Below are 144,179 nucleotides of genomic sequence, written 5' to 3' on the forward strand. Positions count from 1 at the left end.
GTGACTTCTGTCAGCTTCTTGATTCTATATTTTTTTCCAGTTAGAAATGTGAAGCATAAATCTTTTGACACTTTTTTTTTTTTCATGCTCTAATAATCACCTTTAAAACTCCCTGGCGATCAAGATGTTTTGGCTACTCCTCTATTCTCACTAGTCTCTATGATCAGGGCAGCCTCTGTCTTTTGCCATTTAAGCAATTGCACTTGGCTGCTATTATTTGTGGGATAGAGGAGGAAAAATGTGCATAATTATCCATGATATGAACAAACCAGTATTTGTGACCTACCATCAGCTTTGACTCAAGAGAAGATATGGTACTATGCTAAGAATTGGTGTACCTCTCCCCAGTGTCTTCCTGATGCCTGAGGTGAAGGGCATCTTCTAAACTTACATACTGTATCCAACCCAGCATTCTTACTTACTCAGCTTTTTAGGCCTTCCTCATCTACTTCAGTTATCTATCGCTGCACAATAAATTATTTTAAACCTTAGCAGCTTAAAATATCAAGCATTTATCATTTCATTTATTATTTATTAGGGTCAGAAATCTTAGAGGATTAAGTTAGGTGGTTTGGGCTTGGGGTCTTTCAGAAAATCGCAGTCAAGATGTGAGCCAGAGATGGAGTCATCTGAAAGCTTAACTGGAACTGGAAAATCCACCCCATGATAGCTCACTTACACTTGCTGGCAAAGTTATTTTCACTTGTGGTTAGGAGGTATTAATACCCAACTACATGGGGTTCTCCATAGGTTTCTTGAGTATCCTCATGACATAGTAGTTGCCTTTCACCAAAATGAATGATCCAAGAGAAGGTGTTGGGGAATCCACAATATTTTTATATATGACTTAACCTTGGAAGTCATACATCACCACTTCTGCCATATTCTATTGGTTTCATAGAATATAATATGTCTGATACAATGTGAGATGGTACTACTCAAGGACATAAATACCAAGAGGAGATCGTTGGGGCCATCTTGGGAGCTGACAACCACAGTCTGATTTCTGGGCCCCAACATTAACATCTCTTCCACATAAGAATACATTCTTCGTTTCCAGTACACCAAAAGTCTCATCCATTTTTGTACCAGTTCAAAGTCTAGAATTGCATCACCTAAATCAGGTCCAGGTGGGGATAAATTTCCTCTAATGTAGTTCTTTATTTTTTTTAAGATTTATTTATTCATTTGAGAAAGAGAGAAAGAGAGAGAAAGTGGGAGGAGGGGCAAAGGGAGAGAGAGAGAGAGAGAGAGAGAATATCAACCAATTCCTTGCTAAGTGTGGAGGCCAAAGCAGGGTTCCATCTCACAACCCTGAGATCATAACCTGAGCTAAAATCAAGTCAGTAACTTAACTGACTGAGCCACCCAGATGCCCCTAGTGTAGTTATTTAAGTACAGCTCTTCATTTTTTTAAAAAGATTTTATTTATTTATTTGATGGAGAGAGAGACAGCCAGCAAGAGAGGGAACACAGGCAAAGGGAGTGGGAGAGGAAGAAGCAGGCTGCCAGTGGAGGAGCCTGATGTGGGGCTCGATCCCACAACGCGGGGATCATGCCCTGAGCTGAAAGCAGACGCTTAATGACTGAGCCAACCAGGCGCCCCTAAGTACAGCTCTTCAAATACAGTTCTCATGAAGGATTTGATCGATGCCATAATGATGTATCACGCATTTAAGCAGAGATATACCTTTTCTAAAATTTTGACCAACATTTTCTGTGATTTAAGTAGAGAGGGTTTTTTGTTTATTGGAAACTCAAAAAAAATTATAAGTAAAGGAGTTTATTAAAGTTTAAACTGGATTTAAAAGAATATTCAAGTGAGTAGATAATTTAAATATTCAATATGTGACAATATGAATGAGGATTTCCTAAGGGTCATGACAATAGTACAAATATTTCTGGAATGTCCTGGCAAGAAGTGGAAGAAAGAACATAGAATGAATGGATCAACCAAAGAGAGTGATGGAGTAGCCTTGTGAATGCATAGCTGAAGTACCAGGTTGAGGATAATGTTGTAAGAAGGTGGTCACCCTTTTCCAGAATGCTGTATACATGCTAAATCAATTATCATTATACACTCCTAGTTTTGCAATAGGTATATACAGAGATCTATAACTAAGGGACAGAAGCAGGAGTATTCCACTTTACCATCACTTCCCATGACTCACTGGAGGAGTTTGTGGTTCCATTCTCATGACTCAGTATTCTGCAGAATTAGATTCCTATTTCCCAAAAGAGGAGTGTTTCCACTAGGGTACAAAGCAAAAGAAAGTCCTCTTGGATTTGAAGTTACAGCTGTTTTCTGAGCATTTTATGCACCTTGTGCTGAGGAATCAGCCAGCAAGATAATGAATCATCATACTGGTGGGGTTAATTAATTTTAGTCATTAGGAGGAGGTAAGGTAGGGATAAATATATTTGGCAACTATTTATCTCTCATTCCTGTCAAGGTGAGCCTTTTTCCAGCATGCAGACTTTTACCTTTTGCCTTTTTACTTTTGGTACAGTTAGATAAATCCCTGCACTGATCCCCATGCCGTGCTATATAGATCACCTTTAAACACACATCCCAGAATAATAATCATCTATTTTGATGCACCCTGTGATATCTGATCAACAAGAAGATGTTAATTTGAAAAGTATCACATGTTCTCCCAGAAGCAGGTACTGAGATGGACATGTGTGTTTAGGACATTTATTTAGTGAGCACTCTTGCGATCAATGTTTGGGGGAAACAGTAGAAACAAGATTAATTAGAAGGAGATATTGGGCAGCAGTGCAGTGAATACTCCCACCAACACTGAGAGAATCTTTGAAGGTGGGGGAGCACTTCGGAGCTGCCCTGAGTTTCAGGGAGAAGGCTAAGGCTCTCTAGCCCTGTGTTGATCATCACTAAACATAGGTTGACTGGAGAAGGAGCACAGACAAGGGAGGTGAATCTCTTCAGTGAAAACAATTCCTGAAGAGGACTGAGCTCTCCGATGACAATTTTCTGAGCAGGCAGAAGAACGACTCTGTCAGTCCTACATGGGGGGAGGGTGTGCTATGTAGCCTGAACAGTGAAGCAGGACACAAGAGTCTTCTCTTTATGCTACTTAGAACCACTTGCTTAGTTTGAGTCCTGGAAACAGGTACTTCAGTGCAATGGGCCTCTTTCCCGGAGGAAAATATAAAAGAACGATTAATGGAACAAAGGCAGCACCATTTCCTGTAGCTTGCTTAAAGGCAAGGCATTCTCTACCTTACTAAATTCCCCCTCCCTGAGCTAGAAGCGCTTTTGTGATCAAGAGAGGTCATCTGGTGTAGTCTGATGAAGCAGGTTTCACTCTGCACTCTCTCCATTCCAGACAGATTGTTCATCTGTTTCATCTGTGCATCGTTCTTTCTGCTGTCTGGAGTGCTATCCCCTCCACCTGCTCCATGATACACGTGGCATTTGTTCATGTTTCCACTCAAATCACTCACCCAAGAAAGCCTTTCCCAATTCCCAGATAAGATCAGCTATTCCTCTTACATACGCTTAGAATATGCTGCTTAGCTTCCTTTTATCACTTATGATTTGAAATACTATATTTGTATGAAAAATTGATGAAAACCAATCTCCTCTAGTAAACAGTAAGGGTAAACACTGTGATTTCCCTTACCATTGTATCCTTAGAAGCCAATAGTGCCTTCCCAGGAGTAAAATCATAAAAAATATTTGTTGAATAAATATATGCTGGTAATCACTTTGTTTGAAATCTCATGGAAACATTTTAGCCAGAAATTCCCAGTTTGTGTTTTTGAGAAGAAAAAGTAAACTCGTAATGTATGGGATGTGCTTTTTATCTATCACATGCTATTTGAATACAAGTTAAATATAAAGTCATGTGCTTACAATAAGAACCTGTCTTCATGGGAGCCCATTTTGGCCATATTCTCAGGGCATGTACGATATCATTTATACTGTCAGGCCCATCGTTATATGTTGCCTTTAATTATTCTCTCTGTGTTCATTTGCATTGAAATTTACTTTCTTGTCTCAATATGTGGCAACCTGAGAGCAAAAATCCTCTCCATATTTTATTAGAAACCATAGTGCAACTCATAAAAGGAGAAACCCCCATTGGCATAAGGGATACATTGTTAAATGGATGCATGATTATATTTTCCATGTCACACTTAATTGAAAAGCAACCTTGAAATTCAGTAGTATCTCACTCAGGAAAGTACAAACTCTAAAATAAATTAAAATGCAGTAGTTTATGCCTTTTTGCCCTTATGACAGACTAGCCTGACTTAAGCAGTCTTGATTTACTAAATCCTCTTGAGGCTCAAGTCACTAAAAAAAGGGTAAGTCACTACCACTATATTGCAGTGAAGGCTAAAATTTTGCCTGAGCATATGAACAAATTGGATCTTCAGAAGAGATGTTAACAGAATGATAAATTATATTATCTTTAAATTTAGGACTTTGGGTTGAATACTACCCAACATGTTTCCTCACAGAAATTATAAGACCACATGGATGAAAAGCCTGTTTTAATATCAACAGAGGTAAAGAAGGGGAAAAAATAAACTTTTTAGAGGCTCCATTTTGCCCTTCTCACAAATAATTTTTACTGTAAATCATAGACTATATATAAGTCATGTATGTAATTGATTTTCTTTTAAAATATTTTCATGGACTTCCACTTCCTGCTATGATGAATTAGCATGTTGCAGAGCAATGCTCCCATTGAGAAAGACTAGAAAATAGAAACAAGCTAAAATATACCACAAACATATCTCCTCTTTAATGGCACAAGAGAGACGATAAGATTAATGAGACTATGAGACTCAGGGGACAAATCAGAAACAAAAAAAATCCTTATGAAGGCCATATTAACATGGATATGCTGACCAAGAACTATCTTAGGGGGGCAGAGAATCTTAACCAATCCTTCCAAGGTGTTGGAAGTCAAAAATTGAAATTTAGGTAACCAACGCATCAGGACTTGAGAAGTCAGGATACCAGAGAAGAGCAAAGTACATAGAAATGAAGCCAATCGTCTGAGCTGGCTTTCTCTCAAAGAAAGATTTCAGCAAACCATCAGCTGCCAGGGTCACAAGGTGACCAGAGTCACTGAGAGGCTACTCAGAGTCACTGAGAGGCTCCTCACAGTAGGCAGATAAACACTGGAGTTGAAGGACAACCACAAGAGAAGTCTGGGAAACACTTTCCACTGGGGCTCCTGAAAGATGATACTATGTCTGTGGCAAATTATTGTTTTATTTTTTTAAAGATTTGTTTATTTGAGAGAAAGAGAACATGGGGAGGGACAGAGGGAAAGAATCTCAAGCAGACTCCCTGCTGAGCTCAGAGCCCAAAGTGGGGCTTTATTCCAGGACCCTAAGATCATGACCTGAGCCAAAATCAAGAGTTAGATGCTTAACCGACTGAGCCACCCAGATGCCCCTGTAAGTGGCAATTTAGTGGTAACTTAAGAACTACTTAAAGGTTAATCGTACCTTATATTTTGAGATAAGATACTGAGTTTCGATAAAGATACTGTACATTATTAGTCCCCTTCAACTAAACTCATCATGCTGTTTTTCTGCCCTAAATGAGTTTTCGGTTACCTTCATGGGTTATAGTTTTTGAAATTGCAAAAATACAACCATGTCAGATGTCACTTTTCTGAGTAAATCTGTAAATATTTCTCCTTTGCCAACTGGCACAATGTTAAATTTGTCAGTGGAGAGCAGTGGAAAGACTACTGCAGGCAGAACGGGTCTCTCTTCCTGTTTCCAGTGAGCTTGACTTTCCCGCTCCAGCAAGACAGCCAGAATAGAGCTGAATTTCCGCTGGTTCTCACCCTCCAGCAGATTCTTGTGGCTCTCGAACAGGCAGCTCTCCTGTGCGTTTCAGCATTATGCCAGTGGGCACCTTCTTAGTAGGACCTGCTGGCACATCAGTGAGAAGTTTCTCCGTGCTTCTCCCCAGCACTCTAGAAAGCTCCTCACCAAGACTTACTGATGTCCCATTGGGCAGTTTCCTGATTTTCAACCCTTGACTGTGGCACCTTAGCAAACTTCTCCAACAGTTAGCGGAGTAACATGTGCTTTCCAATGAAGTCTGCATCTCAGACTTGATGGGAGCCAAGGCTCTCTCAAGTTTGTTCTTTTCTTGGGTCCTCTGCTTCAGTCTTAGTAGCTGATCCTTTATTTTTTCTTTAGCATGCTCCTTAACCCTTTTTAATTAGTAGTTATTAGTAATATATTTTTGTGTTAAAAATCTTGGGTTCAAATACTGGCGTGATTTCTATCCCGTAACAGGACCCTGACTAATACATCCACCATCTTATTTTCTACCTAGTTTAATATTCTCTTATCTACATACTTCTTACTTATATCAACTTATACCTTATCTACAGCTTATCCCATGGCATGTTCCATTCATCTCATTAGTCCTACTAAAACACAGCCATATAAAATGACACCTATTTGTAGAAAAAATTAATTACTGAGAAGAAATCAGCAACCCACACATGAAGGATTGGTTTTATCATGTACTAAGACATATTATTTAAAAATCAACAAGAAAAAAAAAATCAGCCTAGGATCTCTGAAATTTCTTCCCAGAATAAGATGCTGTAATGCAATCATCCTAATAATAGGAGTTTTCTGTTCAGTGAAGATGTCATTGAATTTGTTCCAAGTTGTGTATTTGTCTTAACAATATTCTGACAAACAATTTTTTAAGTAAGGATGATTGGCAGGCTTGGGCAAGTTACACATATTATAATAATAAAAGATTCCTAATAATTTTATAGATGATGAAAATGTTCACTCAATCATAATAAATTAAATTTTAGAATGTTTCCTAAAGAAAAGTTTATGCAATTGAGTTTGTTCTCACTTTTATTATGGGGAAATTTTGGAAGTGCTTTACAACATGATTTTCGTACTGATATTTCACTTATGTTTTGAGGAATTAGGGTGAAAGAAGCATAGGCAAGGCAAGATCATCTTCATCTTTTTCTTGGTCTTCAAATCCATGCCTATAAATGAATTTTTGATTCAAACAAAGTATCCAAAACCAATGAAAATTACTACATATTGTATCTTAAATTAAGACTGAATTTTTCTTACCTTCATTACCCATGGGGACGAAGCACCTTCTCCTACCTGTTATTTTGTGGCTAAGGAAGCATTTAAACAATAGTGAGGTTATGAATGCCATCAAATATCATTCATACATGAGAACAGGACTTAAGCAATGAACACCAGAGACCAGTATTAGTATGAATTACTCTTTTTTAAAGTTTTTATTTAAATTCCAGTTAGCTAACATACAGTGTAATAGTACTTTTAAGTGTCCAATATAGTCATTCCACACTTCCTTAAAACACTCAGTGCTCCTTACAACAACTATTCTTTTTTTTTTTTTTAAGATTATTTATTTATTTATTCGACAGAGATAGAGACAGCCAGCGAGAGAGGGAACACAAGCAGGGGGAGTGGGAGAGGAAGAAGCAGGCTCATAGCGGAGGAGCCTGATGTGGGGCTCGATCCCATAACGCCGGGATCACGCCCTGAGCCGAAGGCAGGCGCTTAACCGCTGTGCCACCCAGGCACCCCTACAACAACTATTCTTAAGCACAGCCACTTCTCTACAACTGAAACTACAGAGAACTGCAAACCACATATTCCTGCGATGGTTGAATACTGAAGAACATTTTATAATACAAATTTTTGTAATAAGCTCTCAGTTGATTAAGCATTGCCAAACAGCATTGTTAGAGATGGTCTAAGAAGAGTATGCAGAAGCTGGTCACATTTCTTCATGAACTTTTAAAAAGAAGTAAATGATTTCTAGGACCATTGGGAAAATGAATTTATTCTCACCATACTATTCCAAACCTCTCTTTGCTTTACTGACAATATCTAGTTGTGACTTAAGAAGTATTGGGCAACTGGGAAAGAGCACCACCTTCTCTGCAGTTAACCCCGTTGTTTGCCTTGTTCCTATTAACTTTTACTGGAACTGCCTCCTGAAAAATGGTAACGATAATAAAATAACGATGCCATTTTAACTCTTGTATATTTCTTTCTAGATTAAAACACATTTCCAGAAATACTGAGAGGTAAACAGTTTTTCTCCATCTGGAATGAGTCAACTGAGGCTTGGGGAAAATAAGGGCTTTGCCAGGGTCATAATGTGTGTGTGTGTGTGGAGGGCCTAAACTGAAACCAAGGTCTTTGTATGTTGGCAAAATTAATGTATTTCAGATCAGAAGTTCTAATGTACCAAACATAGGCATAATTTAAGATAATTATGACAATAGCAGCAATACTCTTTACAGTGACTTTACTATGTGGTAGGGAATGTAACGAGTAGTTTATGCATGGTGTAATTTATATCTATATCTATATATCTATAACTACAGTTATAGCTCCATCTTTATCTATCTATAATCTATCAAAGCTTGGAGACTTGACCCAAGTCAAATATCCAAGAAACAGCTGAAGAAAATGAAAAGGTAAATCAATAATATATCTTGGGCCATCCCTGTGTCAAACCTTTCCTTATAAATATATTGGGTTATAGGGATGACCAGCTCCTAGTTCTGTTCTTAGTGTACCTCCCTGTTCACAAGGGAACTCAGATTCTGCCATAGGAAGCTTTCAAGGATAAGAACAAGATGGTAATTTCTTCCTTTTGAGAAATATATGTTAATTTTACATTTATTTAACACATACTTTTTTTAGCAAACATTTTGTTAAGCAGGCCATACAGGAAAATGGTGAATTTCATCTATTTATTGAGCTTTTTTTGTTTAAGATTTATTTATTTTGAGAGAGACAGAGAGAGAGAGAGGTGAGGGGCGGAGGGAGAGGGAGAAAAAGAATCTGGAGCAGACTCCTCACTGAGTGCAGAGCCCTACACAGGGTTTGATCTCAGGATCCTGAGATTATGACCCGAGCCAGAATCAAGAGTTGGAAGCTCAACTGTCTGACCCACCCATGTGCCCCTATTTATTGAGCTTTAAAAAAAGAATTGTCTTTCAGTAAAATTTTACTGTTGGCTTGATTATGTCTCGCACATTCTTTCTAAGGTTGTTCTAAGATAGTTCATGTTTTATTTTTATTGTTGAAAATCTGAATGAAATTAACTTTTCATTTTCTAAATTTGAAAAGGACTTATTTTTATAACATTTTCCAACATTTTCCATCTTTGTGTGCAAGGAAGTGTTACCATACTTTGTGGGATCTAAAGAAAGAGTGGAACTAAAAACTTGTGTTGAGTTTACCTATGGCCAAGGAAAAAGAGGAAAAATTATCAAAGCTTAACACTTTGTTATAAATGATACACTAGAAATTCTGGTAAGAAAATACCAAGTTTATAAAAGATTCAATTTACAAACACTTTTGTCAAACTTAACTTTTAAGAATTATAAATAAGGAATTTGAAATTACAAGAAAAGGAGGGCTGTCTCATCAACATGAATTAGGCAGCGAATTACAGTCTAGTACAAGTAACTTTCTCTTTTATCCAAGTTAGACTTAATAACAGACTTATCAAGGCTTATCAATTGTGTTAAATTTGTTGATCTAAATCTGAAGAAGACACAGATTAGCCTCAAAGAGTTTATAACTGTTTGGACAGTCCTACAACTAAAAAAAGAAATTTTGAGGCAGTGTGGTAAATGCTATTATAGAGGTATTCCTACTTAATCAATCATTCTTTTAAGAAAAATGAGCCTCTCATGAAAGTAATATGAGTGTCCCAAGTCTGTCATTGATTACTTTAGATTAAAAAAATACATCTATATTCTTATATGTGTGTGTTTTTAATGAAATTATTTTAAAAATAATTCCCTGAGTTTATTTTGCTCCAAATCTGGTAAATGTTATTTTTAATAAAACTTTTAAGGATTCATCCTATTCCTTCTGAGGATCTTAATCAATAACACAATTCTGGAGGGATGGGGTAGCCAGGTGATGGGTACTAAGGAGGGCACGTGTTGTGATGAACACTGGGTTGTTATACGCAACTAATAAATCATTGAACACTACATCAAAAACTAATGATGTGCTATATGTTGGCTAACTGAACATAATAAAAAAATAAAAAATAAAAAAATCTTTTTAAAAATAAAAAAATAACACATTTCTGTTTTGGTAGAGCATTTAAAAACTGGAAACATTTGTTTTAGTAGTTTGTTGAATTATTTTCTTCTACAGGAATTCCTGTGATTTCTTTGAATTAAATATGTTCTGTTTCTCCATGGTAATTTAGATATTTAGTATCTGAGAGAATATATCATTGGTTTCCCTGTTAACATTCATGATATCGAGGTCCAGTGGAGGCAACCAACCTGGATGTTGAAGATGTGGAGTCCACAGTGGCATTCCACTGTTCATGTGGTTATTTCTTCAGCTTTAGAGTCAGTTTGCCCAGGTTCAAATTTTCACTCCACCATTCCTCAGCTTCATGTCAGTGGATATTTATTAAGTTAATTTTTCTATGCTTGTATACCTTCTAGGATTGTTATGATTTATGAGGATTAAATAGGGTAAAACATGTAATAGTGAATGCATGCCCAAAAAATGGCATATATTCAAAATATTTTTATAATGATGAAATTATATGCATATCATGTACTTCATTTATATCTAACAATATTTAGAATTACTACAAGAAAGAGTGTTTACTGGAATTACCTACTTCCAAAGAGAATTTGCAAAAATGGCCATCACATACTTTTGTTTTTTTGAGGAAGTGAAAGATGAAACCTATAAAAATCCCTCTAAATTTTACAATCTTTTAATGTCAATAATCATTTTGAATAAGTGATTTTCAAATGTAAATCCTCAGTAATGACTTCAGATAAATCCCTCTGTTTTCAGTAGTCTACCGTATACTCTTCATGCATTCCACTTCAGAGTTAACTTTCATGGTACCCATTTGAAAACTGTTCCTCCTCCTCCTCCTCTTCATTTTTCCTCTCCACCTTCTGTTGCTTTTCCTCTTTCTCCTTCTCTATGCCTGAGCACTGCTATCTACCCAGTTACTCAAGATGGAAATCTTGTCATTTTATTTGAATTTACCTGCTCACTTGGCAATCTCGATATTCATCACTTGCACTGTATGTTTCCCTTAAGAGGTCAATATTTGCACAGCTAGCTTAATGTTATCTCTCCACCACTCTATACATGTGATTTTTAAGGAAAACCCATGATATTTACAAAATTAATTTTTTAATATTAAGTAAAGATTACATAAATTCCTAGCTTTATCAGACTTGTATCTTGGACTCTCAGGAAACAAAACAAGAAAAACACCAAATGTACATATTAAAAAATGGCTTAATTACAAGACTGGAATATCTGCTATTCCCTCTCTCTGTAATCTCATTCCGATATATCTCTGTGCTTCTTTACTGGTTTTCCTTCTGCCCTAAACATTTCCACCCTGTTTTTAAAAATGGGGGTCCACTGTAAATAAATGTCAATAAATCATCAACAGCTTAGACATTGGGAATACAAGGGATACTCTCACTTTTTAAGAGTATATTATTCTATATAAAATATATTCTACCTGTATGCACACACACACAGAAGATAAGTGCAAAAGTAGAGTGAGAAATACTATGATATGGAAACCTGAATTATTATGGTAAATAAATGCTTGCAAGGTATTGTGACAGAGGGAGCAGAATGTGTAAAACCATTAGAGGTAAGAAATATTCTGAGAACTCAATTTGTATAATAGAGTTGGAATCTTGAGTATGAAATGCATAAGAATAAGAATTTTATGAATTGAAGTTAGCAGTGAATAGAAATGAAATTTCTCTTTTGCCATGCTGCAGGATCTCGGATTTATCCTGAGGAAAATCAAAAGTCATTGTAGGGTTTGAGATCAAAGGTAATTAATTACAAATGAGCTTTTGTAGTATGGTTTTAACTTCAGGATAGAAGTAGACCATAGGGGGAGAGAAAGGAGGCAGAAGGATCCACTAGGAGTCAAGATGTATCATAAACTAGGTAAAAAATTATGACTTAAGTTGGGAATATATGACTTATACTAATATACAGAAATGATAGGTTTTAGACACAGGAATAAGGAAAATGGAGAGGTCAGAAAAGACACATATATATCTGATTTGCTCAAAATGAGGGATACTAATGGCCATATTTGTGATGAAAAGAAGGGAACATTTAGGGAAAATACACTATTTTGAATTTAGTCTTGCAATTGTTGAGTTTCACGTGCCTATGCCATCTGTTCAAATACCAAAAAGATATTTGAAAACATAGGTCCAGATGTCAGGAGAGGAATCTGGGCTGAGAAAATTGACTGAGAGTTACAATATATAGATTACAACTATTGCCACTGGAGGGAATAATTCTATAGAGATGATGTTAGAAGTGAGACAAGAGCCTATGATAGAATGTAGATGAAAATATCAGAGAATATTTAAAGAAAAAGCAACATCTTCTTCTACAACCCACAGCTTTGTAACTTCACATAAAAATTTCTTCAGGACACTACTTACCTGCAGCCTTGTTATCCTTAAGCTACTCACTTTCTAATACTCTTTTAGAAGGTGAAAAAGGCAACACAGGGAAAAGGAAGCTCCTTCATTTACTAAATATCTTTCCACCATTCTGCTAGTAATTACTTATCACACCTTCTTCCTCTCCTGAGGGTCATGCCATTTACTTATGGCACATTCAACTTAACACATGATTAAAGAAAAAACAAGTCTTAGATTATTCATTGTATGATTGCTATATCATCTCTTAAGCTTCATACTGTCTTTCAGTATCTTGTTTACCTTCTATTTGTGTTGAGCTCCTAAACCAAGAACTTGAAATCCATAGCTTAGACCTCTCTGGACAATACACTCAAGTCCATTGACTTCTTGATTTTATTTTTATTTATTTAGTTATTTTTTTGGTCATATACAGCTTGCTGACCCCAACCTAAAATCAATTCTGTACCAAGTTGGCCCTCCTAATTTCTTTTATTTTTTAAGGATTTATTTATTTGAGAGACAGTGAGAGTGAGCAGGGGGAGAGGCAGAGGGAGAGAGAGAACCCTTAAGCAGACTTCCCGCTGAGTGTAGAGCCCTATGCAGGGTTCAATCCCACAACCCTGAGATCATGACCTCAGCTGAAATCAAGAGTCCAATGCTTGACTGAGCCACCCGGGAGTCTCTGTTTCTCCTAATTTCAAAATGACTAAGACACCCTGGTTACAATCACAGCAATGAGCAGTTTGATAGCTCAAGAAATATTTCCTATATGAACTCTGGGCTGTCCCTCTTTCTTTTTTTTCTTTCCAATAATGTCTAACCTCACATCCCTCTCTAAACTTAACTCTATTTCTCTTTGATTCACTTCACTGGGAAGAGGAGACTCTACTGTTCTATGTCTTTACTTCCTCCTATGTAGTCTAGGATCTGCAAACAATCTGGCTCCAATCTTACACCTCTAAAGAAACAGTTCTTTATGATTCAGCAGTATCTTGCTGGGACCGAAGACTTTGTGACTTTCAATATATCCATGAGGATAGAGGATATGTGTCTATTTCTCTGAGATCTGTCTCTTACCTCTGAGGAGATCTCTTACTCCTCCTTGGCTAGACAAATGCACAGTCTCCATTCAATTAGATACCAGTGCCCAGAGTCTCCTATTTTGGATGACATCTCTGTCTAACCAAACCCTATCCACAGGAAGGAAATACATACATACATACACAGTTCTGAGACCACTAAATACAAGGGGAAAATATTCCAACGATGAGAACGCAGATTGCAAAGAACATGACCATCCTAGTTTTTTTTTTTTTTTAATCTTTATTTCCACAATAACAGAGGTAAAGACCATGTATTTTAGATTAACTTATGGAGGTCCCACATATCACATGATAAACTGAACTAAAAATGATGCTAACCTAGAGTATTCAAGCTGAAACAACAGATTCTTAATTCTCTTTAAACTAGTTGAGTTTTATTTTTATTTGAATGCACATGAATTAGTCTAGAATAATCCCTAAATCTACCTTGAATGTTTGCTTTAGAAATTAAAATAAGACGAAGTATAATTTACATTTCAGTCACAAAAATTAGATATGGGTTTTAGCTTCAGGAAGTTCAAACTACCAAAAAAAAAAAGTTCCATTCAGTCTGAAAGGATAAACTTTAATTACTACTAAAAAAGAAAAATAAGCAGATTAGCTCTAAAGGATATAATCTAAATATGTTTAGCTTAAGTGGAGAGTCAGTAGTGAGGAGCGTTAAGACAGAGTGGTCAGATTTAAAATGAGCAAGCACTTTCTAGATTCATTTTTTAAATAATATGTAAATAAAAATGCCTTCAAACTGTTTATTTGTATTGTATTATCTTTTTAAATAATATTCAATACAGAGTAAAGCATACATGTAAAATATACAAATTATAAAACATATTTTTGGTTTTGCTTATTTTTGAGTTTCATTAAAAATGTTATCACCATGCAGGTAGTGTCTTGAGACTTCCAATATTAAAGTTTTTGAAATCTGTCCATATTGTTGAGTGTAGTTCTAAATCTTTCATTTACACAGCTACAAAATATGGTGAATTTATCACAACTTATTTATCCATTGTCACGCAGATAGACAATTTGCGGCCATTTTTTAAAAAATTTAAAAAAGTAAAACTTCTAGGAACATTCTTGTACATTCTTGCACCCAAGTTCAAAAGTTTCTCCAGAGATTATACTGAGAAGGGGAATGGGTAGGTCACAGAGGATTTTAATGATCAATGATGCAAGACAATATCAAATGGGTTTCCAACTTTTTTAAATCAATGTATACCTCCATCAGCAAGGTGTAATAATCTACATCCTATCCAACATTTCTGACCACCCATCAGTAAGATGTAATTTCTCATTTTGTTCTTAATTTGTCTTTTCCTGATTCATTATGCAGGGGAGCATACTTTTCTGTATTAGTTGTCCATATGTACTTAGTCTTCTGGGAAATTTCTGCACATCTCATTACATTATCTATGCTTGTTACTTTAATTTTTTTTTTAACATCTAGGAATTAATCTGTATATAATCCATCCTTGGCATTTTGTATTCCTATTATCTTTAGCCAACGGATTTGTCTTTTCACTTTTGTTATGGTATTTTTCTTAAATTAACACATGTTCTTAATTTCTATATTGTGATGTACGAATTTTTTTCCTTACAAATAGTGATTTTAGGAACTTGCTTAAGAAACCACTTTTCTCAGGGCACTTGGTAGCGCACTTGGTTCAGTGTCTGCCTTCGGATCAGGTCATGATCCCAGAGTCATGGGATGGAGCCTCATGTTGGGCTTTCTGCTTCTCCCTCTCCCCCTCCCTCTCCCCTCCTCACTTATCTCCCCCTCTCCCTCTGTTTCCCTCTGCCTGCCTGCTCTTCCCGCTGCTCCACCAGCTTGTGCTCTTCCTCTGTGTCAAATAAATCAATAACATCTTTCAAAAACAGAAAATTTTTCTCTTTCAATGTTGAAATATTAATTCCTTTTAGTTTAAAGTTTTTCAAATATTTAAATATTTCATTTATCTGAAATTCATTATTTTGTAAAGTATAAAAATCACCCTTTTCTTTTATCTTACCAATGAACCCAGTTTTCTTAGTTTTATTTATTTTATATTCTGTTTTTCTCTACAGGTTTTCAATTTTATCTCTGTCATACATATATAATATTTTCAATTACCTAAGGGTTCATGTCTGGGGACGCCACACTTTTCTATAGGTCAATTTATTTTTCTATCCTTGTGTTTAAATCACATCAATTTATTATTATCTTTTTATAGTAAGATTTGATTGCATGCTGGAAAAATCGCCTCTTGTCTTTCATTATTAGTTTCAGTTGTTATATTTCTCATTCAACCCTATTGAAATTTTGTTTGAAGTTATAATAAATGTATAGGTCAATTTGAAGAGATCAGATGCCTGTATGACGCTGATATTTTTTGTAAGTACATAGGATATTTCTTCTTTAATTCAGTCCTTATTTAATGTTTTCAATAGAGTTTTAGAGACCTCTGTCTTTCATATATGTTATCAGATTTAGTCTTAGTCATTTAAATTTCATTGCTAATGTCACTACTGTTATTTAAAATTCTATTTTTTAAACTATGGGCTACTGTTTTAGAAATATGGATTGTATCTGTAATTGAATTTTTTAACAGCTATGGAATTTTTCAGGTTTTTAAAATTTTTCTTGAGTCACTGTGATACTTTATATTGTATTTAGATTTTGACTATTTTTCTAAGTCTTTAAAACATTAGTTTTGAGTTGTTTCTACTATGGTATCTTAATTTCTTAAATAATATTCAAATCCGGTATGTTTTTATTCCTTCTGTGTTGTGTATGGGTGCCACACTCTCTTTTTCTTGACCAATCTTATATTTGATATTTTGTCTTCAAGGAACCAATTTTTTACTTTTAAAATTCCCTTTTGGTGCCTTTCTGTAGGTTTTCATTTTCTCTTCCTTCTGTCCTCTCTCTTTTTCTATCTCTCTCCCTCCCTCCCTTCTTTCTTTTTAATGGAGTAAAACAAACAAACAAAACATACTGGGAGAAAGTACACAAATCAGAGACATTCAATATGTCAAACTATTCCAAATTTTTATTTATTTATTTATTTATTTATTTATTTATTTATTTATTTTTAAAGATTTTATTTATTTATTAGACAGAGAGAGAGACAGCCCGCTAGAGAGGGAACACAAGCAGGGGAGTGGGAGAGGAAGAAGCAGGCCCATAGCGGAGGAGCCTGATATGTGGCTCGATCCCATAATGCCGGGATCACGCCCTGAGCCGAAGGCAGACGCTTAACCGCTATGCCACCCAGGCGCCCCTATTTATTTATTTATTATGTTATGTTAGTCACCATGCAGTATTTCTTCAGTTTTTGATGTAGTGTTCCATGATTCATTGCTTGTGTATAACACCCAGCACTCACTGCAATACGTACGCTCCTTAATACCCACCAAATTTAGTTAATACACAGTATAACTGATGTACAAGCAAAGAGATAAGGAAATGGCCCCTCGGAAAAGGGTGTTGTGCTTCTCCCAAGAGCCCTTTAGTGGAGATTGTGGTCCCTAACTTCCTGTGCATGAACTTGAGTGGAATTCTTTACCTTGCTCCTGTCCCTAGGCTTTGCCCTCAGGGCAGTACTGCTGCCTTCAAGGGAATTCTAAACTAAAACCTGGCTCCCACTACAGTAGTTCAAACTCATAATTTAAGGGAGGACACAACCTTGCTGACCCATCTTTGTGAAGTCAGTGATAACTCAAGAAAGTTTCTTCTGCAGGTGGAGTTTCCTCACAGACATAATAGTGCAAGTACAGCTATAGTGCTTGTTATTAAAGTTAGTATTTTAATCTTAAGGGAGTCAGGACAGTACAGTTCTTTGAATTAAAAAAAAAAGTCTCTGAATTAGACCCTTTAGATTTGAGTGTAAGTTGCACCACATAATCTTTGGATAAGTATCTATAAATTATGTTCTTGAACTTCAATTTCCTTGCCTTTAAAATAGGAACAATAATAGTACTTCTGAGTGTTGTTGTATGGATTAAGTTAATATTTAAAAAGCAAATATAATAGTAGTAAGCAATATAGAAGTGTAAGGGAGGGAAAGAAATTAGGAATGTCACACCCTACCTTAAAGGACGCGGCAACTCAACCCCATGAAGTCGAGAGAGACAGTTCTTGATGCAATCACACGAGGCTTTATTGCAGGACCAGCGCGCTGGGGCTCATCTCATAACCCACGCAGGGGCAGCGGAGAAGAGCCCCGAGCTATGAATGGGTTAGGTTTTTATGGGGGCTTGTGGGCGTTACCCTCAGGAGACAGTCTTTGGGGTGTTTGCAGTTTCTACCCAATTAAGAGTCCGGTTGGCCAGTACAAACTGTCCAATAGGAAATTTTGGCGCGAGGAACTATCAGAGAGCTCCAGAAGGTGCAGGGTGGTGGTCTTTTTGGAGGGTCACTCTGGGCGTCATCCTGGGTGGAGGGTGGGATGGTAACATGCCTAGCCCTGGGTGAGATACAATCAGGTACCCCTCTACCCAGGAGCTCGATTTTTCTGTTTATCTTGCGCAAGCAGGCGTGTACAGAAGCGAGAAGGCAAAGCTGCGGTTAGCATCTTTCCAAGTGGGCCCCTTCCTTAAAGTATTTGGGGCGCCCAAACTTTGCTTAAGGGGATTTTCAGTTATGTTCCTCCACATATGTTTTCTTGCAACCGAACAACTTCAAAAATATCCTTTCAGAAGTATTTGCTATTATTTCTAAATTAGTTTCATCTAAATTACATTTAAGTCATTTGGTGCTGGAAAATACTTTTTGTAAAGGCAACTTTAATCTAACTGTAACACTTAGATTAATGAGTAACTACTATAATTATAATTTTATTTAATTTTCTGATCGATTCACAAGTGGGTTTTTCTTTTCATAAAACTGTTATGATTGGATTTATCATCCTTTTGTCAACGACAGTTTGAAAATGCTGACTTTAGTTTTAATAATTTGTCATTAAAATGTTTTCTTAGAAAAGTATTGTCAGAAATCAGAAAGTTAAAGTGAATCCATGATTATATAAATGACAGTATGACATAAAATTTTCTTTTTAAGACTATAGGCATTTTTTTGATACTAGTCTGTCTGCTTTTGAAGTACAAATAATACATTATAAAATACACCAAACTTATTTTTTTTCCGGGAATAAGCTTAAGATAAAATAAATTATACTGCATTTGCTTCATTTATTTGCAATTATTTTTACAATGTTACTGAACTTTTCAGAATAGAAGCAAGCAAAGCATCATATAAGGAATAATGGAACACTTCTTTTTAAACAAAATGTAATATAAATTTTAAAATATAATTTTGAAATTATGCCCTAGTTAAATTGCAAGAGTTGTCAAAGTTGGCTCACATAAATACTTTTGAAATGTGAGTCAGCCACAGTAAGTCAATAATATATAAATAATTATGTTTCTGTGTCCTGGATATTTCCATATGGTGCTTATTATTGCATGGTATACATAATTATATTTCACACTCATGACATATTTTCTAGAGGTAATAATAATTCAAAAAATCAGAAAATGAATACTTTTATTAAATATATAAAATAAATGCAGGTGTTCTCCCTCTCATTGTACAGATACTTAGAAGATGCAATAATCTAAACATTTTATTCCTTCTTGTTGTGTATTTCACAGAGTCAAAATAATTTTTCCTTTCTTCTAAAGGTAAGGCATATCTCAATCATTTGGGGCCAGCCCAGCAATCATCAAAACTAATGATTATTGGGAATTATATAGAGAAAAAAAAGTTATTTTAATAATGGAGTGTCTTTTGAGGCATTCGTTTTTGCGGTGTGTGCGTGTTTAAACTCAGCATCACATTTCAGAATTTAATTGACATCACTGATTTTTATGAAGCAATTTTAGTTTGGCTTAAAAAATATAGAAGAATTTCAATTAAGCAACTAGGTAGAAGAACCTAGGGAAAATAGTCTTTGGTCACAATCTATATTAGTTAGAATTCACACGTGTTTTATAGCAAATTCTCTAGTTCATTAAAAAATCCTACCTCTTTCTCCTAATGGAACAATGTAACAGAAAGTGAGTTGAAGAGTGAGATGGCAGGAAATTAAAAAAAAAAAAAAATGATCAGAGAGCAAAAGGGAACAATTGTTTTTTATCAATCATGTGGGGCTTTTTCCAGGTCAGACTCAATGCTTGGAATAACCAAAAACAGAAGTATAAAATAAAATAAGTGACTTAGATCACTATGATTGATTTGTAAGACTAAAGTTCTACAAAATTGGCTTAATATTTCTAAATGAAAGATAAATTTTGATGTTATTTTGGAACATAGCATCAAATATTACATGATAAAATGTCATCATTTTATCAGCAATTGCTTTGGTACAGGAAATTTCTTTCAGACATAAAAATAAATAATAGGATAAGGCAACCCTTACTATATGTAAATACTGGCTATACTGATATCTTACAAACTTTAGCTACTCTGATCTCAACTGTAAGAAAACTTTTTAAATCTGAAGAGTCTCTTAACTTGGAATGTTTAAGAAAGAGAACTTTGCCTTACCCAAATGCAAAGGGCAAGCTAATAGAATGAAAATCTGATACATACCCACAAAACTATAACTTTTCACTTCCTGCTAAGTTTTATATTCAGATGTATATTAAAAAGATATGTTATATATTATAAAACTAATTAAGTAATGTCTAACTATTTTTAATTCCATTGAATTCCTCCAATTTTCCATCATAAAGATGAATTATTAATTATAGTAATAACATATGATTTTAAAAACCAATCTGGTAGTGGACAAAAAGGGATCTTCAAAGCAGTTCTTATTTATTGTATATCATTTATATATGTATATATAGGAGCCTAAGAGATTATTAGGCAAAAAATGTCTGTGGAGAACATCCATGGTGAAGATACTTAATTGTGATTAGTTACAGAATAAATGAGAAAACTTGAGAAATAAGAAACATAAAAATACTCCTGATATTAAGCAAGTTAGGCTTTTCATTTTCTGAGTAATACCTTGACTTGTACATTCAGAAGACAAGGACACAGAGTTATGGGATTTCTTAAAGTTTCCAGTGTTACCAATGATACAGGATTTGAAATAATAAAATAGTAAATTGTTCTCTCACTGTTCAGTTTATTCCTAATTATTGGACTAATAATACAAATCTGACAGGTGCAAGTGTGCCCTCTGATATCTTTCCCTAAAGTAAAAATAGCTACTTAACCATGGCTAAACATTGGGATTTGAAAATATAAAAAGAATAAATTATGAGAATCTTCCCCCAAAGTGTAATAATTAACACCCAATGATTTATACTTGAAACTAATCAGCATCTTTTCTCTAACAAAGTTACTGTCCCAGAGATAAAAGGTTTTACTAATACACCCAGGCATATATCTAATTAGCTCTTCATTTTGGGGGGGGGGGGAAGGTTCAAATAAATTATTTATTTTCTCCAAACTTGTTAGGTATGGTTTAGATAAATTAAAATTCACTCATTTTAAGAATATAGTTTGATAAATTTTAGCAATTGTATAAAATTGTATAACCTTTACCAAAATGACATAAAATTTTTCCTTTGATGATTTGTCATCAATCTCCTCTCCTTTGCCTTTTAATAAATTTAATAATTATGTATAAATGGAATAACAGTACGTAGTCTTTGGTTTGACTTTTTTCACATAGCATAATACTGTCGAGATTTAGTAATATTGCTGCTGTAACAATAGTTCATCCTTTTATGTTACTGAGAAGTATTCCATAATATGTGTATAATAGTTTGTTTTGTTTATGCATTCACTATTTGATGAATATTGCATTAATCCCAGTTCTTAACAATGATGAATATTGCTTCTATGAGCATTCACATAAAAGTCTTTGTGTTGAAATAGGCTTTCATTTCTCTTTGAAAATGTCCTAAGAGTGAGCATGCTAAGTTATATAATAAATAACTGTTTAACATGAAAAGACAGCCAAAGTACTTTCAAAATGGCTGTACAGTTTTGCATTCCAAACAACAATGTATAAAGATTCTGGTTGCCTCATCTTAAAGTGAAAAGACAACCTACATTTTAGCAGAAAACATTTAGAAGTCTTATATTTGATAAGGGTCTAGTATCCAGAATATATAAAGAGCTCTTACAATTCAACAGAAAAGACAAATAAGCCAATTAAAAAATGGGCAGAGAACTTGTACAGGTATTTTTTCAAAGAGAATATACAAATAGCCAACAAGAACATGAAAAGATTCTCAGCATCATTAATCATTAGTGAAATGAAAATCGAAATGACAGTGAGATACTACTTCACATCCCCCCCCCCCGAGTAGCTATTTAATAATAATACTCATTGAAATGGAAAATTGCAAATATGGCAAGGATGTGGAGCAATTGATTGCAACCCTTTTATATTCTTGGGTTGGGAGGGGGTAGTGTACCAGTATAAAGTGGTGCAAGCACTAGGGGCGCCCGGGTGGCTCAGGCATGAAGTGTCTGCCTTTGGCTCAGGTCATGATCCCAGGGTTCTGGGATGGAGCCCGGTATCGGGCTCCCTACTTGGCGGGAAGCCTGCTTCTTCCTCTCCCACTCCCCCTGCTTGGGCTCTCTCTCTCTCTCGCTGGCTGCGTCTCTCTCTGTCAAATAAATAATAAATAAAATCTTAAAAAAAAAAAAAGATTCACAACAGCTGTGCTTTTGGCTTTGAAGGGGGAAAAACACTTTATCAATATTATAAAGTAAAAACATAGTGAAATGGAAAGAAGAGAAGGAAAATCTACACTTAGATAAAGGCAATAGTAAGCAGTAAAAGAGCGTAAGACAAAGTTACATCAAATTGGGTACTTAGACATCCAACCTCCTTAGCTGGGGAAGCCCCATGGAGATGGCCAGGCTGGAGACCCCATGGAGAGGCCTGGGCGGAGGGAGGCATTTTTCCCTCAGGCGACACTTCCAACTGACCATGCCCATAAGGGCCATATTTATAGGGCAAATGACGGGGTCTGAAGTTCAACACGTGTTCGCCTACATGCAGGTTGGAGTGAGCTGCATTCCTATGTTATCATGTCTTTCCAACTTCAAGGAGCCTGGGCTAGGTGTGCTTGCTTCTCCTCCTGGATTCCATCCCGGGTGCAGCCCAGCCTGGAGCCAGAGGGGATGCCAGGCAAATTTTATAGCTCTTGGCATCCAGACCAGAAGGGCCAGTTTTGACCTGGAGGTCGGCTAATGTCCACTAACCAGGCTCCCGAGGTCGCTCATGCAACACGAGTCTCACCAACAACGTGCTTTAGCCTGCCTGCGTACGCACAGGTCTGGGTGGTCGATCATGCGGCCAAATCACCGAAACCTCCATCCATACAAGAACTAGATGCCGTATCTTGATGCGAGAAACTGTAAGTTCACTTTGCAAAGGGGAATGAATCCAGGAATGTGATGAAGCATTGTAGCCATTTTTTAAACTCAACCCACTGGTTCCCCAAAACTAAAAATCATAATTGCAATACAAATAAAATACATGTTCACAGCATAACATACAGAAAACTTGGATCACTATGTTGTACACCTGAAACTAACGAAACTTTGTGTGTCAACTACACTCAATTTTTTAAAAATGCAATGCTGTTAAGTAAATGTCTATAATAACAATATCTCCTATTTATTACTTTACAGATTACACACAAATTGGACAAATAATTATGTTATTTGAGCAACTTTACTTACACCTATTATATATGAACAAATCAAACAAATAGAATCTCCTCTTAATTTAAGCTGTATACTCGAGCCAACTCAGTATTAATCTCATTTCTCCTTTCTGCACATCGTATATACCTAACCATAATGGAAGGGGATCAATAAACTCTGGAAAAGTTTATATATATATATGTATATACACACACACACACACAGAGAAAGAGAGAGAATATCTCCATATATACATATCAAATACCAAATATATCATATATCATATATCTCCTATTCTGTTTCTCTGAAAAACCTTGACTAATCACAGTGGTTGAGGTCATCTGGGCCTCTTAGCTTCTTGAGTTCAAAAATTGTTCTTCGTAGCTCTACAAATGAGATCTGAAGCACCTGAGAATTAACTAACTACTCAGATCTTTTAGTATTTAATGGGTGGAACAGTTTCCCGAGAAACCATGTGTGTAAGCCAGTTTATCTTTCTCTCCCAGACTTTTTTATGCTTTGAGTTTTAAAAATTTTTCCAGACTCTTGCAACCTGAGTGAAAGTGGCATTTCCTGGAACCTAGTTTATAACCAGAGATAGACTTTCAATCTTTCGCTGAATGGCAGCTTGTTTTGGGGTTTTGTTGCTGTTGTTTTAATTGTGCATGGCCTTTGTTTGTTTGACTTCTGGTTTTTGTTTTGTTTCCATTTGCTTTGCCTTTTTGTTTGTTTGTTTTGCTTTCCCCAAAAGCATTTTAGTGAGTTCTGAAAAGATTATGCATTGTTTAGAAAATTCAGCCCTAATAAGGGGATATTTATAGGAATGAGCCCCCAAATACCTCCCTCTATGAGTTCATGGCCACTTTTGTTTTCTCCAAGGGTTCAATGGAAAACAATAGGATTGTTGCCAAAAGAGGCTGAACGACTTACATTTTGTTTTCCATCTTCCTCACAGGGATCTTTGAATAAGTGTGCAAATGGCAACAAACAAATAGTATTTTTAAAATCTCATAATTATAGACCTTTGTAGAATACTTTATTACAAACTATGCTCTGTAGAACTCCTTGCCACCAACTTTATATACTCTACAAAGGTCTACAATTTATATATATGTATATAAATCCCTGAGCATCCAGTCAAGTGGTTAGTCTGTACCCGTACATGGACGTATAGCCACACCTCTTATCTCTCCTTCCAGCAAAGTGAACAGGCCATACAATGCTTAAAGTTTTAGTAATTGGAAGGATTTCCCCTCTCTCGTTTTCCTTCAGACTACTTCTTAGGGAGTTTTCTACTGCAGTCATTTTGGCAGGTGCCAACATATCTTGCAGAGTCAACTAAGTTTGAATTTTTCATAGTCATTCAAATTGTTCATTGGGAAACATGAATAAAGCTGTACATGTCAGCTGGGAGGAAGGTGGCCATATGAGCAGAAATAAGGTCACTGGAACTATGAATTGTCAGCTCAGGCAAAGTACCTGTGCATTCAGGAGCCCTAGGAGCCCTACTCGATACGTAGCTATACCAGTTCTGCTTATAATGGAATGTTGATGGGCACACATAACTTATGGCTTAAAGGTGCAAAGAAATGCAGTTTTTGAAGAGTAGCTTAGACTTTTACGCCTTATAGAAGGCCATCAAAGATGAAGACAGTGATCTTCAAAGACAAAATAGTTATTTGAGATAGAGGGCATGTTTGTGCTCTAAAACCATGGAAGTCTTTAGTTTAATTCTCTAATTAAACTTTACTACCAACTGAATAGAACATCAGAATTTGCCACATACTGATTCAAATGCCAAGGGACAGAGTGGCTTGTTATGGGGACAAGACCAATGGGGAGTCTTTCTCAACTCTATGATCATTTAAACCAGGCTGCCTTACTGTTTTCTACAAGAAATGGGTTGGGGAAGTAGCTTCTAAATGTGACAAATCATTTCTTTCAAAATCCCAAAGACCCGACATATTTTTACCTTTTGCCCAGTGCATTCGATTCAACGTTTAGAAAATTTTTATTACTTTCATTCGGAAGAGGTGTCATAATGTGCCCCAGACCACTGGATTCCCAGAAACTTGGAGAACGGAAGAAGCCATGAATTTTGAAACAGTTTTGCTCCCACTCTTTGGAATATATATCTCTTAAAATTATTGTGAAATACATATTAAAAGAGAATTTGTTTAAAAAGGAATAGTAAGATAAACACCTCTGTACTGAACAATGCCAGTATTTCCATCTCTCTCTGTAATCCCCCTTGAACACATACACCTTCTTCCTCCCAAAGGAAACAAGTGTCCAGGATTTATTAACTATCTCCTTTCAGTTTTTGAATGCTATCTCTTATAAATGCATTTTGTATAAAGTGCTTAATTTTACTCTTTATGTAAATGGAAATGACTAAATATATATTCTATTCACTTTCACATTTAAGAGATTCATCCCTATTGATGAGTATAGCTATACTTCATTTGTCTTAACCACTGTATTTTATTTTATTATACATGTATACGCAATATTTTTGTTGCCAGGTGAACGGGGGAAACCCCTGGCACCTGAGGCCTCTTCCCAGCTTGTCTTCAAGATGTTGCCAGAAGCTCTTGGTCTTATTGCAAGATAGGATTCAAGGACAGACCAGACACAAGGGTTGAGTGGTGCAAGTAGGAAAGTTTATTAAAGTGAGAGTACACTCTGAAGACGTGAGAGTGGGTGAGCTAAAGGGAGAGCTGTGCCCCGGGTTTGGCTTTCTATCTCTTATTGACAGTCATTAACTAGGGTAAAGATTTGAATTTTCTCCCACTATATTCTAATTCTAAACATGGCTGCTATCCCATCATATGGTGAAGAAACAGCAGAGAACTGTAATTGTTGGATCATAGGATTCGACATTTTCAATTTTACTAGTTATTGCCAAAATGTGGGTTCAATTTACAGTTACTCCACATCCTACACAGCTTCTACTGTGTTAGAAATTATATCTACCTATCTTATAGTTGTGAAATGGCATCTCGTAAATTTGGTTTGTGTTTTCTGAGTATTAATAAGTTTCAGTGACTTTTTCAAATATTAATGAATGATTTGATTTTTCTCTTCTGGGAAATGTCATATTAATCACTGTGCTTTTGTCTGATTATATATTCTATTTACTAAAAGAGTTTTTTTCATATATTTTGCATGTTAATCCTTTAAAGTTATAGGTACGAATTCTTTCAGTTTGTGACTTGACTTCTGATCAACATAAGATCTTATTTGAATAAATTGATTGTTTCTTTCATCATTTGCACTGTGTCTTGTTGAAGAAATTCTTCCTTACTCTGCAATCATAAAGATATTCCCCCACATTGCCTTCTAAATGTTTTATAGATTTGAATTTTATACTTAAGACTTTAATACACCTGGAATAGATTTTTGAGTATGGTATGTGGTAGGGTTTCAATTTCATTCTTTCCATATTGTTAACTACTTGTTCCAGAATCATTTATTGAATATTTAGTCTACCTCAGAGCCTGTAGTGCCCTCTTTCACAATTCAAGTTCCCATATGTACCAGGACCAGGGAATGATTTTGGAATATTCATTTTGTTTCATTTGTCTATCTATTTGCCTACCCTGGAAAAAGATCATATAGTCTTCATTACTAGTTTTTTTATGATGAGTTTTAATAGCCACAAGGAAGTTCTAGCCATCATGTTCTTCAGGAGTATGCCAAATATTCTCAACTTTGCTTTTTTCTGGATAAAATTGAGATTCAGCTTTTCATTTCTTTAGCAATCCTTGTTGTGTTTCTGTGTGAAATTGCAATGAATCTAAAAATTGTTTTCACAGAATACACATTTAATAATATTGATACTTCTAATCCAGAAATGGCATATTTCTGTATTTGCAATTTTTAATGACTATTTTCCATGATAATTTTGTGATTATTGAGTTACACTTTTTTACACATATTTAGTTACATTTTTTCTAGGGTTAGGATATATATATTCTAACAAACACATTTATACATAATGTAGGTAGGTATGTATCTATCTAAATGTTTTTCAGATGGTAGTTTATACTTTACTAATTATTGTTGACATATAGAATTGCAAACCTGCACAATCTACTTTTAATTGTAAATTTTGTATTCAGCAATATGCTAAACAACCTGATTAGTCTCAGTTTTTTAAAGGTTTTTTTCTTCATAGTTTTTAATGTAGCTTTATTTAATGCAAATAATGAGTATGTATTTACTCATTTTTTCAATTATTTACATTTTTAATTCTATTACTACAATGTACTGGCCAAACTTTGAGCCAAAACATAAATATATCCTCACCTTTTTCAAAATCTTAAGAATATGCTTTGAACATCTCCCTCAAGCATGCTATTATGTAAGGGTTTCATAGGTAAACTTTATTTATTTAACCTTTGTTTCTTAATACTTGCTATTATAATAGGTTGTTGAATTTTAGCAAAACATTTTAATCCTAGGTAATAAAATTAAAGATAACATAGTGATTGTAATAACATATTTTCTAGTGCCAAAGTACTATTACAAACTTGGAGAAAATCCATACGGTTAAAATATACTATCTATTTGTATTGTTATTTTTGTTAAATAGATTTTCAGGATTTTGACGTCTGTGTTTGAGTACATTTAATTTTAAATATTTCTTTCCCGTAATGTCTTTTAATGGTTTTGATACTAGTTGTGATAGCCTCATAAAGTAATTTGAGAAGATGCATTGTTTTCCTTTGTAAAGTTTGTGTTTAAGTGGAATTAGTGGCTCCTTAAATATTTGATGAATTATACCGATAAATCCTTCTGGCAACTTGGTATTTTTTTAGTAGAGTTTTTAACTACTAATTCAATTTGTTTAATTATTATAAGTTTGTTCAGACGCCATAATTTTTCTTGAGTTAGTTTGTTAAAATATAATTTTAGTAATTTCTCCATCTATTTTACTTACATTTTCAAATTTATTGCCTATCATTGTTCATAATATTCACTTTTCTATTTAATTTTAGTAGCATCTATAGTCATATCCCCTTCTTTGTTCATAAAAGTTGCATGAGTGTCTTCTTTCTTTTTCCTTTAATCAGTTTGGCCGGGGTTTGCCTATATAATTCCTTTTATAAAATAACTTAATTTTTTTCACTTAATTTTTATTATGTTTTTTCCTTTCCACTTTTTGTCAGTATATTCTTCCTTAAGCATTTGAACTTTGTAATTCATATATTTAGCTAGTTATCTTTATCATTTCTTCTCTTAAAATTGAGTATTTAAGGTGATAAAACTCCTTATATATAAGGTTTCAACTGCATCCCACAAGTTGTGATAACTATTTTGATTTTAAGCTTTAATTTATAAGTCAGTTGCAAAAATCGCTATCACTAATTTCTAAATCAATTACAGTGAATGTGAAAATATTTTGCTATCGTGGTGGATATGTCTACTTCATTCAACAAACATTTATAATGCCTACAATGGACTGGGTTCTGGGCTACAACAGTGAACCAATTTTGGAAGACAATAATCCCTGCACTCATGGGATTATTACAATGAAGGGAGATATAAAATAAAAACAGTACAAGAAATAAAGTATATCATTGTTAGAAGATGATAACCTCTCAAGAGATAAACAAATAGACAAGGTGAGTGGGTCAAGCATGCTGACCAAGAAAATCAGTTGTACTTATTATACTCAGAGTAGACCTTGCTAAGTAGACCACCAAGAAGGTGATAAGATCTGTGAAGATAACGGATTGAGCCATTTGGTAATATGAGCAAAAGTCATTTTAAGCAGATAAAAACAGTGCAAAGGTCCCACGGCTTGAGTATACCAGGCATATTTGAAGAACAATAAAAAGGCCACCATGGCTGAAGTAACTGACAAGATGGAAAGAAATAAGGAACTTGGAGGAAAAAAGAGGACGGTTGGCCCAAAATATTGGTGTGTTTTGTTTTATTTTATTTTATTTTATTTATTTATTTTATTTTATTTATTTATTTTATTTTATTTATTTTATTTTAGCAGATGATGGTATTAGATGACAAAACAGATGGAAAGCCAACATGGCATCTAACCAGCATCTCAAGGACAGACTATCTGGGGGTATAGGAAAAAATGTCCATTTTCAAGAAATTCCCAGATCTCCAAAGTTTTATCAATACAAAGGTTTTTGTTGTTGTTGTTGTTGTTGTTGTTGTTGTTGTTGTTGTTTTAATAGGCCTGAAAAGCTCAAAATTTTGGGAGCAGAGCTGGAGACAAAGAATTATCCTTATTTTCTGAGTCTTTTATTTGAAAGTTCTTTGTTTTTATATCATTACTTTACATACTTAACATGTGTCTTGCCCACAGGCAATTAATATAAATTATTTTATTAAATTGGCCATTTGTTGAGAATTCTTTGGGAGGATTGAGTTCCTAATTAATTATATGATGCTCTGAAGAGAAATATTACCTAATGTTATCTGGGCTAGATACAAAATCATCCATAAATATTATATTATATAAACTGATTCTCCCTAATAGTCTAAAACCAACTCAAATGACTACTAGTTCTTAGGTTTAGATTTCTCATTTTTAATTGGAATTTAAGTGATTTTAGAAGCTGACAAAGCTGTTTAGAGGGTCACTTAAATAATGTGAAAGGGTTTTATAATTACTTATTACCATATTATTTTTTAAGTATAGGCAATATTTTTGTATAAAAACATTTTAAAGTATGTTTGAATCTGATCACCCTTTCAGCACCAATGTATGAGATGTCTAGAACTTTATTGATGTTACTTATCGATAATCACAGAATTTGTAGTACTACCTTTTTCAGTTTTGATTTCAGATAATTACTGTGGTAATTTTTTAAATAAAAAAAGTCTCCAATTTTGATTTTATATAATTAAAAAAACATCGTATAAAAACAGAGGATTAATCCATGCACATTTGAATACAGGATTTGAAAAGAAAGAGCTGCAACACTGATACAAAATCATGACTAGAAAAAAAGAAGGATTGAACTAAATATTGAATTGACGAGTCTTTCAAGTGCTCGTTATTTTCCATGATATGTTCTCACAGTTTAGTCTGTACGCAACTGACTGCTAGGACCAGATTCTTAAGTTTGCTTGCCTTTGGATTTCTAATTAGATTCTACTGAAGGGAGGCACTGGCCAGATTGCAAAACAAACAAAAGGAGAGGAAAAACTTACCCCAATCCCTCTTCACCTACACACCCATGTCCTTCCTCCCCACCCAGTCTTACTTTTTGATGTGGCTGTTTCTTTACCCATGGCTAATGTTCCTCCCTTGAACCCCCTCTCCTGGCTATAGGGCTTGTCAGGTAATAGTGACACCACTCCCTCCTCTTGCCCCTATAAATTTGGGGAACTAAAAATTTCCTGATCCCAACGGTTTTGATTTTCTGAACTCTGTCCACATCTCGGTTAAAAGATCTCTTCTATTAAACCTTTAAATGTTCCATCTATTTCCCATCAGTATCTTGACTGACACTTGGGTCAGTGATTCCCTAAATACAGCTGCTATTTGAAACACTCGAGAAGCTTTGAAATAATACAGATCTTAAAGTATATGTTACATCTTACTCCCAGACCAATTAAATCAGAATCTCTAGAACTACTGGTACATAGATACATTTTTAAAGTTTCTCCATGCACTATCAGGACTGAAAATATTTGTTCCGAAGCCTGGAGTCTCAAGCAGACACAGATCCTTTGTGTGTTAACTCTGAAGAGAAATCTGAAATCAAATGCTCCTTCTCTTGCCATTCATTTTAAAAAAGGGGCTGCTTTATTGACACTTTGAGTAAATATAAATGTGCAAATTGATTATCAATAGGTATACAGGGGATAAGAACAAAAGGATACATAAGTAAGATTTGGCCTCATTTATCATGGAGTATTATAGGAATATAGTATTATAGGAATGATGAAATTTTGCAGATTCTGTGCTGCATAAAGGAGAATAGACATAACAATGCTGTATGGGGTAGCAGGCACTCAGATGTGTTTTTATGAATGATTGAAATCTAAAAGGCATGTGAGTATTAAAGGTGTTAGTCACCATAAACTTATTTATTAAGTTTATTTACTTGATTACACTCAGAAAGATATCAAAACATAACATACAGATGGTGTTTGGGGCTGAATATCATTTTAGCAGCAAATTTCTCTGGGCCCCTCACCCTTTAAATGCACAACTTCCATGTTCAATCATGTACACAGATATTATGTATGTATCTATGAGTACAGATTTCATTCATGTGTGTTTAACATGTGTCTTGTATGACACTTCCCTTTCTTTTTAATCTATCAGTGTTGATAGTATGATTTTGTATTATATGCTCCTTGAGAATAAAACTATGCTTATTTTTGTTGCCTTGCATATCACTTTGCAGTGTGTGAAATACTTGAAATACAAACATCAGTTACTTATCAAGCTTATTTTAACTGAATAATTTTGTTAACTAGCATATATATATGTGGCATAAATTCATGTTTTTCACAATATAGATTAACAATAATTAGCGTTAGCAACAAATATATATATTTTAAGTACACAAACCTTAAAAATACATCCTACAAAGGAGTATCTTTGAGTAAAATAGTAATTAAGTTACCAGTTTTTATTTGCAGTATTTTAAAGTTTCATAAAAGACTATAGCAACATTGAATTAGAAGTGCCCTTCAGAGAGTCTAGTATGTTCTAATGCCTGAAGTTTTGTATTATAGCCAAATGTCCTAAGAAAAGGGGTGCCTGGGGGTTAGTGTCCTAAGAAAGGGGCGCTCAGCTGTTAAGCATCTGCCTTCGGCTCAGGTCATGATCCCAGGGTTCTGGGATCCAGTCCTGCATCAGGCTCCCTGCTCAGCGGGAAGCCTGCTTCTCCTTCTCCCATTCCCCCTGCTTGTGCTCCCTCTCTGGATGCTTCTCTCTCTGTCAAATAAATAAATAAAATCTTTAAAAAAAAAAAAAAAAGTCCTGAGAATCAAAAAGAAGATTCATCCCCTAAAAAATATTTCAGAAAAAAAAAAAAAAAAAACAGCAAATATGTGGGATCTTTTCTGGCTGGTTCAAAATTAAATTTTCCACATTTACAAAAGCACTTTAAATGTAAAAATGAAATGTTTGCCGAAAGATTGATAGAATGAATGAATGAATGAATGAATGAATCAGTTAGAGACATAGAAAGATTCATATTACATCTAGGATGAGATTGCCAGGATACAGGGTGTAAAAAGTGCAAAACCACACACACACACACACACACAAAAGAGAGAGAGAGAGAGAAATTGTGCCTAGGAACAAGCAATCTCTGAGACAAACCATATTTAGAAGTAAAGAAAAGAAATAGTACCCAAAAAATTGAACTCAGAAGGAGACATCAGTAAGGCGGGAGGAAAACCAGAGGTCAATAAGAATTGCAGAAGTCCAGAGAAGTTAGGATTTGAAGAAGGAGGAGCTGTTCAATTTTTTGAATGCTTCTGAGAGAGTACTTTAAGGCAAAGAGAGACGCAGGACTATTGTTCTTCAAAACAAGGAGGTCAGTGGTGATGGATACCGGAACAGCTTCAGTGGAGTGCCAGCACAGATGTTCAGCACAAAACAGAAATTCAGAAAGTTAAAATGGATTATAGTAAACTGTTGGAGTTTTTGTGTGAAAAACAACAAAAAATAGGGCAAGTACCTGAAGGCAGATACAGTCAAGAGAAGTCAAGAAAGGGAATTGTAAGTTAATAGGAGTTATGTCTTAGTTTCACAATAATTACACATTTTAAGTCACATAAACCTGGAAATTTTATTTTATTTAATCTATATTAATTAATAAATGACATTAAATTCCTCTACATTGTTATGAAAAGGGAGCTGAGAAGTGAATAGGTGGTGGAAAATGCCAGCCATGAATATAGATAGATATGGAAGAAAAAACAATAAATATCACTTCACATATATAAATTAAAGGATACACTGAACCCTTTCAATTTATTATCTTGCATAATGACTTAAAAGACACTGGAAGCAACATAGTAATTAATTAATCTAACATTCTATGACTAATCCAAAAATATTTTCCCTCTAAATGTACCGTTGCACTTTCCATACCTTACCATGACAACCTGTGCATAGTTCTATGTTTAATTATGGTGCAACTATTCGTAACTATTTAATTCTTGACTGCTGCTACTATATTATGAAAATTCTTACACCAGAAACATTATTTTTTAGGGATAAACAGTGTAGTCTCGAGAGTTCTAATTTAATTCAAATTGTGTTATGTCCCTGATTATAGTTGGGTAATCCTACTTAAGTAAGTAAGTTATTTAACTTATTTAACCCTCAATTTGCTTTCCTCTACAGTGGGCACAATATTAGCACATACCTCATATAGTTTTGCAAGTTATAGCCTAACAAATGAGTGTCAGGCTTAATTTAGCTCAGTGCGTATAGAGAGCACCCCATGAAAGCTGGCTATTATTATTATTTTATCATTCTTATTATAAATTTCCAGGCCCATGAACATGTTTTACATATAGTGGGCACTAACAGAGTTTTCTTAATTGAACAAGCAATGAATAAATGAATGACATCAGACCTGAAATCCGAACCCGGGAATCATTAAAACATCAGACATCAAAGGTGAAGTTAGTGTTTCTTTCTTGAAGATCCACGTCAGTATGTCCCTTCTCCTGGGAGCAGCACCAAAGGTCTTTGTTGCTTAAAGTGGTGATTCTGAGTTCAGCACAAAATCAGGAATATCATAATTTTACTTGATCAGTTCTTTGATACCTAGTTTAGGACCAAGAAAGAATGTGTGCTCATGATAATCACAATAAAATGAAATCTTAATGAGAACAAGAGATGAAGGGAGTATAGCTTCTTGGCAAGGAAAGGGTATAGAGTTGAGCCTAGGGAATCTAGTTAGCAAGGAGCAGATGGTTTGCGTAGGTGGCTTTGGTTTCGTTCAGAATACATTTGGGATTCCGGGATATAGACAAATACCTTTAGGAGAGATTGCATAAAATTTAGCCACCAAAAAAAAAAAATGTAAGTGTTTATTTATCATTGTGACAGTTCTTTTTTAAAGGAAATTTTACATTGTCATTGGTATCTATAATCTAAATATGACTGATGATAGTAAACAGAATATCTGGTTAAAAATGTATTTCAACTTCTAGGGAAAAATAGAATTAATTTTCTTACAATATACTCTCCTTCCTTTCTTGTAAAAGTTTAGTGATTCATGATAAGATTGCCTGTATTTACCTCCAATAAATTTAACTTTTAAAACCATGGGGAGTTTTAAGTACAGAATGAACTCCATAATTCTCCAATGATTATGAACAGTTAAGGAATGTTGATATTGTCTTGAGATTTTTGATAATCTGACAAGCAACTAAGAATGAATTTTTAAGAATAAATTTTGTCAAAGGTGTGAGTATAGAAAAGAGAGTTCTTCACATTAAAAAAATGAATCCTGGCAGGGGTGGGGATGAGGGCTTGCATTAAACAATAGATATGGGGACACCTGGGTGGCTCAGTCAGTTAAGTGTCTGCCTTTGGATCAGGTCATGATCCCAGGGTCCTGGATCGAGTCCTGCATGGGGCTCCTTGCTCAGTGGGGAGCCTGCTTCTCCCTTTGCTTGCAACTCTCCCTGCTCATGTGCACGCACGCGTGCTCTCTCTCTCACTCTCTCTCTCTCTCTCTGACAAATAAATAAATAAAATCTTAAAAAACCCCAATAGATATCAATGGTAGTTAAGAAACTTTAAATACAAACCTACTTTTACTACTTACAGAATATATTTGATAGATTCACCTGAGAATATAAAACTGGTGAATTTCCCTCTGGGCTTATCCTTGAACAACAAAAAAGGAGTGAATTTCCATTTCCACAGAGACATTACAAAATCTCCTTGTTATTTTCTTCTCTTTTTCTTATCATAGTAAATTATTCTTTGATCTTAGCTGCATTATATCTTTGTGATTGTCATTAGTTCTTTTTTCAAACATGCCTTTCCACACATGGGTAATTGAGTCTAAATATTTGGAGCCAGTTTGCACATTTAAACTCTGTCAAAATACCTCTAGGAGTTAGTAAAGAAATTGCATCTGCTCTAAATTAGTGAGAAAAAAATCACTACCTTACTGCTATCATTGGGTAGCTCACAGAGATATAGGCATAAACTATTTCTAAGTAAATAAGAGCATTCAGGGCACACAATACTGATACAGGGTATGGCATTGATGACATTTGCTAGTTTCTATTGGTTTTCTTTTTAAGAGCTATAAAGTCAGTTAGGGTTTGGTAAATGGTATTTGTCTCACACTGGGAAAATGTATATTACTTCACACTACTGTTCCTCATGTAGTGCTCATGTCATTTAGATGGAAATTGCTGTTAAAAAACATCCTACATTATCTAGTGCATCTGGCCCTTCTTTTTATTGTTGTTATTGTTTTTATTCCTGCTTCTATTCTTGTTATTTGGGGGAGAGGATGACTGTTGTTTGCTCGTTTGTTTAATTATGTCAATACATTTTGAAATATGAGTTTTAGGAAAACAAATCAGAAATGAAATTGGAATAATACAAATGTTAATTATGGATCTTATATCTTACTTATTATATGAAAAAGCTTGTACTATTATATTGTAAATATTTGAATACTTAATTATAGGTCAGAATATCAATGGATTGTTTAAGTGTAATAGTCATCTGCCATATAAGACACTATGCAAACTTCTTTTTAAATAATATTCATGTAAAATGGAACTAGAATTATTTTAATTATGGTATTTAAAAATAAAATCCACTGTGCACAATATATTATGATTTTTTAAACCTATTAAAACTTCACAAAATAAATTAGCATCTTGGATACATATTGAAGAAGGAAATACCCGAAGACAAAATATGTCTACTTTTAGAGGAACAGATAAATCTCTTTCATCTTCATGAAATCTCTTTAATTTCTCATAAACAATCTGGCACCCTTTAACTACCACTTTTCCTGTTTAGTTTCATATCTCACCTTAGGGGTGTTGACACCTTATTTTGAGTCAGCAGATGTTCATTTGATTTTCCCTCCCTATCCAAATGCTCCATCTTCCTCCTTTATAACGTAAAGACCCAGCTCATTCTTCACCTGTCATATTATGTTATTCCTTGCCCTCTACTTCTCCCTATCTCTGAATTGCAATGCCCTAATTGTTTCCTGCCTATCATGCTGCCCTAATTTTTAACAGCTTATTTTACTGTCCTGCTTCTTCGGATCTGAATCCTTTTGTCCTTCATCCATCTTTTCATTTGAATGTGTAGGTGCATGGACAAATTTATTTTGGGAGCAAAAATTGAAAAGAACATGGAATGTTTACAAGGACACAAGAAAATATAAGATAATGTGTACCTTTCCTCTACTTTTATTCCCAACATGTTTTCAATTTTCCTATTTAAATGAAATGCACTAAATTTATACAGCTTTCAAATAAAATACAATATCTTTAGAAATATTTAGAACATTAAAGGAAAGTCTGAAATACAAAGGAAAAAGGGTGTGCTTTTTAATTATTTTATTGATCAGGAAGCCACAGTGGTGAAAAATTAATTCACTGTGCTTGTTTTCCATTATTTCTCAAGGCAACCTCTAGCCAACTGAATTTAAAAGGTATGGAGACCATTTTAAAGAGTTCAAGAGTATGCTTTTTAAAACAAAACAAAGAAAAAACTGACAAACAAAAAACCAAACTCTTAAATATAGAAAACCAACTGGTGGTTCTAGAGTGGAGGTGGGTAGAGGGGTTGAGAATTAAGAGTACACTTATTTCATGAACACTGAGTGAGGTATGGATTGTTGAGTCACTATACTCTACACCTGAAACTAGTATAGCAATGTATGTTAATTATACTGGAATTTAAAAAATAAAGAGTATGCTTTTCAGAAGATATTTATGTAGCTAGTAACATACTTTTTTTAAATTTTGGCATTAAATAGAATATGATGTTCAAGAGTGATAATGGAACTTCTGACAAAGAGTAGTAAATACCTAGTCAATTTAAATTTTAAGAATTTTAGATGTGATGCAAGCTAATAGTTATTTGATCACAAATAGGAAACTTGTCTTCTTAGGCAGGAAAATGAGTTACAAAAGTTACAAGAGAGATTTATTAGAAAAACTAAGGCTTTAGGGCCTCCTGAATTCAGAATGTGTCCTTTGCATTAAGTACATGGTTGGATGATTCATCAGTTGTGTGTAACACCCAGTGTTCATCACGTTGAGCACTACCTCTGAAACTAATGATGTACTGTTTGTTGGGTAATTGAATTTAAATAAAAAAAAAAAACAAGTATGTGGTTGGACTTTATTCCCCTATCTCTGTGACTCACATCCAAGAAAATAAACAAACAATAAAGTCAATGTGGATATTTTGTTTGGTTCCATACTAAATTTTAATGTCAGAGTTGATATTTTTTGAGCAGGGATTTACTCAATGAAGTCATTAGGACTATACCGACATGATCTTATGCCATATTCCATGTGTGTGTAAACTTTATCTGTAGAGGGCCAGATAGTATATATGTTAGGCTTTGCAGGCTGTACAGTTTCTACTGCAACTACTCAACCAAGCCATCGTGGAACTAAAGCAGCCATACACAGTACCTAAGCTTATGAGAATGCCTGTGTTCTGATTTTATTTATGGACACTCAGATTTCAATTTCATACCATTTGCATGTGTTACAAAAAATTATTTTCCTTTTTTAAAAAAAATCTGCATTAGAAAACGTAAAAATCTTTCTTAGATAATGGACCATAGAAAAGTAGTTCATGGATCAGTTCGGTCCAAATCAATGCTCTTCCCTGAGTGAAAGACAGTCATCATGTTGGTGAACATTGGAATATGGTTGGAAAACTCAGTGGAGTTTTCCATTAAAAATGTAATATTTAAAACAAAAACAAAAACTTCAAAACTGATTTTGTTCTTCAGAAGTGTGCTGGGATGTGGATAAGGGAGACTCAGTCACTGAGCATGCGTGATGTGCCAGACACTTTTTCCATGCATTGCAGGCATGGAAGCAGGTGTGGTTACCACAACCTGGGAGGTGGGGATTGAGAATAATAGGGCTAATAGGAAGGAGCTGACTAATTTAGCCAGGAACACTCCACTATTCGGAGTGTTGTAATCTGAGGGTTGTAATCCAAGTCTGTTGGAATTGGAGGCCTAGGTTCAATCCACTTACTGTACTCAAATATAAAGTTAATGTTAAGTAAAGAAAACATATGCAGTTTGACTCTCGAGTCATATATAATTGTTCTTCAAAAAAATCTGAGATCAATCAGTGGTGACAGCATTTGAGATACCGTTATGCGGGAAAGGCTCCTGAGAATGTCCCCTGAGAAGTAGATACAAGCTTGGGGAAAAGGCTGAAAGGACAAGCTTAGCCAAATCTACTCAATAAAATCTGACTTGCTCTTTCCTGTTGAAGCATCTAAAGGCCACAGGGTGGTCTGAGTTCGAAACTGCTGCTTACCCCAAATGAAAAGCAGCCTTTAGAAATGGAGGAATCCTTTGCATTTCTACAAGGTCTTGTTTATGAATGCAGAGAACTGCTGTTCTAGGAAACCGGCAGAAACTTACATTTCTTTAGTTTTGCTGGCTTTGCAAAACAGCGCGCACAGCTGTACTCAAACCCATTAGCTCAACCTTTCAGAAAATTCTCTCACAGAAATTGCTTAGAGGTACATAGGCTGACAGTTGCTGTGTGTTTTGAGAGCTTTACCTGTCAGAAGCCGGCTCAGCATTCTTTTGCTTAATTGGTCTGTAGAGACTGGTCATTTTAGAGAGAGAAGTTCCACACCTCAGAGAGAATGACATCTACCTCAGCCCATAATCAGCTAATTTAAAGAACGGGAACACCACTAGCTCCAGGGGGCCGCTTACCCTCCACTCTATGTTGAGATGGGGTGAGAGAGCTGCGGAAAGCACATCAAGCAATGTAAAATTAAAGGGAAATTGGGAATAGAGAAAAAGAGTGTTCAAAATACATGAAGTCTATTCCTTCAAAATCCAGCCATACAGTCACCTCTAAGCACATCAACATTTTCAAGTTTAAAACTGAATATCTGATTTTGATTACAGACTATTGAATTGTGATATCTCACATCTAGTTATGGCACTGTCCATCACACAGGGCGATTTTCCTATGATCAATGGTTTTTAGTTGGGGAAAATGATCAAAAGAATAGAGCAAATTGCATCTTGAATCATATGGATGCGCCAGACGATGTGCTAGGGAGTAGAGAAGGGAAATGCATACCCACTTCCAAGCATTTTACTAAGGAGGGAGCTTTGCCCCATGTTAGAAGCTTTTGCCATGGTGCATTCAGATCCTGAGTCAGGTCCTTGTTACGCCATCTTCTAACATTGCAACTTTGGGCAACTTACTTAACCTCTCTGCGCTCCTATTTCTTTAACCTAAACATCAAACTTGATTGAACTGTCGTTTATGACAAAATACAGTTAGAAATCCTCATCCAAACTTGTCTACTTTTTAAATCAAGACTTTTATTTGTGATGAACTTGATAAAAGTGTATCTACAAGAGTTAATGGCCATGAATCAAACTACAGCTAGTTGGTGAATATGAAGGGGGAAAAATCCTAGCAAATAACATTAAATAGTATAGTCTTAATGATTTAAAATATAACATTTAAATATTACTATTTTGAATTAACAGTAAAAGATAGTCCTTAAAGCATTCTGGTGGCAAATCAGTAAGAATACGTTAAGATGAAGAATAAGCAATCATAATTTCTCTTAAAAGTTATAAAATATTCCTATCATTCACTACATGATTATTAAAGAGTCCATAAATTATGTAATTCTATTTTATTTTATAGTGAACACTCTTTTTGAAAAATAAAACCAATAAAATGATAAATTTTCACAAAGAAAAAAATATCAACAAGAACTGTGTAAAATAGATGGCTGACTGTTTTTTCCAATTCTTACTTTAGACAATATTATGAAAGCAAGTTAAAATGCTAAAAAGATACTCAGAGAGATAAGTACATATCATTTGAGCCAGGACCATTAAAAATTGAAGCAGCCAGATATATTTATAAAATATATAGCATATACGAGAATAATGATGGACATCATTTCAGATGAATCATAGGGTAAAAACTATGCAATATAATAAGGTAAATATGAAATGGAAAAATCAGGACATGCTCTATTAAGATAGACATGTGAGTATTAAAAAGGGAGAATAAGTGCTTAGAAAATTATCTGGAATATTGTTTTATTGGCATACAAATTTATTGTTCATCATGTGTATAATAAGAATGGTTAAGAGTTAGAAAATAATATTCTACAGTTTGATATAAATTATTATGAAGAATATGTTTATAGTTCTTTAAGTGATGTGGACTTGCCTGACATTATCAGAGACAGAATAATGTAACAACACTATAAAATTTTAAGAAAAATGCTTTTATATTTATTCAGTAATCTTTAAATTACTTGTGGAATATTTTAGTAGTCTGTAATATTAGATAAACCTATGGCAAAAATATTAGTCCTATCAAAGCAAAAATCATTCAGGACAAAGTTCAACAGGCAAGGAACACTTTATTCAAGCTATTGAAATGTGTTGTGTTGTGGGGGGATCATAGCCCCGTTATGTATGCTAACAGGCCTTATCCAAAGAAAAAGTAAACTTTCTTGAGATTGTTTCACAGCTTGGATCACAGCACCCACTGATGTTAGGCTCCTAACCTCCCACACAGACTGGGAGGTAGGGTGCCATCTTCCTAGATTACATTTCAAACGGATGGCTCGGAGGTCCTTGAGAAAGACAGTTCTGGGTTGTAAAGCTGCCAAGAGGCTTTTAAAAAGTTTTAAATCACAAAGGGACTGAAAATTTTGCAACTACAAGTTTTCTAAAGTAAATGCTGCAAGAAAAGGGAGGTCAGAGGCTGAGAGACAAGAAGAAGGTTCCCTAAAATTTAGTCAAGTTGAGCAGAACCTTAAGGCCCACTTAGTGAGTCGGGATACTAAAAAGGTATTATTTCTTTCTTCAAGAACCTCTTATTGCTCTACAGATAGGTACATCTTCAGGAAATTAATAGCAACTTTGACAGCACATTGGAGAGCGTCAGTGGCAAAGGTTAGAGCAAGCAGGGCCTGTATGGTGACTGGCTCCAGAAATCAGTTTTGTTAGAAGAGACATCAATAACTCAATAAGTCAGAGGCAGACATAGCTAAGAAGGCAAAGATCAGGGATAAAATAAATAAATAATAAATAAATATAAAAAGAGATAGTAGAGGAAGTAGAGACAGAGAAATGTGGAACTGGAAGATCTGAAAATTACAATGGAAGCATTCAATAATCTGCACACATCCTTGGATCATTTTTTACACTTAAATAATAGTAGTTATTACTAAAATTTTTGGGAGAACTCCATGGGCTACACTCATATATGTGGTTGCCCAAACCTTGAAAAATAAGTTATATACAGACAGAAGAATGTGATCTTGTAATGGCTGAAATGCCACTACTTTTGCTAAGTCAAGGCATTCAAAAGTTTTATTACCCCCCAAATCTTCTTAGTGAGTATGAAGGCTAGCTTGAGAGAAGGTGCCTTGGGCCAAATAATCCTATTTATCAAAGGGTTTATCCAATGATGGATTAGTTTCCCAAAATGATTGTATATCAGAATGGCATTGGGATTTGTAGTGACGCAAAACTCAGCTCTGTTTAAGATTCCTGAACTAGGATGTTTTTGCGTGAGGTCTGGGGGATATAAATAATACATTTTATACATAAATTTATAATTATATAAATTTATATTTATATGTATATCAAATATCCCACAAAAACGGAACAAAATCACATGCTGCGATCCAGAATTCAGGAACCAATGAGGAGGACCATCTAACTCCTCTGGTTGATGGCAAGAGAATGGGGCAAGGCTGACTGGCTGTTAGAGATAGATAATGCCTATGTCCAAATCAAATTCTGTGAAGACACTGAGGATTCTGACATTAAGGGAGCTCAGTTTTAGGATCTCGGTGTCCCTATCTTTCAACAGTCATTATGTGATGATCATTACGTGAACATCAGAAGTCCTTGAAGAAGATACACAAGACATTAATATAGTCACTATTCCATCTTTCACCTTAGCTTATCTCTGATCCTCTGCCTTCTCCTGTCAGATCCTTAATCCTTTATGCCCAATGCCAATTGACCTTCTAATAATAAATTAGACCAAAAACAGCTGAATGAACTGTGATGCACGAGAAGGTCAATCTATAAGTTGCAGAAGGAACAACAACAAAGTGTGAGCTCTGTTACACTCCACAAATAATCTTACATGTAGGAAAAGGCAATCTAAAAGAAAGTAGATTGAAGAAAGTGTAGGAAACCAGCTAGACCAGGGGTTATTTTCTTCTTATTATGGTAAATAATAAATATGATATATCACAAGTAAGTGGAGTTTACTGAAAAAATTTAAAGTTAATGATTTTATGTCTTATGTTTTATTGACTATTCTTTAGCTAACCTAAGAATCATCTAGAACCCTGGAAGCCAATGTATTCTATATTTATGCTAATAAAACTATGGTCTGTGAACCAGGCTCAGTCCTCAGTGTAACTATTTTGAATTTTTTAGAAATATGGAAGTATTGTTTTATCCCTATTGAAGCTAAAAATGAAAACCTGAGGTTTTTTTTAAATTTTATGTTTATAATGTTACATTTTCATAGTATTTTATAGAAACATTATACCATGATTGTTTAGAGACAAAATAAAAACAAAAACAAAACAAAACTGTTCTTCAACAGACATATTTTGGAAAATACTAAAGAAATATAAATAAAGTGCTAGGGAAATTCTAGCTTAAATATAAAAGAAACAAGTTTATTTCCTTCAGGTCTCTTCAGAACCTTTAAAATTGAAATGTGCAGTGCGACTCTCCAAATGAAAGTTAAGCAGCTTTCCCCAATGTATGTGAGCACAGATTTTTTATTTTTTATTTTTATTTATTTATCTTTTTGTACCACATTTAATGATCTCATGAGGCTAGGAGTCCTCAGAACATACAGGAAATACAGGAAATACTTTTTCAAAACTAATTAATAGATGCATGGAAAATGTCTTGTTAGTTAGTACATAGTATCTTCCAGGAATCCCCTGTGAGCTTCATTTTCTAAAGAAACAATTAGATACTAGAAAAAATTCTATTCAGTTAACTAAATAATAAGTAAGATATGAAAATAAACAAGAGAGAAAACTGAATTTGATTACCCTGTACCTTTAAATTCAATGAATATGCACTTCTTGAAGACTTACAATGTGTTATTTTCTACTCTTATGCCACATCTATTGAAGCAGCAGCAATTGGAGCAGTAGAGTAATAAACATATTTATAACTTCCCTAAAGGAAACTCAGTTGCTAATGGAAAATATTCCTGGTTTTACTTTGGAAATAGTTTTATGAGCAGAATGTTTGAAAATATAGTTTCTTCATCTTTTATAACTTTGAAGAGTCCCAGAAGATGATAAACTATATGTATTTTTTTCATGAAGAGACTAGAAACAAATTGACTTCAATATATTTCGTACATTTAATAGGATAGAAACAAAGACAATACATTATGTAAGAAAGCTGAGCAGCACTATAGCCTATTGAATAAAGATATTTTCAGTGCTGCCTGAAGGGCCTGAAGGTATTTTTCATCTTAGAACAATTGTCTGATGCTCCAGCTTGTTTATTTCACCTGCTTTTTAACTCCTAGTGAACCAAAACACTCTGTTTCTACCGCATGGCCTAGCTCTTCAGAGAGCTTTCTAAAAACCATGCCAGTGCCTTACTGAATGTCAAATCTCTAAAATGACGGCACTCAACAAACAAGATGTTTGTTGTCAACTGTCTAGGTACACAGCAGTTTTCAGAGTATCTAAAAGAGTGTGTGACGAACTCTCTAATTATGAGATTTTACGTATCTAATATAGGAGAAAAGGCAAATACAAATAAAAGCAGTGAAATGACAGTCAATGTCAAGGTAATACATTTATGCATTACAAATGAACATTGTCCTTGAGTCTGTGACATTCCAAGATTTAGATGACCCAGAGGATTATAAAACTTTGGGAAGGTGTCAGGGAAGAGGGATTTGAAATGGGAATTAAAAGAGGAACAGAACTGAGAGAAAGCGTATTCTAAGCAGAGAGTATATGATCAGAAATGAAGTTAAAAAATGCATATGGTATATTCAAGGCATAGCAAGTGGGCAGCACGGCTAGTATAGTGAAGAGAATTTTTTTACTAGAAATTCACTAAGATTCATCAGGGACTTATTGCAAGTAACCATACATATTAAACTAAGGTGATGAGATGTTGAATTACCAGCAATTCAATGTCACTGAGGCTCTTTTATTTTTTTATTTTTGTAAGACTTTTATTATTATTATTATTATTATTATTATTATTATTATTTTGAGAGAGAGAGAGAGAGAGTGAGTGCATGCGAGGGTGAATGGTTGGGGGAGGGGTGGGGAAGAGAGAGAATCTCAAGCAGACTCCCCAATGAGCGAAAAACCCAATGCGGGGCTCCATCCACGACCCTTCGATCATGACCTGAGCCAAAATCGAGAGTCGGATGCTCAACCAACTGAGCCACCCTTCAGGCTCCCCTGGAGATTTTTTAAATCACAGTTCAAGGCAGATTTTTAAGGAATTTAATCTGGTGAATCTGGTAAGGTTGAAGAAAAGTAAGAGACCATAGAAAAATCTATTGATAAAGATCAGATATCAATTAATAAAAAGACTAAACTAAATTCTAGGCCATGGGAATGAAACAGGAACCTTACCGTGGGAGACACTGTAACTGTTGTTGCTAATGCCAAGTAAAAACAATAATGGGATGGGTGTAAAGAGTCGCCATAGAGAACAGAGTAAAATTCGTTTCCAAAACATTAAGCCCACCCAAATAATGGAATCTCTAAAGGAACTTTTTAAAAACACTATAAGAGGATGTCCACTGGTCAATATTTAGCTATACAGACAAAGATACGAAGATGGAACAATACCTTAGGCACGTGGACTAGTTTGTATGTGAGAGTGGATTGACTCTTAGAAGAGAGGTCACAATAAAAATTCAATATTCAGGAGTCAACTGCAAACAGATTATGTTTGAAGATGTAATGATGCCTGCTATATCTGACTCAATAAGGGCAGACAAAAAATTGCAAGGAAGCTTAGGACTGAATTTTGATACATATTGAACATGTGGGAGCCATATAACTTTATTCTGTAAAGGAGGTAGAAAAAAGTGCAAGTAATAGGAGCTCTAGAATGTTGTCATGCAAAAATAAATGAAAACATAAAATTGAGTCAAGCTGTAATATATAGAAGTAACGATGGTGCAAAAATAAGAAAGGAATCCATGTGTCCAAAGCAAACAAAGCTTTAATAATTGAAACCAAATAATTTTCTGTCCCTGTGTTAATATTGGCTCTGATAGCACTTCCTGGTCTCTGTGTTAAACAATTCTTGGATGAAGCATAATTTCCTGTTCTTTACCAAGCAATACTGAGAACAAGCAAAAATTACTCAGATGCTTACTGAAAGAAATATCAGTTCCTAGAAAATAAGATGCCAAAACAACTGAACAGCTTACTTATCATGACTCATTTCAAGTTCCTCATCTTGCTATGCCCATCAATCCGAAACAATTACTGCATAATAGTAATCACGCTGCTTGCCAGTCCTATAAGGCTCACCTCAAATCACTCAACTCAAGCCCCAAAAGCTTAACTATACCATACCCCAATTTTCCTTTCATGGAAGATCTTAGTCAGGTATTGTTCTCCCTTAGTACACTAAGTCTGATAAACTGTATTATGTTTCATCAACAGAATTTTCTGTTGGTCTTTTTCAGAATAAACAGTTGAAACGTCTGATGAACAAGCAGGAAGAGGAAGGAATGTATTCTTAAATCAACGAACATTTACACTGGGCCTACTAGACGCCAGGATAGACAGAGTGAGGCAAGACAAAGTCTGTTTTCTCATGGACAGACATTGGAATTGGACATTACTTATAAAATAGTAAATAAGTAAATAAATAAAATAGTGATTTTAAATGCTAGGAGAAGAATGAAATAGTGTATTTAGATAGAATCACTGGTTGGAACTAATTAAATTGGTAATACAGGAAGGCTTCTTCAGAAAGATTATACCCGCGGGGTGCCTGGGTGGCTCAGTTGATTAAGTGGCTGCCTTCAGCTCAAGTAATGATCCTAGGGTCCTGGGTTTGAGCCCTGCATCAGGCTCCCTGTTCAGCTTCTCCTTCTCCTGCTCCCCCTGCCTGTGCTCGCTCGCTCTCTCTCTCTCTCTCTCTCCCTCTCTGTCAAATAAATAAATAAAATCTTAAAAAAAAAATGTGGCAACATTTTCAGATTTCTTGTTCCATCATAAAACAGTAGGACAAAGAAATAGGGGGAGGAGAGGAAAAAGGAGAGAAAGAGGAGAGGAGAAGTGCTAAAATGAATTACATATAAACTTTGTGCTGACTTTTTAATGCATTTTCTTTTTATATATTAAACACTCCTGGGAGGTAAGTATTGTTAGTTAATATCCCCATTTTATAAAAGAGACTACTGAAGTAAGTAGCTTTTAGTAATTAACCAAGTTACATAATTTGTGGATGGCAGAACTCAGACGTTACCCAGAGTTGCCTAATTAAAAAGCCTATATTCTTAAGTTACATAGTGTAATGTCAAGAATGCATATAGAATTACTCTTCAGTCTACAATTATGTCTTCTCTACTAGCTCTTTCTCTGCCTTTCATAGGCTTCATTTGATAGGCTAAAGACACTGGAAATTTATTCAATTATTTGTTTTACTATTTAAGCAGTAGATAGAGGAAATCTATACAAATTGGGAATAATTTTAAAAGGTCTCTCCCTCATTAGGAGTTTGGCTTTCATACTCGCCTAATTAATCAAATATCAAAAATGCTTCAATCATTCCCTTTTAAAGAATGACACCAAATTTTAATTAGGTAACGAAGGAAATATGGGGGTTGCTGATTTCATTGACAAGATGCATTTGCCATTCACGATGCGTGGTAGCTGTAAGGTGATTGAATACTTCTGTCAGAGATCCTAGTAAACATATTCTGGAACACCCTATTCAGTTTGCTTTTTTCTTACACTGCAAATTGTCTATTTATGGCAACTCCTGCCTTAGGGGCTGTGTGGAGCAGTTGTGTTCATTGATTAAAGAAACTAAAGACATATCAAGACAGAGTGAAACACAAATAAGGGCTTTCAAAGGCATCTAATGATGAGATTTCTTCAGGGCACACACAGTATCTTAAGCTTCTAAACTTCACATAAAAGATCTTTAAATAATCTCAACCTCATTTAATTTTTAGAAGGTACTATCACTCTGTAGCCTGCAATGAAAAAAATGGATGTTTTCCAAGACTAAATTGAACAAAGAAAGACTATCCTGTAAGAATAAAGCAAAGATTGAATTTGGTTTTACAAGTACATATAAATATGGCTAATTGAAGCGCCTTTGTTTTACTTAACACTGTAGGTATATGAATTGCCTCATTATTAGAGAACACTAGATAAAAATTTCTGAACGCAAGAAACCTTGCTTCAAAACTAAGGCCTCCAACCCACCCTAGTGCCTTATCCAAATCAGAATCTTGAATTAAAAATTACTTCACCAGTATTATAGATGGACTATCACCATTCTGGTGCACAACATTGCAATGGATTTAATTTTATATCAGTGGTTCATTACTTCTTAGATAACAACCTGAATCCAGAGAGATTAGGTAACTCATACAATGTATATCAGTTAGATGGTGGCAGGTGGCAGAAAAAGTAGCAAGCTACCACACTAATTTTTTCTCGAAATCAGGGTTGGGAGGCAGTGATTGGGAAGGCCAGTTACTTAAAAGCACTAAGCAAAGAAATAACATCAAGAAAAGTGTGGTCTGGAAATATTACATGGAGCACCTGGGTGGCTCAGTCAGTTCAGCGTCAGCCTTCGGCTCAGGTCATGATCCCAGGCTCCTGGGGTCAAGCCCCATATCAGGCTCCCTGCTCAGAAATAATTCATAACTACAATTCTATGCTCAACGAGGAGCCTGATTCTCCCTCTCCTCCCTGCTTGTGCTCTCTCTCCCTATCTCTGTCTCTCTCTCAAATAAATAAATAAAATCTTAAAAAAAAGAAAAAATATTACACAAAATAAACATTTGTAAGAAAATATAAATAATGCTTTCTATAGTGTGGACACATTGTGGGATGGTCATACTTCTGATAATATGCATGGCTTATCTGATGGCTGTTGTAGCATTTGGGTTCTCCAGAAAGGAGATTAAGACGAAGTGTAGTAGGCAGGAAGTTTACTGGAGTACCAGTGGAAGGGGAGGAAGGAAGCAAAAGTGATCAGGGAGAGGAGTTGCAAGGTGGACCCCAAAGACTTAGTCAACTGATGTTAAATAGCCCTTCAGAGTGGCCCCACATTGAGGTAAAACACCCAGATATTTTGTATCCTTGTTTCCATCTACTGGCCAACCCTGAGGGATGTCACTGTGAAAGAGGCAGATCTATTTGCCGAAGCGTCCCTAAAGAGGCTGAACTCTAGCCCATCTCCTGGCCCATCGGTCAATCTCTTCTGCTGTTTAAATCCACTTCTTTGTTCAGAGAGCAACTCCTCTAGGATTCTGGGAAAAACTTAGAATAGGAAGGGTTGAGGAATGAGCTACAAGTCTCAACTTCACAGCTGATCTCTGGACTACAGCTTGTATTTATCACCTCCTTCCTCCACTATCCATTCTGGATTCCCCTCACCATCTATGAACACCTCTGTTAGTCTTAGCTACCTGTGGGAATGACATTAAGATAATCTTCAAGGTGTCCAAGCCCTTTGACACATGGTCTTAAGTTTACTTCATTTAAACATTTAGCATCACAATCAGATAAGGAAATTATCAAGAGGAACACAAGAGGATTGCTTTCTTTCAGCATTTACTTCCCTGCTCTCTGTCATGTAAGAGCAGGAGTCACCTCCTCCTGCCACACTAATTGCTCTTCATGCTTACTGTTCCCTCCGTATGAGGCACCTACCGCGACTAGGGGGCAACCAGAGCTGACCATTCTGTGGAACTCTGGCTTGGTTCTCAGGCACAGGCTTTCTTCCTTTGAGAACTTCTTGATTCTTTATGGAATCCTGTTTTATCCCATACATATTCAACCCTTTGCCATGCCCCTTTATACACAAAGTAGTTGATGAAGTACAGCACCAAAGCTCTGCCCTTTTTGGAAAGTATTATTTCAAATATCTCTTTCAGGGCTATGCTCGAGGGAGGATGTAATGCAGCTGTTGTCCATTTTTAGCTTTACATAGATTGAGTTAACTTTTTTTTTTTTTAATATGTTATCTATTTTAGAGGTGGGGAGGGGAAGAAAGAGAGGGAGAGAGAGAATCCAAGCAGACTCCACTCTGAGCATGGAGCCCAACACAGGGCTTGATCTCATGACCTTGAGACCATGACCTGAGCTGAAATCAAGAGCTAGAGACTTAACCGACTAAGCCACCTAGCTAACCTTTTTAATGGCTTTTTCTTCCTCTGTTAGTTGGTCATAAGTAATTTTCTATAGAGCCATGACTGTGAGCCAAAGGAAAGGAGATGGTGAAATATGGTGGATGATAATGGTTTCAAAGTAACTTACTTATGAAGACTGCTTTTGCTCTCTGGTCTTATTTGTGCTATCCCAGATGTACTGATTGCATCCTATAATGGACTACTTCCTGCCTTGCCCAACCTTAATGACTTGATGAACAGAAATAATTTAGTTCATAACTAGAATTCCAAAATTATGGTCACTTGAAGTCTTATGTTTTTGTACTTCACCTATACTCATGCCCAGAACATATCACAGGCTATTTTTTAAAAGATGGTATGATCTTAGTCTAGATCTTTGGAGTCTTGCATCATCGTTCTGTCACTAGGGCTTGCCATAAATATCACAGACCTCTTCCACCACTGATACAACTATACTCATAGACTAGGGCAGATCACAAGTTCCAAGTGGCAGGGCTGCTTGCACCACAGACTGGACTTCCTCAGAGTCCTTTCTAACTCTATATCCCAATCAAAACCCACTGCCTAAATATCACTCAAAACATGGACTTGAGCCATATTCCTAGATGTAAAATATATTACCTTTATAATGTGAAAAGTCCTTCAAGGAGTTATATACCCTTCTTTGTACTCATGGGCAAAGATGTTATAATTTTTTATTTTAGACATCATGTGCCAAAACGCCCCTACCCAGAACTCCTGAAGAAGTGAATGAAGTGGTAATGCGATGTGGTGATTTTCATAAGGTTCACCCTTTACCCTCTAGGGTGGATGTATCAACCAAGACCTCTAATATGCTAGGCATTTCTTGTTCATGTAACCAAATTAGCAAGATGTTGTTAAGGTAATGGGCAATTTTAATGTTCTGCAAGATGTCTAGATAGTCTCAATCTCTTTGGTCAATATTATTATATGTAATTGAAGAGTTAACATACTCCTCTGTGCTAGGCTGGAAATATATATTATTGTCTGTTCCATGTGAGTGCAAACTGTGCCTTATCCTTTTTTTATGATAAGGATTGAAAAGAATGCATTCATAAAATCAATGTCCATATGCCAAGACCTGGAGATCATAAAAATCTGCTCTAGCAGTTATCACATCTGGTATGGTGAGTGAAAGTGGTGCTGCTAAGTTAAGTTTGTAGAAGATTAGTGTCATCCAGGATTGGAGGCTCTACTGCAGGAACCAACCTGGTGAATTAAGTGAAGAAAGCATAGGGATCCCCAGCTTTTCATCCTCTATATACTTCATGAATGCATTTAGTTTTACAACCTTCCCACTGTGCCACCATGACATGATTTTTGTTTTCTTATTTACTGTCTTGACTGTTGAAGGGAGCTGTTGCTGAGGCCGTCACTCAGCTTTCACCCCATCATAGTCTTTATGCAACAAGAAAATAATCTAATTGATAGTTTGGGAGTTATGCCAAGTCACAGGTGGGATTATGCCAATTATATATTTGGTATATTAATTTCTTATTATTGCATAACCAATTACCATAAACTTAGTGCTTATAACACATGTTTATTATTTCATAATATAACACATATTTATTATTTCATAATTTTCATGGGTTAATATTTTGGAAAAAACTTAGTCCAAGGGTCTCACAAGGCTGTGGTCAAGATGTAGCTCATACTTCATTCACATCTGGGAACTTGATTGGGAAATAATCCACTTCTAAGCTCCTGAGGTTATTGGAAAAATTCATCTCCTTATGGTTTAGGACTTAGTTTCCTGCTTTCTTGCTGGTTATTGTCCAGGACTAATGTCAGCACCTAGAGGAGACCCATAATTCCCGGCCATGTAACCCTCTTCATAAACCCTCTTATAGCATCGTAGCTTTGCTTTTTCAAAGTTAACAAGAGTGTCTCTCTCTTCAGTTTGATGAAATATGAGTGACATTCCTTAACCTTTGCTGTAGAGCAGGGGTAGCCATCAAGATTTAGGTGTCACATATCCATGTTCATCATAGTATATCACACTTTGGAGATAGAAGGGTCAGCAATCATATCTCCTCTCCTCTCTGCCCAAGTTGAATAAAACTGAGAGAGATATGTGAGTTTTGGACAAATGGAGATCAAATTTTATCTACTATAATTTTTTGTTAAAAATTACTTAGGGGGCACTTGGATGGCTCAGTCAGTTAGGCATCCAATCTTGATTTGGCTCACATCATGATCTCAGGGTCGTGAGATTGAGCCCATGTGGGGCTCCCCACTAAAAGCGGAGACTCCTTTAAGACGCTCTCTCTCCCTAATAAAACAGATGAACACAGGGGAAGGGAAGGAAAAATAAGATGAAAATTGAGAGGGAGACAAACCTTAAGAGATGCTGAACTCTAGAGAACAAACTGAGGGTTGCTCATTGGATGTAATGAGCACTGGGTATTCTATGCAACTGATGAATAACTAAATTTTACCTCTGAAACTAATAAAAAATATTTAACTGAATATATATCGAATGTCTTGAAAACAAAACAGAACAAAAAAGATTCTCTCTCTTCCTTTCCTCTGCCCCTCCCCATGTACACTCCCTCCTGCTCTCTCTAAAAACAAAACAAAACAAAACAAAAAATTTCTTAGAAAAAAGTTAATTTTAAAGCCAAGCGGGCTTGCTGACATTACCTGAATTGAACTTAGCACCCCCCCCCCAGAAGTTGCAGGCCTTACCCATTTAATCCTGCTAAATTGCTTCATGCCAGTGAGCTGACCAGCCTGCTTCTGTGCAGATAAGCAAAGTACTAAGCATGGGAAGTTACCTTTCTCATCTCACCAATAAGCAAATACACCTGTCTCTTCTTGGTATGAAGGAATTAAGGGTAAGTAATCAGACAGCTGAATAAACAAAAAGCAGAATCAGACCTATAAATACAAAAAAAGAGAGGGGAGGGTTGGGGGATGGGCAAATAGGTGCAGGGAGGGTGGCAGATACAGGTCCAGTTATGTAATGAATGAGTAGTGCTAGTGGTGAAAGGTACAGCATAGGGAATATAGTTAACAGTATTGTAATAGCTTTGTATGGTGACAGATGGTAGCTATGCTTGTGGTGAGCATAGCATAACGCACAGAGCTGTTGAATCACTATGTTGTACACGTAAAAGTAATGTAACATTGTGTGTAAACTATATTCAAATTTTTAAAAAAATAAAATAAAGGTAAGTAGTGAGAAAACAAACCAAGAATTTTAGTTATATCCGTACCTGCAACATGACGATTAATCTAATGCCAGAATCATTATGAATAATAATTAGAATCAGTCAGATATGAATTTAGGAGTTTGCATTTTCAGAACTAAATTTTTTTACTTTGGTCAAGCTAGGTAACTATTCTGTGTCTTGGTTTCCTATATCTACAATGAAGATAATAATAAATGCTATTTACCTCATGAGGCCTACATGCCTGTCGATGGACCAATAAATAAAGAAAATACATATAGATATATATGTATATATATTTAGATATATATATAAGCAGTGGGTGTTTTATATAAATATACTACAATGGAATATTATTCAACCTTAAAAAAGGAAATTCTACTATTTGTGGCAAAATGAACATATCTAGAGGATATCAAGCTATTGAAATAAGCCTGACACAGAAAGACAAAATGCTGATGATTTTACTTATATGTGAAATCTAAAATAGCTACTTAAAGATGCAGAATAGAGTGGTGGTTGCCAGTGGAGAGAAAGCTGTAGGAAATGAGAAGATGTTGGTCAAAAGGTACAAAGTTTCATTTATGCAAGATGAATGAGTTCTGGAGACCTAATGTATGACACGGTGATAATGGTTATACTATTGTTGACTTGTAATTTGCTATCAGGATAGATCTTAAATTAAATTTTCTCACCAACACACACACACAAATAGTAACTATGTAGAGGTGAAGGCTAAGTCATTTAGTTTAATTATGGTGATCTTTGCATAATGCATACATAAATCTAAATATCAAGCTGCATACCATAAATATATACAATTTTTGTAAGTCATAGCTCAATAAAATTGTTTTAAAAAAAGAATGGAAAGAATTCTAAAAATGTTGGCAAGTGGTTATTATTATATTTTTAAAATATTTTACGTATTTATTTGAGAGAGCATGAGCAGGGTGAGGGGCAGAGAGAGACACAGACTCCTTGCTAAGCAGGGACCCAGTTGTGGGGCTTGATCCCAGGATGCTGGGATAATGACCCAAGGCAGACGTTTAACCAACTGAGCCACCCAGGCACCCCTATTATTGTAGTTATTTTTAAGAAAGATTCTGGGCCCTTTGTTTTCTGTAATGATACACTACTTGCTTCTGGATCCATATCTTGAATATAGCTTCATTTTTTCCCTTTCCTATCACTATCTTCCTTCTAAATTAGGGTGTGGTGAGAGGGACTAGGCACCACATTTTGCTCTTTGTCAGAGAGTTTAGGTATTCTTACAGCTTTGATGCTGCCCTCTATAGAGCGAAACCTAAAATTGGATTCTGAGCATCTCTAATCAATCGCTAAGTATCTGATTCTAAAGATTGCTTTGTCATCTGAAACTTATCATATTGAAAACAAATTCTCCATCTTCTTCTAAAACTTTCTTGCTTCCCCAGTTAAGCCAACAACACTACCATTCTTCCTGTCCTCCATTTCTCTAACTTGAAGCATCTCTGACTCCACCTGCTTCCCTTTCCATCTCTAGGTAACTTTTATAACTATATAATCTATCATTCTCAAGTCTTCCCATTTTCTCAAATTTATTTACATTTTCCTTCTACTCTCAAACTCACAGCCATAGTTCGTCCTTCACTCTCTTTGTGGTCTATTGAAAAATGTGCCACTGGTGCCAGTCATCTCTTCTTATTCCAATAGATTCTCTATGGTTCTTAGGACAACGTTCTTAAAATGTAGCTTAACATACATTAAAGCATCATATAAAACCTTAAAAAATCCCATTTATAATAAAATAAATTCCATAACCCCATCTGGCATTTGATACTCCTCATGATCTATACATAATTAAGTCAAGTGTATCACCAGGTTTTCCCTAAACGAATTCTTCACTAGTTATTATCTCATGCAAATTCTAACGTCATACCTTTCCTTGACTTTGCTTCTTTCATGAAGCCATCTCTGACTTTTGCAATGGCTTCTCCTTTGAGTTACTGTACCATTTGTGAGCATCAGTCAAGGCATCATGCACCTGTTATTGCATCTCTGTTCCCTCATCTGAAAAAATGAGGGAAACAAGACCTACATTACAAGTGTAACAATTTATGTAAATTGCCAATTATAGCTCCTTTCATATATTAAATACTGAAAAAAAAAAGATAGCTCTCTTATCCTTTTTTTTAAATCTCATATACTTCTACCAATGGCAGAAAAGGAAATTATATGAATGACCAGAAAGGTAAGGGATAGAGAATACAAAATGGTAAAACAGAGAAAATAAAGGAAAAGAGGAGAAATATAATTATTCATTTCTGTGTCAACTAAAATAAGTTTTTCTTGCTCGTATGGTTTGAGCACTCATTTTCTATACTGGCAAGACCAATAGATGTTTACTGCTTAAGGATGAATATAGCTCTTTCATATTCAAATGTACTTGGTATTTGCAACACGATGAATTAATATGAGGTATTATGATCATTACATAAAATATGTTTTAGAAGGGCAAATTGATCGCAATAAGTCAAATGTAGTATATGGATCAGTATGAATGCTAAGAATGAAATCATCTATAATATATTTCAGCTTCTTTTTAAGGATTCTTAGGTGATAATTTGTGGGAGGTAGGTCATCAGAAATTTAACAGTAGCCATTTATGTTAAAAGAAAGGATTTATGATAGGTATATTTTTATTCATGAAATAAGATAAATTGGAATTATCCATCTCTACTGTCTAGAAGAGTTTGGTTTCTTGTAATTTATTTTATAGAGTATTCTGTAGGAAATAGAGTTGGCTAGCGTACATTTTATTATTAGATTCACATCATTTTTATTCCATAAGGATCAGCTGTCAAAAATATAATGTTACGAAAAATAGACTTGGAATCTATTAAGAAAACCTTTTATTTTAATATTTCCCACTTTTTGTAGTTAAAATCAAATTTAAAATATCAATTCAGAAAACACAGTTCTGAATTATTTTCTTTATTGTTAGGTCATTAAAATATCAAATTGAAACAGTGATTACTATGTAACAATGGTTAGATGCAACTCATTGATCTTTTCTAATGGCAGTAATTTGTATAGTTTTTTGACTTCGTAATACAAAATGACATCATAAAGTGTTATTTATTCACTCACTAATCAAAGTAGGCATTTCTGAGCACCTATAATGTGCTTAATAGTGTTAGGAACTATGAACAAAAAATTAATGACCTTTGATTCTTTATTTGAAGAGATTTTAATCTAGTGGAAGAGAAAAATTAAAAAAAAAACTATACACAGGTATAGACACACAGCATACACACATACACACTGCAGATATGCTATAGCAAAGATACAAACATTATACTATGTGTTGAGAACTCCTCTTGTACTTCTAATACAAAGTGGCATCTTCCAGAGAGAAATTAGAAATGGTCATTCTGAGCAGAAGGAATTTGATGTTCAAAGACATGAAAATGTGGAACACGTAAGAGATTCTAGGAGAAGTAAGATATTCCAAATGGCTGGAACAAGTACTTGCTTTGGGGAAAAAAGAAGGAAGCAGTGGCCCTCGTTGTCATGGTGTTACTTGCAAATTGAATATTATAATCTGTAATTGGAGATAATATTAAGAAACTCATGAGAGTGTTCTGAGAATGAAATCAAGACGACTGTATTTGATTTCTAGCAGAAAGTTGGGGACGTGCCACTAATAGCTGTATAGTGTATGCTCGCACAATTCACACAGTTATAAACCAAAGATGTCTTCAGTCAAAAGCAATAGAATTATCATTTTAGGAAAATGCAGAATAAATCATTAGTAATGAAAGATGGGCATGGGTGTTAGGGAAACAAGTGTGAACAATTACCTATAGAGAAGTAATATAAAATATACGAAGTGACCACAATGTAGAAAGGTGAACTATTCAAGAAGGGCAGGAAGAATTGATAGGAACATAAAAAACAAATTAATCCCTCAAGGCTGAGTCAATGGCAATTCTGTGGGTTTCCCCCCCAAGTTTTTGTTTAAATTCCATTTAGTTAACATACACTGTAACATTAGTTTCAGGTGAAGAATCTAGTGATTCATCACTTAAACACTCAGTGCTCATCACAAGTGCCCTCCTTAATCCCCATCACCTGTTTTCCCCATCTCCCCCACCCAGCACCCTCCCGTAACACTCAGTTTGTTCTCTATAGTTACAAGTCTGTTTTCTGGTTAATGGCAATGTTTTTTAAACCTAATTATTTTTATAGCAACAGCAATGATATTACTTTATTAATACTTTAAAATTATTCATTAAAATACTTAAATGCTTTATTATAATGAGAATAATACTACTACTTATATTGCTCTTGGTTGAATGTAGTATGTAATGTCACCCTTGTGGGAATCCTGTGAAAGAGGATCTATTATTAACTCCATTCTTCAAACACAAAAACTAGTATGTAACAAGCTAGTAAATGATGGAGCTACAGTTTAACCCCCACAGTGTGTCACATATTCAGAACCTGAATTCTTACCTCCTACTTTACTGCCTGTGCACCTAATCCCATTCAAAAGATTTTTTATGATGAACTTAAAATTCAAAGGCTAAAAAATTCGTATCCTAATTAATTTCTATTTGTCGTTCAGTAATCAATAAAACACTATTGTTATTGAATCAAATCATATTTCTACAGTTTAATTTTTTTAGACACAAAAATGTCATGAGGTCAAAAGGATTTTTGTGTTTGTTTTGGGTATATATATTGATAATTCCTTTCCTTGTGGCTTAATGTTGTTTTCTTTTGGACTTGGACTTTTCAATCTCATTGTTCTAGATCTCATCATTTTTTTACTTCTTAAGATTAGAGAGACTTCAAATAACTTTCATCCTTCAGAAGGTGACTGTCCCTCTAATGGGTATTACCCTGAAACTTTCCCAGTATAGCATCTTGGAGAACTCGATAACTTTAGAAGCAGTTGCATGTCATGCCAGTTAGGGTCTGCTTGGCTTGGAAATTCTAGTGTCAGGTGTGATTAGGTTCAAGAGGGCAAAAATTCTCAACTTTACAGATTGCATTTTGGTGATTAATTAAAGAACAGGATGCCAATAAATGATGTAACACACTACTTTTATGGCTGTCAAATTAGAGAAATATAGGCCACTAATGTGTGATATATAGAAATATATTCTTAGGAATATTTTACCTTGAGTTTTCTTTGGTTTCAGTTTGTTCACAGAGCACAGCATTTGCATTATCTCCAATAGATTGGGATATATTTTCATAGGATATTAACAGAATCGAGCTCTAATATACACTGAGAATATAATAGAAGTACCAGAGAGGGATGGCTACGTGAGACAAATTCACACATTCAATAAGATACAGATTACTATATCTTGACTCAACAGAAAGAGTAGTTGAGGAAGTGGTTTCTCATGGTTTGCATTTGTGATACATTTACTCTGAATGTCTTTGACTCTCATCGCATGGATTCTTGGGTACCACCTCCCCTCCCCATATAAACACCACTTTCCCTGAAGCCTCCAAATTCTCAAGATAGGTATAGAGAAAAATCTTTAAAAATGGAACGTATGGCAGAGCTGATGACAAAATTCTTATTAAAATAATGCATAGAGATATTGATAATTGGCATGCACTTCTCATCATTTGACAGTTTTCTATGTGAACATATCCTTATGATGACCTTCTCTCTCTTTCTTCCTCCTTAGGATTTGGAGTCAGTGAGTCCCAACCAACAATAACAATTGAAGGAATTGGCAGTCTTGACAGCCTTCCCTGGAGGATGAGAACAAGGTAAGAAGGAAACTGAAGCTGAACAAGGAGTAGGAGAAGGCGAATTAAGAGCAAAATAGACTGGTGATCTCAAGGGTGCGAGAAGAGAGGTGGAATATAAACAGAGTGGATATCAGTGATGAAAGCAGGATCAACCTCTTTCCCTCTTCCTCTCTCTTTCTCCATCTCATTCTTCCTTTCCTAAGAGGAAGTTCAGAATTATGTCTTAGAGAATACAAATTTAGAACAAAACTATCTGTTTTTATTCCACTTTCACTACTTCTTAGTGACTTGAGTAAGTGCGTAAACTCTCTTTGCCTCATAAAATGGCTAGAATGATAATATATCATACTCATAAAGCTGTTGCTGTGACTAAATGAGTTAATATTAGTAAAATATTTAGAATAACATCTGACAACTAGAAGCATTATAAAAATTAAGATTACGTTTATTATTTTGTGCAGTTATTCCATTTGCTTGTCCAGCTTCTAATTTTTATCTTCCCTTATATATTTGGAATTTCAAAGTATCTGTGAAAAGTCCTCTCATATCTGCTGCCTGGACAGTCATCTCAGGTAACAAGTAATGCTACCTCGGGCCTGATAACTTAAAGGCAATCAACCAACAGGACATTGGATTTCCTGGGATCATAAATTATGCAGAGAAAATTCCCCTTATGTTATGATTTTGAAGTTCCCAGAATCTGGCAGTGTTGTCTCCCGACACTTTGTCTTTATATCTGAAACTTCCATCATTAGAAGTGCTTTTTGGAATACAGAGGGTGGCCATTTAAATTTATGTCCAGACTGGGATACTGTTGAGAATAAAGGGGCTTATTATGAGTAATTACACTAGCACAACTGGGGTTGTTAACTGTACTGGATTAATCAAGATATATGGTATGGTCAGCATAGGGTTAAATTTCTCTCTCTAGAGGTCTCTGTTAAAACACAAATATAATACCTGGAAAGGCAATCTAATTGGCTCACTCGTTTGCATCACTCATCAGATTGACTCATCAGTGAACAGAACCTGGGAAGAATGGAACAGAGTGAAGAGGCTTGGTAAAAAATAGAATGGTGACTCCCCGAGGAGATAAATTTAGTTAAGGTGTTTACGTGAGAGGTCCTGAAATAAAGGCTGCAGTGAGGGGTCATGAGATGGGAGAGGAGTTAAGGGAATAATCTTGAAATAAGAGAGTCTGAGGTCCACACTTCACAAGTTAGCCTAGAACAGAACCCAGGTTTGGATGGCAGCTCTCTGTCGAAGATCTGCCTCTGAGTCCAGGCCCAACCTTCAGTTCACTTCCAGATTTATGCCTCTCAGACTCAGTGTTTGAATAAATTCTTTTCTAAGTGGGTTAACTAATTTGTATTTTATGCAACACATTTTAGGTCAAGTCTGAGGAACTCAAATTGCTTTCCTCATTTAAACTGCCTTCAGGCATGTACTCATATGTATTTCCAATAAACTTACACTTCCCATAGCCTTATTTAAAGATCAAAAAAAATTTTTTTAAAGAACTTGGTTTAAAATAATGATGAAGTAAAGAGAGAGAGAGAGAGAGAGTTGTTCCATATATTTTACTTGAAACTGAAATTAGACAATATGAATACTAATCAGCCTAAATTAGGAAAATATGAAGTAAAATAATACAAGTGAGAAAAAGAGTAGGAGTGGTGACAGATTTTGTATATTTCTTGGACTATTGGCCTTGCACCTCCTAAGAATTCTGAAAGAAAAATTTTATCAGACTACTTAAACAGGCAAGGAAGACTTTATTCAAAACTATCATAATCAGGGAGAGAGATTGAATTCAACTCTATGCTTTTTGAAAGGTGAGGTGAGATAATGGAAGAGTACTGGAGTGTATTAGGTGGGAGGTGAGTGAATGTGCTTAGGCCATCTGTGTTTGCTAATTGACCTTTACTGAAGTTAGGCTCCCAACCTTGCAGAGTTTGGGGGATAGGGACCCTGTTTTCTTTATGATTACATTTCAAAGGGATGGGTCCTAGGTCCTTGAAAAAGACATTTTTGGATTGCAGAAGATTTACAACCCAAAGGGGCAGAGAAAGAATCTATAACTGAAAGTTTTCTAAAGGAATTTCTCCAAGAAGAGCAAAGCCTACCTAATGTTTAGTCAAGACCAGGGGAACTGAAAGGCCATCTTGATCAGACCAGCTAGAAGTGTAATTAAATAATAAACTAAACATTTATGAGTCTGCATTGCCTTTTGTTCTCTAAAAGGACCAGAAAAATAGGCTGAGATGGGTCAACAAATGCAAATGATCATATAATCACACTCAATTAAAGAACCATTAACATTTTATATTATTTTAACTCTCTCCATATTTTGTGACCATCTCTGAAAATAGCTTCCTTTCTAAGCTTCCAAATCATCTTTCACACATCCTGCCTGTATCAACTTCAGTGGTATCCCTCTTCTTTATTACCAGGTGGTTGTGCTTATGAATGGATGTGAAATATGAAGACACACTAAAGTGAAACTCTCATGAGAAAATTATTTGTCAAGAAAATACAATTCACTAATACAAACTTAAGCTTTCATTTCATATGTTTTTAAATAAATAATTTATAATTAAAAATAGTAATACTACACAAAGGGACCCTAACATAGATATCATTCACAAAGGGATCTCAAAGATAAATTAGTCTGTTGTTCCATATGTGGGTAAGATTTGACTCTAAATTAAACCATGATTTTATTTTCATATTTACATTAGCGATGATAATATTAGATCAGAGCCACATATTATCAAATTGAGAAAACATTAGGCATGCTGACCCTAATTTTGTATTTTATATTAATCAAATGATATCCCAGTTTCACATATGACTATAAATAGTCATCTTTAATAAAAATATCTTCAAGTATCTTTCACTTAAAATTTGCAAAGCATCAGGTGTGAGGCCTGACATCTGATATTTTTATACAGAGAGATTACTTATTTTGTTTCCAGCACTAATATATTAGGTCAGTAGGGGATATTAGATAATGATAAGTGTCTATCTTATACTGATCTTTTCTTGTAAGATTTTTATTGTGCCTGGAAAATAAGACTAATATTTACTTATTCAAAATTTACTGAGTATTGAACTTCAGAGTTAGATTTTGTGGTAGCTGAAGAAGAGAGTCAAATATGAGATGCTTCAGTCTAAATGGGTCTCTGCGATAAAAAGAGCATTAGATGTCTCCTTAAGTGATCTATACAATTTGGAATCAATCACTTATTGAGTTTCTAATACGTATATCAGACATTGTGCTAGGAGTTGGAGATATGAATATGAATGTGATCCCTACCTGTAGGAAATCTTAATCTTGCAACAGATAATTCCACATAAATCAATAAACCTAGTAAAAGACATATAGGGGAATATGATCTTTGCATAAGGAGTAAGGGTTTCTAACTCAGATTAAAGGTAGAAAAGTGTGAGAAAATTTTTCCTGATTAAATTAATTTTTCAATAAAATTATAAAGATGTTTATAATTTTTCTAGTTGATCAGAAAAAAAAAACACACAAGGAAAGGAATTAAAATTTGAAATAACATACCTTTGGAGCAACATGAGTCCAGGGTGAGAATCAGTCTTTGTTCGTGGCAAAATAGCTGACACAGTCCATAATGCTGTCTACACGACAGATATTCAATTAATGTGTGATGAATTAAGTCCTGCATAGATGGGGGAATAAATAAATTAAGTGACAGCATCTGCAGAAAACTTGAAGACATGTTTTGATACTAACCTATAATTTGTGAGGTAGGTTCTGGCAAGTATGAGACTGGAGGGGAAGATAGAAGCATACAACTGACACCCCTATGTGCCAAATTAAGGAGTGAATTTAGGTTGGGATCTGCTGGAGAAGGAGGAGCCCATATAGAAGAAGGATATCTGAATTTTCTTAGGCTATTAAGTTTCAGTTACATCCATTAAGTGGAGAAAGCCTTCAATGTTACTAATGTCATGAATTTTCCAGAAGGTATAGCAAAAAGGGATAGGAGTGAGAATCAATGGTCAATGAATTAGGATTGAGTGAATCAGAACAGTCAGGCAGTGAGATTAAGATATTAATAGTAGAGGGAACAAAGAGGAGATGGTGCTTTCCTTTCCTTAGTAATGTGGGGTGATAGGAGATGAATTTGGGACTGACCTCAAATATCTCCTAAGTGGTTCAATTCCTTAATGTTTGAGAACTAATATTGTTCAAGTTACAGAGAATGTTAAGTGCCAGAGTAAGGGACTTTGACTCTAATACCTTTGAATAGGAAATGAAAGGTCAGACTTTGCAGGGCATTAAACAATGATTAGACAAAAGAAGAGATGACGTTATTCTAATCGCAATAGTTAAGCTTACTTGGCATTTACTACATGACATCTTTTCAATTACCTTACCCGTATCAGTTCATTTCATTCTTGCCACAACTCCAGGTAATAAGTATTATTATTTCTTCCATTTTACTGATTAGAGAATTTAGTACAGAGCTGATGAGCAACTGGCTCAAGGTTATGCAGGCAGTAAATTTTAGAGATGGGATTTAAACACTTGGTATCTGATTGAAAACGGTGTACCTTTGAATACTATTCCTTGCTGCATGTGGAAGAAACTTTAATCTACCTTTATTTTTGTTAATAAAGACTCAAAATATTAAAATTAAAAAGAAGTTTCATTGACTTCTATAGGAAGCAATTTTTTTTCCCCTAAAACTGAAATCTGAAACATGTATTTCCGTTGACTGTGCAAGCCCTACACCATGGAAGACACTTTTACTATAATTCTGTTTTTAACATCCAGATCTACATTCTAATTCATGCATGCACAAAATCTTTGTTTGCTTTATTGTTAAAATGAGTAAATAATAAATGATATAAGCACTGAAAATTATGGCTGCTAATGGAGGATTTACCAATCATAATAGAGGTCTGTTTACTAACGCACGCTCTCACCCACAATATGGGATGCGCTGTGATTCAGGAATTTACTCTCCTCTGTCACATATAGCAGTTGCTTGGGGTTTTGCCAGCATATTATTGCCAGCATTGCTGCAATAGCTGTAAGCATAAAGTGCACCTTGCTTTGCAATCAATTTTCCACACTCTGTGAGGAAGTCAGCAGTACAGTTGAACTGACTGGTGGGAAAAAGATTGGCTTTGTCAAGGGTGACTATGACAGGCAGTGAAACTGGAGCAAAGCTGCAGCTCATGGTACATGACATTTTCTAAAACAAAGAAAACCAAAAAAGTTATATTATTTAAAGGCAGCTCTGGAAATGACAGCTGGCATACACTGCAACGCCAGAGTTTGCTTTGCTTTCCGTTCTTCCTCTCCCACTTATCTTTCTAGATCTATTCTCTTTTTTAGCCTGACGCTTAACTCATCAATTCATGCTTGAGCACCATGTCATAAAACCCAAACAACACACATATATACATATTTAAGACTTTTAAATAAAACATCTATTTCTTCTTCAAAAGTTGCTATTCTTGTTTTGTTTGTTTCCATTTACCTATAATTTTGACATTTTTGTCAGGTTTCTCTATTTATGATTAATAGCAAATTATAGATCTTTAATTTAAGGTTTTGTTCAGTGCTTAGGAATTTTCTAAGTCATGCCTCATGTTTTCCTTTCTGATTTATTAACTAAAAGAAGACGAACTTTTTGAAACTGGAAAAGAATTCTATCTGTAGCAGCTACTGACCTTCATTGTACTAAATGGGGAAGAATTGAGAAAATAATTAATGAAACAATGTTAGTCAGTTTTTTTTTTTTTTTCAGTAAGGTAGTCCCTGCTAGTCTGTTTTCATTTGAGAAAAACGTGTTGGCTTTTTTAGGAGTAGAAAAATGCAGGTCAATACTTTAATCTTCCATCTTTATGAGGAAATGTATTAGAAAGAAGTCTGAATTGTTCTTTCCCTTTAGGTATATATTTGAAAGTTTTTAAATCTTATTTCATTTTTTTGTTGCCCCGGTTATATGACAAAAATAATATGAATACCATTTAAAAGTATGTTATACACATGGCACTTAATGTTGCACAACATTAATTTATAGCCCCTTCTCCACTTGTGCACAGAGAATATTACATGCCCTCACACCCTTGATGTAAGTATAGCCACATATTTTCCTCTGGGCACTGCAGCCTGCCTGCAAATAATAGCCTTCTCTCTTCCCCTTCTACAGTGGTCATGGTACCACATCTTGATAGAGAGTGGCCACAAGGTTAAAACCATTTGGAATGCTGTGCCATAAAATGGAAGTCAGCTGTCCTGAAGAGTCACTGAAGCTTGACATGGAATAGCAGGAGCAAGAAATAAATTTTGGTTGTAAAGCCACTGGGGTTGGGTGTTTTCTTGTTACTAAAACATAACATAGCCTATTCTGAGATAAAGAGTAAACCATTTTGAACTCAATTAAATGTTGCATGCAAATCTTAAGTATAACAGCTATATTTCCAAAGGTAGTTGTCTATGACTGGTATCAACAGATGAACTCATTAAAATACTATATAGTCATAATTCTTAAAAAAAATTCTTTAAGATACAACCAGTAATAATTAACATAATGTGTGACTATTCTTATTTAAGAGGAAAGAATGAAACTACAGAAACTATAGAATCAAACTGTAGTAATTTGATAATTAATGAACTAAAACATACACACATATGTGCACACACACATACACACATTTTGTCACCCTTAGTACGTAAACAAGAAAGGACCACATTAACTTCAGTAAGTGGTGATAACTGTGTGTGTGTGTGTGTGCATGTGTGTGTGTCTGTATGTGAAACAGAGAGAGAGAGGTAAGAGGAGGGATAAGATGAGGCAGTATCAACACCATGAAAAGGCTCCTAATCATATTCCTATACCTGGAAGCCACATTGGCATGTAGAATAAATTCTCATCAACAGACTCCAGTCTGAAAATCAGAAGTCTTCATGGATATCCTCAGGCAGTTGAAGAAACAGCTATGTGAAAGAAACTGGTGAAACATGGAAAGTGAATAACTGGGACTTATCAATCTCGTAAGTCAAAGTTCCAGTGCTATGGACTGAGTTATGTTTCAAGTCCAAAGTCATGAAATGCATATTGGAATGAGATACACACAGTCCTAACTAAATACATATTTCCTTCACCTAAATTATGTAACAAATTCTCAAAATCAAAAGCAAATCACCGATAATATAATGAAAAGTGAACTGTAGCTGACAATAGAGAGCTCTTCTTGCATGGCAAAATTCAAAACAAAGCTTTAAACATCAGAATATATGATTGTTAAGATTTTACCAAACATAAAAAATGTGACAGACATCCAGAAGGAAAAAAGAAAAAATGAAAAAGAAATAAAGAAAAATGTAAGATAGACACTTGATTTCTCCAGTTTTCTTTGCAGAAACCCAGTTACAAAAGATAACAAGAGTCAACAAAAGTATAAAGACCAAAAAAAGTCAAAGAAAGTTATCCCTTAAAAGTCGACATTCAAATAAAAAGGCAGGTATTCTCAAAATTGAAAACTATTGGGAATAGAAAATCTACGAGCTCTTTAAACAAAAACAAAAAGCAATGCTTACCAATTAATCTAGTCAATTATGAGAGAATTAAGAAACATTTTTTTAAAAATTTAAATTCTGGAATGGTAAAGCACTCAAGTTCTTTTCCTTTCTTTTCTTTTTTTCCATTTGATTGTTTTTGCTTTTTGGTGACACAATTTTTAAAAAAATCTGGAAATATATTTTCAAAGAAGACATACAGATGGCCAACAGACACATGAAAAGATGTTCAACATCACTCATTATCAGGGAAATGCAAATCAAAATTACAATGAGATATCAACTCACACCTGTCAGAATGGCTAAAATTAACAACTCAAGAAACAGCAGATGTTGGCAAGGATGTGGAGAAAGGGGAACCCTCTTTTGTTGTTGGTGGGAATGCAAAGTGGTGCGGCCACTCTGAAAAACAGTATGGAGGTTTCTCAAAAAGTTTAAAATAGAACTACCCTAAGATTCAGCAATTGCACTATTAGATATTTCCCCAAAAGATACAAAAATACTGATTCAAAGGGATACATGCACCCTGATGTTTATAGTAGCATTATCAACAATAACCAAATTATGGAAAGATCCCAAATACCCATCATGATGAATGAATAAAGAAGATATATATATATATATATATATGACATATAATATATATTATATATATATTATATATAACATATAATATATATAACATATAATATATAACATATAATGTTATGTTATATATTATATTACATATAATAGGAATATTACTAATAATATATATTATTATATATTAGATGTTAGATATGTATTATATAGGACTATTACTCAACCATAAAAAAGAATGAAATATTTCCATTTACAATGACACGGATGGAGCTAGCGAGTATTATGCTAAGTGAAATGAGTCATTCAGAAACGATTTCAGTCATATGTGGAATTTAAGAAATAAAACAGATGAACATGTGTGGGGAGGGGGAAGAAAGGCAAAACGGAAAACAGACTCTTAACTACAGAGAACAAACTGAAGGTTACTGGAAGGGAGGTGGTGGGGGAGGGCTAAATGGGTGATGGGTACTAAGGAGGGCACCTGCTGTGATGAGCACTGGGTGTTGTATATTAATGATGAATCACTAGATTCTACTCCTGAATTTAATATTACATTGCTTGTTAACGAACTGGAATTTAAATAAAAACTCAAAAAAGAAAAAAAAATCAGGAATTATTTAAATAGAATTTTTATCCAGAGAAGACATACATGGCCAATAAGCACATGAATAGATGTTCAACCTCATTAGCCATTGGGTAAATGCAAATCTAAACCACAACGAGAGACCACTTCACACTCACTAAGAAGGCTATAATCAAAAATACAGACAATAACAAATTTTAGAAACTTGGAAATTGTTGGTGAACTTATATATATATATATTTTTAAAGATTGTATTTATTTATTTGTCAGAGAGAGAGAAGCACACAAGCAGGGGGAGCGGCAGACAGAGAGAACAGGCTTCCCAGTAAGCAAGAAGCCCAATGTGGGTCTCCATCCCAGGACCCTGCGATCATGACCTGAGCCAAAGGCAGACACTTAACCAACTGAGGCACCCAGGTGTCTCTGAATTTATAAATTCTTTTTTTTTTTTAGATTTTATTTATTTATTTGACAGAGAGACAGCCAGCGAGAAAGGGAACACAAGTGGGGGGGTGGGAGAGGGAGAAGCAAGCTCCCAGTGGAGGAGCCTGATGTGGGACTCAATCCCAGAACACCACGATCACGCCCTGAGCCGAAGGCAGACGCTTAATGACTGTGCCACCCAGGCGCCCCTGAACTTATAAATTCTTGATGGAAGTTTAAAATGGGGCATCCACTTTGTAAAACAGTTTGATAGTTCCTCAGAATACTAAACGTCGAGTTACCATGTATGACCCAGCAATTCAATTACTATGTGTCTACTCAAGAGAGATGAAAATATATGTCTACACAAAAACTTGCACAAGAATATTTATAACTGATTACTTACAACAGGCAAAATGTGGAAATAACATAAATATCCATTAATTAATGAATGGATAAACAAACTTTCATATATATATATATATATATGGAAATATTTAGTGATAACAAAGAATGAAGTATCAATATGTGCTACCTTATGGACTAACCTCTGAAAAATTCTGTTATGTGAAAAAAGCTAATCACAAATGATCACATACTGTATTATGTCATTTGTGTGAAAATTCCAGGATAGGCAGATGCATAGAAACAGAAATTATTGTTTGCCTTGAGCTGGTGGTACATGGAAAGAGAAGTCAAAGGAGAATGAGAATGACTATAAAATATACAAGATTTCTTTTGGAGGGGTTGCAATATTCTCAAATTAGATTATGCTGATGGTCATACAAATCTATAAACATATGAAAAACCATTGATCTGTAGGCACACCTTAACTGGGTAAATTTTGTGGTATGCAAAGCATATCTCAATAAAGCTAAAAAATGTCATTCTGTTAGGGTTATTTAGAAAATTGGTTTATTTTGTTTTATGGCTTTTTAGTGAGATATCCCTTTCTCCCCTCAGCATTTATAATTATAAATTATATAAAATGGAATTTTGCACTTAACTGACTTAATTACCTATATCTTAGTTCCTATTCTTATTACTGTCTCATAAACTTTGTATATATGGTCTTTTAGACGTCTTAGGTGAAATACTTCTGTCCAATTTTTTTGTTTTATGTTTGCATGTAATTACATTCTTTTTTCTTTAGCTAAAAATAATATGGAAATAAGAAGACATAAAAAAAGCATATTCAGTTATTATAACCTGCTCTGAAATTCTACTGTAACTCCTCTGACTATTTGAAGAGCAGTTCTTATGATCAAGCCCGGCAGGTAGCAAATTTCAGATGTGCATAATAGTATTACCCAAGTAAAGCTGATATTAGAATATGCAAGTTAGAACTGGAAGTGTTAAAACAGGATGTTTATAACAAAATTTCACATATAATGTTGTGTAGCTGACAGAAATAGAAGGTACTATTTAGAGAAGTTTTATTTAACAAGTTATGATTTATGAAGAATTTCTAATTAGTGATTTTAAATGCTGATAGCATTTTCCATTATACATGCAGTATAGGAAAATCTGAAATTACATATATTTCCTATATAATTGATTCTTTAAGTTAAGATGGTAACATAGCTTACAAGCTATAAGACTTTATGAAAACTCAGAATAAAATACCACAGTGGTAGCTCTATCTGCATATATAAACATTTCTAAAGTCAACTGAGTTGACACTTTCCATATTTGGTAAATTTTCTGTAACCCTAAGTTCACCAACATAAATGAAATGGAATAGTTAACCTAGCATCCTTTAACTATTGCTTTTTTTAAACTATTTATTTTCTTAACCTCACTTTCCTTCCATTTTCTCAGCTAATCAGCCCCCCCCCCCAGTATTTTTATTCAGTTTGAATGGACTAGCATTTAGAACTTAAATATAATTTATAACCTTTCCGGAGTAGCCATCTTACAATCATGTGGTGGCAATTAATCTGCAGATTATTAATGACCCTGGATGCATATAACCTTAATTAAAAATGTTCTTTGGCATAGAGAAATGAGTGTAATAAGAAACATTAGAATTTCAATGAAGTTTTAAAAATGAGTATTTTGGGGAAAAATGAATATTTTGAATGATTTGCAATGGTTCCTTCATTAAAATAAAGGGAAAGCATCTTTTAAAAAGTATTTTAATATCTGTATGTATTATATATGCATATATATGTATACCATGTGTATATACATATAAGCACACAGATATATCCATTTGTATTTGTGTCTAGCAAAAAGTTACATTCCAGTTTTTTAATGTTGTGGATGAATAAATGTATGCATGACATTAACTAGGCTTTTCTAAGTGAGGATGGCTGCTATCTTTGGATTCCTGACCTAGCATTTAATGGGAAGATGAAAAATAGGAAAAGAAAAATAGACCTGATGGTTACCTCCACCCCCCCCAAAGTATAATCCTAAGAGCTCGTCCTTGAAATGAACTGTGTGACTCGCTTTAATAAAATTTATTAACAAGTGTGCTTTATCTTCTCAGTGTCCACAGTTTTGAACAAAGCCTAGGATTTTTTGAGAAGTCAAGTGAACCTATGTCGGTCAAGTACTTGTAATGGACATAGACCAGTTCTAGGTTCTTTATTAAGTCCATGAAGAAGTGAAACAATCTTCTTTCTTAAAAAGAGCTTACAACTTTACAGAAAGATGCCCAACACACATACGCATGTGAATGAAGTAGGAGGAAACATTCTAAACAGATCTGGTTCCATAAGAGGTCGATTTTCTTCCTATAATCAGAGTTGTGAATTGTGTAACACAAAGTAGTTTTCTTCTTCAGTTATTAAACACAGTAGAGAAGGTAATAAACAAAAGCTGATTTTTAAAAACCCAACAGAAATATTGATTAAATTTTAGTGGGCATTTTCTAGAAACTAAGATACAAAGGCACATTTAAGATTCCACTAATCCAATTTTGAGCATGGTAATATTTAAATATTTATATTATAGTTTAGTCAGGGCCAAATTTTTCTTTCCTGAAGTAGTGCCCTAGACAACTATTTAAGGACCAAAAACAAAAATAAAAACAACAGAATTTTCCTTAGTCAATCTCTTACTTTATGAGTGGGTAGTTAGTATTTTATGTTTTAAGGAACGCTGGATGTAGCTTTAGAGATGACACCTATGATGTTACCAAACAGAAATAAGCAGAAGTTCTTATGAATGCCCACTCTACTCACATATATTCATTATGATAATTACAAGCAGAATAAATTTTGATATTGTAAGCTGTAACTTTTACTTCTGCAAGGTCAGCATTTCAACAGAATCTTCAAATCACACTTAATTTGGTTTACTGCCCATATCTAAGTGGTAGATCTGAGACCAAGTGGACTAAATGAAGAAAGTACCCTTATTTCCAAATCACTTATTCCTATGCAAATGTTTATGAAGTCAGTGGATTATTGCAAGAAACAATAAGACCACTGAATTTCTAATCTTTTGGCATGCTTAAGATCTCTTCCTTCCCTTATCNCCAATATTGCATTTACTTCCCAAATTTTGTAGATATTTTTATTACCTGTCACTTGCATAGCAGTTACAGAAACAAACGGGAACTCAACTTTTTTTTTTTTTTTACCTCAATTACCAGTTCTGTCATCAGATTACCTTTCTGTATGATTGATCCTCATTCACATGCTTAGAATGTGATTTTTCCCTTTCTGATCTTGTGTAACTTTCTAAGTGTAAGTGTGTGTGTGTTGTTCTCCTTTATATCCTAACATGTCAGTCCTTTCATGGTGAACTCTTTTCCTCTTCCTACTTTTCTGTTTCCCATTACATGCTAGGCCAGGGATCCAAAGAGAACAGACTTCTCCAAAAATGTTGGCATTTTTAGAAAATTTAGTAAATCAATTTTGATTAGGGACCCCCGTAAAAAAACAGCCTCCCTTTGTGTAGTTTATCAATTAAAACTGAAGATGCATTAGCCTTGACTTATAATAAAGAATATTCTTCTACAGAAAAGCTTCTTTATATATTCATTAATTTGTTTTTAAAATTATGTTTTGAAAACCAAATATTTTTAAATCTTCCCATGTGTTAGACACAGTTGAATTACAACCGAGTATGGCCAGTGAGGCTTTTTCCCTTTCAAAGAGATGTGACGGAGAAACCTTTTAACAGGTGTCTCATGAAATTTGGCTCAGTAAGCCTGAGGTCTCTCAAGAGTCTGCAGTGTTAAAGAAAGTAGAATACTGATGGAGAAAAGAAGGAGGAAGGAAAGAAAGAGTAACACTGGAGCTTACATGCCTGTCAGCTCTCATAAACGAAACAACAGCTTGACAATATGTGTGTGATCAGACAGCAAAATTTACTAAGGACCTTTAATTTAGTTATTTTTAAAATATAGTTATTTTTAATTGAGTTGTTTCACATCATAATACATTCACAAAAGTGAAAATAAATTTAAAAATAGACAAATTGTCCCCTTCATTATTAGAGTAGAATAGAGGACTTCCCTTCCCCCCTCCCTCCCCTGTACAATTATTAAGTTAAATGGTCCATATGTATCACCACCCTTGGGGAAGATCCATTTTTATGGAACAATCTTCATCTTGACCCGCTCAGTAAAAATTGAATTTTACTGTATTACCATTCACATTTTATGGGCACAGGAACTAAAGAGCAATTACGTCAAGCAGCTTACAGCAACTGCTGGAAGTATGACTAGAAATCAGGTCCCCTTACCATGATTTATAAATTGGAATTATAAAAAGAGAATATGCAGTATAAATGTTTGTAATATATGACAGCTACATAAAATAGGCTAATTCGTCATGGATGAACTGCTTATCATGCTATAGAACCACAGCGAAAACATGAGGTCTCGTGGCGTAAAGCTATGTAGTCATTATTTCTTTCATAGTCTAGCACTGGGACTAATTCAAGGGGAAGTTCTGCTTAAAAATTTTCAGTGGTGCTGATAGGAAAATCTAGTATTTATGAGACAGAAGTGATTTTTCTATTTTTTAAAATATATTCCTAATGCTTATACCAATGTTTCCTCTATAGCTTGCACTCGATACATACTGGTTACACAAATAAATACATCATCAAACCACTCTCTTTTGTTCTCGCTAGAGTAATGGACAACAAAGTAGAAAGTATGATCCGCAGTGCTCCCTTTGCAGCATTATCTCCATACCCCTGCCCTGTGGTGCTTCCCTCAACACACTACCTCTCATCTAGCCCAGAATTGTGCTGGAATATTCACTGTGACAGCCAGACACAAGCTAAGGAAGGAATCAGAATTGCCTACATTTTTTTTTAATCCTCTTCCCAGACCACCATACACTATTTAACTCTTGGAGGGATCTCCAAAAGAGCACAGTAGATATATGTAGTATTTTTTTTTTAAATAAAATCTGAACATGGCTGTGTTGGAGGTGATAATTGAGAGGACGTGACCAGCAGTTGACCCTCAAGCTGGACCCAGACAATAGGCGTCTCCTCACCCCTTCTCCTTTGCTTGGAATATGTGTTACACTTGTCTTCTCTGCACTAGAAGGACACAACCCAAGGATGCAACCTTGAGAGAGCAATGTGTTGCTGGGACCATCTGGATGGTAAATATGACTGAGTCCGGTTAAGACCTCTATATAAACTTTTAAGATTTTGGCAGGTGAGTGTGGAAATCTATTGGTCTTGCAACGGCCCAAGACATGCTTCATATGTAAGTCCCCTTACTTATTAAAACCTGTCACCTACCAATCTAGAATAACGTGTCTCTTTCTTTGGTCTCTCCTTGCCATGTTTGTATAGGACCAGTTTGCAAACTGACAGGTTGATACATTGATTAAGAAGAAAGAAAGAAAAAGAAAAAGATAATAATATCAATAACTGGTATTCATAACATGATGCATTTAGTAAACCCAGATCATACAATTGTTTCATAGTAAACACAAAAAATTAAAAAAATACAAAATAAGCACATTTCTTTGTGAGAAGATTATTTTAACCCAAAAAAGTAGTAACAGCAATAAAAATATAGCAAAAATCCTTTAGAACAAAATAATTTATGACTCACTATGCAAAAATCTATTCTAAAATTGCTCTCTTTTGGAATGTTATTATTCTTTTATAGTTCACATTTTTTATAATATTTTAATGCTACTTTCAACAAAATATAGTTTATTAACTACAATAAGTATAGACCTGCAGTTATTTTTTGAAAAAAAAAAAACTTTTAATGATCATTGTATTAATACTTTATGTGTATCGTCTTTCAGTGGATTAACAAACATTGTGAGAGCTTTTTCTCTCTGAAGGCGTATCCTGTGTGCACTCGTCTGAAGAATCACACACTGATGCAATTAAATGAAGCGTTTGTTGCCTAAGTGAAACATACCAATGCTCTGTAAACTTGAAAAAGCGTCCCAGTTTCATCAGCTTAAGGAATTCATCATTCAGCACCTTTTGCCAGTCTTCCCTTTATGCAGCTTTGCCATCTGCATTATTTTGATACTGTAATAAAAGCAGTCTCTTGGGTGGTGAAGTTCATTAAAAGTTTATAAGTTTTTATTCAAGAGGTTAGAATTTCAGCATGTTTCTCATCACTAGATCTCCGTTAAACTAATTTAAAAAAGAAAAAGGCACAGTCTGAGATAGGGGAAAAGTTGAATACAATAAGGATTGAGAATTGTTCACAAATTTTTGACTCGATCAAAGGAAAGCAGATGGAAAACTGGGGAGATGAAAATGGGAAATTTAAATGAACAGGTATGCAATAGCTTGAGAGTGGTATTCAGGTTGGTGAAAATAGTGTGAAACACGTTAACTTACTAATGAAAATGAGACAGACTCGACTTCCCAGACTCTGTGTCTTCCTCTGGTTTTGCTCATCTCCTGCTACCACCCTGACCTGCAGAATTAGGTCTCTGCTTAGTTTCTTTTCTTTTCTTTATAATTTTTATTCTGTTATATTAGTCACCATACAGTACCTCCCCAGTTTTTGATGCAATGTTCCATGATTCGTTATTTCTGCTTAGTTTCTAAGCCTAGATGAATGGGGGGAGTGACCTCTTACCTGGCCCCAGTCAAATTACATTATAAGGTTTATCTCAACACAGTCTTGCTGCTAATGGACCTTCAAGCACTGCACTGGGTTACTTTTGCTGGTTCCCTGGCCTTGATATACAGATGTTTCTTACACAGTTTGTCTTCTGCTTTGGTTAATGGAGGCATGTTAGTTTCCCAGTGAACGGGGGCTTGCGGATAGTCATTTCATTTATTTGTTAATTTATTAAGAGTGTTAATGAGCAACTACTATGTGGTAGGTTCTGTGCTAGGTGCTGGGAGATAGTGCTGAACAAGACACAGACCTGGCCCTTCAGAAGAGTCAGGGGCAGCTATCAGGAAACAGGCATTTGTGTGTAGTGTGAGAAAAGCTACAGCAGAGCCAACTATAAAAGACAATGAAAGCAACAATAGTGACAACACCAAACCAGATATCTAATCCATTCAGGACTTCTGACACGTGAGCTGAGACCTGGTGCTAGGAGGAATTTTTCAGGAAAAAAAGAAGAAATGAATTGGGGGGCTTTCCATTCATACTGGCAATGCGTACAATGATACATAAGGAAATTATTTTATTCCTGGATTTGTTGCTCATTCAAAGTGGCTATGGAATTTGACGAGAAGGCAAGTGAGACAAGAGATCAGTGGGGGGAACGAAAGAGAAGGCAGATCCATCATTAGGAGTGTCAAAGAAAAATAAATCTAGAGTAAGGAAAATGAGGCTTCATTCCCAGAGACTGTTGAAATAGGGAGAACACTCCGATCTCAGCATTCACAATGACCTCAAACAAAACAAAACAAAACAAAACAAAACAAAACAGAAAGAGACTTCTTTTATAGGGAAGGATATGCAGTGATGGCAGGGACTTTGAGGGGAGACTGGACAGGTGGGGAGGGGCCAGCAGATAGCCCCTGGAAATGTTTCTGTGCTCAGCCAGTTCTGGGAGTGAGCGTCTTCTGCACCTTAGTGCCTGCATACAAGCCAAAGTTTGGGCGTGAGCCAAAGTTCTGAGGCCTGTGGGGGGGACAGAGGACTGACTAAAGCTTGGTCAAGCCAAGTCAGTGGGTAAGGGATAGACAATTGTGAACTTGGACAAGACTCAAGCAACTTGCCTGCTCAGTATTTTGCCAGCCAGTTCCCCTTGGGACTGCGTCCTATTCTACTTCGGGTTAGGGAACTCTCCAATTTGGAAGGGACTGGTTCCTCAGGCCTGTCATGCCACCACCCACAGGACTATCATCATCTTGCTGCCGAACTCTGCAATAACTGCTTTGACAAGTTCGCATGCCCTTGTAACACACTGCGCTGGAAACTACGATACCCCCGTGGCAGCCTGCCTCCCATACACCACCTGGCGTGACGGCAACTTCCTTCAGCTGTAGGCCAGCCTTCACTGCGAAATCACCAGCCTGACTTTAGTCATGTCGGGGAATTTCAAGCTCAGATCAGTTTCTTATGCTTCTCGGTAGCTGTCCGTATTTTCAAATTACTGTATTCTGGGCAGTTTAGGAAGACTCTAGCAAGAGTCTTACTAGATGCCAAAATTATTTCAGGATTAGTAATTACAACAGGAGAAATTATTGAATGCATTGAAATGTGATGATTTCACATTTTATATATGCATTTTGCATTTTGGTCTGGATTACAACTGAAAAATAGATCTGGATAAATGCATGTTAGTCCAGAGTAACATTCTTTACATTATTTTTTAAATATTAATTATTTAAATCTTAATTATTTAAATCCTAATTATACAGATTAGGTATGTATCTCTCTTTCTCTCTCTCTCTCTCTCTCTCTCTCTTTTTTTTTTTGTATGTACCTTGAAGTCACATTTTGCCCAAACCTCAGGCTATACCACAGGACAAGATATTCAAATTTTGATAGAAAAAAAGTAACTTGAAATTTTATTCTTATTTTTTCAAAGAAATAGCATTTAACAAAAGTCAGCTCTAATTAATTTAATTAATTAAAGTCTAATTTATTTTTTGTAATTTTAGCAATGTTCATTCTGAGTAAAAAAAACAATGACAGAATAATAGGCCATATTTTTAAAAACTCAGTTTTATTACTGCACACTATGGCTAAACTAGGCTAACAAAATATTGCCTAGCAGAGGGAAACTGCTTTAATGATCAAGTAAGAAAGAAGTGTAATTAGCTCTGAAAAACTTTTACATTATTAATTTGCTTAGCAACCACTTTTTCCAAAGGGGGGAAAAGTCTCTTCTCCGTCTTTCAGAGTCTTTATCCCTGCAGTTAGCAGTTCCAGATATTCTGCCAATTCAGTTAAGCCTAATACACTGACAGATTAGAAAACAAAGATGTGCAACATAAATGTCATTTGTTGCAATTATGATTAAGAATAGCTCATATTTTTCTTGCCTTTTTTATTTGAATCTTGCTCAGGGTAGAAAAATAATAAAACTGAGTTTATCATTTTTTATTTGTTTTTTACTCAAAGGCTGTAGAAGTAGTGGTTGCAAAACATCCAGAGAAGAGTCACTCGAGGCCAGAAGGCAAGACAGAGGCATTATTTCCAAGGGCAAAGACAAAGAGGAGGCCAGTTGTCAAGGGCAAGGTCTGAGCCAGGGACTGACCCATAGCAGAGAAGCAAGATCCCCAGACTGAGGGAGTGGCAGGAAGAGGCTGCCGCTGCTGGCATCACTAACAGAGCTGCTGTGTTCTTTTAAAACCCCACCTTCAGCATAGAATGATACAAAGAATGAAGAAACATGACTGGAGGTGTTGTTACTATTATTTGAAATTGTAACATAGACGGGGCTCTTCTCTGTGTGATCCTTTACAAAATCATTACTCAATAGAAATTAAAAGCAAGTCACATATGTACTTTATGTTGTCTGGTATCTGTATTTTTCAAAATTAAATAGAATACATTTATTTTAAGAATGTGTTTTATTTAATCCAACATATCCAAAAATGTTAACTTTTCAGCATGTAATAAAAATTATTGACATCCTATGCATTCTTTGTTGTTGTTGTTTTTACAGTAAGTCTTTCAAAGGCTATTGATGTTTGATGCTTTGGAGGCCATCTCGATTTGGACTAGCCACATCTTCTTTGCTCAGGAAGCCACATGACCACAAAGAGAAATTATGGAAAGATTTCCCTCCCCATAGCTATGCTCTACACTGTGGGTCATTTCCGCGATACTATTTAATCAACTGCTAAGAGACAAAGCCAAGGTGGGACTGAAATTTGATATCAAGTTAATCAGCTGATCCAAAATTCTCTGGAGTACTCTACATTGTTTGATGACTGTCTTTTTTGTTTTTTGGGCTTTGTGTGTGTGTGTGTGTTTTGTTTGAAGAAACGTCTCATTGTATTTGCGAAGAAGCACTTTTCAAAGCCTTTTAATTTTATTTTGCTCCCTGTAGATTCATTTCCCGCATTCTCTCAATTTTTTTCTCAAGTTTAATTTTCTGCTAAAATATTCCAAAAGGATTCTAATGCTACTTTTGCAATTGTTAATTATTTTGCATGAGGAAAAGCACCTGTTCATGTGATTTTTTTCCTTTGAAGATGGTGGGATTACTGAAATTGCTCAAACAACATGAATAATTCCATAAATTATGAGTTCTTTAGTTCTACTGTAAGGATTTTATAATCTTAAGAAAGACTATAGTTAGGACTCAGATATTCGGAAATGACAGAAGTAAAACCAGTGAATCACCAAAGTAATAATTAGTAAACGTTTATTTTGCACACACCAAAAAGCCAGATTGCAGACCTGGAGCTCTCAAACCGAAACATGGAATGAGGTTCAGTAGTGTATTGTTACAAAGTAGCTTATATAGTAAGAAAGCAGTGACTGTTAATTCTTCACAGTGATTGGTTATAGCATTAGAATTTTCTTAAATGATAGGAAAATGCTCAGTGGTTATTTCATGTTGACATTGGGAAACAGTTCAAACTTGTTTATGATTTCCAGAGGCCTAAGCAAGAAAGGACCCTGTTCGAATTAGTCTTGCAAAATAAGCTAAATTAAGCTTGTTTGTATGACTAAACTGGTGTTGTCTGCACAGGAAATTCTCAAGGCTGTTCTCCATTTGATTTTGATTATAAGAGGAGGTTACAAAACTGTATCACCCCCAAGAAATTCTGTACCTGTTTTAAAAGTTAGTCTTCAAAGATAGGGCATTGGTAAGGAGCCCAGATGATACGGGGCAAGGAGCCCAGATGATACGGGGCAAGGAGTCATTGAACTGGATGGTACATTTGCAGCTGCTTCTTGGCTGGTTGTTTAAAAGTGTAGCAAATAAAGTGTTATTGAGACATTATTCTCCCCAGTAAGGTATCCAGTTTCAGTGCAGAGTCAAAGGAGAGAACAATTTGCCGAAAGATGTTAATGATATCCTTCTTACTATCACTGTAAGAGAACAAGAATTTGCTAGAGAGAATGCAGCTGTGAAAACAAAAACAAAAACAACATAGCACAGATCTAGTGTTTTTTTTTGTTGTTGTTGTTCCCCTTACAAAAAACATTGTCTTCAATCTACCTGAAAAAATTATAGTAGCTGGTTGAGAGAGAGAGAGAGATTGATTCCTGAGTATCAGAACAGAATTACTGAATCAGACTCTCTTGAGATGGGTCTCTGCAATTTGCATTTTAAATAAGATTCCCAATTGATTCTTATGTGCTTCAAGTTTGAAAACCTCTGGTTAAAGAGGCTATTCAGGGGCATCATTCGGCCATTTTTTGCAGGTCCAGAGAGGGGGTTTAATTTAAGTAGGCAGCTGTAATTTGCAGAACACATTTGAGTTAACAAAAACTGATAATTGATTCTGTACTTACAGTACTTGAGGCACTTGGTGTAATCAAAGACTAAAGAACTGAATGGAAACACCATGGCACAAGGGCGTGTGGGGCTTCCTGGAAGAATTTCCAAAACTTAAGGCAAATATTTTGGTCAATATGTAATTCTTTCATAATATTATTTAATTTCTCCCTATCCCTCATCCCCTGAAACTATTGGTAACCAGAAAAAAGATCTTACTCTACAAATGGAAAATTGTGCCTGCTTGGTCAGCCTAGTCAGTACTCGCTCACGTGATACAACAGTTCTTCTCTTCCAGGAGTACAGTATGGGATGCCTGCAAAGTTAAAATAATTCCATATAAAGTCTTTTGGTGATTCCTAGTGTCTGCGGAATTTAAAACAAACTTTTCCGGGGTCCCTACGTGGTGCAGTCCTTTAAGCATCCGATTCTTGGTTTCAGTTCAGTTTGTGATTTCAGGGTCATGCGATTGAGCCCCACGTTGGGCTCCACACTCTGTGTGGAGTCTGCTTACGATTCTCTCTCCTCTCCCACTCATACTCTCTCTCTCTCTAAAACAAATAAATAAATCTTTAAAAACTAAAAACACCTTTTTCTTTGTTTTTTAAGATTTTATTTATTTATTGGACAGAGAGAGACACAGCCAGAGAGGGAACATCAGCGGGGGGGGGGGGGGGGGGGGGGGGGGGAGCAGGCTTCCCGCTGAGCAGGGAGCCCAAGGCGTGGCTGGATCCCAGGACTCTGAGATCATGACCTGAGCAGACGGCAGACACTTAATGACTGAGCCACCCAGGTGCCCCTAAAGACACCTTTTCTAACTGTGACATGTACTTCATGCACTCAGTTCCCAAACTATCTTCCTAGATTTTCTCCTTATTCTTCTCATAAATACTATGTCTGCCTAGCAACACAGGGCTTGGCCCATGCCTAGCATTATCGTCATGCCTTGTTTTCTCACTTAAAGTCATCTTCTTTAAAAAAAAAAAATTAGGATACATATTTAACAATAGTGTAGATGCACAGATTTTAAAGAATCAATAATTCTACAAAGATTTAATGGGAAAAAGGCAATCTTCTGTGATCCTCCCCCATTTCTTGCTTACCAGAAGCAACCACTTTGAACAAATTTAGCTTTATTATTTTTGTTATATCTCTATTTTAGAATAACCTGATTATTTTTTTTTCACTTTTACACCTGGGAAAATAATGATTTAACACTCCCTCACAACACTTATTTCCCTGCCATCATTATTCAACATGCTTCTACTCACCTACTTCCAGAAAAATAGTATCACGATTACAAACATAATCTCTATATTATGACTGTTTTTAGCAGAGACATGTACTGCACTGGCACAACATTTCTTTTCTTCCACAAGTAACTCTAAGTTACACCTCAGTAATTCAATGTAAGTTTAAACCACATATTCAAAACCATCAAGAATTATTATTTTTATAATCCTGTCAGTATTTCTGGAAACTTCTCATCTGCTGAACAGTTGCTTCCTGGGTTTGTTGTACAACACTTATGCTCCTAACTTTCTCTACCATTTTAACCTGGGGATTTCTTCTGCTGGTCTCTTATATTTCATCCTCTGATTCTGTAACCCATATGGGTTTTTTTTTTTAATATTCTCTTATTTTGTTGCACATATTCCCCTGTAACTTCCTGAAAATAGAAAATGGTTTTATATCTTACATGTCTGAAAATGTCTTTATTCTGTCCCTGTTTCATTGACAGCTTAAGTGGGTATAGAATTTTAAGTTAGACATAATTTCCTCTAAGAATTTTGAATTCATTGCTGTCTTTCAATTTCTCACTTAGTTCCTATTATCAATATGATTTCCCCAATCTCAGGTTTCTCTACTGTTCCCAATACAAAATGCCTTTAATTTGTCTACGCTAAAAGGTAAGTTTGCAGTCTGCTTCAAAGTGGGGAAGATCAGTTTTGTAGTGGAGGAGAATAAGGCAGAAAATTAAGAGTATGGAGGTTCCCCCCAAAATTGCAAATAAAATTACCATACGATCCAGTAATTCCACTACTGAATATTTACTCAAAGAAAATGAGAACGCTAATTCGAAAGGATATATGCATGCCTATGTTCATTGCAGCATTATTTACAATAGCCAAGATATGGAAGCAGCCTAAGTGTCTACCGATAGATGAATGCATATATACATATATATTTATATATATATACACACACATACACACACTAATTGCTGTTTCAAGGTAGATATTTCCTTTAACCAACTTATTATTATTATTATGACTATTATACCTCACAAGACATATTTTTGGAAATGTCATATTTACTTTTGTTTTTACCAATATTATTAGAGGAGTCAACAATAAATAATAATTCTTTTAATTATTAGTTATAAAAACCATATATATCATAAAATGAAAACAGAAATGCTAAAACAATTTCATGTTACTCACTTTTGTGCATACTTAACATTACAGCAAACTGTCATATAAGGAGTAACCATGTATGTAGTTTATGTTAGATATATGGAAACAGTAGATAATAGAATGCCTCAGAGCAAGACTCTGAGTCGTGCTGACGACTTTGAAATCCCGGACCCACCACACAGTAGTTGCCTGATTTAAAACAATTGTTTAATGCTCTGCTCCTCAGTTCCCTCATCTGTAAAATGGAAGTAATAGGACCAGTCGGAGATAGTGTTGTGAGGATTAATCGAAGCACATGCTTGAAACTGTGCCTGGCAGATAGTAAACTGCAATATATTTATTATGGGTATTATACAAATTTGGATAAGTTGTGTAGACATGTGTCTTTCAGGTTGTGATACTAGCCGGTATGCTAATATAATAATATCAGCACTTAACCTTGAAGAGATCATAATTTATAAACCAAAGAATACTCATTAATTTCTTGAAGATCTAACACTTGAATTCAGGATCTTTGTTTTTATAAAGCAGCTTTCAATCACACCTAAGTAGATGCACTGCAACAATTGTTTAGAGAGCTTTGGACAATCAGCTGTGGGGCACCTGGGTGGCTCAGTCGGTTAGGCGTCTGCCTTCGGCTCAGGTCATGATCCCGGGGTCCTGGAATGGAGCCCTACATCAGGCTCCCTGCTAGGCAGGGAGTCTGCTTCTCCCTCACCCTCTGCCTGCCACTCCCCCTGCTTGTGTGATCTCTCTCTCCTTCTGTCAAATAAATAAATAAAATCTTAAAAAAAAATAAAAGAAAATTATCTGTGATGAAGTAAGTAAATGTAGTAAGACATATGGGCAAAAAATTGAATGCTATTTTTCAATGTTATGAATAGACATCCAGTAGACTTTTCTTAATATACATAAATCAATAATCAGAGAAATGTTAAAGTACAATAAAATTTATATATGAATTTAGATGTTTAAAATATATAAATAGTAAGAAAGGAATGCGAGGAAATTATGTTATGTATCCTCTGGTCATTTCCAATTCATTGTAATTTCTAACTCAGTAAAGGACAGAAAAATACTTGCATGGCTTTATACAGCTCAATAAATATATATGTATAGCTTTTGAGATCTGATTTGTAAAATTCTAGAATCTAGGTCATATGCCTTGTAGCTCTCATCTATGTTACATTCTAGCGATTGAGGGAAAACAGGTTTAATTACAGGAGGATGAAGAAATGGAATAATGGAATGTGAGAACTTACAGCAATGTTAGAGATCATCTAATACGTATGCTGCATTTTACAGATAACAAAACCATGTCCAGAAAAGCTGATGGACATACCAAGGGTCATAGTAAAATTTTAGTGGAAATTCTGAAGCACGTATGCAGTTAACTTGCATAATATTAAAGAATTAGTAGCAGGGCTGATTTCTTGTTATATACTATTATACTTCAGCATATCTAGAAATATCACAGAAATGAAAAATTTTTATGTAGATTAGTACTTTTGGTCGGGGTTGATTTGAGACAACTGAAAACCTTAGTAAGCACCATGAGAAATTCTCAGCAGCCACACAGTCAAGCTCCTTAGCGAACTGCAGCATCTCAGTGAGTATCTGGGTTTAATATCAATTCATGTATGATGACCTCACATTCTTTCAGCTTAATGCCAGATTAGTGGCACTGTTAATGTGTTATCCTTTCAGAAGCACCGTCAAATGGCATCTGACCACGTTTATGACTTAGGTTCTCTCTCTACCTTCTTTAATGCCCCTCTTCCTACTGCTTCTGCTACCATTGTCCTCTCTCTGTGCTTTTTCTTTAAAGTCCCCTAAGGAACTGGAAATTCTACCACTATTTAATGAACTTTTTGTGCAGAATTCTCATGCATATCCCTGAATTTATTGATACCCTGAAGAATACTGAATGGGGGATAGTTTTAGTTGTAGCCTGAGTGCAAAGAACTGTGGTGTAAGTTATGAATAATTTCCATCCATAAACATCTATGGCTGCTTCCTACAGAAAACGTGATAGGTGTGGGAGAATCTGTCAGAGGCTATGAGAGACAAACTACATCTCAAGGAGAATCTAACTCAGTATATTACTTTCTTTTCCAAATATAACCCCCTTACTATCCCTAATAATTTCAGCAGCTTTACAAAACTATTTGTTGTTGTTGTTGTTGTTGTTGTTGTTGTTGTTAACATGGAAGCAATATTCAGAATATGGGATCTGGGATAACATTTGTTCAAATCACTTGGCTTCTCAAAGTCTCATTCCTCCTTTGAAAAATAAGGAAAATAACAGTACTTACCAGCCAAGATTACTGTTATTGTTAATTTAGATAATTTAGGGCATATTTAAGAGCACCTGGGTAGCTCAGTCAGTCATGATCTCAGGGTGGTGAGATCAAGTTCCGTGTAGGACTTCACACTGAGCATGGAACCTGCTTGGGATACTCTTTCTGTCCCTCTGCCCCTTCCCCCCCACCTCGCACTTGTGCATGCCTGCACATACACTTTCTCTCTCTCAAAAAAAAAAAAAAAAAAAAGGAAATATCTAGAATATTTAGTATGTAAATGGTAAAAACAATAAAGTTAATTATGATTTGATTTCATTTTTCATGATGGTCCTTTCATTTTATATACCCTATATCCATATAAATAAATGAAAGAACTTCTTGTCTCTGAAAAATATTTTTAAATTATCAGCTTGAAATTAAGTATGAAATTATAAGTAATGAAGCAAAATTTATATAGGTAATATAATGTAATATCTTAGTGCATGGGTTTTAGTGAGAAACATGTGTGGGGTCCTGTCCTGGATCCTCCACTTATGATTTGTCTGACAAACGCCCCTTTTTCCATGATTGTGCTATGAGAAATATGAGGGGTTCATGGGATTCATTCAGTGATTATGAAACTATTATTCTTAAGAGACATGTATATACAAAATGCATAAAACAGAGTAAATGATTGTGAAAGCACAGAAGAGTGAAGAGTTTCTAAAGACTGGATATAATCTGTCTTTTAGACTGGGTTTGGGATAAAGCAAGGATAGGCAAACTGCAGCCTGTGTGCCAAATCCATTCAGTCCCAGTCTGTTTTTGTAAATAAGGAATTATTAGAAGACGGTCCATTCATTTACACATTTCCTGTGGCTGCTTCCTCCCTACAGTGGCTAACTTGGGGACTGGTAACAAGGACCACATGGCCCACAAAGCCTAAAATGTTGATCTTTATAGAAATTTTTACAAACTCTGGAATAAAGGAAAGTGTGATAAACTTGATTTAGTTCATGTTGAGAGTAAGATATATGAAAAACATCAAGGGAAGGGCTGTTTACAGTCAAATGGAGAAAACAAAAAGAAGTTGAATGAGGATTGAGATAAGTCATTATTTCTGACAACGGGTTAATTGTAATTTCACATTCTGGAGTAAAGAGGTATATTATTTAAAAAACAAGGCAAGTAGATTCAGAATTTAAAACTATGAATTCTAAAACCAGACTGTCTTGGTTCAGTCCTGATTGTAACTTACCCTGAAACCTTGGTCAACTTAATTAACATTCTGTGCCTGAAGTTCCTCCTTTGTAAAATTGGAATAATAATAAGATCTCTCACATAAGATGCTTGTGAGAATTGAATTTGTATATGTAAATCAAAAACTTCTGGCAAACTTGATATGCCAGGCATTTCTAGCTTTATTTATATTAGCACATTTAATGATAGTAAGGGATAATAAAGCTATCAATAGTGACATTTTCAATGATATTTAAATAATAATATATCTAATTTAAGAGATTCAATGTTAATAAAGGTTTTCAGCAGAACAGGAAGCCAGTGGACTGGGACGCTTCAGTCCTGAGACTAGGTCACTAACTTTTTTCTTTCTAAGTTAATACAGTACTTTAAATAACACTCAATTAATCCTATTCTTATGACATGTACTTTACAGAAAGAAAGAGATGAGGAAAAGAAAATTCCTGATAATATCCATTTTGTTTTCTTAAGTTATGGGAAAAGTACAGGATGGAACATTCCTCAAAAAGTTCGAGTTGAGAGGTGTCTGGGTAGCTCAGTCAGTTAACCATCTGCCTTTCAATTGGGTCATAATCCCAGTGTCCTGACATCAAGCCTCAGGTCAGGCTCCCTGATCAGCAAGGAGCCTGCTTCTCCCTCTCCGTCTGCCCCGCCCCCTGGCTTGTGCAGTCTTCTCTCTCACTCTCTCTCAAATAAATAAAATCTTAAAAAAAAAAAAGTTCAAGGTGAAATTTTAACCAAAGTAAAAAAATAAAAAAGGGAGAAAAGCAGAAGTTTACAGAATAAATCCTTTTAATCAAAATAGAAGAAATAATAGGTACCATTCTTTTTACACCTGAAGTTAAATGTTGTGAAATACCATTTTACTGAAAAACTGACTTAAATTGTATTCTATAGATAAAATAAAATTAAAAAAAGTTATTTTAATGGTGGAAGGATAGAATTAAAATATATATAACCATAAAGGATTTAATGCATTAATTTGACATTCAAAATCATTTTATTGAATACCTATCATGTGGTACTAATGATATTAACCAATGAATCCATCATTTACAATGAACTACTGTAGAATGAATGATTATATGTAAAGAGACACTTTCCTTTGCTGTGCAGAAGCTTTTTATCTTGATGAAGTCCCAAAAGTTCATTTTTACTTTTGTTTCACTTGCCTTTGGAGACATGTCTTGAAAGAAATTACTGTGGTCGATGTCGAAGCATTTACCTCTAGTATGTTCTCCTCTAGAATTTTGATAGATTCCTGTCACACATTGAGATCTTTCATCCATTTTGAGTTTAACTTTGTGTATGGTGTAAGAGGTTCCTCAAAGATGTTAAAAATAGAGCTACCCTATGACCCAGCAATTGCACTACGAGGTATTTACCCCAAAGATACAGACGTAGTGGGAAAAAGGGGCACACACACCCCAACGTTCATAGCAGCAATGTCCATAATAACCAAACTGTGGAAAGAGCCAACACGCCCTACAACAGATGAATGATAAAGAAGATGCGGTACATAATTACATACAATGGAATATTATTCAGCCATCAGAAAGGATGAATATCCATCATTTGCATCAACATGGATGGAACTGGAGGGGATTAAGCTAAGTGAAGTAAGTCAAGCAGAGAAAGACAATTATCATACGGTTTCACTCATATGTGGAACATAACCAATAGCATGGAGGATCACAGGGGAAGGGAGGGAAATCTGAAGGGGGAGAAATCAGAAAGGGAGACAAACCATGAGGGATTAAGGACCCCAGGAAACAAACTGAGGGTTTCAGAGGGGAGGGGGTGGGGGCAGGGGGTAACAGGATGATGGGTATTAAGGAGGGCATGTGTTGTGATGAGCACTGGGTGTTATACATAACTAATGAATCATTGAACACTACTTTAAAAACTGATGATGTACTATACAGTGGCTATCTGAACATAATATAAATAAATAAACAAATAATTTGAAACTGAAAAAAAAAGTCATGGTTTTTCATACTTAACCAACAGTGGAGTTGAAGATGTAAACACATTAATAATAAAGCATTAAAAACAACATTGAAAATAAAATAAAACCTAAATGAAAACGAATCCAGAGAGTGGCCTTCACTTACTATGAGAGAAAACAGCCACAGCTGCTTTCATTCCTGGCTAAGTGGTAGAAGGAGAAGAGACCCAATAAACAGGTAATGAAGAAACCAACCAAACCATCCACATACTTTAGATGCGATGGTTCGGAAACCTAAGAGGCACAGAGAGAGTGTGCATGCCCCTGCAGACTCCCCCCCCCAACTGGGCCTGGCCTTCTCAGGTGTGTGAGAGCAGCGTGAAGCATGCAGAACGTGGGAGCAGTATGCAGTGTGCAGAAGGTCTGATCAAGGTGAGATTGCTGAGGTTGCATGGTTTTCTCAAGTGGAAGGCAGGGGCCTACTGAAATTTTAGGGGCAGCAAGGAGAGAGAAGAGAAATCCCTCTAATGGATCCTTTAAAGAGGGCAGGTGATGCTGCTGCAAAATGCTGACACAGCTTCGCAGGCCAGTGGCCTGTACTAAGGTCAAGGCAATGTCGCACAATTCTTAGGAGGAATTCTGCTCTTTCGTTGCAAGATGGCAGCTGCTGAAGTCTGGTGCAAACAGAAAAGCTGAAAGACATTCCTACAAGTCAACAAGTCATCTGGGTCTTCACCAAGTCCAAACAGAAAAGCTGATAGGGATTTCATTTTATATCCACTGTTTCCACCGCCCGCCTTTGTATTTTAGTCAAACATTTTGAAGGTAGAATTGGGACTTCAGCAGAGCTTGGTCCATGAGCATGAGAAAGATTCTAGATATCCCCCTTGTGATTCACAGCCATGATGCCAGCTTATAGAGTTGCTGAGAAATTCTCTTTTCTCTCTTGCTCTACTCCCAGATTTTGGTGCTTCAGAGAGTCTCTCTCTTTATTATCCTGACCAGCCCACAGCAGCCATTCCCCTGACCCAGATGAAAGCGTCAAGTATTTCAGAGGAACTTGTGTAATGTGTCTGCTAGGCATTTGCTGGACAGAAATGTCCACAAAACTTGTTATAGCATCTTTATTCATAACACACCAAAACTGTAAACATCTAAATGCCCTTCCACAGCAGAAGGGGATTAACAAGTCATGGCATGTTCATACCATGAACATTTCATACCATGAAATATTACTCAGTAATAAAAAACAAAACTGACAATACACACCACCGTGTGGATAAACTGCAAAAACACCATGTTGAACAGAAGCTAGAGACAAAGAATACACCATACAGTAGATAGCATTCATGTTAAGTGCAAGAAAAAGGAAAACTAAACTATGATAATAGAAATCAAAATAGCTATCATGCTGATGGTAAAGGGTCAGTGGGTAAACAGAAAAGACGAGGAAAAAATTTGGAATGAGGGGAAAACTTCTATATTGCTTTAATGGTATTTACCTGGGTGTGTGTCATTGTCAAAATTCATCAAACCAATGAGTGATTCTGATTTGAAAACATCAGGCTTTGATGATAGAAGGAATGTTTCTTTAGAATCAAAGGTCTTTCAAAGTAATATGGTGTAGAGTTCATAATGCCCAAATTATTTGACAAGGCTTAAAGATCTAACTCCCAGGCAATCTAGATCAATGAGGAATTAAATTAGGCATGAGGAGGATTAGGCATTAGAGGAGGATTGATGTGAAGGGAAAACATATGCAGACAAGCAGAGAAAGCATTAATGGATGGCCTAGAATATGCTAAGAATGCACTGGAGTATGATAGAAGCTCAGGTTATATACTTGGGCATATATTCACAACTCACATCTATTGCCCTCGAGTCATTTACAGAGAACAGATTCTGACCCTATCCCAGAATGACTGAGCAGATGGGGATTTATTATAAGATATTAATGAGCTTTCAAAATGTTTGAGAAGGTTAAGAAACAGACCTTAGGCTGAGCTTTTAGTAATGACTTCCAAAGCCCACAACACACATTTGGGCCCCTGTGGGAGCCACTGCTTCTGCAACAATCAGGGAAGCCCCTGCCCAATCAGAAAGCTCCTGCAACACTGGCCAGATCCAGAGCCTGCTATCTCTGTTTTTTCTCTAAAGCAGCTGATGTTTCTGAGAAGCGAAATTAATTCAACAGATCAAATCACATCTAGATACTTCAAGGAAATCTGGAAAACTGTTTTTGTTTTGTTTTAACGTTTTAGCCTCTGCAATATAAGAAAGCACACAATAAGCAGTTTGAAATACATGTTGAGCAAACCCACCCAAATATATCATCACTCACAACTTTTCATACTTAAACTTTCAGACAGTGATACCAAAACCACAAAAATTCTCCTTTCTAACACAATATGTTCCTCCTCTCTTAAAAGAAAGGAACAAAATTCTCAAGTATTGCATTTTTTTTTTCTGGGTGATGTTTACTCCTCTTTAACTACAGTCTTTCTTGACATTGTATTATCTAAGAAATAAATTATCATTTTCATTGTCGTCAGCATCTTCTGTAAAAGAGTAAGAAAGGAGGAGAGAGAGAAATTAAATAATACTCATAAATATATAGAAATAAAAACATTAGGGAGCTAGATCAATCCTTATTTTTTATTTTTACAACTGAACACTAGTTCATAGTCAAAGTTTATAACTTAACCCTCAGAGATGGTGATTATGTGGAGTATGGAATTCAGTAACCCTTAAAATTAAATTTTGCATTTGATTTTGGAATTTTGATTTTGTGACTCTAAGAAATAATATGTAATTTGAGAGCTTTCATGGAAGCTCCCCACTTTTTTGACAATGAATCAAGCTGAAGTTAAAATTCCTAAGCTTGTCATATCTTTCTGTACATGCTCCATTGCACTAAACAAATTCCAACAATCTTTGTAGTCACTATCATTGCCACACATGAAAGTACAGCAGCCAATGGACTTCCAAGGGACTTGACTCAGTTGTCACTTTATCACAATCAACCACAGGTGATATTTTGACTAACTGTTATGCTGTTCCATGTCACAGATTACTAGTATCTTGTTTCCTTTTGGTGAGAGTCTCCCCCAAATGCTCAATACCAAGAGTATGAATAAACCAATTCCCAAATTCTCTCATTTCAGATCTATCACCCAGGATCACCCTACCTCCTCACAGGTAGAGTCCAATCAAGAGACAGATACCACCTACTAAGTTGAACAGAGAAAGTTTATAAACCCTCTTAGGGAATTAGCTACTAAGGGGGGAAAGAGAACTCTAAATAATACAGGAATAGCATATGGAGGGAGCAGCCACATACTTTAGGGCTGAGGCAGAGTATCTAAAGAAGGGACAGATCTGGAAGACTTCCCTACCTGCCCAGAACTGAGATGCAGTCCTCCTTGCAGAAGGTTTAACTATGGCTGGCCAAAGTATGGAGAAGTTCTTTTAGATACTATACAGTGGAACTAGTTTGGAAGGTTCTCTTTAGGGTACTGGAAGAAACTGCTTATAGTGAGTTGTCATGTATTTTGGGCAGCTTTACACTGCTCACCACCCCATACTGTTGGCTGCTCTGCACTCTTGGAGCATGTCCAGAGAAGGACACTAGAACCACGAAGATAAGACCCTTTCATCCAGTGTCACACCAGCACCCTTTGTTGACACTTTAAGATCATGTCACTTGGCAAAAATAAATGTTTAGAGATTCAAGTCAATTATTAAGAGACCAAACAATGAAGGATGAACCTGGAGCTGAAAAACAATCGATTGATAGTTGGAAACCAAGTAGAAAATGTCAGATATGCACCAAGAATGTCAGCCATGGTTGGGAAGAATAACTTTTCAAAGTGTGGACGTTTGCATCAGGCAAGTACTTGAAATCATGAATATAGAGGGTTTTGTGTCATTAATTACAGAAAGATACAAACAAAATAAAAATCCTTATATCTCCTGATTTCGTTTGTAAAAAAAAAAAAAAAAAGTTCACGAAAGCGATCCTCCAAATTAAAATGTAAGAATTTTTGTTTTGGAGATTCTTTAATAACGAAGTAGCTGTAGAAGAAAAGAGGCAGGAAATTCACAGAGAAATTGAATATTCTCAAATGAAAATATTGGGACAGCTTACTGTAGAATTAATTACAAATAATAAAGTTTTTAGTTCCCCTTATCAAAGAAGCATGAACGAATTCTAGGAAAATAGGGATGAGTCTGAACTATCACATTCTAAATATTTGAATTAATATAGATAGATACCCTTCTCGGTTCAACATACCTTGAACTGTTTCAAAAATATTATTTTCTCAGTATTGAGTTAAAGAATGAATATTATGAGAAAGCTATCTATGGTTGATGTGGAAATACATTAATTGCCTTTATATACCCTGTGGGTTTCCATTCATTTGAAAGAGTGTCCAACATTGCTTCTGGGATCTGTATAGTCTTTCAGTGGATGATAATAATCGTTAACATTTACTGAGCAAATATTGTGTGCCAGGCACTGTTATTAGAGCTTTCCACATATTAATGCATTTAATACACACAAGAAGTCAATGAGATTAAAAAAAAAACATTATTATCATTTCCATTTTATACGTAAGGAAACTTGCCAAAATCTGATTTCCAAAAGTCAATTAGCTAGATAATAGCAGAGAAATTCCATTAAATCTGGTTCCAAAAATTGATATTTCCACCACACTCTCTTCATAATAAAAAATAACTGAAAACATGAAGAACTTGGAAATGTACCTCTATTTCGATTACAAATTCTTTCTTCATAATTCTGGAGGACAAGATCAATGACCCTTTAAAGCCCTCAACACCGTAAGTTTAGAAGGAGAAAGTTTTGTTATCTGCGATGGTATACTTTAGGCATATGCAAATACTCTGCTTTTGTCTATTGACACCTATTTTCGGGAATAAAATTTTTGCATGTGATAGCAGGAGAAATCTGTGATTAGCATTTGAGGCATTGATAAATTCTCTAATTGCAAACTCTTGATTTAGCCTTTGCTGAATCTGTTAAATTCCTTTCATTTCCTGTATAGAGAAGAATATTTTCCACAGTCTGAGTCATTTAAAGTGGGATTCCATACACCAGTGTTGGAATTTCAGGAAATAAATAAATATATAAACAAACCCCATCTGCTATTTCCCTTAGGATTTTGAAACAGATTGAAAATACATTTCCCCACCACTAGTGGAATTATATAAAATACCAAAATGTATTTATCTTGGAGATAGACTGACTCTAAATGAGAATACTCAGAGATGCTAAACTGAGCATGCTCTGTTTATTCTCCCAAACACACCACAGTGATGATTCATTCCTCCTCTTCCTGGGAGTAACTAAAGGATTGGAGTAAATATGGAAGAGTTCCTGCAATATACTTCACCTCATAGAGTGTACATTTCCTTCCCTCAATAGAAGCATAGTAAGCAGTCTACAAGCCTAGGGTGGCAAGAGGAAGTGCCAAGATTCCTTATATCTAAGAGAGTCAGATTTTGAAATGAGTCTGTAGGAAATTGTCTCATTAATGACGTGCAATACCGAGGATTGGCAATGTCCAATTCAAGGAAAGCAGATTATTGCTGTTTTCAAAAATGTCTGATCAGTGGGGAAAGGAGAGATCTTAGTGCAAACTGAACCTAATTATTATTGTGCCCAGAATAACAGAGATGTCTAGTAAAAAAGAGAGATCTGTGTACACTCTACCCAAAGGATAAACCTACCCACATGGCAATTTACTTGGAGAATATTCAAGTTAGCAAATCACTACTATCAGTATGCCTAGATTCTCTGCCATTGAGACCTGGTAGCCAAAATTTCATGACATAAGTATTTCATCTGAGTTCAGAACAAATAATAGAGTTGGCTTGAGAATATTGGGAATGAATGAAAATTTCTCATAGAATTTAGTCAAATATATGTGAGATTTGGAATGTCACTAAGTTCGGGATATAGTCCACCTAACTATACTATTGAAATCCAAACTTATCCCCTGGCATCCACAAGGGAACATGGCTGCATATATTGGCACCAATTTCTCCAGCGCAGAGAGGACCGTTACAGAAAGGAGTGAAGAAGTCATACCCATAACGTTATGAAGACAGATGACACAGGTTTTGCTCATTATTTCACTATGTTTAGATTGTCTATTGAATTTCTGTTCTGTGTGTGAGGGGGCAAAATATCAAGGATGATGATTGGTCTTGGAATTTATGCTTTTTACTGATTCTTTGCATTGCAACCTATCCCATTAGATGAGGCAATTTCTTAGTCAAATTACAAGACTTTGGTGTGGAAAAATACTGTTCTCCTTCTTCACATTGACTTTTAATTAATCCTGTATCTGTACTATTATATTGCACAAGTAAAGGGGGGTACTTTTAATATAGGAATTGGGAAATTTCAGGAAGAATTTATAAAGTAGAAGTTGATTTTCAGTATACATAATTTGAAATTTTACTTCCTCCCACCTTCCTTCATGGAAGGTTACTAATTAACTAGTCCCCTTCTAAGAGATCCTTTCCTGATCATGCTAAATTTTCGACTTGTTTTCCTTGCTATCAGATGTATGTCTTCTTAATCTCTGCAGGAACATGATGATTACAGACATGGTGGAGAGGTTTGTCTAAAGTATTCAGAGTCCAGGGGCATCTGGGTGGCTCAGTCCATTAAGCATCTGCTTTTGGCTCAGGTCATGATCTCGGGGTCCTGGGATCAAGCCTTGCACTGGGCTCCCTGTTCAGCAGGGAGTCTGCTTCTCCCTCACCTTCTGTCCCTCTGCACCACTCATGCTCTCTCTCTTGCTGTCTGTCTCAAGTAAATAAAAAGAAAATATTTTTAAAATTAAAAAGTATTCAGAGTCTAAAGCATTCAGTCTGAATTAACGTCTGGGTTCCTTGATAGTGATAGCATTTGATGCCAAGTCTAGTGTAATCGTTGCTGAAAAGTTCTAGCGCTCTAGATTTTTCTTTCAATATAGTTATGGTTCTTTCAGGTCATAATTCCTTTTCAATACTGCCCATATGAGATTCAAACAAAATAGTAAAAAATTTTCTCTTACTATTGAAGATACTAAAGCAAATACATGTTAATCTCCTAGGGACAAGCAATAATTAGGGTGAGATGGTGGAGAAATGCAGTGTAAGCCTATTGATAAAGGACATATTGCCTTAGTTAATAATGCTCATCCCTATGAACATATTTTAAATGGCCACATGCTATAGCAGTAATAATAAAAACCAAGTAATGAAATCATTATTTTAAAAAGAGCATTTGTTTTCAGGATCTCAAGTACCTATTTTGATTGCTTATTGTTCCTTTTAAGAATAAGATTTTGAAAAGGCTAACAATCATTAACAGATGGTCAGGTACTAAGTGTCATTTCCAAGCTCAGGGGAATTTGATAATCACATTTTATTACTCAGAATACTTTGGCCTTTATATTTCACATTGTGGATTCAAATGACTTGCCTTCACTTGATAATTCTTTATTACCCTCAGCCACTGCAGAGGAGGATAGAAAGAGGGGTGTGATTAATGCTTTAGTCAATGAGCTGTCAAATAGTAAAGAGAAGCACAGTAATTGTAAAGCAAACTGTTATTCCTATCTCAGGCTTTCTATTCATTATTTATGTACAATATTGGTGTACCGTTGACAATCATTACTCAGAATTATTAAATTTTATAAATAGTGAAAGATAAACCAAGCTATGATATAGTTGTGCATGTTGTTTAATACATAACTCATCATATATGCATTCCATATTAGGTAATGGTACAAAGAATAAAAAAAGAGAAGAAATCAGTAAAATATAAATCAGAAAGCCTGCTAGCAGTAACTAATTTTCCAAAATTCAAATTTGGAAGTTAAGGGCTTTTATTTCAAAAATTGAGCAACCAAGTCTTCTGCTGCCAGAAAATGGACAAATGGGAATGTTTCTGAAAAGTCTTCACACACACATACACACACACACACACACACACACACACACACACACATCACACAAAACCAGAGACTTTTTATATGAACATGGAAAAGTGGCAGATTTATGCATTTCTACATAGTGCCTATTCAACTTTCAAGAACACATTTTGGGCAAAAATCTGCTTCTACAATTAAGAATAGAGATAATATTAGTAAGAACAAATTATAACACTTTCAAACCATGAGATAAATAACATCGACCAGCTGACTTAACCCAGTCTCAAAAGGACTGAAAAGAAGAGCATCTGCTAGGATACCAGTTAAAGTCTAAGTCTCAGTCATAAAAATTTAATTAGATAAGCAAGATATGCCTAAGGCCAAGCAATATTTTATATGAAGTCACCCAAAGATATTCCAAGTTAATCAAAATATACTGGGTTCACTTTTGTGAAACCAAATATTTTACCCAAAAACAAGAGTAAAAGAGGAGTCAAACGTATATATGCCTCTAACATATATTTGCCCAAGAAAGAAAATGTGTCAAGACTTTGAAGACAAAGGGTGTGATTTTTAAATGCATTTTGATATTTTGCTTATTTAGTACAAATGTGTTTAGGCAAACAAGTACATCAGAATCAATTTGGGTAATATACTTAAAAAATAGATTACTAATCCCCAAATCAATTTATTTTTTAAAATGATTTTATTTATTTATTTTCTCAGAGAGAGAGAGGGAGAGAGAGAGAAAAAAAGAGTGAACAAGCAGGGGGAGCCGCAAGCAGAGGGAGAAGCAGACTCCTCGCTGAGCAGAAAGCCCGATGTAATACTCCATCCCAGGACTCTGGAATCATGACCTGAGCAGAAGGCAGATGCTTAACTGAGCCACCCAGGCATCTCCCCAAACCAATTGAAATGAATTATATTTTAGGGGGGATAAGTCATTAAATGTACATTTTAATATTTTTCAAGGAAATTCTCATGTTTATCAAAGTCTAACACCACTCTCTGTACTATATAGTCTGTCATCTGATATTACATAATTGTAATTAAATTCCTACTCTTCTTTAGAAATAACTACCATACATAGTTGTCATTTGTATTAGATAATTATTGCTACAATGATAACCATGTAACAAACCATTTCAAGGATCAGTGGCTTACCAAAACAAAACTAATATTATGTATTTGCTTACAGGTATACATGTGACAGATTTGTTTCAAGATATGGGTCAACTGAACTTGGTTCCAATCTTTAGATCAGGTCAAAATGTGTTCCATGTGCCCATTACTGGGGCCCATACTAAAGGGCCAGCAGATCTCTAGGATATGTTCTGGAGAGCATAGGCACAGAAGAATAAATGTGCATGCCCACGCACATTGAGTGGCTCTTTTTGCCTCACAAGTTGGTTTTCTTATGTATTCCATCAGACATCTGCCTCTGTTGTTCTAATAATCTAGAATGATCCACCTCCAGATATTTTCCTGCTGTCTCCTTCCCCACCCCCCACCAGTTGTTTGTTTGTTTCAAGTTTTTATTTAAATTCCAGTTAGTTAACATATACTGTAATATAGGTTTCGGGAGTAGAATTTAGGTGACTCATCACTACATATAACAGCCAGTGCTCATCACAAGTGCTCTCCTTAATACCCATCACCGATTTAGCCCATTTCCTGCCCACCTCCCATCCAGCAACCCTTAGTTTGTACTCTATAGCTTAGAGTCTCTTACGGTTTGCCTTTCTCTCCTTTTCCTCCTTCTCCTATGTTCATCTGTTTTGTTTCTTAAATTCTACATATAAGTGAATTCATATGGTATATTTCTTTCTCTGACTTATTTCATTTACCATAATACTCTCTAGCTCCATCCACGTCATTGCAAATGGCAAGATTTCATTCCCTTTGATGGCTGAGTAATATTCCATTGTGTATATACACCTCTTCTTTATCCATTCATCAGAGGATGGACATTTGGGCTCTTTCCATAATATGGCTATTGTTGATAATGCTACTATAAATATCAGGTTGCATGTATCATTTCAAATCAGTATTTTTGCATCATTTTCTTTTTAAATTTAATTTTAATTAGTTAACATACAGTGCAAAATTCGTTTTTGGAGTAAAGTCCAGTAATTCATCATTTACCTACAACACCCAGTGCTCATCACAACAATCACCCTCTTTAATACCCATCACCCATCTAGCCCATCCCCCACCCAACTCCCTCCATCAACCCTCAGTTTGTTCACTATCATTAAAGGTCTCTTATGGCCTGTTTCACTCCTTCCTTTTTTTCTTTTTTCTTTTCCTTTTCCCCACTCCCTTATGTTCATCTGTTTTGTTTCTTAAATTCCAAATATGTGTGAAGTCAAGTGGTACTTGTCTTTCTCTGACTGACTTATTTCACTTAGCATCATACACTTCAGTCAATAGACATTTGGGTTGTCTTCGTAGTTTCGGTATTGTTGATAATGTTGCTATAAAAATCAGGGTGCATGTACCCCTTGGAATCTATATTTTTGTATCCTTTGGATAAATACCTAGTAGTGAAATGTCTGGATCTTAGGGTAATTCTATTTTTAACTTTTTGAGAAATCTCCAAAGTGTCCTCCAGAGTGGCTGCACCAGCTTGCATTTCTACCAACAGTGCTAGAGGAATCCCCTTTCTCCTCATCCTTGCCACCACCTGTTGTTTCTTGTTTTGTTAATTTTAGCCATTCTGACAGGTGTGAGGTGGTATCTCATCATGGTTTTGATTTGTATTTCCCTGGTGATGAGTGATGTTGAGCATCTTTTCATGTGTCTGTAAGTCAACTGGATGTATTCTTTAGAAAATGTCTATTCAAGTCTTCTGCCCATTTTTTAAAAAAAGGATTATTTGTTCTCTGGATGCTGATTTTGATAAGTTCTTTATATATTTTGGATACTAACACTTCATCAGATATTTCATTTGCAAATATCTTCTCCCATTCCATAGGCTGCCTTTTAGTTTTGTTGATTGTTTCCTTAGCTGTGCAAAAACTTTTTATCTTCATGAAGTCCCAATAGTTCGTTTTTGTTTTTGTTCCCCTTGCCTCAGGGGACCTATCTAGTAAGAAGCTGCTATGCTATGACCAGTATCAAGAGATTAGAGAACACCTGTGTGTTCTCCTCTACGATTTTGATGGTTTTCTGTCTCACATTTAGGTCTTTCATTCATTTTGAATTTTTGTGTATGATGTACAAAAGTGGTCCAGTTTCACTCCTCTGCATGTTGTAGTTCAATTTTCCCAACATCATTTGTTGAAGAGACTGTCCTTTTTCCATTGCACATTCTTTTCTGCTTGGTCAAAGATTAGTTGACCATATAGTTGTGGGTCCATTTCTGGGTTTTCTATTCTGTTCCATTGATCTATGTGTCTGTTTTTGTGCCAGTACCATACTGTCTTGATCACTACAGCTTTTTAATATAGCTTGAAAATTGATCACGATGGCTCCAGTTTTGCTTTTCCAGGATCACTTTGGCAATTTGGGGTCTTGTAGTTCCATACAAATTTTAAGATTTTTTGTTCTAGCTCTGTGAAAAATGCTGGTGGTATTTTGATAGAGATTGTATTAAGTGTGTAGATTGCTTTGGGTGGTATAGACATTTTAGCAATGTTTGTTCTTCCAGTCCATGACCATGGAATGTTTTTCAATTCATTTGTGTTCTCTTTAATGTCTTTCATAAGTGTTCTATAGTTTTCAGATCTTTTACTTCTTAGGTTAGGTTAGGTTTATTCCTAGGTATCTTACTGTTTTTGGTGCAGTTGCAAATGGGATTGATTCCTTGACTCCTTTTTCTGCTGCTTCATTATTGGTGTATAAATGTGCACAAATTTCTGCACACTGATTTTATATCCTGCAACTTTGCTGAATTCATGTATCAGTTCTAGCAATTTTTTGTTTGACTTCTTCCTTGCCAATTTGGATGCTTTTTATTTCTTCTTGTTTTCTGATTGCTGAGGCGAGGACTTACAGTATTGTGTTAAATAGTAATGGTGAGAGTGGACATCCTTGTCTTTTTCCTGACCATAAATGAAAGGTTCTCAGTTTTTTCCCATTGAGGAAGATATTAGCTGTAGGTCCCTTGTATATGGCTTTTATGATGTTGAGGTATGTTACCCCTATCCCTACTTTGTTGAAGGTGTTTATCAAGAAAGGATGCTGTATTTTGTCAGATGCTTTTTCTGCATCTATTGAGAAGATCATATTGTTCTTATCCTTTTTTTTCATCAATGTGGTGTATCATATTGATTGACTTGCAAATATTGAATCACCCTTGAAACCCAGGGATAAATTCCACTTGATCATGATGAAGAATTCTTTTAATGTATTGTTGAGTTGTATTTGGTAGTATTTTTCTGAGAATTTTTGCATCCATGTTCATCAAGGATATTGATCCATAATTCTCCTTTTTAGTGGGGTCTTAGTCTGGTTTTGGAGTCAAGGTAATGTGGACTTTGTAGAATGAGTTTGGAAGTTTTCCTTCCATCTCCATTTTTCAGAACAGTTTGAGGAGAATAGGTATTAACTCTTCTTTAAATGTCTGGTAGAATTCCCCTAGGAATCCACCTGGCCCTGGAGTTTTGTTTGTTGGAGATTTTTGATTACTGATTCAATTTCTTTGCTGGTTATTGGTCTATTCAAATTTTCTCTTTCTTCCTGTTTCAGTTTTGGTAGTTTGTATTTCCTATGAATTTGTCCATTTCTTCTAGGTTGCACAGTTTGTAGGCATGTAATTTTTCATAAAATTCTAATTGTATTTCGGTGGTATTGTTTATGACCTCTCCTCTTTCATTAGTAATTTTATCTATTTGGGCCCTTTCTTTTTTTCTTTTTGATAAGTATGGCTAGGGGGTTATCAATTTCATTAATTCTTTCAAAGAACCAGCTCTTAGTTTTGTAAATCTGTTCCACTGATTTTGTTTGTTTGTTTCTATATCATTTATTTCTGATCTAATTTTTATTATATCCCTTCCTCTGTTGGCTAAAGCCTAAAGGCATTATTTGCTTTTCCTTTCTAGCTCCTTTAAGTGTAATGTTAGGTTGTGTATTTTAGACTTTTCTTGCTTCTTGAGGTAGGACTGTATTGCAATATACTTCCCTCTCAGGACTGCTTTTCTGTATCCCAAAAGTTTTGGACTGTCATATTTTCATTTTCATTTGCTTCCATGTTTTTTTTTTTTATTTCTTCTTTAATTTCCTGATTAACCCATTCGTTTTTAGTAGGATGTTCTTTAACCTCCATGTATTTTAGTCTTTTCAAATTTTGTCTTGTGGTTGACTTCAAGTTTCATAGTTTTCTGCTATGAAAATATGCATGGTATGATCTCAACCTTTTTGTACTTGTCGAGGGCTGATTTGTGACCCAGTATGTGATCTATTCTGGAGTATGTTCCATGTGCATTCAAAAGAATGTGTATTCTGTTGCTTTTGGGATGAAATATTCTGAATGTATCTAAAGTTCTTCTGGTCCAGTGTGTCATTTAAAGCCATCGTTTCCTTGTTAATTTTCTGCTTAGATGATCTGTCTATTGCTGTAAGTGGGATGTTAAAGTCCCCTACTATTATTGTATTATTATCAATAAGTTTATATTTATTACTAATTAATTTACATATTTGGATGCTCCCAAGTTGGGGACATAAATATTTACAATTGTTAGATCTTCTTGATGGATAGACTCCTTATTTTTAATATGATTCCCTTCTTCCTCTCTTGTTACAGTCTTTTTTTTTTTTTTTTTTTTTTTTAGTTTGTCTGATATAAGTATGACTACTCTGGCTTTCTTTTGATATCCACTAGCTTGGTAGATGGTTCTCTATCCCATTATTTTCAATCGTCAGTTGTCCTTAGATCTAAAATGAGTCTCTTTTAAACTGCGTATAGATGGATCTCATTTTTTTATCCATTCAGATACACTATGTTTTTTTATTAGAACACTTAGTCTATTTACATTCAGATTGATTATTGAAAGATATGAATATATTGCCATTGTGTTACCTGTAGAGTTGGTGTTTCTGGTGATGTTCTCTGTTCCTTTCTAGTCTTTGTTGCTTTTGGTTTATTTTTCCTCCTCTCAAAAGGTCCCCCATAAAATTTGTTGCAGGGCTGATTTAGTGGTCACATACTCCTTTAATTTTTTTTTGTCTGGGAAATTCTATTCTGAATGACAGCCTTACTGGACAAAGAATTCTTAGCTGCATATTTTTCCCACTCAGCATGTTGAATATTTCCTGCCATTTATTCTGGTTTGCCACATTTCTGTGGACAGGTCTGCTGCAAATCTGATTTGTCTTCTCTTGTAGGTTAAGGCCTTTTTTCCCTTGCTGATTTCAGGATTCTTTCCTTGTCTGTGTACTTTGTGAATTTGGCTATGATACAGCTTGGTGACAGCTGGCCTTTGTTGAATTTAATGGGAGTTCTCTGTGTTTCTTGGATTTTGATGTCTGTGTTCTTCCCCTGATTAGGGAAGTTTTCAGCTATAATTTATTTGAATAAACCTTCAGCCCCTTTTTCTCTATCTTCATCTTCTAGGACACTTATGATATGAATATTATTATGTTTAATAAGTCACCAAGTTCCCTAAGTCTACCTTCATGGCCCATCACCTTTCTGGCCCTCTTTTCAGCTCCATTATTTTCCATAATTTTATCTTCTATATCACTGATTTGCTCCTCTGCTTCATCCAGCCTTATTTTTATGGCCTCCACTTGGGATTGCATCTTAGTTATAGGATATTTAATTTCAGCTTGACTAGGCTTTAGTTCTTTTATCCCCACAGTAAGGGATTCTCTAGTGTCCTCTATGCTTTTTTTCAAGCCAAGCTGGTATCCTTATAATCATTGTTTTAAATTCCAGTCATCTTACTTGTATCTGTATTGATTAAATCCCTGGCTGTGAGTTCTACTTCCTGTTCTTTCTTCTGGGGTGAATTTCTCCATCATTTTGTCCAGAGAAGAAAGAAGAAAGAAACACACACACACACACACACACACACACAAACGAAAAACAGAAAAATAAAAAAACTAGATCCTGGGTGTGTTTTGGTCCACTTGTTGAGAGAATCTATATCCCAAAATTAAGAAGAAGAAGAAGAAGAAGAAGAAGAAGAAGCAGCTAAACTAAGGTAAAATAAAATGAAAATAAACAAAAAATATAAAAATATACATAAAGTATATATAAAAAATCAAAGAATAATAATAAAAAAAGAAAAAAGGGAATTAAAATAATACAAAGATAAGTGAAAAATAATAAAAAATACAAAGAATAAAAATAAAAAGGCAGATAGATCCTATTTCCCCCTAGAGCTGAAGCTTTGCAGCACTCTATGATCAGTAAACTTGGTACGAGTGAGTTGCTCATGCTGGTTCTCTGGGGGAGGGGCCTGTTGCTCTCATTCACAGGTGAACTTATTCTAGTGGAAATGCACCTCCAGGGTGCAGGGGGGCTTGATGTAAACATCTCCAGTATCCAATAGTGGCCCTGATGGACAGGATGAATGTGGTGGCACCCTGCTCTCAAGCCCTGCAGCTGAAAGTTCACTCTCCCCACTCCTCAGTGAGCCCTCACAGGAGAGCAATCAATCACCCTATTCATGTCCCCTATTTCCATCTGAACCCTGCATTCACCCTGTCTGTGTCCAAGCTTTTTCATCTCAGGCACGCAACTGAGTTTCAAAACTCCAAATTTTAGGGACTCCTGCTGTGTAGACCCAGACTGTTCCTCCTTCAGGGGAGGGTGCTGCCATGCTTTTGCAGTTTGCCAGCCTATCCCAGGAAAGAGGTCACATGACCATGCAGCAGTTTGCAATTTATGGCAACACAGAGCAGAAAGCTGGCGCCAACACTCGTTTTTTTCAGCTGGTTTCTACGCTCCTATGCCTGAGAATAGGATAGTTCTTATGTGCAACCCATTCTTTTTGGGACCCAGGGGATCCTGAGACCATGGTGTCACACCTGGGATTTCACCTTGCTTTGCTACCTGAGCACTTTTAAGCCAGGCACGTCCCCCACTGTAGCAGATTTCTAAAAGTTCAGACTTTGTCTCGTGCTGATTAAAGTACTTTGCAGTAGCCTCCAAACGCAGGCTCCCTCCCTGCCACCATATTAACTGCTATATCTCCCCAAATTCAATCCACACCTCCTACCTTCCAAAAGGTGGTATCTTTTCTAGTTGTAGACTTGCAGTTTTTGTTCTCTCAGAGCTGATTGACTTGTTGGGTGTTTAGATAATTTGATAACTATCTAGCTGTGTTCAAGGGATCAGACAAGCTTAGGGTCCCCCTAATCCTCCACCATTTTAACTCCTCTCCCAAATCAGTATTTTTATCTCTTTTGGGTAAATACCTAGTAGTGCAATTGCTGGTTGTAAGGTAGTTCTCTTTTTAACTTTTTGAAGAAACTCCATACTGTTTTCCAGAGCAGCGGCACCACTGTGCATTCCCACTAACAGTGCAAGAAGGTTGCCCTTTTTTCACATTCCTGCTAATATCTGTTGTTTCCTGTGTTGTTAATTTTAGCCATTCTGACAGGTGTGAGATGGGTATCTCATTGTAGTTTTGATTTGTATTTCCCTGATGATGAAGGATGTTGAGCACCTTTTCATGTGTATATTAGCCATTCGTATGTCTTCCATCTCCCCCAGTTCTTAAATTAGATGTCATCTCCTCAGAGATACCTTCCTTGACTATCTACACCCTTCCAATACACTCTACTATAGCCTGCAATTTTATTTTCTTCCTATGACACATTATCTAAATTTTTCCAATTCAGTATTTTATTTTAAAGCTAAGATTATTTTGTTGAGGTATAATTTACATAAGTTAAAATGTGCAAATCTCAAGGGTATACACTTAATTTTGAGAAATGTAAAAACACATGTAACAATCACAAAGGATAAGATAAATATTTCCATAGTCCCAGAAAATTCTTTGTACCTTTTCTAAGCAATTTAGCCCACTGAAGGCATCCAAGCATTTGATTTCTGTCACCATAGATTTGTTTTGTCTATCCTTTAACTTCATATAATTGGAATCACACAGTAAGTATTATTGTGTAATTGGCTTTTTCTCAATATAATGCTTTGGACAAAATTTTTCAAGGATAGATATTTATAGAACAACTTTTGTTTTTCCCATTGATTTTTAATATCACTTTGTACAGTTTCAGCTTACAAAATCAGGACTGCCTTTAATTCTTTTTACAGCACACTACATCCTCCCCAGTTCTGTACTATTGTTTGCATTCATTTTATTTATCTGTTTATTATATACACCAGAGTGCATTGTAACTATTTTTAAAAATATTTAATACTATTTTAAATAAATTTATTATTTGGTGTTCTCTTCATTTTTCTTCTTGAGATTTCAGCTTCCACCTTGGTCATTTCTCTTTAACCTTAAACCTATTTTTTTCTATACCTCTTAAAAATTTAACTAGTGCTTCAATTCTTATTTATCATAAGTATAAATTTATTTCTACTGAAATTTTGAAGGAGATTTTCTCTGAATATGGATTTGTAAATTGATTTTTCTTTTGGCATTTTCAGAATGCTGTTTGTTATTTTCTTTTGGTTCCCACTGTTTTAGATAAGGTAGGAGTTATTATTCATAACATTTTTCCTTTGAATATATATGAATTTTTAAAAGTGGTTTCTTAGAAAATTCTTTTTCTTTGTCTTATTTTTTTAGCAATTTACTTTGTGCTTGGGTGTGATATCCATATTTATCCTTTTTGGAGCTTTAATTATTATCTTCTCAGCAGTGAAACTTGGTAATTATATTATTTTAAGTTTTAGTAACATTTTCTCAAATTTTCAATTCAAAAAAATTATAATGTGGTAATATTGTTCTTAATTCAATTTGCAATAAATTAATAAAGTGTTTTTCTAAGACCTAGAAAGTAAACAAAAAAATAGCCTAAATCCCTATTATACAAAGGTCTTAAATTTAAAATCATAAGTGCTATATAACAAAAAATTTATAATTCATTGGAGTTAATTTTACTGCGTATATGAATGAATATAATAATATTAGGGTTTCAGAGGGAAGGGGGGTGGAGGATTGGGCTAGGCCAGTGATGGGTATTAAGGAGGGAACGTATTGCATGGTTCCCTGGGTGTTATACTCAAACAATGAATCATGGAACACTACATCAAAAACTAATGATGACTAACTTAACATAATAAAAAATTTTTTAAAAATAATAAATAAATAAATAAAAATAAATAATGAGTCAGATGACTCAATGTATTATGAATATAGATGTTAGAAAATATATCAAAATTCTCCAAATCCCAGGACTAGAATTCAGTTAGTATACACTGATGCATATATGATCTTTAAAATCCTAGTCTCATTTAAATTATTGTTTCTTTCATATTGTTTATGTAAATTTGCATTAATTTATTTATTTCTTATTTCTAATTTTTATTTATTTATTTTCTAGGTCTTAGAAAAACACTTTATTAATTTATTGCAAATTGAATTAAGAACTATATTACCCCACATTATAATTTTTTGAATTGAAAATTTGAGAAAATGTTGCTAAAACTTAGATAATATAATTACCAAGTTTTATGGCTGAGAAGATAATAATTAAAGCTCTTTTTTTAGATGGGTATTAATAAAATAAATGTACAAAATACATACTTTAAATTTCTTCATACTACATCCAAAACTGCCAATTTCCTTAACAATCACTATTCCCTTCATTATTAAAATTTTGAAACACTTCAAATTTTTCCATGCTTGTTTTAATGTATTTGTTCATTCTCAAGTTTCAAGTAACTTTACATTTGTTATTCTGATTATAGAACTATAGTATTATTGAAAACAAAAAATATTAAGTGGTTCAGAAAGGATGAGAAAAGAAAGAAAAGTACTATTTTTCTCACAATTCTTATTGGTCTATAATATATCCTTTTTTCTTTATTTTTTGGCAAGTTTTGATATCAGAGTTAAACTAATTTAATAAATATTAACACTGCCTTTCTTTTCTGTCCTAAAACTGTTCAAAACACCGAAAAATATCTCGTCTCGATGGTTTGAAAATACTCATCTGCCTGTAAATGGTCTCTTTTGTTATCTTTTAAGAATATCTGTAATGGTGTAAAAATATCTTCTAATTTTTATTCAGAAAACTCAACTCACCTCAACCGTGACTTACTTATACATAATAGGTGCTCAGTAATAAATTAATATAATAAATTAGGGGTCTAATCAATAGTTATCTCGGTAAAATCCATTAATTCATTATTCTTATCTTTACTATAGAGCCAGAAACACATTCTTAGCATTTTGTCTTATTAATACACATACATCAATAATTTTTTAAAATATATTCTGTAATTCAGACTTTTCATCATTTCAACATTACAGGAGTTCCCATTTCTCTTCCCTACTCACAGCTTTCTTGGAAACATTACTGAGCCTTTACAGTAAATAAATGTGGTAATATCTATTTTGGACTTTCAGAATGCAATCACCACAGCTGTGTTTTATTTTTGAGAGGGTTTCATTTTTCAGCTTATGAAATTGTAGGGAAGATGATGAGATAAGTAGAAAGCAAGTAAAAGCTCCAACTTAAGGATGGGAAACATTTTGCTCCTGCTCCCTAAAGATAATGATAAAGAAAATTTGTTTTACTCTTGATGGAATGAAATTTTAAGAGAGAAACAATAACAAAGGTATTCATTGATAACCTCCTTCATTCATATTACTGACTTGACATTATTGAAATTATTTCAAAAACTATCCCCTAACCATGATGTTCAGGGACATATGGATCCCTGGATATAGATAGATAAAGATAGATATAGATACAGCTGATATAGATATAGATACAGCTGATATAGATATAGATCTTTTTAGCAAATTTGTGAATTTGGGGACAACACATTATGACTTGTGTGTAGCTCTAAATTAATAAGTCAAAATGGTATGGAATGTATAGATTAAATAATTAAGTACAGAGAATTTATGGTTATTGTTTTCCAGAAGCAAAAGAAACTCTGTGCTAAGAAGTATGTATTTATAAAAATGTTATCATCACATCTACCTTGCACCTTTCATATCTGTTTATTTTTATTATTGAGTCTCTGATTCCTTAGCCATATTTTCTCCTGTCAAAGTCTTTGGGACACAGTTATTTATGTTTAATTTTTAATTTATCAAACTAGTCATAAAAATATTTTTGATTTTATATCATCTTCTGGAAACTTATCATTCCCTAATCAAGAGGTAGAGCATATGTCCCTTCCCCTTGAACTTGGGCTGCTTGCTCTTTGTGATTATCCTAATAAGAGTCTGACAGAAGTGAAGGTATATAACTTCCAAGGGTAGGTTATTAAAGTCAATTCTGTTCCCAACTGTCTTTCTCTCTTTCTTGGGATAACTGTCCTTGGAATATAACCATCATACCCCAGAAAGTCCAAACCATGTGGATTGGAACCAAGGCCCTTGGCCTTCAACTCCATTTTAGGTACTAGCTAATGGCCAACACCGCCTTGCTAGTCCTGTGGTCCAGCCATCTTGGAAGTAGATCTTCCAATTCTCAGTCAAGTTGTCTCAGCTGACACTGCATGGAATAGATAAGTCTTCCCCCATGTTGTGTCCAAATTGCAGATTTGCAAGCAAAATAATTAACTGTTGTTTCAAGCCACTAAGCATTGAGGTGGTTTGTTTTTCAGCAAAAAATAACCAGAATAACTGAAATAAGAAAAGTAATAGTTGCTAACTTTCAGCAAGATATGCAAATAAAGACACAAACTCAAAAGATGTTTCGAATCCCGCCATCAGTTCATTAAATCTCAGCAAGGTCTTCAAGAATCTACTCATGATTTTCATGAACAGTCAAACACCTACCCGGTTGATATGTTAAAAATGTGAGATATGTGAGACACTTCATATCAGGTTTGAAGTATCAAACTCTGTAAGTCAAAAACAAAAATTTTGACTTCACTTCAAATTGGTAAAAATGGAAATCACAACATTTAACTTTACCTGAGACCTATGCTCCTGTAAGACAAGTATGGTCACCAAATCTGCCACTTTCCAATTGTTATCACAAAGAACCGCCCTTCCCATATAACTTTGATAAGACATTCTTGAATAACCCCCTTGTTTATTCATGACAAGACCAGACACAGAACCTCCAAATACTCTGCACCTCATCAATGATTAATTGAATTGTTTGACTCCACCAACTGATCTGGACAGAATTCTTTCAGTGGAACTTGAACAACCCTTCCTCAAAGGTGCCCTCCTGAGAATCTCCTGACAGTTGAGAAAAATATTCTCTGATCAGCTCTCTGATCACACCACTCCCGCTTCCCTAGAAAGAATATCCAGTTCTTTCTAGCTTTGTTTACTCCTCCTCAAAAAATAAAAGTCTTTTTCTGTCTTAACTTTTGGTGCTCCTGCAGATCTTAGGGTAAGCTGGAGCTTTCTTCTACTGCATTAGTCCCTTTCCTCTATTACAATAATCTTTTTGAATAAATTCTCTCATACCCATGTTTGGATTTGCTTTTTCTTGATAGAACCAAAAATGATAATTTGAGAATCCTCTATTCTTGTATCAAGAAACATAAAAAAATTATCAATTCTATCTGATACTACATTCTATCTGGTTTTATCTAATATCTACACCTGCAATAGACTGTGATCTTCTTAAAGGCAGAAAAGTTGATGTTTTTAACTCCTGTAACTGAATTTTGTGATAAATAAATTCAAATGGAACCATTATTATGAGATTGAGGAAAGAAAAATAGAAAAGATAAATGTGGCAACTCTCTAGATTTTCTCAGCACCACTGATCTGGAATGATCCTGTCCATACTTAAAACTGCTTTGCATATTCAATAGAATAATTTGTCCTGAAAAAAACAAAACAAAAAAACAAAAAACTTGAAAACAAGGTAAATTGTATACCAGGAACAATCTGTGAGGAGCTAAATAACCTAATTGGAAAAGAGAGTTAATGCCTTGAATGACTTCTGTGGGGTATTTGAAATCTGCCAAAACATAATGAACTCCTCTGAAAGAGGAAGGGACATATGCTCTACCTCTTGATCAGGGAATGACAAGTTTCCAAAAGATCATATAAAATCAGTTTTTAATAATAAAAAAAAAAAAGCCCAAAGTCCACTGACAGATGGGTTGGGGATGTGTAAGTTGCTATTCAATAGGAGGCAGCTCAGCATACAAGTGGCATTACCTATGACCCATTGAATGTAGGATTTGAGCGAAAAGTACTTTCAGAAAAGTACTAAATTCACTAATCATTTCATGAAACAGTTACTACTTAGGATCAGAAATATACATATTAATTTCAAATAAATCCAAACACAACTCAATGTATGCAGTGGTATGCTGGTAATGTTTACCAGTTTTCTGAGAAAAAAGAAGAAAAATTTAAAAGCTCACACAACCCTGATTTTTAATGTTTTCCAATTTCTGTGATGTAAATACTCCTATCATTGCTAGTTTTAAAATAGCAACTGAAGTTCAATTGAACCTAGCATGCCACTCAATATGTGTGTGTGTGTGTGTGTATGTGTGTGTGTATCTGCATGTATATGTGTACCCACACATACCTATGTCCACTCACATATATATTCAGTATATATATTCTATATTCTGGATACATGTTCAATATATGTATAAGTTTTTTCATATATACTGAAAAGTAATTAAAAAGAAAAGTCTATCTAAAGTCGAAAATACAGTGATGCATTTTGAATAAAAGATTACACATGACATTAAGATGCAGAACCTCAAGGAACTAATAACCTTTAAGAAAACTTAGAAAATAACCAATACAAAAAGTTTTGTAATTGCTATACTTCTTTAATACTTATCAACATAAATATATTAATACCAAAAATACCTTGACTATTCTATTATTTATGTTTCTAAACACCTAGATGCATTAGTTTGATCTTTTGCTCAAATGTCTCACAAATTCTATGTTCTATATAAATCCATTGTTATTTTGGCCTAGATTACTGTAGTAAATTTAACTGCCTTTAATGGCAACATAATCAGACAGTGATAAAAAAAAAATGACCCTTTTGCATTTGCCTCCCAGACAAACACATGCAGAGCTTACAAAACCAGGCAACAGGTTGTCCAATAGAGCTTTACTGCATGTAATTAAATCAGCATTGCCATTACTGTAGCCAAGTGCTTTGGAAAATTGAATGGACTTTAGTTTTAGGGGAGGGAAATCGATAAATCTTTGGGAAGAATATGGTAATCAGTACTATAATAAAACATATTCATCCAGATGATTGATTTTAAAAGGATTTACAAAGAATGGCTATAATTCTATTGCACAAAACCTGAGCAGATGTATAGAGTTAATATGGCTCATGAAAAATTCACACTTACCATGCAATAAGCAAGGAAATGCTTTCTTCTACTCTGTGTCTTCAAATAAATTAGGAAAATATGATTACATCTTTTTTTGTCTCTTTCAATCTCAGTATACTTTTAAAGGACTAAGAATTGAAATCAATCTTCACTAGAAAGATGAAAACAGGTGATCTGAAATAAAATACTTCTTGAATCACTAAGGCATAGGGGGAAAGTAGGAATAAACAGTTTTTCAGAAACTACCTTTTAGAAGAAATGCTCACCAAATATACTCAATGAATGGCAAGGAAAATGTCTTTTTACAAGATTCCTTGGTTTGCATATTTATATTTTAAAGAAGTGGAATGGGACAGGTCATCATATAGTCCTAATAGTGTGTAGTTCTTATGGTTTCATTTTATTTCATTTCTTTAAAGTTTTTATTTAAATTCCAGTTAGTTAACATACAGTGTAATATTAGATTCAGGTGTACAATATAGTGATTCAATACTTCCATACAACACCCAGTGCTCATCACAAGTGCATGCCTTAATCCCTGTCACCTATTTCACCCATCCCCCACCCACCTCCTCTCTGGTAGCCATCAGTTTGTTCTCTATAGCTAAGAGTCTGTTTCTTTGTTTGTCTCTCTTTCTATATCTTCCCCCTCTTTGTCCATCTGTTTTGTTTCTTAAATTACACATATGAGTGAAATTATATGATATTGACCTTTCTCTGACTGACTTATTTCGCTTAGCAAAATACTCTCTAGTTCTGCCATGGTTGCAAAAGACAAAATTTCATTCTTTTTTATGGCTAAGTAATACACACACACATAGATATTCACATTATACATACATATATATATATATTCACATATATATTCATATATATTCACATATATATTTGTATATATATTTGTGTGTATATATATATATATATATATATATATATATATATATATATGACATCTTCTTCATCCATTCATCAATGGACATTTGGGCTTTTTCCATAATTTGACTATTATTGATAATGCTGCTATAAACCATGGGGCATATGTATCCCTTTGAATTAGTATTTTTGTATTCTTTGGGTAAATACCTAGTAGTGCAATTGCTGAATCATAGGGTAGCTCTATTTTTAACCTTCTGAGAAAACTCCATACTGTTTTCCAGAGTGGCTGCACCAGTTTACATTCCCACTAACAGTGCAAGAAGGTTCCCCTTTCTCTGCATCCTCACCAACACCTGTTGTTTCTTGTATTATTGATTTTAGCTATTCTGACAGGTGTGAGGTGATATCTCCTTGTAGTTTTGATTTTTATTTCCCTGATGATGAGTGGTGTTGAACATCTTTTCATGTGTCTGTTGGCCATCTGTATATCTTCTATGAAAATATGTCTCCAGATTCTTTTAAAAACTGTGTCACGAAAAAGCAAAAACAATCAAATGGAAAAGAAGAAAAGAAAAGAACAGAACTTGAGTGCCCCTGCAAAGGCTTCTCTTTTTTTCTTTTTTCCTGATATTGTGAGAATATCCCAATATCAAGTTGGTTGCATAAAAAGGGTACATGCTGCCACATAGGTATTAATTGCTGAAAAATAATTTTTGAATCAGTAGGACTTGACCAATCTTGAGAAATTTCATTGCTGCTTCCCCCAGGCCCTTACTTCTTTAATACTATTTAATTTCTACTGGAAAGTCATATTTCCCTTTCCTTCAAGTGGTCACAATTATGAGTTCTGAACCTATTTGGGGGTAGGGCCCTTAGTAAGACATGTCGGAATAATCTGAACGGTTTAATAATATTTTGGCCTCCTTGGAAATCCCTAGGTCAACTATTTCAGACTTAATTGGACTAGACATGGAAATCTCTTATTTTAACAAGAGGTATATATATGTATATAGATCTATATATCTGTGTCTATTATCTATCTATCTATCTATCTATCTATCTATCTATCTATCTATCATCTATCTATCTATAGCTAACCTAGAGGAAGATTGAAGTAACCTGTCCAGTGTTAATTACAAATTTGTGGGAATCCCTCATTCCCACAATGGAAGATTGTTTTTGCCTCATTTTAACTTGGATGTAATTAATGCTTTTTTTCTCATTTAAATGTTTAATGAAAATTGGTCATTTGCTAGAATGTAGCATAAGAAAATTAGTGAACATCTTAAGTGTCAGAATTTCAAGGTTTTAAACTAGATTGGGCACTAAGTAACATTTCCACCTTGGGCAATTCGCTTAAATTTTCTCCTTTAAAAAATAATTTTAGATATATAAATCATATACTAATGTTATCCTCTTTAAAAAGAAAACTTCAAATATTATAAATGAAACTCAATTTCCCTTGACAACCACCCACAATTTTATTTTCTTCCCAAAATTAGCCACTTTGCTTTATATCCATCCAGATAAATATATGTAGGTAGACAGATGATAGATAGATGATAGATGATAGATAGATAGATAGATAGATAGATAGATGGATGATAGATATTAATACAGATAAAGATACATATACAAATATACAAATGCATAATTGCATTGTCTGCTTATAGAGGGCATGCTACTCTACACTTTGCTTATAATTTGATTTTTTCATTGAATCCTGTATCTTCTAAATTTTTCTATTTTAGTCCATTGAAAGCATACCTATATTCTTTAAATACTGTATAATATGCTATACCATGGATATCACAGATGTTATTTGTTCATTTCATTTCTGACAGCATTTAGGATCTCTATGTTTTGCTTTATTTTGTTTTTACTTTTTGTTGTTACTATTAGTACTAACTACTGTTTCATATAATGTTTTTGTATGAACTTCCTTGTTAACACATCCGTATGTTTTCTTCTAGGAAATTTATATTTTCAGGTCTTATGATTAAGTCCTCAATATATTTCAAGTTAATATTTGTGAGTGATATAAGATAGGGGTCTGATTTTATTCTTTTAATGTAATTATCCAGTTTCTCCAATTCCATTTATTGAAGAGAATATACTTTCCCCATTGAGTATCCTTGATTTCCTTGTCAAATATTAATTAGCCATATAAATACTGGGTTACTTCTGGGCTCTCTATTCTGTTCCATTGCTCTCCGTCTATGTTTTCGTTACTACAGCTTCGTATTTTTGTTTGAAATTAGGACGTGTAATGCCTCCGGGATTGTTCTCCCTCCTGATTGCTTTGTTTATTTCAAGTCTTTTGTGGTTCTATGCAAATTTTAGGATTGTTCTTTCTAGTTCTATAAAAAATGCCTTTGGAATTTTGATAGTCTATAGATAGCTTTAGGTACTATGAAATAACAATATTAATATATTTTAACAATATTAGATCTTCCAACATGTGGTATCTTTCCACTTATTTCTGTTTTATCACTTTTTTTCATTAAAATCTTATCATTTCCAGTGTACAAGATTTTCATGTCCTTAGTTAAATTTACTTCTAAGTACTGTATTGCTTTTGCTGCTATTGTGAATGGGACTGTTATCTTTATTTCTTTTTCAGAGACTTTGTCTTTAGTGTATAGAAATACAGCTGTTTTCTATATGTTGATTTTGTATCCTATAATTTTACCGAATTCATTGAACAGTTCTAACAGTTGTTTGATGGACTCTTCATGACTTTTTATGAATACTATTATATAGGATCTGCAAACAAAGACTTTCCTTCTTCCTAGGTAAAAGAGTCAAATTTTCTTCCAATGTTATCTTAAACTAATTAAGCTCCCAGAATCTTAACTGTACAACTATGTCACTCAGCTTGTTCTTAATTGAATCAACAGCAAAAAATTATTTCAAAATGATCACATAATTCTTACTTAGAAATTTCACTGATAGCTTCTGAACATTTTGTGGGATTAATTTCCAATTCACTGGCGTGTATATGGCTTACCATGTCAAGTTGTGTACCTGCTACTTCATACTTTCCATATTCAATATTAAGCACTATGTCACCAATTCAGTGGATATATATGGTATCTTTTGAATTTGGGCTAAATTATGTCAGAGAGTTAAAAGAGTTCACATATGTCTAAGGTAACATGTTAAAGGTGTAAGCTACCAGGACCCAATGAAAGCAAAATTATTTAGGTGTTTTTAGTCTAGCTAAGTGTAGGGGAAAAATCATTTTCTTGTTCACTATGTGCTTTCCAATTGTCATAAACTGAATTGATTGATACAATAAATATATCACATTTGAAATAACAGCAAACTATTCTTACAGTATTTATTCCTCTGTTATTTATTTGCATTGGTCAAATTAGAGAATGAAAGGTGGATGTGATAACAATCACCTTCCCAGAATTATTTAATATTTCAAGTGTGACATTAACCTAGCCATGTCATTGTTTTTCTTCTTGCAAGCCTCACCCAAAATTCAGTTTCTTAAAAGTGTTTTTGTTGTTGTTCTTGAGATTAAGTCACGTAATTGACCATTGGCAGAAGTGAGGAGGTAAGAGCAGGACTGTGTCCCATTTCCTAACGTACTTGGAGGCAAACACCTGTATATATCATCGCAAAAGGAAAAATGATGTATTATCAAAAAGAAGAATGGAGGCTTTTGACCATAAAATCAGCAATGTCAAATACCATGTTCGTCTTTTTATGGTATTCTCTTTGCTTCGTTTGTGAAATCTTGATTATATATCTATTTTTGTACTTAAATCCCATGTTATACTATCAATCAGATGTGAATTTTGAAGACTAATAAGAAAGAAGTGATGTATAGTGAAAGCTTGTTCTCTTAGCCATTTTTACTGAGAAGGAGAAATAATGGATTGGGATCTAATCATTTAGAGAATAAAACTGTTTTGAAGAATCATTTCCCATCAAATTTTGACCTATAGCTACTGAAACTTTGACCTGTCTCTAAGTAAAGGTAGCAATAACGTGCTGTCACCTTAGAAGCTAAAGTGATGAAATTTGTTAACTCTAAAGCCAGCAGGAAAACAACTTTTATTATTTATTTATTTATTTATTTATTTATTATTTTTTTATTAGAGCACCAATTCACCTTCACCCAATGGGTGGCAATAATGTTCCTTTTCTGGGTAAATAGTGGCTATCCTTCATATGCATATTGGTCTTATCTTCTTGTATCCATTTTACACATCTGCATTTTTATACCAAATTAAATAAATATGTTCTAAAGAGTAAAATTTCATGTCAACATTCATTTTCTTCCTTTCCTTCAAACACTGGAAATATTTTATTAGAATATACTGAAAAGATTCATGAGATCAAGAGAACTATACCAATTATAGTTGCTGCATAAAATTGAGCGTATTGAAGACACTTAAACCACATATTTTCATAATAATAGGCTTTCTAAAATAAGCATTTGAGTCTGATTTGAACAAAAAGCTCTTACTTTTTTCCATGTTGTAAATAAAAATATTATACTTTTTATTACATAAACAATATATTGTGGAAAATTATGAAATTGAAATAAGCCAAAATTTTTTTAAAACCTACAAACATGAGTAATATTTTAAATATTTAACATCCTGTAGTGTATAGATCCTGTCAATTATAATGGACATTGTAAATAACATCACAACAGTATGATCTGGCTAGAGTCAGCCATGCCCAAAATATCCTCCTGGCATAGCTGCCTTTAAACTTTGGGTGCAAATCTCATGAGACCCATGGGTCTTGGGAAATTTTGAGTCTTATACTGTTTTAGAATATGTTAAAAGCCCTCAAATTTGTTTCTTTTTTCTTATACAGAGAGATTCTATGGAATGCAAAACAACAAATAATTATAATAAAAAATGTAACAGCTAATTTTTTCTTTCATGTAAATCACATAGTGAATTAATATTTTACCATAATATACCACAATATATGGAATTATTTAACCAATCCCCAATTCCTACAATTTTAATTTTTAAAAAAATTTTGCTCTTATAAACACGGTTTTATAAGCATTGTTGTAAAGTTATAGTCAGACTTTTATACGTATTTCCATAGGAACATTTCACCAGAGTAGATTTGCTTTGTCAAAGATAATTTAGTTCTCCATTGTGAATTATGTTATTTGCATCTGTATCAAAACACATGTTGCTTTACTCTCTTTTGCAGTATTATTTCCAAATGTCCTTCCAGTGATTACACCGTTTTCCCCATCATTACCAAAACAAAAGAAAAAAAAGTCATTTCTCCACACCCTTGCTTTGTTAGTGATGTTATTGGTGCCCTGCAAGGACTCTCATAAACACATTACCCAGCTGTTAAGAACGTTAGTGCTAAAGGCTTATAACCACCACGTTCTCTAGAAAGTTGATGCAGCCAAACAGGAGCCATTTCACCCAGATTATGATTACCCTCTTCCTGGGACAGTCAGGCTAATGACTTATTGAACTGAAGATGTGGTAGAAAATTTAGTTCTCTCTCTTTAAGTTGAGGCTGACTCTGTATGCAGTTTGTGCAACAGAACTTCTCATGAAATCAGACTGAAGCTAGTCTCCAGCTAAGATCACTTACTTTAGAGTTTTTTCCTTTGTTCTGCCCTGCTTCTTCCATTCCCTTTTTATAAGAGAGTTTCCTCAACAAATCACTTCCCGCAAGAGCTCTTGTCTTAAGCTCTGCTTCTAGGGAACTTAATTAACCTCAGATAGTTGGGATCATGATGATTCTAAGACACAGACTCTAACAATGGGACTTGAAAGTGGTCTTTGAGTCATATGGCAATGAAGACCCCATTATTGATAGTAGGTTGATTACTGATAGTTCTTGGAAAGTTATAGCTGTGGGACTTCTAAGATTTTTACCTGTGGTGAGTGGAGATGGGAAGTAGGGAAAGTGATGTATAATGTGGAATATCTTTATTAACATTTGAGATTTAAAAGGAAATCATAACCAAAGGACTATGAAATTAGGTGGCTATTATTAAGTAACATTAATTCATGAAGCACTCTATTAATTAAGAAAATGCAAGAGCCAAGGAGCCTCTTAGATAACATTTAAGGTGACATTCATCTTCTACAGATGGAACTGAAGACCTAAGTGTTAAATGCAGTGAGCACTTCAAATAAGGCTGAAATATTAGAGGAAAGCAATCTCCTAGGCCAAAGTCAGAACACTCATAAGAGTCATGATTTTAGTTTAATTTCTTTTTTTTAAATTTGGCTTATCTCAGTTTCATAATTTTTCCACATGTAGTGTTACATGATAAGAAGTTTCTTTTATTTTTATTTATTTTTATTACTTATTGTTTATTTTTAATTAATTTAAATTCAATTAATTAATATATAGTGTATTATTAGATTCATAGGTAGAGTTCAGTGATTCATCAATTGTATATAACACCCAGTGCTTATCACATCACGTGACCTCCTTAATGCCCATCGCCCAGTTACTCCATTCCCCCACCTGCCTCCCCTCCGGAAACTTAAAGAAATCTTTATTATTGTAAAACAAGGTCTTAATTCTACTTAACATGATACAACTATCTTGCATAAAACCAAAATTGTACTAACCCTTCTTCAGCAAAAGAGATAAAGTCCGTGAAAGATGGTAAGTTACACTACTGGATATCCTGTGACTTAAAGCTATGATGTAAAATTAATACTATATAGAAAGCAAGTCCATCTTGTATTGCATGATCATGGAAAAATAGAGGAAAGAAAATAAATATTTGTTGTACATGCATGTGCAAGTGCACAAACATACTTAAGAGTAAGATGAGAAATAATCATGACATCATGGTTCTTATTTCTGTAACTGGTCACGTGATTATAGCTGATATTTATAACTTCATTTTTTCACTATCCATTCTGTATTAACTCTGTCTTCAACAAGCACCTCAGCTGGTCATTGTTCCTCAACAATCTTGATTCCTGAAGGGCCTGGGCCATTGGTAGCTGTGTCTAGATTGGGCTGTTTTTGTTTTTCGTTGACCTTAATCACAGGGTATGGTAATACTCAGAGACACTGTAAGGGATCTTCTGTATTCTACAAATATTCTTCCTTACCTTCACTGGGGAGTAATAGTCCAATTTCTTCTTGGTAGTCAGGATCAATCACCCCAGCCAACACTGCAATGCCCTTCTTTGCCTGTTGATTCAGTGGCATGAGGAATTTTAAGTGGCCAAGTAGCAATCTTAACTTAGAATTCAGTAGGATTATTGTTGTATCTCCTGGTGTAAGCATTCCTCCCTCAGGAACTAAGACATGTAGGCCAGCATAATGTAAGTTCATGAGAACAGGAAGCAAATATTTTTCTTGTGAGTGGTGTCACTCTAATTTCTACTCCTTGATTCCTGTGCCTATGAATCCTGGCTACTGGAGAAACACCATGTATTGGATACTTATTTAATACATATGCAGCTTTCTAGAAAACCTTGTACCAGCCTTGCAAAGTATTGCCACCCAACTGGCTCTGTAACTAAGTCTCCAAAAGGTCATTCCGCTGCTCTATCAAAAGAGCTGCTTCAGGTTGGTGGGGAAAATGATAAGACCAGGGAAAATTCTGTAAGTGTGGACCCATTGTTGTACTTCTTTTCACTGTGGGGTTCCTTGATTAGAAGCAATGTTGTGCGAAATACCATGACTGTGGATAAGGCATTCTGTAAGTCCATGGATAGTAGTTTGGCAGAAGCATTTGCGTATAGGGAAAGAAAACCCATAACCAGTGTAAGAGTCTATTCCAGTAAGAACAAATGCTACCCTTTCCATGATGGAAGCAATCCAATGTAATCTATTGGCCACCAGGTAGCTGGCTGAATATGCAGGGAATGGTGCCATATTGGGAGCTCAGTGTCAGTCTCTGATACTGGCAGATTGGGCACTCAGCAGTGGCAGCAGCCAGGAGTCCATGCTGCTGTTCCCATGCATAATGTCCTTCTTTGCCACCATGGCCACTTTGCTCATGAGTCCATTTGGCAATGACGAAGGTGGCTGGAGAAAGATGAATGATTATCCATGAAACAGGACATCCTATCTACTTGATCATTAAAATTTTCCACTGTTGAGATTATCCTTTCATTGACATTTTCATGGGACAGAAATTCCTTCATGTTTTTTTTTTCCCCATTCAGAGAGGTTTCACCATATACTTCTCACCCAAACTTCCTTGGTGCCAATTTTCCAATCATGTTCCTTCCAAGTCCCTAACCAGCCAGCCAAACCATTAACCAGAGCCCATTAATCAGCATATAATCACATGTCTACCTCTTTTACTTTCTTAGCAAAGCGAATAATCAGATGCCTGCTAAAAGTTCTGTCACTGGGAAGATTTTCTTTCACCAGTTTCCTTCAAGGATGTTCCACAGAAGGGTTGTAATGTATCTAACCACTTTCAGGTGGTGCCTGCATATCATGCAGAATCTGTGTAAACCAGGCTTGAATCTTCTCTGCTACTACCAGTTGATCACAGAGAACTCCCCATGAGGCCATAGGTACAAGCTGGGAAATAGAAAGCAGTATGGGAGGAGCAGGGACCATGGACATTTGGGCCACTTCTTTATTTAACTTCTTTGTGCCTTAAGGGCCTATTTGGGCCCAAACATGGATATACCACCTCTGTCTGCTAATGGAGTTTTGCTGTGCATGTCCAGATTTATGGCTTTATAGGTTCGATAACACTCAGTTCATGATTGAAAGCTCAGGTTGCATGGCAACTTGCTGTCCTGTGATTAAGCATTGGTCCCTCCATTCCCTACTAAGGCACAGTAATAGTCCAAGAGCTATTTTTCAAAAGAAAAGTAGTTATCTGTGGAGGACAACAAAGCTTTGATTGTGCTGTGATTTACAAACAGGGCCTGCAAAAGACTGCAAAGAGAATTTCTGTCTGCCATGGTCACTTCAAGCATCATTGCATTTGCTGGATCATATGGCTTAAGCAGCAGAGGAGATTATATAGCAGCCTGGACCTATTGCAGAGCCTTCTCTTGTTCGTGCTCCCACTCAAATTTAGCAGCTTTTCAAGTCATCTGATAAATAGACCTAAGTAACATACTCAAATGAACATGATTCCTCCAACATCCAAAGAGGTGCCCACTTGGTGTTGTATCTCTTTTTTGTTTGTAGAAGAACCAGATGCAATGACTTATCCTTTACTTTTGAAGGGATAGCTCAAAATGAAAGTGACCCACATTCTACAACCCTTAGCAATATCACTGAGGTCAGTCCCTAAGTTTTAGTCAGATTTATTTCCCACGCTCTAGCATATAAATGTTTTACCGATAAGTCTAGAGAAGTCACTACTCACTGCTCATTTGATCCAATTATGGTAGTTAGAAATATAATAAACCAGTGTGATTTCTTTGTGGAAGAGAAAGGTGACCAAGATCCCTGCAAACTGAATTATGACATAGGGCTGAAGAGTTGATAAAACAGTGAACAGTGAAGGTGTATTCTTGGCCTTGCTACTTCTGGTGGATCTTATTGACAGGAACGGAGAAAACGGTATTCGCCAGATGAATAGCTGCATACAAGGTATGGGGGAATGTGTTAATTCACTCAATAATAAGACCACATCTCTTCCAGCAACTGCAGTTGGAATTACCAATTGGTAAAAATGTACAGTTATTTTCCAAAATCAGCCATCTTCTACAAAGGCCAAAAAAGGTGAGCTCAATGGAGATGTGGTAGGAGTCACCACACCTGCATTTTTCACATTGTTGGTGGTGGCATTAATCTTTGCAATCCATTCTGAAATGTGGTATTGCTTCTGGAAATAGGTTCAGGAGACCATTGTACCTACTGTGAGAGAGATCTGCACAAAAACTCCATTGATCACCTGGCCCCCATAAGCCCTTACCTTCATTGTGGACCACAGTGATATTTTGGGTCGCCCAGAATTTGTGTCAGGTCAGACCAGTATCCAGTACTGTCTGAAAAGCCTGATTATTTCCTTTCCCTCAGTGTACAACTATTCAAGTAAAAGGCCAGAGTTTTTCCTTTGGGGAAGGCTAGGAGAAATAATAATAGCATAAAATTTTGGAAGTGTACCGTAGTCTTTCCTCAAGGGAAACCAGGCTTCCCTTCATTTAAGGGGTTCTAAACTGTAAATTGGCTCAAGTCTAGCAATTGACTGAAGGGTTATGACTCTGTTTTTGTGATTCAAGTTAGACTTTTGTTCCCTTTACCTAGAATTTTTCTGCTTACAGATTGGGTAAGAATTTGGTAGGTTTCTTACCTAATTTACTTCTAGGTACACCATGAACAAATAGCAATGCCATATCATAGGCCTGTGTGAGTCAGACTATTTTGATTGCTGGCTTTGACTCCACTGACCCTCACAGTAACCATGCACACCTTGCCTTTGATGGTTGAGTATTCCCACTTGTCCCCTGTCACCCTCAGATCCAATTATTTCTATTGCATTTATATTTCCCCATTTGTGGCTGCTGTTCCCCCTATAAGTTTTTGCCAACAGAGAAATGTAATCATGAAGCTCTTCAAGGATGACTGGATACCATTCAAAAATGTATAACTCATTGTATTGTTGAAAGATATGTCATCTGGACCATCCCAGTTCTGGTGAGTAGGTCTTAAATGACAAATCCACTCTAACATTCTGGTCTCCCTAACCCTTTGAATACTTTCCTTTAGACTAAACTATGGCAGATCTGGCATTCCAATTTCTTCTCTGTAGGCCAGCTTTTGGCCCATGTTTCAGCTAGCCAAACAAATTTGAGCTCTTTCTAACTCCCCAGGCTGCAACATTAAATGCAAAATCTCTGCTTAGTGAGTCCAAATCAATAAATTTGGCCAGATCTAACTTTATGTTCCTTTTTCTATTATTCCATACCCTTGGTATCCATTCCCACACATGTTTTCCAGATTCCTGTTTGCATAAATGAATTCTTTTGAAGTATGGTAAGCCTTCTCATGGGTTCTACTTTGTACTTCACTTTAAGGGGCCTGCTAGAATTTGAGTCCAATTATAGGTCTATAAGCAGAGGTTGATGGGGACAGGTCCTGAGGAGAGAATCAGCAACTCTTGCAACTGCTGTCAGGTAAAGACATTCCAGTTTCCTCAGGCAATGCAGAGTTAATCCCTCTCGATGGGGTTGGAAAGAATAATATTGCTGAGGCTGGTGAGGCTACTTCCACTGGACAAGAAGAGACAACAATATTTAGGGGTTCAATATCCCCAGTTTCATCAGAGTCTTCCCTCATGTTGCCATCCTAACTTACAAGATCCCATTCTTTCTCAGTGTTCTTACTTTAATACTAGACACCCTGGAAGGCTGGGAGTTTAACTTGCATTTTAATGGTATAATTCTGTGTTTGATTTTCACCAATCTTAGCCCTGCAGCTACAAGAGACAAGGATCTCCTTCAGGATACATATAGATGTGTTAAAGTCATTCATATGGCATTTGAGCTGGGAATGCAAATCCCTGAGTTCATACTTTTTTTTTCACCACTTTGTCCAGCATTATTAGGAACAGTCAGCTACCTCATAATATTTGTCAGTTTTCTTAAAAAGTTCAAAAGTGCATAGTCACTGCCTCCCTACCTCTTACAAGTCATTGATTAGGAGTGCCCAATGCAGAAAGGGGATCCCTCCTACATTGTTGGTGGGAATGCAAGTTGGTACAGCCACTCTGGAAAACAGTGTGGAGGTCCCTTAAAAAGTTAAAAATTGAGCTACCCTATGATCCAGCCATTGCACTACTGGGTGTTTACCCCAAAGATACAGACGTAGTGAAGAGAAGGGCCATATGCACCCCAATGTTCATAGCAGCAATGTCCACAATAGCTAAATCGTGGAAGGAGCCGAGATGCCCTGCAACAGATGACTGGATTAAGAAGTTGTGGTCCATATATACAATGGAACATTACTCAGCAATCAGAAAGAATGAGTTCTGAACATTTGCTACAACATGGACGGCACTGGAGGAGATAATGCTTAGTGAAATAAGTCAAGCAGAGAAAGACAACTATCATATGATTTCTCTCATCTATGGAACATAAGAACTAGAACGATCAGTAGGGGAAGAAAGGGATAAAGAAAGGGGGGGTAATCAGAAGGGGGAATGAAACATGAGAGACTATGGACTATGAGAAACAAACTGAGGGCTACAGAGGGGAGGGAGGTGGGGGAATGGGATAGACCGGTGATGGGTAGTAAGGAGGGCACATATTGCATGGTGCACTGGGTGTTATACACAACTAATGAATCATCGAGCCTTACATCGAAAACCGGGGATGTACTGTATGGTGACTAACATAATATAATAAAAAATCATTATTAAAAAAAAATTAAAAAATAAAAAAATAAAAAAATAAAAAAATGTCCCCCCCCACCCAAAAAAAAAAAAAAAAAGGAGTGCCCAATGCAGATATTCTGTGTATCTCTACCGCCAGTTCACATCACAGACTATCTGCGCTCCTTTATTACTGGCAATAGAATCATTAACATCTTTACATCTAATCAGATGATTGGTTCCAGAAACCACGAGCTAATTCAGAAACTCATCTTTAAGGGATGGCTGGGTTGCTTAGTCAGTTAAGCATCTGCCTTCGGCTCAGGTCAAGATCCCAGGGTCCTGGGATTGAGTCCCATATTGGGCTCCTTGCTCAGCGGGGAGCCTGCTTTTCCTTCTGCCTGCTGCTCCCCCTGCTTGTGCTCGCTCTCTCTCTAGCAAATAAATAAATCAAATCTTAAAAAAAAGAAGAAAAGAAAACTCAAAATTAATTTAAAACTTAAACCAAAACTTCAAATTCTGTTGCTCTAGAACTACTCATGTACTAAAATCTGTGTTAGGGCTCTTCAGAGAAACAGAAAACATATGTATATTATATATGTCCTCTATGTAATATCATGTATTTAGTCTATGCATCTATCTAGAGATCTAGAGAAAAAGGGATTGTTTAAAATAGGGAATTGGCTCATGTGAGTATGGAGGCTACAAGCTGGAGGCCCAAGAAAGTGGGTCTGTAGTTCTAGTCCAAGTCTGAAGGCCTGAGAACGAGTGGAGCCAATTATGTGAGTCCTATGCAGAGTCCAAAGGCCTAAGAACCAGAGGTTCCAAAGTGTAAGTCCCAATCTGAGTGCCGGGGATAACTGATGTCCCAGCTAAGGAGTCAAAATGAGCAAATTCTTCCTTCTGCTATGTTTCTGTTCTATTCAGGCCCTGAACAGATTGGATACTGCCCACGCACTTTCAGAAGGACAATCTCCTTTAATCAGTCACTTCAAATGCCAATCTCATCAGGAAACACCCTCACAGACATACCCAGAAATAATATTTAGCCAAATATCTGGGCACCTCTTGTCCAGGTCAAACTGACACATAAAATTAACCATCAGAGAAATTCTGAAACACTTCTTGATGAAGCAGCCTAACTTAATCATGTATTTGAGAAAATTAAGAAATACAATTTCCTTTAGGAAAACATAACTAAATCCTTAATTACAGTAAAACTAAGTGCTTAATTAATTTCATATTTAAAAAGCCAAAGATTTTTGTGCAATGTTTCTTTATGATTTAAATGGAAATTTTCTAATGATGTGTTATTTGTCTTGTAAAATAGTTATGATTTTTGATTCAATGTTTTATACTTGAACTTTTTTTTTTTTTAAGATTTTATTTATTTATTTATTTGACAGAAAGTGAGACAGCCAGCGAGAGAGGGAACACAAGCAGGGGGAGTGGGAGAGGAAGAAGCAGACTCCCAGCGGAGGAGCCTGATGTGGGGCTGGATCCCAGAATGCCGGGATTACACCCTGAGCTGAAGGCAGACGCTTAATGACTGAGCCACCCAAGAGCCCCTATACTTGAACTTCTTAACTTTGGACCTTTTTATAAATCATCATCATCCTCAGATGAGGCAGATCCATGAAAAAAGAGAGAAAATCTCAAATGAGCTTTTATTGCCATGTTTTTGAAGATGAGGTAAATTAAAAAGTCTTCCATAATTGATTGATTACATATTTATGCCATTTTCTCAATCAAGAGTTATCTCAATTAATCACTAAATCATAATTATATTTTTTAAGTACAGCAAAACTTTTCAGAGAAAAGAAAATGTAACTGTGTCAAAGATGGATGCAAATTCATTAAAATTCTGTTGATAAAATATGAAAGCTAGAGGCCACTGATGTCATGCAGGCTGTCATTAACAAGGTTGCTTCCCAGTATTATACCTTGTCTTGGTAGACTGCTAACCACAACTTCTATGAATTTCATCTAAATAATAGTGCAACATTAGCTACAATACAGTTAATGTTGCTAATCATTTTATATGGAATACTCATAAATATTTATAATATACTTTTATGAATAAGAATAGTATACTTACTAGTATTACAAAAGTATAAAACAGATCATGATAATCTAATTAAATGTCCTTACATTTGTGTATTTAAATTTTTCTTCAAGAATACTGAACTAAATCTTTAAATCTTCATCTGTATTATACTCCTAAATTTTCTTGATTATGATTTTTAAATTACTGAATATAAAAAAACTATATATATAAATTAGAGAGATTTAATTATATGTGATTTAAATGTTTTATGATTATCACATACCTTCTATTTTTCAGATATAGGGAATGTTTAAAAATAGTATACTTAATATCAGTTAAATCAGATAAGTTTGCATGGAAATTTCCCCATTTAATGTTTTTCTCATTTTCTACATTGTATTTTTAGTTGAATACTACTTTAAGTAGCTTTTATTTAGAAAGTCATTTCCAAAGTATACATATTTCGAAGTATACATTTTCCTAGTGACAATACACATATTCATTGTACTGGAAGAAAGATATTGTACCTCCCCAGATCTGTTTACTTCTACCAGCTTCCCAGACATCAGCCACTCATTCCAGCTTCTTGGAATGGCTGGAATGACCCTACTAATGGTTCATATTTTCACAGCAACTGTTCCCTCTTTATAAAGTCCAGGTCCCCTTGTGTACAGATTTAAAAAGTTATGCACTCATAAAGATTTGCAAAGAGACTGTTAAACCTGCACAATAGCCACATTTTTAAGAAGATTTTATTTATTTATTTATTTATTTATTTATTTATCTGAGAGAGAAAGAGAGCATAAGCAGGGGGAGCAGCAGGTAGAAGGAGAAACAGGCTACCCGCTCAGCAGGGAGCCAGATGAGGGGCTTGAACCCAGGACCCTGGGATCATGACCCGAGCTGAAAGCAGATGCTCAACCAACTGAGCCACCCAGGCATCCACAGTATCCACATTGTACCTGCTGGATTATGGCTTCCTAGGGTGCCCAGGGAACCCAGTAACACAGTCTAGAGAGTGGATGCTGGGAGAGTTGACCAATGAAAGACACAACTTGGGCAGGAGCCAACAGAATACAACAAACTTTTGCATTTTGTGTCACCAAGAACTGTCCCTAGACCGAATAGCGTTCTACTGGTATCTCTAGAGAACATCCTACATGATACAGCCCCCAACTGTATTTATCATAAACTTTTAATGGGTTCTTTAACTCTCTTGCATTTCCTCTCCCTACCTCCATGCCCCCACTTCCTTTTTGCTTTGAGTGACGGTTCCTAGGAATTGCACTTCTAAGAAAGTGTTAGTTCATAAGCTTTGTTTCAGACTTTTTTCTCTGGAACTCAGGGTAAGATATTCCTTAAATGGGAAATACCATCTCACTTCTCCATCTCCCAAATGAAAAACACTGCTTTATGGTGTTGCATTCCACAAGCTGATTTCATAAAGATCATTTGATAATGTATTTATTTTATCTTCACAATGAGAATTTTTTTCCTCCTAATTTCACAATAACTAGAAAGCAAGAACTTAAAATTACAGTATATTTAATATATTCCTATTCAGATCACATATACAATAATGATATAAATAGCAATGTATTAGACGCGCTGGTAGGTGTGTATGACTTTGTGAGACCTGAGGGCATGTACATCCACATACGGCGAGATAAGACTATCTTACATGAAGTAATTATTAAACAATTAAACATTAAATTTTGAGATATTAGCTATAACTATTGGGGGGATTAAGATAAAGTAGTGATCACTTAGCTCATTGGAAATGACTTAAAAGGGAGTGGAGTCGTTCAAATCTTTCTAAATTAATAGTTGCAAAGCAACCAGAGTGAGAATAGTTGAATCCCTTTGCCTCTAATGATAAGAAGTATGGCCAAGGAAGGATGGATTAAAATTAATAGGAAACAATAACTTACTTGCAAGAATCATTTAAGTTTGTGAAGTAGCTATGATCATTTAATTAAAGTAGACAATTAAAAATTTAATTCTAATAAAGTAGTTTAGATAAGCTAAAGTCTTCAAACCATTGTTTAATATCATGTATAATTCCTATTGATTCTGAATCATCTCAAATTGATTTATACTTAATGCTGACATCAATTTTCATAATACCCTTAGATTCTCTGTTTTTTATTCAAATCATTTAATTAATTAGTCCTAAGTAATAAAAATACATGATTAATTATTTTTCATTAATAATAATTAGAGCACCATTATATAAGTCCCTATTATAGTCTTTTACCTAAGGTAATAATTCAAAAAATTGACTTCTTAATTTTAAAATACCATTTAACATACCATTATTTGTTACAAATGAAGAAGCTGAGGATGAGAAAAGTAAACTACTATTTACATTAAAAAGGTCAAGGTTAGCTTCTATTTTCAGATTTATTTAATTTTGAACCCCAAGTATTTCATCAAAATTCTGTATTAGCCAGAGGTTCAAATTATGCTAAATATACCCTTCTTAAACATAACAAAAATGTTTTTAAATGAAATAAACAAGTATCTTTAGATAATAGAGGAGAGATTAACAATGCTAAAACAGATTTCAAATTTAATGGAGGGAATAGTAAAGGTCACCACAAATAACTTGGAAATGAAAATGCCTGAGACAATTTTAACATCAATAATTTTGGGTTAGAGTAGAAAGATACAACATTACTCTAAAGAGACAAAAATGGGAAGTATTCACTTAAGATATTTTCCAAAAAATGGGAAGTATTTAAAAAAAAAAAAACAGCCAGTCTAAAGAGGTTCCCTTGATTTCAACTTCCATTATAAAATTATGTGTCTCCAAAGGTACATTGTATCAACTCCTGATTGGACTATTACAATACATTTCTACCAAGTACCCATGCTTTCTCTAATGTCCTTTAACAAATACTGATGAGAGGTTGAAGATGAGAATAGAGAAGTAACCATTAGATTTGGCAACAAGGAAGTGTTTGATATATGGTAAATGTTGCACTGGAACTGACTGGTCAATGCTGAAAATTTCAGGTAGCTTGGTGATGGAATATGCCTTTCTAAAAAATAAACAATTATGAATTTAAGTTCTGTTCTGAGAGTAAAAGGGAATATGGAAAGTAAAACTAAAGGGTTTATTGACCTCCTCACTGCAAGCTTCATCTAGTTTGCTGAGTCTATTGACCCAAAGTCCCAAGTCATCTCATGTGGCTCTTTCTTAACACCTACTGTTTCTGTTATGATCAGACGACATCGGGCGCGTTCAGAGTGGTATGGCTGTAGACTGTTTCTCTTATGATAACCACTTCTACTCTACTCTTTGTGTCTTCAAACTCAGGAGTGGTAAGGAAGCTGTAGTGATGCTTGTTGTAGAGCTCTCTAGGGTCTCCTTAAACCAGAAAAATGTGCCCTAAGGAATATACATGGTGAGGTTGCCGTCTATGACTAGTCTTGGCACAGTGTGCCAATCATTTAATGGTTTCCCTAAACCTGAACTCTCTTCAAATTGCCCATTTTGAATGTGCCATCTGTCTCCCAGGACCCTGGCTGATACAAGACAATTAAAACAAAAATAGTAATACAAATACAGCAGCATCAGTAGATTAGTTTGATTGATAAATTCTGGAGCAAATGAACTTGGTAGTATTTCAGAATATTTAGTACTAAGAAGAGAGGAAAGCATAAGAAAGAGGACAGGTGATAACTGAGTTGTGTGGGCCTTATTCTAGATGACATTGGCAAGGAGTGTCTTTCTGAATGACATATGGGAAGAATGCTATATTCTGAGGAGGAATGAGCCATTGGATGATCTGGGCTGAAAACATTCCAGCTTTTCCACCATTCCAAAGGGAATGACAAATGGTTCCCAAATAATAACCTGGTAATTTAACAGCAGGAGTTGAAAGATCAGAGAGACAGAAACTTAGTGAGGGAGAAAAGTAGAAGATAAGGTCAGAAGCTTACACAGAAGCATATAAGGCAAGTTCATGTTGGCCATGATAAAGAGTTGAAATACTAAGAGTAATAGGAAACTATTAGAGGTATTTAATTAAGGAAAGGTGTGCTCTGATCAGCATTTTAATAGCTGGCTGCTATTGGATTGAGAGAAGGAAAGACCAGAAATACAAAGATAAGCTAGGATGCTACTTCTGTAGCACAAGTGAAAGATGATGGTAGAAATAGGATGATAGTGATAGAGTATGGATTTTAAAATTTATTTTGACAGTGGAGCCACAGGACTCTCTGATGACAATATATGTAAGGATAGGAAATACAGGTTTGATCATCTAAACATGGGATAGTGCCATTTACAGAACATGGAATAATAACGGGCGGAAAGATTTGATGAGAGAAGAAGAATTTATAGCTAGGGGTTGTTTCTTGGTCATGTTAATTTCTATAAAATCATACTAGAATAGGTAGAAGGAATCAACGATGTGTCTTTGTTACATTGGAAAGAATTTCTTGGCATGGGGAGTGGAAAAAATTCAAGAAGAAATCTATTTAGAGTCTTTAAATAAAGTTAAGTCTAAAATAAATACCAGTAGTTGCAATTGAGCAAAACTCTGCATTCTTCCAGCAATTCTGGCAACTACACCATATGTGTTGCTTAGCATACACTATTCTGGTTTAAGGAGGTGCCAGAAAAGACACTACAGCAAGCATCACTACAGCTTCTTTCTAATAAGGGACAAGTGTAAGACAAAAAGCACAGCTAATGTGTAGCTGCCACAGCAAACAAGGAAAGAGGTTTTCAGCTCAGAGACAAGTTTTCTGATGTGAATGCCTCTATCTCTAGCCTCCTTCTAGTAACCCCTCAAGCTTCCAATTTGCAGGACTACAGAATACAACAGAAAGTAAACTTTCTGTTCAGCTTTTCTTCGGGCCTTAAAGATTCAGAAACCTATTATCAATTCTAATCCATTATTTTGCCAGTTTTCATTTAGAATACTTTCCCTATGGATGCCGAGGGTGTTCTCGGTGTCTTCAATACTCTTCTTGCCCCATAGGTTTCAGATAACCCTTGTATTCAACCTTGTTCTCACCCGCACCTTTGGAGTGCATCTACCAGCTAGAGACCAGTCTAGTTCACTGGCATATGCAGCCTCAGAACAAGCATACCTGTAGGAAAAGGTAGGTTGTAATACAACTGCTGGCTCTAAACTTCTGTGATTTTGTGATCTGAGCTAGTGCCTCTAGCATGCTATATATTACAACTAAGCTTCGTGCTATTCTTTTTTCATTTACTCCTACCAATGAAGTTCACTATATCGTTCTGGCAAAGAAAAAGTTTATTTTATAATCCACATGCTAAAAAAAATAAATGAATAAATAAAATAAAATCCACACACTAAAACTCTGTTCACTCTAGAAAGAGGTACAATTTCAGCCTCAATTGAAATATAACTTTATATGTGTAAGAATTTTGAGCTTGGTGATATGTTCCTATTAATTACAGACAGTGACAAGACTCCAAATTTGTTTTGCTCCAAAGTTAGAATTCTGAACTAAACAATGTTCATATTTCAAAGTGAGAATCAGATTAATATTTGCATTATTCAACCTCTGGTGCCAGGATCTCTTTTCTTTTTCACATGAAATATAAAAATGATTCTCAGAAGACTGATCTCCACAACCACTTCTACAGTGAATGTGTGAACACAGACACAATCCCAAAGGTCATTAATCAGTCACAGCTTAGCATTTTATCAACATCGGGACAAATGTCAGAGTACCTGAATCTTATGCTTCCATTTGCCAGGATTAATATATCACACTGTTCCTACTAATACTCCAAAGGCATGTAGAAAATAGGAGAGTAGATTTTCAGGGAAGGAAAAGGAAAAGGAAAAAAAAAAGTGATAGAGAGTTAAAATAAGTAAGTGAACTAAGACAAGCAAAGGATAAAGTAAAAAAGACCGAGGACTCCCTGAGTCTTAAGGGGAAATGCATAGATTCTTTTTCACACTGACATTGAATTCCATGACTGTTCCATACTGTGTGCTGTCTTTCTTTCCCAATCCTCACATAAAATATTTCAGGGTGACAAATTGCTCCTTTGAGTAACATTTTAAACAGGTGTATGACTTTCAGGTACAGGCAAGGTTGATTCTAGGAAATACTGTGATGTAAGAGAAATGTGTTTGAGACAAACTCTTGCCTCTAAGCACTTCCCCTTGTGTCCCTGCACATTTTCATTTACTTCTGACCTGTAGCTCTCACTGTCATTCTCCTCCTGCCTCAAGCTCAAGACACAAGTCACTTAATACCCTCAAGCAGGGACACGTGGGGTGTCCATAAAATTAAATATAAAATATGAAAGCACATATGTGACAGCTGTGGAAATGTGCCACTCAGATCTGCTGTGGGGATAATACTTTACCTAAGCCTCCAGCTGTTTCCCCTTTGGATTCAGCACTGCATTTCCACTGAGGTTATGCTGCCCGCCCCCAGGCTTTTCTGAGTCAATGCGCACAACATGGATACTTAAGTGGACTCATTATAGTGAGATATAGGAGTTTTCCAACAGCAGAGTGTGACTCAAGAACTTCTTTTTTATTTGGCTAAAACTTTGTTGGAACCGTGCCACATGCAAGAATCTTCCTCCCAAATCCTCCTTCCCTTCTTTCTTTCCTTCCACAGGTCTCAGACCCATTCTATGGTATAAACACTCTACTCTTCATTTCTTGTTCTCTTCTACAGTAAAAGACTTGTAGATCTAATTCTATTTTGGTTTTTACCACTTGGTGGTCCTGATGCAAATGGTACTAAGATATTTGAAAAAAAGAAAAAAAAAACAGATGGTAAAATGAAATTTTTGGACATGGTCATTCATTGCCTAGAAGAAAAAGATGCAATCCTGAATGGTAGGAGGGGAACCAATAGAACATAATGTAAGATGGCATCCTGTCTGCTAAAGATTTCTCCTGCAGCTACCTGGGGGAATGGTGGAAGACTTTACTTTTCAATCAGGTGCACTGATTCAGGTATTTTAAAGAGTTGTTCAGTGGTGGGTGACAAGGTCTAACAAAATAGCAAAATTAGCTAGTTACTGCTAACCTGAATTAACTCATTGAAGAGGGATAATGAGAAAGTGATGATTGTTAATAAGCAGTTAAAGGCTGACTGTGAGAGCCAAAGGATCTCTTTGGTCAAGAGCAGAAACTGCTGAGTATCAGATTGAGCGTCTCATAGAATCACAGATATCCAGAAACATTATAATGCTTGTTTGAAGCAGATCTCTTATGTTAAAGTTAGGACACTAGTTGGGGCCCTAACACATGGGATGGGGACATATGTATGGAACACCTGAGGATATTAGATCAGCAGACTCTGTTGGGCCCTCAGAACTTGCAGAAGTAAGGCTTACCAGCATCCTGTGATGCAGAGGCCTCACTAAAAACCGTTGCCTCCCTCAGAAGCTGCACCTACTGAAACTAGAGGTAATTGCAGCATAACCTGGCTAAGGTCATGATAAAGGGGGAAAAAGATTATAAACAAAGGGAAAGGTAAGAATTAGTTAACATGTACTGAGAGGGCAAGGCAGTTATCCTGGGATTGACCATCCAGAATGGTCTCTGGATAAACTGGATAAACAAGAAATAGTTGACTTGGGGAACTTTATCAAAGCAGATATTCCAGATACTGGTGCAAATGCACCACAAAGTGTCACTTAGTGGTTGGGTGAAGTAGAGTTGTCCAAGGTGTCCTGGCAGACAGGAGAAGTAGAAATAAAGAGATTAAAAGAATTGGTCATGGGGTGCCTGGGTGGCTTAGTCAGTTGAGCATCTGACTCTTGATTTCAGCTCAGGTCATGATCTCAGGATCGTGAGATGAAGCCCCACAACAGACTCCATGATGCGTATGGAGCCTGCTTAAGAATCTTTCTCTCCCTCTTTTTCTCTCCCTCTCTCTCACTTGTGTCCTCACTCTTGTGCACGCACACACACACACACACACACACACACACACACTCTCCCTCTCTCTCTCAAAATCAAACAAACAAACAAACAAACAAAGGTGAAGTGATCATGGTGGAATGGTATACAGTATAAGGCCAAAACAGCAACCAGATGGTTATGTTTTACAAGATAGGCCAGGTGGGCACGCCCTTCACTAGGGCCATCTGCAATGCACTTATAGGAAGGACACCAATATCACTAAGGATTTCAGTGATGATTTCTCTCTGCATATCAAGTATGAAGGTAAGAGACAATCACAAAATGCAGCTCATTAATGTCCATTGCAAGTGATAGGTCTTGAATAACAGAGGATGATAACACTTAATCTCCAGAAGATGGAAGGACATAATTACTGCAATGACCAGCCAAATTGGGGGAAAAATGAAGAGTCATGACTCATGAGGGGCTGTGGTGATGTAATAGAGTATCCCATGCCTAAAGACAAAATAGATTGGCCATCAATAAGGGTGCTACTTAACACATGAAATTAAATAAAATTGAGATTTTATTAAGAGGCTGAGGCAATTGTCCCAATACAAAACTACAGTCTTTTGCTTAGTGCCTGAACTTGATCTATTTTTTGGATCTGGAACCCAAAGTTTGAAGAGGTGGTTGCATCCCTAGAAGGAAGGGACTTGTAACACAACAAGAATTATAGACAGAAAAGGACTTCATCCATGTGCTCTAGTAAAATTAAACATTGAGGAGAGGGAAATACCCATTTTAAGAACAATGTACACAGGGTCAGAGTTGACATCGATGACCTGAAACTCACATTATCAAAATGCCTCCTATTGGGATGGGGACTAAGAGAGGCTTGATTATTAAATGGATTCTGACTAAACTCTGGTTCAAAGTGGAATCTTTGGTCTTTCAGGCCCACCCAGTGGTCCCAAAATATATAATGGAATTGAGATACTGAGAAAGTAAGTAACTTGAGCATTGGCTCCTTGGAATGTGGAACAAGTTATCATAATGGGAAAGATCAATGAGATGCCTCCCTCTAGCCAAGATAATAAATAAAAAATGTTACTTCAGCCTATGGATGATGGCAATGATTAGTGCAGCCATTAAAATTTTAGTAAATGCAGGTATGAGTCTATTTTTTTTTTTTTTTTAACCAGTCAGTCTCCAGAAACATGCTGATGCCTGCTGGAGAAGAACCATGTACTAACACAAGCTCAACCATGAAGTAGCCATAGTTGCAGCTGTGGTGCCAGATATTTCACACGTTATTCAGCAGTTCATTAAGGAGTATTCTCTTCTCCACCACAATTACTTAAGAGATCAGAAATCATTTACATTTACATGGGAGTGGACAAGAATACCCATTTCCAATTTTGCTTCAAGTCACATTAACTCCAATGGTGTATGTCATAATATAACCTAAAGAGATCTGAATCACTTGAACATACCACCAACCTCCTGCAACCTTGATCCTCTCCTAGCGAATGTGTCTTGCAGGAACTAAAACTAAGGCAGTATATAAAATATTTTTGTTGAAGAGGGTCATTTTTTTTTTGCCATGACAAAATAAATTACTTTATGAAAATATTCTATTATTCAAAAACGGTCTAGGTTTGCTGGTCTAAGGCAAGTGTTGTCCAAAGCTTTTGTTCATGGCTCAGGTCTTTTGTTAAATGATAAATAACTAAATAAGAGGGAAACCAGAAATAAACAGGCTAAAGACAAAATAGCAAGTAATAGTCAACATGTTCCTAACATTTATATCATCTACGTTATAAATATATCAGTTATATCATGATGTCTATGAAATTGAATATATCTTACTAATTTTCTTAATTTTACTATGATTGTTGCAACTTATACAGTGAGGTCAAATTGATAGAGAGCATATTACATATTAAGTGAAATTTATAGGAAGCATTTAGGAAGTGTCACTAATCAGGAAATTGGAGGGATTGTATTGTATATATGTGTATGTCTATCTATCTTTCAACATGTCTATATGCCTTTATGAATATGAATATAAAGGAGTTTTATTTCAAAAGTAACATAAAGATGTTTTGCTGTTTTGGGAAAGCATAGGCCTAAAGTGCTATAATGTAAAATATATTACAATTGAAATATTTGATAAAACTAATGAATATTTATTAAAGTCTTTATTGTTGTTATGGGAACTATTCTCAGTACTGTCTATATATTGATAAATTTACTTTTCATAAAAATCGTAGGGGTAAATACAATTATTGTATTAAACAGAGTCCTGGCAAGAAAAGATGCAGTGTTCAAAACTGAACAAATTATAGTATACATATATATATCAAAAAGAGGTGCTATTTAAAAAGCCACGGGTATAGTAAAACCATAAGGGATGGTGCTATATCTTGGAAGTTCGTGACAGTGGGTTAGAAATTTGGGAAATGTCTGGAAGCTAAAATTGATAAGGTGAAGCCTTAGATAACGAATATAATTTATAGCTTTTTTCTTTAATATTATTATTAAGATTAAGCAGTACGCAGTTTAAAATTTGACACATTGGTAGAAATGTTTCTTATAGTTACAGAAATTACAACAGTTTTTGAGGAATGATTAGGCTATAAAATAATAAATATTCCAACTCTTAATGATGTTAAATGAAATGTATCATCACTTTGGTTTCATGATTTTTTTCTCGCTATTTTCAATCACATTTTTTTTTTTAGATTGAGATAAATTGTGTCTATTTCTTTAAAGAATGGATAACTTTTTTCTGTGGTAGTCGTTTGTGCAGCTCATCAGGAACTCTTAATTCAGCATAAGCGCAAGTACTTCAGATATCTATCCAATGTGATAAAGAAATTGACACTGAGATTGTCACCGAGATGTTCCAAGATTGATGATCCTTCTTAAACATAAGATATCATTATCAATTCAGGGTCACCCAAAAGGAAATCACTGAACTGTCAAAAGCTTCACACTGCTACTTTTCTCAAAAGACACATTGCGTAATTTTTTTGTAGTTAGTAAGTCTTCTATTCTGTATGTAAAAATAAAATAAAACCTACATAATATTAGAATTTTCTTTAAATAACTAAACTCACTGATAGCTTCTTAGGAAAAAGTTATATGTTTCCAAGCTTCATTCTGCATTTAAACTGAAAACTCAAAATGGAATTGTTTTATTATTGCACTTTAATTTATAAGGACTATATTAGACTTGAACACTTGTTAATAAAATAATACCTATTACGTGCCTTTCTTAAAAAAAAAAGGCACTTTCTAAAAAAAAAAAAGTCCCTCTTTCTACTGCTATAAATACTTGCATGCATGTATTAGAGTTGATATTTTTTAAATATTCAGATTTCACTTGTATGTGGAATCTAAAAAAATATCCCAAACAAGTGAATAAACAAAAAGCAGAATGAGACCTATAAACACAGAGAACAAACTGATGGTTGCCAGTGGAGCGGGGGGTAGGGAGATGGGTAAAATGGGTGAAGGGAGGTGGGAGATACAGGCTTCCAGTTATGGAATGAACAAGTCATGGGAATAAAAGGTATGCAGTAGGGAATATACTCAATGACATTGTGATAGCATATATGGTAACATGTGATAGTTAAACTTGTGGTGAGCATGGCATAACACATAGAGATGTTGAATCACTATATTATACATCTGAAACTGATGTAACATTGTGTGTCAACTATACTCAAATAAAGCAAATTTTTTTTTAAATTTAAAAAGTAAAATTAATAATTCAGTAGAGAAACTTATAGAATGATATTTCATCTAAATATATGCATATTTGTGTATATATATTTATAGATATATTAATTTGGGGTTAGAAATAAACTGGATTTATTAATTCAAAATATAATACATGGGATATTAATGGATATCCATTTTTTATGGAAATTGTTTTTAATCCTATTATGTGAAGATGTTAGATTTTCTCTGGCTTTACTTATTTTCAGCCAAGAGAAATAATATTGTGTGTATGTGTGTGTGTGTGGAAGAAAGAGGACGGGGGGCGGGAGAGATTTCCCAAGTAAATTGGAGTTAGATCCATTCCAGGAAGAATCTGAAGAATTTGCAATGTAAGACCATCAATTCACCACACTGAGTATGAGTTATATGCTCAAAGAGGCCCTTTTGGGTCATTTATAGCTGTATTATCGATAAAGTTTAAGTGCAGTGTAAAATGATAAAAAAATATGATGTTCAGTCCCAGGTATTTCAGGGAGTTCCTTAAGATTTCTATAAAATAGAATGGTGTCCTGGAATATTGTTTTAATTATAAGGCAAGTATGTCTTTCACCAGCAGGTACTTACAAACTTGCTACTGCCTTGACTATTGTTTTAATTATGAGACAAATGTGTCTTTCATCAGCAAGAAGTTACAAAAAAATGTCCTACTTGTTACATTATTAATGCTGTTACTAGGATGTTCTAAATTGTTATCTTAGTGATTTAGAATTTCTGGACCTACCTAATTTGTTAACAATCTATTTGAGAAGGTGTTAGTCATGGAGACGCTTTTCATGCTACTAGATAGATCGAAGAATAGATGACTTACAATCAGATTGTTTTGATGGACGGCTATCCCAAGGAATAATCAGTTCGTTTGGGTTTAGGCATGTCTGCTTATTTTTCTTTAATCAGCACTTTGAGAATATTTTAATTGAAATTTAACAAAATTGGTTTTGTTTAAAAATAATCAAGACATGGGTTGATTTGTTTCATTCTTTTATTACAATATTAAAAAATAATTACTGAACAACCATTATATACCAAGAAATTGAATAGGTACAGGATATTCAATGCTCTAACAGACTAGGCTTCTGCACTTGCAATATCGAGCCTAATTTGCTGAATTATGTATATAAGATTCTAAGTCAATAAAAGGAATTACTACCCAATTTTTTACCAATAATTTGTAATGTTTCCAAGGCTCTCAGATTACTATCGCTGCAAACTCAAAGCTACCCTAGTGCATTTTGGAAATGAAAGAATATCTTTACATCATTACCATCTGGAATTTCATTTATGACATATTTACCTGGATTTTGCATTGCATTTTAAAATATTTTTATCTCACTAAATAATGAATAATATTTTTATCTTACTAAAACCTAATAGTTTCTCAACATTCACATCTGGTCTTCACCATCTCAATAACAGCTCTGTGCCATAGAATGACTCCCCTAAGATCCAACTTCTTTTACCTGTCCCATCCAAAACCTGAAATTAAGTTCTCTGGTCCTGGATCCTGGGTTTTTGTGGTTTTTGTTTATTTAGTTGGGGTTTTTGTTTTGTTTTGTTTTGTTTTGTGGTGGTTTTTTGTGTTTTGTTTTGTTTTAGTAACACGAAGAGAATATTCTACAAGTAGCCATAAATTTTGAAATCTATTCTTGTTTTATGAATCATGTTTTATTTAATTGTACAGACCACGGCTTCTTAAACTACACTACAGTTGTGCTTATATATCTAGAAATAGCATTATATGAGACTAATATTTTTGGACCATTTATATCTAAGTATGTATTTTATGTGATTAAGCCTTTGAAGAAAATCGGCTTGTATTTCTGAAGGTGGGAAAGTGTTGGGTGAGTGTATCATGCTTCTCAATGGCATCATCTTCACCCAGCCATTAATATTAGTTATCTAAACTCTGGCTTAGCACAGAAGACTGTGATAGCTTTTGCTCATGTAGTAAATGTCCTGCTATACATATACATTTGTGGTTTATAAAGTAGTGAATTGTGTTTTTGGGGGGCTGGGGTGGACTTTCTGCTTGAGGCAGGACCTATTGTAGTTATTGAAATTACTATTTTCTCAAGAGTGTGGGGAGTGGTCAATTTTGCTTCTTTCTTGAATTCCAACATGTTTTGTTTTTGAGCCCAAATAGATATATCCTGTTTAATCTATAATAATAAGCACTACCCTCTCTCTCTCTTATCAATACTTGGTGTTTCTGAGGAACTATAGGGTCTATTGTGAAGTATTGAGAGCAGGATAATGAACACAGGTGGCACTGGGCCCCTAATCTCCTTCGCAATATGCTTATTTAGGTGATCAGTTCTTCTCCTCCTTCGCTTTCTCTCCTTTCTTCTTCTCTGTCTCTTTCTCCCTCTCGCCCTCCTGCATTCCCTCCCAGCCCTTCTCCAACTTCCTGTCCTTCTGCAAATTCCAGATCACAGGATGAGTAAAACTGTGGTAAGCAAGTAGAGTGGAGTCTGTTGATGATTTGAAAAGACAATGAACCCTGATTCTTATTGATTGCCTCTAGCCCATTCATCTCTCCTCTCCTACAACTCCCCTTCTTCTTCTGTCACTTCTCTACCTCTTTGTCTCCTTTGTTACACTGCCTCTTCGTATTGGGATGTCCTCGTCCAAATTAGGAGTCCTCCTAACAGAAGGGGATTGAAGAGTTGACCTTCACCGATCATTATTAGTCCCAAGAGACCGTGGCACAATGTCAGAAAATATGTGAGGTGAATAACTGTCAAGTAAGAATAAAAAAAAAAGAGTATCTTTTTATGTTGTTTTGAGAATACATTTATGCCTTTTTAAGATATCTTTGATATTTATTGTTACTAAAGCCTCATGCTGTTCTTATCTCAGAAATCATCTATATAAGTATTAATGATTTATGCATACCAGGGATAAGATAAATTTGATGAAATTTGATGGCAATCATTGCAGGTTTGGATTTTTCAGAGTTCGTTGGCTGTTAAGTGCCTACTTTTTAAATATCAATTGTACCTCAACCACTTATAACCAATATTTATATATGTTGTTTTTATGGTGCATGTAGGTTCTTTTACATGAAAGTCTTAGATCTGTTTTGTAAGTAACACTGAAGAAGCAGTATGCATATATTTTTCATCCATTGGAAATCAATGAAACTTAAAAAAAAAGATTTTTTTTATTTATTTACTTGGAGAGAGAGAGAGCAAGGGAGGGACAGAAGGAGAGAGAGAGAGAGAGAAACTCTAGAAGGCTATGCATGGAGCATGGAGCCCCATGCAAAGCTTGATCCCATTACCCATGAGATCATGACCTGAGCCGAAACCCAGAGTGATATGCTTTTTTTTTTTTTTTTTTAGATTTTATTTATTTATTTGACAGAGATAGAGAGAGAGGGAACACAAGCAGGGGGAGGGAGAGAGGAAGAAGCAGGCTCCCAGCGGAAGAACCTGACGTGGGGCTTGATCCCAGAAGGCGAGATCACGCCCTGAGCCCTGAGCCGAAAGCCGACGCTTAACGACTGAGCCACCCAGCACACCCAGAGTGAGATGCTTAACCACCTGAGCCACCAAGGCATCCCTCAATGGAACTTTTTGGTGAAAGAATTAAAAGAAAGAGAAAAGCAAAGAGGAAGAGAAAGAAATAAGCCAGCAAGTACAAGACAGTGATTTATTTATTTTTATTTTTTTATCTAGGTTTTCAGAATTTATTTCCATAGAGCTTTGCAAATTAATCTCTTATGATTTTTAAAATTTCTTCTGTTTCTATGGTATGTCTCCCATCGTTTTTTATTTTGTACATCTGTGCTTTCTCCCTTATTTCTTTTTTTTAATAATCTTTTATTATGTTATATTTAGTATATTTAGCACAGATATTTATAGCATACAAATCATATTTCCCTGACTCAGCAACTTGGGTTCTAGGAACATCAACTCCATTGTCTGGGTCAAATAAAAAGTGACTTTTTATCAGTATCTTCCAACTTCTACATTGTCTCCTTACTCAGCAACCTTGTTTTCATTTTTGCAATGACCTTGTATAGCAAGTTCCAAGCTGGGGAGTGGAGTACTGGAAACTGAGGGGGGACTCTAAGGACCCTCATGAATGAGATGAGTACTCTTGTAAGAGGCCTCCGAGAGATTCCTTGTCCTTTCTGCCATGTGAGAACACAGTGAAAAGATGGCCATCTATAAACCAAGAAGGCCTTCATAGAGACAGACACTGAATCTGTCAGCCTTCAGATCTACAAGGAATGCATGTCTATTGTTTATAAGCCACTCAGCCCATGTTATTTTGCTACAGTAGACCATACAAAGACAAATTCTAATTGGTTAAACATATATTTAGCATTTATACAAGACGGTCCTTGTGCCGTATTTACCATGGTATTTATTTCTTATTAGAAATTGCTGCTTGGAGCATCTGGGTTGCTCAGTCAGTTAAATGTCTGCTTTTGTCTTAGGTCATGATCTCTGGGTCCTGGGATAGAGTCCTGCATTCAGCTCCCTGCTCATTGAGTAGTCTGCTTCTTCCTCTGCTGCTCCCCCTGCTTGTGGGCTCTCTCTCTCTCTCTCTCAAATAAATAAATGAATTCTTAAAAAAAAAAGAAAGAAAGAAAGAAAGAAAGAAAGAAAGAAAGAAAGAAAGAAATTACTGCTTAATTGCATATGGTAGATTGACATACAGTATCAATCTACCATTTGTCCTTTCTTGTTCTATATATTAAATACATAAAGGACCATTCTTTAGTCATCAAACTTCAACACAGGAAGAGTTAAAATAAATAAAACAAATGAGAAATTAAGTTAAAGTAACTAGTACCTAATAAAGTAACTAATAACAATAAATAGTAACTTTTTTTTTTCTTAGCCAAATACTGTTTATTCTGGGCCTTTTAGATAATGCAGAAGTCACAGGGTTTCTAACTGGGGCACAACAGGTAGCTCTGCTTCTGCTCCTGTTTCCCAGCATTCCACAGCTTTACCATATGGTCAGAAGTACATCAGAGCCCTTTGAAGCACATCCTCTAGCTATCCTGCCTGTGGAGGGCTCACCACAGCCCTGCAGTCTACAGATGACTAAGGGGCCTGCTGTTTCACTTCTTCACATGCCCCCAGCACAGCAGATTTGCAATGCAGGAAACATTGCTGCAAACCTAGAGAACTGGCTGCTTTCCAAAGCTTCAAATTTACTCCTCAGGCTGTATCATTTATGGAAATTGATTCTTTTTTATTTATGTCTGGGAGGTGCCAGCAACTCTCTGTGGAATGTAGCCATAGGAATAGCATAAGAGAGGTAATAAGAGAGGCAGAACACTTGCATATGTATGGAGAAGTACAAGGAAAGGGACAATTTTCTATGCGAATGTCAAACAATCCCTTCATTTTATTCAATACCTCAGAACTAGTCAGTAATAGACCAAGGTTTACTGATTATAAATATAGTGCAGTTTCCAGTATACCACAATCTTGTTACTAAAGATATTTCTGTTAACCATTATCATTACTATTATTTGAGCTAAACCTTCTCCAAACATGAGATTTAAAAGGCCGTGATTTCCTCAGTCAATATGACTTCAGGTAATTATATGGGTAAACAAAATCATAGTTTCTCACTTCCAGTGCACTCACACACAGATTTGTTCTGACAAACAGAAAGAGTAAGAGAAAAGGTGAGTTTTAGGAGCACCCAGAATGTCAGAGGTCACTCAGAGCTAAATGTTTTTCTCTACCCCTATAATTGTCTACATTTATCTAACAACCACACACACAAAATATATATATACATATGTGCTGTTTTTAACATGAAAAAATACAGAGATAACAGAAGGATAGATATTTGCTCTCAATATTGTACAAGCTCAGAAGAAGAAAGATAAATGAATACTGACAATAAAATTTTGTTACTTCAAGGACTGAGGTAAGCCCAGATACATATCAATGAGCACTAACCTAGACTAGAGGGAACCAGTAAACATTCTGGAGAAAATAACATCAGATTTCCTTTCTCCTGTCCCCATTATCAAATAAAATATAAAGTTCTATTAAAATATTCAGCCAGTCTCTTCTTTATACCACTTCTCCAACATCCTAGTGCAACTCATCATCTTTTCTCGTCTGAAGTCTGTAATAACCTCCTAATCGGCTACCCTATATACACTCTTGCTTATTTGCAGTCCAACTGTTCTCAGCAACAACTCAAATTATGTTTTAAAAATTTATATCTGATCATGGCACACATTTGCTTAAA

The sequence above is a fragment of the Ursus maritimus genome, unplaced genomic scaffold, assembly GCF_017311325.1.
Source record: "Ursus maritimus isolate PB19 unplaced genomic scaffold, ASM1731132v1 scaffold_8, whole genome shotgun sequence".
Lineage (NCBI taxonomy): Eukaryota > Metazoa > Chordata > Mammalia > Carnivora > Ursidae > Ursus > Ursus maritimus.